Below are 109,191 nucleotides of genomic sequence, written 5' to 3'. Positions count from 1 at the left end.
GGGCTTGAGTCAACTAGTTCCAAAAATATCACGTTTACTCACTTTATTTTCACAAGATCATATTAAGTAGAAACTATCAGTATTAATAATGTGTGTATGCGCGCAAGCCCAGTCGTGTCCGATTCCATCTGATCCCATTGGCCACGGATTTTCCAGGCAAGAATACTGGAGTGGGTTGCCGTTTCCTTCTCCTAGGGATCTTCCTGACCCAGGGACCCACAAACACTATTAATAATCCCAATTTCACTCCCCGCTGATTTAAGCGTAACTTCAGATTCTCTATCTGAAAGGGCTTCAACTAGAATCACTTCCACCTCTGCCAGCTTTAACCAGGGATTGTTAGGACTTCGGCCCACGCAGCACAGCCAATCAGAGCTGCGGGGTTAGCCACGTCACTCTCCTAGAAGTCCTCACCAATTTCCAGAGTATGCCTCTTCTCCGTCCCGCCCCTTTTCTAATTGTTAGAGGCCACCAGCGGCCATTTTTGATTCGGGCGGAAATCCAGTTAAGACGTGCAGATAAAAGGCTGAAAATTAAAATCAAGGCTGACTTTCACGTTTAAGTCAGAGTACAAGAGAAGAGACATCTTCACAGACCAGCTAGGAGACTAGGGGCAGAGAGTGAGCCGTGGGCCCGCACTGGCGCCCACACTCAAGATGGCACTGGCCTGAGAAACACCTGCGCGGCCGCTCTATCTCGGTTCCGGGTACTCTCGCCCTCGTGGTGGCGTTGGAGGGCTGAAGGCCGGCATTCTTTCCGGCTTCCGGACCCGTCTCTATGGTGCCGGAGAGACCAGACTCAGAAGATTGTGGGTGTAGTGGCCAGAGCGTCACGGGGGAGGCGAGGGTGGTTGGTGTCAACACGGGGCGAAGAGGGGACCGGAGCTAAGACCCTTGGCCGCCTCCCCCACCGCCCATCCGCAGGTAACAGGGAGCCGCCGGCTGCGTCCTGCGTCAGTGCGGGCCTGGGCCGCTGGAGAGGGGGCCGGCCCGGGCCGGGAGCGAGGCGGGGGGCGCGCGCCCCGCTCGCGGGTCCGCGCTTGGGGCCCGCGCGGGGGCGAGCTCGGCGCGGCATCGCTGCCGGTTGATCGCTGCTTGCCGCCTCCGCGCAGCCTCTCTGTGCTCAATGCCGGGGCCCCTGCCAATCTGGGCGTCGCGGACGACCCCCGCCCGGTGGGGCGCTGGAAGGGAGCCGCTGAGCCCGGCCTCGCGGGCAGGTGCGGAAGGTGAGCGGCCAGCGAAGCGGAATCGCCGCCCCGGCCTCTAAGCGAGCCCGAGGAGTCGCGGTCAGATCCCCGCCGACCTCCAGCCTCCGCTCCCGGGCTGGCCCCCGGAAGGGCGAATGTGCGCGGCGGGGCGGGAAGGTGCCGGGCGCTTGGGGCCGAGCCGCGGGAGCCTGGGTTCGCGCCCGCCCTGGGATGCTGCCTTCATTCTCGATCGGAAACCGGTGCGGGGCCCCAGAGGCCCCGCTGCCTCCTGTCTCTGGGTAGTGCATTTTGTTTAGAATAAAGGTGAAACATACATAGGAAACCGTACGAATACTCAGTTGGGTCTTGAATTTTGGAATCCCTGTTACTGTTGTTTTTAAGAACCCGTGCGCATACCCCCAAAACATCCCGTGCCTTAGCTGAAATCACACTTAGTTCTTGAGGTACGCAAAGGCTTCATTATATATTGCTGGACTGAGTTCGTTATAGGGAATGTATACGTGAAACAGATCAAAGCGAAGGGCCTCAAGTAATATTATCACCAGATAACAAAATACCCATCGATACCAGATGTCCTTTGAACTCTTAGTGTAAAACCTTATCGTTGGAACTTCCAGTCTGAGGGAGCTAAAATCACGATCATCCCAATTACTTGAGAAGGAGAGCGAGTTCCCTAAAGAACACTCATTTCTTAGTTTAGTGTATGAGTTGCCCAGTAACATAGACAAGGACTTTTAATCCCACAGGTGGCCTAGAAACCTGATGTGCTGCCCAAGGAAGTAAAAGGATGAAGGAAGATAGGTGAACAGCATTTTAAAGAGAAGACGATGATACCTATACAAGTCAGAAACTACCCAATATTTTATTTTAGCGTCTGTGTGCGCGCGCAGGAGATCAAACGTGTCCAAGTCTGCGACCCCATCGACTAGCCCACCAGGCTCCTTTGACCATGGAATTTTCCAGAGAAGAATACTGGAGCTTGGAAATGGGTTGACATCTCCTTCTCCAGGGGAGCTTGCCGACCCAGAGATGGAGTCTGTGTCTCTTGGTCTCCTGCTTTGGCAAGCGAGTTCTTTACCAGCGGAGCCACCAGGTGGTAAATTCTGAAAAATACCTATGCTAATAGAATATCTTTTTCTACCTTTTTGTGACTTTATCATTTCAAAGTTAAATGATTGGGTGCTTTCCCCTTTACTCTTCAAAACAAAAAAGAGCATTTTGGAAGTCCAGGTGTTCTTGTTTACCAGTATTACATTTCAGTAACTCCTTTTTAGCTGAATTGTCATTTTTAAAGCATTTTTTTATAGCAAGTTTTTGTGCCTCTTAGGATACAGAATTGTGAAGCTACAAATTAAGAATTACTGCTTATAAGACATATACAAATTGCAGTCAACAGCGCATCTTTTTATTTCCCTCCTGATATTTATTTCTCAATAGGGCCTACCTGGTAGCTCAGACCGTATTTAATCTTCCTGCAGTGCAGGAGACCCGGTTCTATCCCTGCGTTGGGAAGATCCCCTGGAGAAGGAAATGGCAACCCACTCCAGTATTCTGCCTGGAGAATTCTATGGACAAAGGAACTTGGTGGGCTAAGTCCATGGGCTGGCAAAGAGACACCACTGAGCGATCAACACTAACTAACTAATGAAGTTTTTATTGAAAGTAGGCTGTAATCCAGCTACTGTAAGCACTGCAGAGTGGTATCAGTAGACTGCTGTCAACATTAATCATGCTTTCAAACTAAGAAAATGTCATCCTTTTGAGTTCTCACAAGGAAGGGGTTCATTCCTTTATATTTTCAGGTGGTTTTTCTTTAGGTCATGGACCCACATAAAACCCAGTTTTAACATCTTCCTAGAGCGGTACTTCATGACCTGTGGTTGGTTGGGTCCCCTTTGTTGGTTGAATGCACAGATGTGTGACTGCAGATATGGAGGGTTAGCTGTAAAGTTATTCTCAGGTTTTTGACCAAGAGGGTATGGGTGCCCCTAATTTCCTGTGATTTTAAAGCGTCAGCTCTTGTTGAGATACTTTTTAATACTATTTCTTGTTGTCATTTGGGGTATTTTTTGTTTGTTTGGGGTTTGTTTGTTTTTTTGCCTCTATCGTTCTTCAGTTCAGTTCAGTCGCTCAGTCATGTCCGACTCTTTGCGACCCCATGAATCACAGCACGCCAGGCCTCCCTGTCCATCACCAACTCCCGGAGTTCACTCAAACTCATGTCCATCAAGTCGGTGATGCCATCCAGCCATCTCATCCTCTGTCATCCCCTTCTCCTCCTGCCCCCAGTCCCTCCCAGCATCAGGGTCTTTTCCAATGAGTCAACTCTTTGCATGAGGTGGCCAAAGTATTGGAGTTTCATGGGTAGGTAGGAGCTCAGTGGATTTGTTACAAAGCCAGCTTAGTTCTTATCCTCAGAAACATTCTTGGGTTTAAAAAAAACATCAATTTTAGATAACTTTAGCCCTTATACATGTTATAATCCTTATTCAGGTTTATATGTAGGTCTGTAGCCCTTTGAAACTCTTTGGTTTTAAGCAGTATTACATACTCTGATAACCTAGTAAGTGTTGAATGGAACTTTACCAAAGTGGGGGAAAAAAATCCCAAGTAGAGGGTCTATGTATAATGATTCTTGGGTTTATATTTACCCAAAGGATGAAGATTTTAAAGTAAATTTTTTAAAGATCCACCTAGAATTTTTGGCTGTTACTTAGAGCTCACAACTTGCTTCCCACGCTGCCAGAGTTAGTAAGAACTCTTTTTATCTTGTATTTTTCAAGTTATGGTAAAGCCAGAACTAAAAACTGACTGCTGTAAACTTTTCAGACATGTGTTGTTTGGCCTATACAGGTTTAAAAATGTTGGAGCCAATGTTGAAAAAATATGGAAATTTCCACATAAATATTCAGGCTTTGGGCTCTTTATGGGTAAATCGTGTGACCTGGCAGTTCTGAAGTGGCAGTTCTGGTTGGAACCTTCTGATGGTGGCTCCCTTCATAGTGTAAACCCAGTCACAGTAGGTGCCTGTGTGCACAGTAAGCCCTTTGCTACTCCACCAATACTGCTGAACCTCTGTGTATTGCCTGTTGTAACCATATGAGTGGTTACAACATTTGTATCCTGGAAAGATATGCTCTTATTGTGGAACAGTTGGGAGGTGCTGGCAAATGTGTCTGTGTTTGTGACAAACATAGAATGTGAATTCACATACACTCACATTCGTGTATGTGAATCATCCATGATCTGACATCCACAACAAACCTGTTAATACTTAACACATCTTTCAAGTGTGTGTGTGTGTGTAGCTATAGCAGTAGAGCACTCATCACTATAATCATAATCAAGGTATACTGAATATATCCATTCCCCCCAAAGTTTCCTTATACCCCGTCGTATTCCTGTCCTCTCCCATGGTTCCTCTAACTCATCTCACCCCAGGCAACCACTTACCTGTTTTCTGTCCTTAAAGAAAAGTTTGCATTTCCTAGAATCTCACGTCTTTTTAATGTCTGGGATTATACAGTTTTGCTTTTCCCCCCTTTTTAGCATACTTTGGAGAGCAGTCATGGGATTGTATTGTTTCTTTTATTTGTTGTCATTTGTGTTCAGTGAGTTATCTGTTTCTCTTCCCATTATTCTGCTGGCGTTTTATGTTTTCTTGGTTTATACAAGCTTTCCATTTGTTAACATGTTTTTCAACATTTTTAGAAACATTTTCCAGTTTGTAGTGTTCTCCATATAATTGTGAGTTGTTTTAGACATCCAGAAGTTTATCATTTTTGAATGATCAAGTTTTGCAGCACTGTATTCTGTGAGACTGGATCTAAGTGGGTTAGGGAGCCAGAGAGCCCTTATTCTGTATTGGATCGCTCTTCCTCTGTGGAAGTTGTGTGTGTGCATTGGGGGTTGGGAACGACAGTAACTGCATGTGTCTGTTTAGTAAAGTGCGTTTTTTTCTAGAGCTATTACTTGTTTTTTGTCAAGCCTTGCAGGTAACTTGCTGAACTTTGACTGTTACTGTTGTCAAATGGCCTAGTTGATGAGGATTGTAGGCAGTGGTAGGAGTTTCTACAGCGGAGTGCCTGGGTCTGGTTATTTGGCTGTCTCTGGCTCACAGCTCAGATACTCAGCGTTTGGAAATGTTCTCTGTTTGCTTTCAGGTCTGCTTGGCTTTGAGAAGGAGCTGCAGCACCCCTGTCTCACCAAATAAGGGATGGGCTCAGAGAACAGCGCTTTGAAGAGCTATGCCCTGAAGGAGCCGCCGTTCACCTTACCCTCCGGACTTGCTGTTTATCCCGCTGTATTGCAAGATGGCAAACTCGCGTCAGTTTTTGTGTATAAGAGGGAAAACGAAGATAAGGTTAATAAAGCTGCCAAGGTACCTTCATAGGTGACAACCTAATAGCTAGTACTTTTTCTGTCTTCTTGGTTTCTATTTAAAAAAATCATGAAATTAATAAAGTTCCAAGGAGGTAGGTCATAGTAATATTTTCATTCATGGCCTTTGAAAATACAGTTGTGCTTACTTCATGGGAACGTCACCAGCTTGCATCACGAGGTCAAATACCATAGATAAGCCAAAAGCTTTATGGAACTCAGCGTAATAGCTCTTCTCATCATATTGTATTTTTTTAGTGAGAGAGTTTGGGAGGGGATTTTACATGGCTCACAGAAGATAAAGGGACTTAATTCTAGCTTAGCAAAAATGCTGTAAGTACGGACAACATTTTAATTGATGTGTTGATGATGGGATGGACCTGGAAATTATATATTTTAGGAACTGTAACTGCTGTTTTTTCCTTTCCCGAGGCATTGTGGTGCTCCCGGAAAGAATGTGAAACTGGAATGTGGGATGGGATGCCCCAGAAAGACTGACCTGGGCCCTACTTCTTGCTGAGGGACGCTAGAGCACTAACCTCTAGCAGCTTCAGCTTTATTATTATGAAAAAGTTCCTCCCACTTCAGGCCTCCTAACTGCTGCTCCTGTGAAGGGCGCCAGTGAGCTAGCGAGCTGGCTGACCTGCTGTCAGGGGATCCCGGGCTGTCATTAGAAAAAATGACTATCTTGGAATATAATTCAAGAAAATAGCCCTAAGTATCTTTTCAGATTAGAGAAAAGGAAAGTATTAGCTGATATTTCTTTGGCTAGTTAGCCATTTCCTTGGGTGTTCAGGCATTGAGATTATCTTCAGGAAGGTTCTAAAAAGGAAAGCCCTTTCAGGTTGATTCATTATCTTTGTTAGACGTTATGATCTGTATTACCTTGAGTCTCTTTGTACTAACAATAAGAATGAAACATTGATATATATTTCATAAGTGTTAGTTGCTCAGTGTTTAACTCTTTGTGACCCGATGGACTGTAGCCCATCAGGTTCCTCTGTCCATGGAATTCTTCTGGCAAGAATATTGGAGTGGGTTGCCATTTCTCCAGGGGATCTTCCTGACTCAGGGATCAAACCTGGGTGTCCAGAACTGCAGGGAGATTCTTTATTGTCTGAGCCACCAGGGAAGCCCTGTATTTCATGCTGCTGCTGCTAAGTTGCTTCAGTCGTGTCCAACTCTGTGCGACCCCATAGATGGCAGCCCACCAGGCTCCCCCATCCCTAGGATTCTCCAGGCAAGGACACTGGAATGGGTTGCCATTTCCTTCTCCAGTGCATGAAAGTGAAGTCGCTTAGTCGTGTCCGACTCTTCACGACCCCATGGACTGGCGCCTACCAGGCTCCTCTGCCCATGGGATTTTCCAGGCAAGAGTACTGGAGTGGGGTGCCATTGCCTTCTCCCCTGCAGTGGCAACCCACTCCTATATTTCATAGATCTGTTTAAATGGTTTATACCTTGATCATGATTATGAAGGGCTATATTATAATATGTAGTGTTAGGAATATAATTTAGGCATTTTGTCTGTCAAACCAGTTCATTATTTGATATCTCTGATCAGCCTTGAGATGAACAGTTGTAAGATGGTTCCTAAGGAAAATGTTTTACTCAGAATGCATTTTCCATTAATGTGCTCTGATAAAGAGTGTGGCTGGCTGTTGTATCACTAAGTAATTGTGCTTTTTGGTAAGACCACACATTTGTCTCTTCTCCAGCCCATCTGGGAATTGATAACAATTTTTTATTGTGATTTTACAAAAGATACAATGCCGTGCCTCCCTGTCTTTTGCTTGGGTGCAGTTAATATCTGACATACTTCCTGTTCTTTTCATCTAATAAGACTGCACATTTTTTAAAAATAACAATTGACTATTACTAGTGAAGTACTAGAAATTTATAATCATTTGTAAGACCATAAGATTTTTCAAATTATGTTAATCTTTATGGTGTATGTAGCATGGAAGTTGAACAACCCAAGTCATAAAAGTTTTAAAGGAAAGAAGCAAAGCTCATGCAGTACTTGACGACTTCCACACTGTAGGAATCGCAAAACTCGAGAAGGAAGATTTTTCCTGCCCTTGGTATCTACACATGCTCTCCTGAGCCATGACTCTTCTCAAGTAGCTCATACTTGTGCCTTAGGTTCCTCGGGCTATCATGTGGCTTTGAATACCTGAACCATGAGTCTGAGAAATTTGAAATGGCAAAAAAATGATAAGGAGTTTAGATGAAGGTCGCAGTACTTGAGAAACGAACGGCATTGCAATGGGTTTTAGAAACTTGGTTTCCTAGATACCTAAAATATTGAAGTACCATCGTTAGCTTGCTTCCTTTCTCTAGAGATCAGGTTCCTAATCCTACCACTGACATTCCTAATAGCTGTCAATGGTAGGATTATTACCATTTCAAGCAGATATACAGTGTTTCCTTGGCCAAACATTGTTAGGTAATGATTATACTCTTCTAACCATGTTGTAATTAAAAAACAGCAGTCTCAGCATACTGTTTAACCTCTGAAGCAAGATGAAATGCAGGTATAACCTTTGGCCACAAAACAGTATCAGAAATACTTCAAGTCCATCATAGCTTCTCATTTTATCCTGAATTCATTAGCTGTTGATACAGCAGTATAATTTTCTCACTGGGATTATGATTCATTTCTAACCAGTAGTCTGCAAGGGGTGGTAAATCCTAAGTCCTAACTAAGTAACTTGGTTACTCTATGGTTTGCTATAATATGATGTAAGTGCTTAGTTAGGGCCTCATGGTGAGTGCAGGCTCAAAGAATGGTTCCTGAGTGTCTTTCTATCAAGCAGCCACATCAGAATAGGTATTTAGATGCTGTGTAGGTGCTCTGTGTAGTGCCTTAGGAGACATGCTCTATCTAATTCCAGGGTAGGTTCACGCTGCTGTTGGTCAACATACTTGAGAACCTACATTGTGTGGGCATGAGAAAGAAATAGAAGGGCCGATTGCTGTGCTTAAAGGAGCTTGAATTCTGTTAGGGAAATGCTTTATTGCTCTTCCTTATACTGACATTTTCTTTTTGTTCCACTCCCTCTTAACCTTTTTTATGTTATTTACAACCCCCATTCTGGTAAATCAACTTCCCTGTATCTTTTCAGTTTTGAAAAAAAATGATTTCCTTCCCCTCATGATCAAAGTCTGGTTCTCTTACAAGGTTCCCAAGCACCTCCCGCTCAGAAGAACTTGGGAAGTGTTATCGCTCCCTCAGGTGTTAGGGTCAGCAGGGGGCGCTGGCCCTTGGCCAGTTCCCACCACTGTTCTCAGACTTCACATTCTCACCCTTTGTCTCTAAATAGCTGTCAAAACCTCCTGTCTGAGCTCCAGATCTATTATGTCCCCCTGCCTATTCAGTATCTCCTGAACCCAAAAGCATGCTTTCCAGCATAGAATTCTTTATCCCTTTACCTTCCTACATTTTATTCTTGGTTTATGATCCTGCCTCCAGGCAGTGAACATTTAAAGAGAACGCTCTTCTGCCTTTTTCTCCAGTTTGCGTTTTAGGGGCAGGAGGAAGAATCTGTCTCCCTAAAGGTTCTTGCTCACTGGTTTAGGCATCTTGTTATTTTGTTGTATTTAGCAAAGTGAAGTAAAGCTTTCTCCCTGTCTAAAAACTTAACAAGTGAATTTAAGCTACAGTTGAGAACTACTTTGTGTTGTTTTCAAAGTGAAGTAGCAAGTTCGAGGTAGAATGGTAAGGAAAAGTCAAGCCCCTGAGGCTTGAATTAATTCTCTGAATGGCTGAGTCATAACTGATTGCTGAATAGTAGGAATACCACACGCTTAACATCTGTGTGTGGGCATAGATCGGCAAAATATCTACTACTACTCAAATTTAATAATATAAAAGTCCTTACTCAGAATTCTCTTACCTGGTGGAGTGAATGAGATGTGATCGATACTTAGTAACTTTGCAACAGATGGTTTCAAATCACTCATTCCACAGCAGTCACTTTTCTCCACCAGAGCAAAACCATTTTCTCTTTAATTGATGTTCATTGAGAAAATACCCTAGTTACACTTAGCAAGTACATCTTGTCATTCCGTCTGTTCTTTGGAACAGCAGAAGTTTAAATCAAGAAGTATTTCTATTTCATTCTCAACTGCTAACCTTTCCTGTGAATTTATGCATAATTTTATGCATAACTACATATGCCAAAGAGGAGTGACAAGGTTTTTGCTAAGTTAAGTGCCTTATTCAGAATCATGCAAGATTTATTCCATTCTTTCTTCCTTAATTTGAACAAATAAGAAGCCACTTGGGACACCTAATTAGTTAATGAAAAGAGAAAAGTTTTAAAGATGGTTGAATAATGCGCTGGATCATAAAACAGTTTTGAATGGATTAGTACCCTGATCCACGATAAACTGTTTAATTTTGTTGATCTTGCTTCCTTATTTTTTGCCTTTTTACTTATCAAACATTTAATCCCCTTAATCATATTCAGTTTAGTCGCTCAGTCGTATCCGACGCTGCGACCCCATGAATCGCAGCACGCTATCTTTAAAGCTTTTCTCTTTTCGTTAACTAGAAAACTGATCATCAAATAAAGAATTTGTATTCTGCAATTGGATAAAGTGTTTTCTAAATCTCAGTTTGATTCAGGTAGTTGATATTATTCAGGTTTTCTAAGTTTTTATTTATTTAGTCTATTTTCTGCTAGTTCTATTGATTTTTTTTTTTCTGTCGATTGTTGAGACAGAAGCTTTAAAATCTCCAACTCTGATACTATGATTTTGAAATTGTCTGTTTTTCCCTTTCATTTTCCCAGTTTTTACTTCATGTGTATCGAGTTTCTGCTCTTATACATATATACATTTATAATTAGTTATGTCTTTTTAATGAATTATCCCTTTTATTCTTTAAGTAATTGTCCCATTTTATCTCTGGCCATACTCTTTGTCTTGAAGTATATTTTGTCTGATAGGAATATATCCATGTCAGCCTTCTTTTGCTTACTGGTATCCTTTTCCATCAAATTCATTTATTTTCTGTTCATTTACCTATCTCTGTCTTTTGTCTAAAGTATGTCTTCTATAGGCAGCATATAGTTGGATCTTCCTTTTTTATCCACTCTTAATTGGAGTGTTTAGTTTTTTAACATTTAATGTAATTATCATTTGTTTTCTTTTCATCCCCTTCTGATTTTTGTTCTTCTGTTTCCCCTTCTTGTGAATTATTTTAATATTTTTAGTATTCTGTTTTAATGTATCTTGAATGGGGGCTATATATTTCTTTATTTTTTAAAAATAGTTACACTGAGGACTTCAGTATACATGACTAACTTTTAGTTAGTTCTGGTTATTAACTGTGGTTAGTTAGTACTGACCACTCATTGTGGTTAGCATTATACCACAGTCACATAAAATGTGGAAGCCTTGAAATCACATAGATGTCTGCAGCCTCCAACCCTACTGTCCTTTTGTTACACGTATATTAACTGTGTGCACGCAGGCACACAGGCATACATATACATCGCACACATGGAAAACCTTACCAGGCAAGTGTTACAGTGCTTACTCTGCATAGTCATATATACCTTAAATAAGAGGGAAAAAATGTAACCTTCAGCTTTAACCTGATATTTACTATTTCTGATGCTCTTCTTGCAATCCTTAAGATCCAGGTTTCCCTTTGGTGTTTCCTTTTTAGGTTGAACTTTCTTTAGCATTTTTGTAGAGCAGATCATCTAGCAACAACTTTTCCGTTTTCTTGATCAAAAATGCTTTTAATTTGCCTTCTTTCCTGAAGGGTATTTTTGCTAGGTACAGAATTCAGGTTTGATGATTTTTTTTGTTTCATTGCTTTAAAGATAGTTTCCCTTTATCTTTCGGATTTTGTTTTCTTATGAGAAATTAGTATCATTTAGTTTCTTATCTCTCCATCTGTGTTGTTTTTCTCTAGCTACTTCTAAGATTTTTAAATTGATCTTTGATTTTCCGCAGTTTGATCATAATGTGTTTAGGTGTAGTTTTCTCTGATTTATCTTATTTAGTGTTCACTGACATTCTTAAGTCTGTAAACTTAAGTATGTGGCCAAATTTGGGGAGTTTTCAACCATTATATTTTTTTATGTCCCAGTTTTCTTTTTCTTTTTAGAACTCCAGTCATGTGCATTAAACTTTTTGTTTTGTTACCCAGGTTTCTGAAGCTCTGACCTTTTCTTTTACTTTTTCTTCGTTGTTCTTTAAATTGGTTAACAGCTTTAAGTTCACTGAGTCTTGTCTCTGTCATTATCATTCTGTTATTAAGTTCATCCATTGTATTTTTTTATTTGTAGTATTTTTAATTTATCAAATTTCCATTTAGTTCTTTCATGTAACATTCATTTCTCTTCCGAGAGCTTCTATTTTTCTACTTATTTTATAACTCTTTTCTTTCTCTCTCCAGGCGGGAATGGTGGTGATAGCTGCTTCAGATTCCTTCTGATAATTTCTAGTATCTGGTGTCTGCTCAGTCTTGGGGTTGGTATTTGTTGGCGGCTTTTTAAATTTTTTTTATTTTTATTTTTTTTTCGGCTTTTTCACATTTCATGATTCTTTGTCTTCTGAGTGATTCTGGATCGCATCCTGGACATTTTGAATGCCCTGTTGCATAGACTCTTGGTTCTGTTATAATTCTCTGAAGAATGTTGATGTTTTTCGTTTGCAGATGGTCAATTCCCTTGGGTTCAAGCTTCCCCCCGCCTTTTTTTTTTTTTAAACTACTCTCCTCTCACCCTTCCTGTGCATGGAAGTTCAAACCGTGGTTCATTTTCAAAACTTCGCTGTGCTGATTTGGGTCTGTCCTGTGCGTGTTTGGTTCCGGGGTTGGTCTGAGACCTGTGTGGGCATACAGATAACTGGGGCCTCTTCTTCTCCCTCCCTTGGCTCTCTCTCCTCTGGGACAGCTTCCTCATACTCAAACCTGCTTTGGTTCTCCTGGCCACAAAGATGGCAGAGTTTCCATTTGAGTTTCAGCCACCTTTGCTGCACTGCTCTGCACCTGGGGCCTCCCCTCAGCGCACAGCTGTGAGAAGGGACATCCCCCGAACCAGGAAACTCACCCCCTGGGTGACTGCCGTTCATAGTCTGCATGCTCTTGTTTACTTTTCAGAGTTCTCAGGTGTTGTTTTCGGTGCTTTGTTCAGAGTTTATAGCAATAATCATTGGAAATCTGGGCTCTTGGGGGCTTACACTCATGGAAATGAAAGTCTCTGTAGAGTAATATAAAAGCTGGTAAAGTAAACACTGTCAGAACAAGTCATGGATTTTTCTTTGCCTTCTTTGAAACTTGGGGGTTAGGTGGGGGAGGTAAGAAACTGGAGAAGACCTTGAATTTACGTATACGTTTTCTGAATTGATTACAATATATTTGAGACTATAATTAATCTTGGGCTTCCCTGGTGGCTCAGACGGTAAAGCATGGAGTCATTAATTTTACCGACTTTTCTGTTTGTGTTTTTAAAGCACCTGAAGACCCTCCGTCACCCGTGCTTGCTAAGGTTTTTATCTTGCACTGTGGAAGCAGACGGCATTCATCTCGTCACTGAGCGAGTGCAGCCTCTGGAAGTGGTTTTGGAAACATTGTCTTCTGCAGAGGTCTGTGCTGGGATCTATGACATATTGCTGGCTCTTATCTTCCTTCATGACCGAGTAAGTAACCTGGACAGTCTGCCTCACAGCCTTTCATTTAGACCAGGAGTGGGAGATGGAGGCTGATGTATGGGGGTAGTGCTTGTGAATTTTGGTATCTATAGAAATCATAAGTTACTATTCTCATCAGAAAGCTTCCTGAGGGAAAAGAGCACATGAGATGCTATAAACAGACAAGTGGTTTGTGGAGCAGGCAACAAGTTCTTTGTCCCTGGGTAGTTATTTATAGAACTTTATTTCAGTTTACTATATAGTCTGTCTCTAGTTTTGGATAAGTCTTTACCTAAAAATATCTACAGCTGGTATTTGTTATTAGGATGAGATAAAAGTTTAATAACATTAGTGCTGGTGTGGACCATGTTTCTATTTGTTTTCAGGAATTTTTTTGTTTTTAATGAAAGAAATGATCATTTCTTAGAAAGAGGCATAGTTTTACACACCCTTTCTCATTCAAGTAGGTGGTGCCAAAGATAGGCAGCCCCTTAATACCATGGCAGTATTTACTATTATGGGGATAAAGTGGTATTGTTTACTTGTGGTCTGTTTCTTACCAGTATTATTGAACTACTAGTTTCTTAATGGGATTTACATTCTGAAGTGTAAAGGCCTATGGCAGCCTCCCAAGATTAAGAAACACCAGTTACAGGTTAGAAGCCCTTGCATTTGACTCATCTTAATGTGTTTTTAAAAAATTTTTCTATTAATGGGAGATAGACTCTCCAAATATCACTTTGAATTTATTGTCTCTTAAAAGTATTTCTAAGATACACATAAGTAGAATTATTAATGCTGCACTGTGGTGGAATATTTTCTCTGTTGGAAAAATGTTTGAATGTAGTAAAAAGTTTGAATAGTATGAGAGTGCAGACAAGGAAACCAGTCCCTGTCCTTGAAGCCGGGGCCCTGCTTCTTGCCATAGACAACCTCAGCGATCAGTGTGTTAGGCCACAGGTGCTCTTTGTGTGTCTTAAGCAAATATCTAAGTGTTTATTCGCCTTTATTTTTCTCAAGCGGAAACACACCCTGATACTATTCTAAGCTTTCCTTTAAAAATATGTATACATACGTTGGAGTGTTTTATATAAAAAATGTGTACCTATTGGATCTGATAGGTAGAGTATTTAAAGTGTACTTATCTACTGGAATAATTTCTGGTTTGAGAAAACAACATACTTCATCCCCGTTCTTGTTTTCTTCTTCCCTCATTTATTTGACTGTACTATTTTTTTTACATAGTTTTAAATTTGGCGCTTCTGTGGTCTGTGGGATATTTCTGGTGGTCCTTATCATTCCATTTTCCTCTTCTTCAGGCAGAATTTTTTTTAATGCCTACTGACAAGATTTCAGGTGAAGTGGATCTGGGTTCGTGATAGAATGTAGGTGAGAAAGAATTTAGAAGAGAAAATTAATACAGTAACCTTATGGGAGCAAAGATAAATTTTTCCTTTAAAGGCGTTTGAAGCACACGATGTAGGCTGAAGAGACTTGTAAATTTACCTTTAAGGACCCCTGTATCTCCCAACTCCGATGGAGATGGGGATGTACAGCGTCTTGTGCGGTGGCTTTCATGTCTTTACTAACCTGCCACAGTGGGCAGGGGGAGATAAGCCTTTCCACTGTGTTTTTCATTTTTCCCTAACCTCATAATGCTTAAGCTGGATCATTGAATTTGTCATTTCTTAAAGTTGTAGTTCTGTTTATTATGCCACAAGTAGAAAGACTTGCCTTTTTTTTTTTTTTTTTTTTTGAGTGATGAGTTCTTAGTCTTATAAAACTTCTACTCAGAAAATGGGAATGGCAAGCTTCTTCCTGTTCTTTTTTCCCCAGGGACACCTCACACACAACAATGTCTGCGTATCGTCTGTGTTTGTGAGCGAGGATGGGCACTGGAAGCTGGGAGGAATGGAAACAGTCTGCACAGTTGCTCAGGCCACGCCAGAGGTAAGCCAGGTGCCAGGCCCTCTGTGTCGCTCAGAGTCTGATAGCATTTTGGTGTGTGGTTCTCCCGTAGGGACTTTGCTCCAGCAGTAGTGTGAGCTGAGGTTTGGAGACTTGGCTTTTTTGTCAATACTCACATTCACGGGGTTGTCGGCTTTTACTGTCCAGAGGGGCTAGGCATCATCTATTCTTTTCTCATTTTAGAGCGAAGGTATCTTGAGACTGGAAGAGGCTTGATCAATTTTCCATTAAATACCTACCTGCTGTGCTCCTGTAGTAACCTGCGCTTAGTTTTACCACTGAGTGTTTAATGTCGAATTGCCTCCACGTGTCCACCTTCTTTACCAGTGGCTGAGCTTCTTGAGGGTGATAGTGTTGTATACGTATCTTTATCCATGCACCTGGAATAGGGCCTGGCACATATTAGGCACATTGGACATGCTCATTGAGCACTTGTTCGTGTTTTCCAGAGTCATACATTACGCCCTAAGAGCTGGTGTCAGGGACTGTGCATCGTAGCTCCTCATGGGCCACAGTACTGCTGCCTGTGCCCCGTCTTATAATTTTGTCTGACAGAGGTCTACAAATTCCCCTCCGGAGCTGAGCAGTCTTACTGTTCTCTGTTTTGTTTCTTATTTCCATAATTTTGCATGTTGCCACTAGACTTAGCCTTTTAAAACACACACATCATGATTTCCTTACTGATGAGGGGGCTCCCTGACTTCTGGCTCCACCTCACTCCCCCTGTTCCCTTGTATGCAGGTTTCACAGGGGCCTTGTTGCGTGTGTACCTTCAGGGGCTCTGGCTCAGCGCAAATGCTCCCTTCCACCATGAAGACGTTCCTCTGTTATTTCTGTCCCCGTTGATCCCTTTCTTCTCAGAAGTCAGCTTCCAGCTAATCAGTATAACAGTGTAATTCCCTCTGTGAGGTGTATCCCAGATTCTGGACCACGGGGTCCCAGGCCCTTCTCCAGCTCCTCCCCAGCCTGCCGTCAGCTCCAGGTGCCACTTGGTTATTGAGCTCCACTCCAGTTGCATCCTGTTCCGTGCAGTCCAGCAGGGTTCTCCTCCTTCACCCCCATTTTCCCTTGTGTGCTGTTCTGTCGCCTTTCTTCCCCTGGACTCTGCAGGATGTAAGATGAGGCTGACATCTCGCTGAAGTCTAGATCAGGCTAAGTCTCCTCCTTGTGAAGCCCTCCCCGAGGTGTCCCCTGCCCAACAAGAGTAGTCTTCCTCCTGGGCTTCCCAGGTGCTCAACCAGCGCAGTTTGTCAAAGTGCTTAGTTTACATTTTAGGTCGTGAGCTCCTGGCCGGGGACAGGGATTTCTTGCATTCAATATGTATTCCTGGTGCCCTAGATGGCGTTTGGAACATACAAGTTCTTGAGAAATGATCTCTGATGAATCAGTAGATGAATGTTTTTCTGTGGATGCTGGCTCTGTCTCTCTAGTTTATAAGGTCCTCACATAAAAATGTGGCAACCAACTTATGACTGACTTGATTCAGAGAGCAGATTAATGATAGATTTGTCCTATGCTAGAGAAGTCTTTTATTTGTTAATATCTCCAAAGGATGAGGGTCTTCCCTGGTGGCTCAGCTGGTAAAGAATCTACCTGCAATGTGGAAGACCTGAATTCGATTCCTGGGTTGGGAAGATCCCCTGAAGAAGGGAACAGCTACCCATTCCAGTATTCTGGTCTGGAGAATTCCATGGACTATATGGTCCATGGGGTCACAACAGTTGGACATGACTGAGCGACTTTCACTTTCGTGTAGGATGAGAAAGAAGTATTTCTAATTGCCTTATAAATTAATCAGATAGAGATGCGTCTGAACACCAGAGGGTGTCTGTTAAACCAGCTGAAAGGAAAAGGAGAGGGAACTGATACTTATTTTCCGCTAAGTCTTGTGCCATACCAGGCACTATATCCCCATTTTTCAGTGATGAAGATTTTTAAATTGTATTTAGCCTGTAGCATTGGTTTGAAGGTTTCATTGGTGTTGATTGTTCTTTGCTTTTGTAACTTGATGTAAGAGATTGGTTCACCAAACATATGCTTGAATTTACTTTCCTTAATTTATTTCTCTTAGTTTCTGAGGAGTATTCGGTCAGTAAGAGACCCAGCATCTATTCCTCCTGAAGAGATGGTAAGATGATACACTTCAGATGTCACGAAGACTTCTTTCTATAACTGAGTATGAAACTTAAAACAAACAAACAAACAAACCTTTCCTCTGCCCACCTCTTTGCTAAGTCATAGACACTTCCTAATTCTTCTGGCCTTGAAGGCTTCTGAGACTGATCATGTCATCACAGCAGAGAGCCTTTTTTCTTGAAACTCAACTTACATTTTGGTCATGTAGACCCCTGTGATGGTACTGAAAGAGAAGAGGCACCTCGGTGTGAGCAGAGTGGGGGCACCATACCATTCCATGGTGAGCCTTTGTGGAAGCCATGAGAGCTGAGGAAACAAGAGCCCAGCCCTTTCCTGTGCTTCACCCAAGCTGGTCGTCTGCCTATCTGCCGTTAGTTGGGATTCCAAGATATGAGGAAGAGTGATTATTAATATTATGGTGCTGGTAAAGAAAGATAATATTTAACAATAAATTCAAAAGCACTTGTTCTTTCTAAGTTTGTCCTTAACCACTGTAGACTTTGATCCCAAAAGACGTATTTAGTGTGCTTTGCAAGAAACACAAACTCAACAATAAACTTAAGTATAAACCTAGGACTTGAAATAACTCAGGTTTATTCAAAGCAGTGCTATGTGTATATACTAGTGTCTTTCAAACCAATGATTTGTAGGTTTTGAATCAATTTAGGGGTCCTGACTGGCATTTTAAGGGAGAAAAATAAGGGAGTAAATAGAAAGTATCACCGGACATCTTGAGGAGCAAGACTAAGAACTGTTTTTTGAAACTTCTGTTTTTGTTATGTACTTACACATATATGTGCATATAATGCTGCTGATAATTTTTTTTACTCCAGTTTGTAGTCAGAAATATTTCTGAAAGCCACAAACATATATTATGGCCTTTCCCCCCTCCTTATTTAATATTAATATCTTTGATAAATTCTATTCACTAATCATTTTAAGAGCTTAGAAATTTGTGTGTGATACTGCGTAGTTAACTTTGGATACACTAAACACAAAAATGGGAGAAAGTGCTTCAGAGAAGATTAGGAATGGTTTCTGAAGCAGATCCTCTGGTTGTAATGGTCTTTACTGCTTTTAGTCTCCAGAATTCACGACTCTGCCAGCGTCCCACGGACACGCCCGGGATGCCTATTCTTTTGGGACACTGGTGGAAAGTTTGCTCACAGTCTTAAGTGAACAGGGTGAGTTGGACTTGTGCTATCTGCATCCGCAGAATTAGCGGGACAGCCATCCACAGTGGATGCTGCGGCGTTTGATTGTAGTACGGAACCGTTGCTTACCAAGAAACTTTGTGCAGGGCAGATCGTAATAGCAGTGAGGGCAGAAGCTTTGGGCTTCTTCACTTTGAACAGTTAAAAGAGTTTTAAGTAGCAAGCACTTGGAACTATGGCTTTGGGTATCTTATATTATGATCTTATTGATTGGTACTGTATTTATGGTCTAAAGACTATTCCTTATCAAACCAGCCTTTAAATAAATGAATGGTACTGTTGATGTGTATGTAATGATCTGAGGATAAGATTCAGAGTTTTTTACAATTAATTTCTAAATTAAGATGAACATTTCATTATCTTGATTCTTTCAAAGTCCTTTCGATTCTTTTTTTTTTTTTTTTTGACCATGATTTCATTTACTCATTACTGTTTTCTTTGGTTGGCCCTTAAAGGCCAGGCTACCGAGCACACAGTTCTCCTCTGAGTTCTCTGGTGGCGTGCTTGACAGCCCGCTTCCTCTCCTCCACCTGCTCCGGGCCTTCAGATATCCATCCTTTACATGTACTGGGGTCTGTACACATTAAGCCCCTTTACCAGCCTGTATCTCATTTGCTGCAGCTTTGTGCAGTTCCAACGCAGTTTCTTCTGCCTGGTTCATTCCATCCTCTGAAGTTACAAGCACCATTCAGCCATCAGCTCTGACCTGTCCCAGCCTAAACATTTGAGAATTAAGCTCTAGGACATCCTTTGTGGGTGATGAACTCACTGCTCTTCACTGTTTCTAGCATGGTGGCAATTATGTACCATCCTTGAGAGGAAATACAGTCCTTCAAATAACTTCCTGTGTTTTGAGGGTTAGGAGACTTGATCGAAAAGGCCCTCAAACCTGCCACTTACTCAGCTTCCTTCTCTAGGCCTGAGCTGAGCTAAGCTGGCAGTCAGGAAAGGCGGGGGCCTCCAAGGGGAGCAGGGGCGGATGTGTTGGCAGGATGGTTTTCTCCACCTGCCCAGGAGTTTGACTTCAGGGGAGCAGGGGGCGGATGTGTTGGCAAGATGGTTTTCTCCACCTGCCCAGGAGTTTGACTGCAGGGGAGCAGGGGCTGGATGTGCTGGCAAGATGGTTTTCTCCACCTGCCCAGGAGTTTGACTTCAGGCAGGCAGGGAGCTGTTGAGCACCAGCCAGGGCTCTCTTTGTTTGGGCTTTTTCCAGGTTGGTTTTTGCTCCCGTCAGCCTCCAGCTGTAGAGGTCCTAACAGGAGGGAGGAGGCAGTGGGAACTAACTGTCGCTCTGGGTTTCAGTTGCAGCGGATATTCTCTCCAGCTTTCAACAGACCTTGCACTCAGCCCTGCTGAGTCCCAGCCCACAGTGCCGGCCAGCGCTCTGCAGCCTCCTGTGCCACGACTTATTCAGGTGAGGCGCCCGGTGCGGCGCGCTGCCTGCCCCCGCCGGCCCTCCTGTGGGCCGCACTCCCACGGTGGGGTTCGGAGGACCGGGCGGTGCGGGCCCTCCTGCTGCTGCTGCTGTTGCCCCTCAGTGTTAGGGGAGAGTGAGTCATGTCCACGTGGGAAGTAGAGGGAGACGTGGTCATTGCCTCTCACGTTCCTCTCACAGATACAAGTTCTAGAACCCCTTCACCTTGGACACCTGGGTCTAGACATTATAGCTGGATTCCTTAGGACTTCTGTGAATGTGCAGAAGCTAGGCTGTGTCCAGTGGTGTAGAGTTGGAGAAGTTAACTGAGGAGCTTAATGTTAACACAGCCTCTCTGTTTTGCTGACATTGTATTATTTATACGAGTTTGTTATTGTTGAATTTTACTTGTTGGTGGGGGATGGGCATGGAAATGAGCTTATTTTTCTTCAGGCAGGCAGAAGATTGTTTTCTTTGTTTAGTAATTCGTGATGGAACAGCAAAGAAGTCAATTTAGAGGGAGGGCACAGTATAGCTGTCAATACTGTCGCTGGATTCAGAGAGATTTTTGAACCTCTCTCTTCAAGGTTAGTTTTAATTATGTGTCCTTCATTTTTTAAACTTCCGTGTCTGCAAAACTTCTGCACAGGTTAACTCCTCATTCATCACTTTTATTGGCAAAATCAAACTCATGTCATTTGTGAAACTAAAAATCCTTATGGGTTTGCAGTCGGAAAGCCTGAGAGAAATCAGAGTGAAGGGAGAGTTGATATTATCCCTGGAGGGGGTTCTAAGGTAGGATGAGGTATATCATTAAACACAGCAGAGGGGGTATTTTCCTTGTGGTCACATGGGCTTTGTTACTTATGTTCCAAAAGAGCTATTCAAACCTTTCCCATTATGAGTCCTTTAACCAAGGTATCTCCATGTGTTTTTGGGGGGGATGTTTCAGACTCTCTGCGGAGAAGAATCCTTTACAGTAAATAGAGTCTCTCATCACTGTGTGTGGTAGGAGTTCTTTAGTATGACTTGTGGATGAAACAAGGGAGAGGAAGGGGGCGTAGGTATACCTCTGGCTGATTCATGGTGATGTTTGGCAGAAGCCAACACAACATTGTAAAGCTGAATTGAATTATCCTTCAGTAAAAACAGGAGAGGGAAGGCAGAACCACACACCGGCCCCCTCTTTCATAAACTGTTACATGTGAGGGGATTGTTGCCCATGGGGGATTGTTGCCTGTGAGGGGAAAGCCCAGCCAGGGGCAGCGGGAGGAGGCAGGGCCGAAGCTCCTACCGAGGCAGCTGAGCCATCTGATTCTACTCTCTGGTCAAGGCATTTGCACTCTTTCTGCCATGCCATAGGGAAACAGGTGCAAAGGTGAGGTGTGGAGACCCAGGAGAGGAGGTCAGCCCTGCTGGTGGGGGCTGCTGGCTGCTGCTAAAGCCTCCCTCCCAGGGGCTGCGTTTGCTTGGAGCTGAGCTGGCTTTGGGACTGTCTGCAGGCCCTGCAGGAAACCACCCACTCTTGTCACCCTCTTCCCTGCCTGGCTGGAAAAGTGACCAGACAAAACAGGCGACATGGGAAGATCCCTGTGACTTGTACCAGAAATGCCTCTTTCTGCAGCCCTCTTTAATAGTTATTACTTCCCCAGAGGAGACTTGAGAATCAGCAACTGTTCTGTAACGGTAAAAGCATTTCTCTGAGGACATTTCATGTAACCACATCCTATTACAACAAAATGTTTGGATGACTATGATGATTTTATTAAAACCACAGCATTTGTTTGCGTTTGTATATGCACACGTGTGTGTGGTTAAGCATGTATCCTCTTCACAGATCTCTTTGATATTAATATTAAATTCCCTATGGGCTTGTCCTATAGCACTTGTCTTCTAAACTACTTAGTTACAGTAGAATCTTCCACGTGGTCAGGGAGATGTGTCTTTGTTGAGTAGTATTATCGTGTGGTTTGCGATTATGGCTTTGATATTTAATGTGCCTTCTTTAATCTGTTGTCCTGCATGTTTTTTTTTTTTTCCTTTTTGGCATTTAGGAATGATTTTCTAGAAGTTGTAAATTTCTTGAAAAGTTTAACATTGAAGAGCGAAGAGGAAAAAACTGAATTTTTCAAGTAAGTTCAGAAAATTCAGGCCTTAAAATTTAGTAACTTGGATTAAGTCCATGTAATCACGTCAGGTGTCCTAGAGAAGGCGAGTCTGTCATTGGGTTTCTTAGACAGAGTTCAGTGACATTTCCTCTATGTCAGGCTCTCTGCTAGACCCTGGGAAGTATAGTTCTGAGAAGGAAACAGATACAGACTGATAATCCGTAGACAGTAGTGGAGCTTGAGGGGGATGTCCTGAGAACACAGAGGACGGGGCAGGGAGGAGGTTAGAGAAAAGCTATCCTAGAGAGGCAGTGTGAACCAGTGCACAAAGGTGAAACGCAGTAGGTCTTGTGTGTGGAGGGATGACCGCTTGAGTCCTGCTGGAGGGGTTAGGGCAGGCACCCTCGGATCTAGCCGAGAGGAGTGCTGATGCTATTGGTAAGCAGTGGGCTTCAGGCCTTGAAACTGTCAAAGGAGTGAAAACAGGCTGTGAGACAGATGCCTCTCACCTTGGGTGGATTACTCTGTTTTCTACGGAGGGGCCACAGCTTTTACTTCATGTAAGATTTGGGTTGGTTGGCAGACCATGGCAGGCCAGCAATAGATGGGAGGCCTCATGTAAGGGCAGCGATGGTAGAGTGAAGACACAGATAAGAAATATTAAAACATAAAAACTGGCAAGCCTTAGTGATTATCACTAAACGAGCTGGAAAATACTGCAGGGAAGACGTAGGATCTGGTGTCCGTGTTGGTTGGAAGTGGCTGTGGGCCTCCAGGTAGAGATGGACATGGGCCTTTGGGCAGATGGGTCTGCATCTCAGGAGAGGAGTCTGATGAGGATGAGCTGGAGGTGAATATTAAGGTTCATTAGCCTGTAGTCATTGACATTTTCCCGGAGAAAGAGGGTAGCATGAAAAGGACTTGGGGCACCCAACTTGTCAGGGGGCTGGTGGGGAGGGAGTGGCTGACAAGTGAGGCTGAAGCAGTGGTTAGGGGAGATTCAGAAACAGGAGGGCTGGTATTCCCAACGGTAGAGAATTTCAGAAAGATAGTAATGACTTTGCCATCAAGAGAGCTTTTGTAACTTTGTCTTAGAAAAACCCATTTCAGCAGAGAGAATTAAACTGCTGTGAATTGAAATGTGAGCAGAAGGTGAGAACATGGACTTTGGGTAAAACCTCCTGAAAAGCTTGGAGGAGAGAAACATGGAATTGCTACTGAATTGCTCAGGGAGTCAAGTAAGGCTGTTTTTAAGGCTGGAAAAGATGGGAGCATGTCTTTGGACTCACACGATGGAGCTGGTGGGAGTGAGGGAGGAACTGAAGCCCCCCTTGTGCTGGGGGGCTGTTGGCCTGTGGCCCTGGGGTAGAAGGGCATGTTGGAGCGATGGCCCTGTGGCAATGGCCTTAAATAAGAGGAATCCCTCACATCCTTGGTACCTGGAAAAGAGGTGGGAATTATTCTGGCCGTGGACCTGTTTGTGGATAGTGGCTGAGGGGCTTGAAGGAGGTAATGCTTGGTGTGGTCCATTTCCTCATTAGGTAGGAGGCAAGATACTTGCTCAGGATGATTGTATGGTGGCATGTTATTACTGTTAATACCTGATGTCTGTGTATTTCTTAACAAAGTGCTTGTACTTAGCTTCTTCTAACAAAAGCCAGTGTTTTGTTTACCATAGAAACTTTAAGTAATGTAATATCCTATGTGTTTTAAAATGGGCTTCCCTTGTGGCTCAGACTGTAAAGAATCTGCCTGCAATGCTGGAGATCCCGGTTCGATCCCTGGGTCGGGAAGATCCCCTGGAGAAGGAAATGGCAACCCACTCCAGTATTCTTGCCTGGAGAATTCCATGAACTGAGGAGCCTGGTGGGCTACGGTCCATGGGGGTCACAAAGAGTCGGACGCAACTGAGCGACTAAGCACACGTGTGTTTTAAATTTGAGAAAGTACCTTTTATTGACTAAAAAGACTGAGTTATTAGGGGGAAAAGAGGACACTCTTGCTATTATTAGTGAGGGGCAATTTGTTGAAAAAAATTTCCTAGCTTGGATTGGAGGTTGTATATGTACTGACTAGCTGGCGTTGTCTCACACCTTCTGTGTTTTTCTTAAGTATCTGGGGACCCACCTGTTTAGTCTCCCTAGCCACATTTCAGATGCATCACTTCGATGATGTGGGCTAAGGCTGCATGTGTCTCAACTGCAAGTAAGCTGCTGCAGTGTCCCAGGCTTTCCTTCTTTGCCCCCAGATTCCTGCTGGACAGAGTCAGCTGCCTGTCAGAGGAATTAATAGCCTCACGGTTGGTGCCTCTTCTGCTTAACCAGCTGGTGTTTGCAGAGCCAGTAGCTGTTAAGAGTTTTCTTCCTTACCTCCTTGGCCCTAAAAAAGGTGAATTTTTTTCCAAAGTATTCTTGGTAATTATGGAGATTGGGAATTATTCGTCCCCATTTAAACAGTGCACGCTTACTGTGTGGTGATCTGAATGACCTGGGGAGCTTTTTCTAAATTTGCCTGTGCCTGGCCCCCTAGGTCTGGAACAGAAGGAAGACAGGTGAATACATATTTTCAAAGGTCCCCAAATGGTTCTGATGCCTGTTTCTGTTGAAGGACCTTCCTTAACTGCTCGGAAGAGAGGACCAGCTCCTGTTGTAGCATTTAACACTTCCTGGCTTTGCAGGAACAATTGCAACAATAATATCAGTTGAATCTAGTATATGAAATTTCTCCTTGATTAGACATGAATGTATTAATACAGAGAGCTATCCACTCAGAATTATATTAAAACATAAGGTTTCTTGGCAGTACGTTAAGTATGATGAGAGTGTATCAGAAACGCTCCTACAAGGTGGAGTGTACTTAAGACAGTTAAGCCTTGAGTAATACGGGGTCAGTGAAGAGCTTGCCTTTGGTTTGGGACACACGAATTTCGAAGAGTACTTAGGACTGTGTGTGAAGTTCTGGGCTCAGTTTATGCACTAGGCTTCGTGCTCCTTTCACTGAAGTGATGATTTTTTTCCCCGTCTGATCTGGGGGAAGACAACACGCAGGGAGAAGCCCCCCGCCTCCTCTCACCAGCCCTGTTCCAGGCGCGGGTGATCCCTGAGCTGCTGCGGCTGTTCGAGGTGCACGAGGAGCACGTGCGCATGGTGCTGCTGTCCCACCTGGAGGCCTACGTGGAGCACTTCACGCAGGAGCAGCTGAAGAAGGTCATCCTGCCCCAGGTAGGGGTGCTCGGGTCAGCGGCGGGCGCTCCCTGAGTCACCCGGGGAGTGGGCTGAAAGGAAAAGGGGGCTTGGGGGCATTTGGATAAGAGCTGAAAAGGCCTGAGAGAGCTTTTCAGTGTGGAAGCCTCCTGGAACCCGAAGGGTGGAACACGAAAACTGCACTTCCAGGCCAGTCACCCAGGCGAAGCAGTTAAACCAGCATAGTCAGTCTTCGCTTCTTTATTACCGGAAACCTGTAATTCTGCTTGCTAATTCTTTGGAGGAAAACTAACAAGATTCGTTTGTGGGATGCTTTGTGAAGAGAAGCTGCACGTGTCATAATTAACTCACTATAAAATAATTAGGCCGTAGCTGAGAGGAGAGGAGATGGTCCCTGTCCATGGGTTTAGCCATTAGATCCAGCATCGGTCCAGCTCTGGTTGCCTTTGCCCACCCTGGGGCTCTGGGTTTGTATTGGTTTCCTGTGACTGATGGAACAAATTACCACAAACTACATGGCTTAAACAATAGAAATCTATTCTCTTATGATTCTGGAGGCCAGAAATCCGCAGTCAGGGTGTCCGCCAGGCCCCCTCTGAAGGCCCCCTCTGAAGGCGCTGGGGGAGAGTCCTTCCGTGCCTCCTCCCAGGTTCTGGTAGCCCTTTGGCGTTTCTTGGCTTGTCGCTGTGTTGCTTCAGTTTCTGCTTTTGTTGGCACATGGCCTTTTTATAAGGACACCGGTCACTGGATTTAAGGTCCACTCTAACCCAGTATGACCTCATTTAAGGTCACATTCTGGTTGGGCATGAATTTTGGGGAGACACTGTTCAACTCAGTATGAGATTTGGAAAGATTTTGTCTGTTTTGCTATGAGATTAATTTATTTAAAGATGATAAGGCCTGGTTTTAGGCCAGTTCTTATGCCTAAGTACTGGGGCCATAGAGGTGTGTAACATACTCCCTGCTTTCAAGAAGTGAGAAGATGGGAGATAATGAATATTTGTTATCTGTGTAGCAAACCGCCCCCAAACTACTTAGTATATTAAAGCAACAGTCATTTTATTTATTTACCTGTTGATTTATTTGGCTGCATTGGGTCTCAGTTGCAGCATCAGGGCTCTGTAGCTGTGGTGCACACTCTTGGTTGCCCCACGGCATGTGGGATCTTAGTTTTCTAACCAGAGATCAAACCTGTGTTCCCCACCTTGCAAAGTGGATTCTTAATCACTGGACCACTGGGGAAGTCCCACGACACTTAATTAATTCTCATAATTCTTTGGATTGCTTGAGCTCAGCTTGTGGGTTCTGTTGTTCCACATGATGTCAGTGGAGGCAGCAGTCATCTGGGGCCCACATCCACACAGCTCCTTGGCACCTCAGAGGGGAGGGCGGAAAAGCCAGGCTTCTCTGGGGCGCTCTCTCCACAAAGTCTCTGGACATCTCAGGGCCCTTGTTCCCCCATGTGACATCTCCACATGATTTCCCTAGCAAGGTTGGTGGACTTCTTACATGGCTGCCCAAGTGACCACAAGAGCCCAAGCAGCCTTCCTAAGGCATAGATTGGGAACTGACCACATCACCTCAGTGACATTCTCTTGATTGAAGTGAGTCACAGAAGTCAGGCCAGGTTCACTGTGGGGCGGCTTTATACAAGGCCGTGGGTACTGGGGGTGTGGCTCACTGGCGGCTGGCTTTACAGCCTCGTCACTCTAGTTGTTTTGTGTCTGAGAATGTAGAAGGGGAACCAAGCACTCTAACTCTGAAACAGAGGTCCCGTCATAGGTCCTGAGCTGAGATCAGTATTAGGTTTTTGAAAAAGTAATAGTGATTTCAGACTCTGAATTTTAAATCATTATAACTAGCCTCAAACACATCTATATTAATAAAAAGCAGGAACCATTACAGTCAACACATTTTTACCAGTAAGAAATGAGTTTGTTAATTCCTGTAGCAAAAAAATCTGTGCTTCAGGATTCAACGAACGCTTGGAAAGCGATTTTTGTGTCCTGATGGTTGGGGAAACATTTTCTGTGCAAAAAAGTTGCCAACGTGCTTGAAGAAGTGGTAGTCGGTTGGTGAGAGGTCAGGTAAGGCAAAACTTTGTGGCTCAATTCATTCAGCTTTTGAAGCGTTGATTGTGTGCTGTGTGGTTGAGCGTTGTTACAGAGAATTGGGCCCAGTCTATTGACCAGTGCCAGCTGCAGGTGTTGAAGTTTTCATTGCATCTCATCAGTTTGCTGAGCATACTTCTCAGATATAATGATTTTGCTGGGATTCAGAAAGCTGTAGTGGGTCAGACTAGCAGCAGACCACCAAACAGTAACCATGACCCCTTTCTGGTGTAAGTTTAACTTTGGGAAGTATTTTGGTGCTTCTGCTCAGTCCAGCCACTGAGCTGGTCTTCGCTGGTTGTCATATAAAACCCACTTTATGTTGTACATCACAGTCCAATTGACAAATGAGTCATTGTTGTTGGATAGGATAAGAGAAGACAACACTTCAAAATGACAGTTTTTTTGATTTTCGGTCAGCTCATGAGGCACCCACTTATCAAGCTCTTTCACCTTTCCAATTTGTTTCAAATGCTGAAGGACTGTAGAATGATTGACATTGAGTTTTGGGGCAACTTCTTGTGTAGTTGTAAGAGCATCAGTCAGTGGTGCTCTCAGTTCATTGTTGTCAGCTTCCTATGGCTGGCCACCATGCTCCTCATCGTCAAGACTCGTCTCCTGTGCACAACTTCTTGAACCACCACTGCACTGGACATTCGTTAGCAGTTCCTGGGCCAAATGCATTTGTTGATGTTGCGAGTTGTCTCTTGCTCCTTGACCCATTTTGAACTTGAATAAGAAAATCACTCAAATTTGCTTTTGGGTCTAACATCATTTCCATAGTCTAAAATACATATAAACAACAAGTAATAATAATTAGTAAAAAACATAAAGCAATAAATGTGCATCAAAATGATGTGTGACATAACCACATTTAAGAATATATTCCAGTATCAAATGGAAAAGTTCAACAGTGCAAACCAGTGATTACTTCTGCAACAACCTATTAACAAGTAGATATTCAGCACATGAAAAGCAATGAAAACTCTCAGTGGAGTTACTTCCCGTGCAGAGGAATAACTTAGCTGATTTCTAATGTTCACTTGGGTGGCAGTGTAGAAGATGGACTATAGCAAGGAGGTTCAGTGAGGACAGTATAGAATAGTCCTGCTAAGAGATGGCAAGGACTGGGGGAACATGGTGGCAGTGGTTAAGGGTAGAAGGGGGAGGACTCTGTTTTCCACTAGATGGGAGAGTTTTGAGGATGACTGTTGGGTTTTTGGCTTGGGTGGTTTCTTATGATTACCATAATTAGCTGACAGAATTCTAACCATGATTTAGTTTACTTGTACGGCTGTGTTTTGAGACAGTGCCTGGTTTATTAGCACTGGAACTGATACTTCTTTATTGAGTCCTGTTGGAAACCTTTATCTTAGGTAAATGAGGAAACTGGACCAGAAAAATGAAACTATTAATTGGCTAAGTCATATTGCGAATTCCCAGCAAAGATTGAACCAGAACCCAGGATTCCTGAACCCGTGATGCCCCCTCCACCAGGCAGTCCAGTCATCCTGGCCTTGTGTCTGACTGGTGCAGACGCTTTGCCTCTGTCTTTCTTCTAAACACGTTTGCCAATTCAGAGCAAAACCTCTCCTGATAGCTCCGTGTGAATGTCTTAATCAAGGTTCTTCTGGTTGCAAGTAACTGAAACCCACTTAAATGGGCTAAAGCCCAAAAGAGAGACTTTAATCAAAGGATGTCAGTCTACCTAAGAGGGAAATCAAGAGCAACTGGGACTCAGCCATATCGTCTTCATTCCTTTCCTTTCTCTTTACATCGATTCACATTTGACTTTTGAAGACCAGCTTTTGTTATTTGGTATACACATGGCCAAGCGTAGTTGACCATAGTAGAGGTGGCAAGAATACATGGAAGAACTGTACAAAAAAGATCTTCAGGACCCAGATAATCATGATGATGTGATCACTAATCTAGAGCCAGACATCTTGGAATGTGAAGTCAAGTGGGCCTTAGAAAGCATCACTACGAACAAAGCTAGTGGAGGTGATCAAATTCCAGTTGAGCTGTTTCAAATCCTGAAAGATGATGCTGTGAAAGTGCTGCACTCAATATGCCAGCAAGTTTGGAAAACTCAGCAGTGGCCACAGGACTGGAAAAGGGCAGTTTTTATTCCAATCCCAAAGAAAGGCAATGCCAAAGAATGCTCAAACTACTGCACAGTTGCACTCATCTCACATGCTAGTAAAGTAATGCTCAAAATTCTCCAAGCCAGGCTTCAGCAATACGTGAACTGTGAACTCCCTGATGTTCAAGCTGGTTTTAGAAAAGGCAGAGGAACCAGAGATCAAATTGCCAACATCTGCTGGATCATGGAAAAAGCAAGAGAGTTCCAGAAAAACATCTATTTCTGCTTTATTGACTTGACTGTGTGGATCACAATAAACTGTGGAAAATCCTTCAAGAGATGGGAATACCAGACCACCTAACCTGCCGCTTGAGAAATCTGTATGCAGGTCAGGAAGCAACAGTTAGAACTGGACATGGAACAACAGACTGGTTCCAAATAGGAAAAGGAGTACGTCAAGGCTGTATATTGTCACCCTGCTTATTTAACTTCTATGCAGAGTACATCATGAGAAACGCTGGACTGGAAGAAACACAAGCTGGAATCAAGACTGCCAGGAGAAATACCAAGAACCTCAGATATGCAGATGACACCACCCTTATGGCAGAAAGTGAAGAGGAGCTAAAAAGCCTCTTGATGGAAGTGAAAGAGGAGAGTGAAAAAGTTGGCTTAAAGCTCAACATTCAGAAAACGAAGATCATGGCATCCGGTCCCATCACTTCATGGGAAATAGATGAGGAAACAGTAGAAACAGTGTCAGACTTTATTTTTGGGGGGCTCCAAAATCACTGCAGATGGTGACTGCAGCCATGAAATTAAAAGACGCTTACTCCTTGGAAGAAAAGTTATGACCAACCTAGATAGCATATTGAAAAGCAGAGACATTACTTTGCCGACTAAGGTCCGTCTAGTCAAGGCTATGGTTTTTCCTGTGGTCATGTATGGATGTGAGAGTTGGACTATGAAGAAGGCTGAGCACTGAAGAATTGATGCTTTTGAACTGTGGTGTTGGAAAAGACTCTTGAGAGTCCCTTGGACTGCAAGGAGATCCAACCAGTCCATTCTGAAGGAGATCAACCCTGGGATTTCTTTGGAAGGAATGATGCTAAAGCTGAAACTCCAGTACTTTGGCCACCTCATGCGAAGAGTTGACTCATTGGAAAAGACTCTGATGCTGGGAGGGATTGGGGGCAGGAGGAGAAGGGGACGACAGAGGATGAGATGGCTGGATGGCATCACGGACTTGATGGACGTGAGTCTGAGTGAACTCCGGGAGATGGTGATGGACAGGGAGGCCTGGCGTGCTGCGATTCACAGGGTCGCAAAGAGTCGGACACGACTGACGACTGAACTGAACTGAACTGAAGCGTAGTTGCCCCATAGTTTCCGAGTTTACTGTCCTGCCTTTAAGCAAACCAGAGATAACCAGTTTCTCTAAATTCCAGTTTTTATTACTGGAAAAGAGATCATAATTGGCTCAGTTAGGGACAGGTGTTATATGCATCAGATATCAAAAAGCCTTCACAGTCCTGTTCTTGTGTGTTAAGCTACAAGGTGAAGGACACAGCTCTTAGTGACCTAGATGAGTGTTTCAAGTGTGCTCTGCAGAACATTGCCTGTCCATGAACTGTTATGGTCCTGCTACATTGAGCTGAGTACAGATATGGAAAATTAACATTTAAAATCTTTTTTTTTAATTGAGATATATTATGGACATGTAGTTTCAGGTACACAGGAGAATGATTTGATACGTGTATATATTGCAGATGATTACAATAAGCTTAGTTACCATGTGTCACCATAGTTATGAAATTTCTCATGATGAAACTTCAAAAAATATTCTTTGTGACTTTGAAATATGCAATACAGTATTATAACCTATAGTCACTATGCTGTACATTATATCTGCATGACCTTTTTATTTTATAATGTAGTATATGCCTCTTGACCCATTTTATTTCCTCTCTACCTCCTCACTTCCGCCTGGCAGCCACTAATCTGTTCTCTGTATGTGTTGTTTTTTTTTGCTTGTCCTCTACCCCACCTCCCCTACCACACACACACATGTAAGTGAGCGTTTGTCTTTCTGTGTCTGATTTATTTCCCTTAGCAGAGCATAATGCCCTCCAGGTCCGTCCATGTTGTTGCAAATGGCAAGATTTTATGCTTTTTGTATGGCTGAATAATCTTCCTGTGTGCATACTGCATTTTCTTTATCCGTTCATCAATAGATACTTTGATGTAAATAATCTTGCAGTGAATATGGGAGTGCATATGCCTTTTTGAGTTAGTAAGGTTTTTCCTCAAATAAACACCCAGGAGTAGAGTCACTGGATGGTATGGTCATAGCATTGTTAATTTCTTGATGAACATCTATACTGTTTTCCATAGTGGCTGTACCCATTATGAACATTCCCACCAGCAGCACACAAGGGTTCCCTTTGCTCCACATCCTCACCATCCCTTGATTCTTGTCTTCTTGATAATAGCCATTCTAACAGGTATGCAGTGCTATCTCCTTGTGGTTTTGATTTGTATTTCCCTGATGTTTAGTGATCTTGAGCATCTTTTCGTGTACCTCATGACCATCTTTATGTCATCTTTGGGAAGACATCTCTTAATATCTTCAACTTAGTTTTTAGTCAAATTGTCTTTCCCTTTGAGCTGTATGAGTTTTTTGTATATTTTGAACGTTAGCCCCTTATTAGATATATTATTTGCACATAGTTTCTCCCATTCAGTAGATTACCTTTTTACTTTCTGATGGTTTTCTTTGCCTTGCAGAAGCTATTTAGTTTGATGTAATCCCATTTCTGTTTTGGATTTTGTAACCTTTGCTTTTGGTGTCAGATCCAAAAATTCATCACCAAGGCTGTTGTCAAAAAGCTTACTGCCTGTGTTTTTTTCTAGAAGTTCTGTCATTTCAGGTCTTATGTTTACATCCTTAATCCGTTTTAGGTTAATGTGTTATAAGACAGTTGTCCAATTTTCTCAGCACTTTATTGAATAGACTGTCCTTTCTGCATTGTGTATTCTTGGCTATTTCTGTCATAAATTAATTGACCATATATGTATAGGTTTATTGCCTGGCTATTTTGTTCCATTGACCTATGTGTGTTTTATGCCAATACTATACTATTTTACTGTAGCTTTGTAATATGGTTTGAAATCAAGGAGTGTGAGGCTTCCAGCTTTGTTCTTCTTTCTGAAGGTTGCTTTGGCCATTCAGAGTCTTTTGTGGTTTCATACAAATTTTAGGATTGTTTATGGGACATAGATGGGGAAACAGTGGAAACAGTGTCAGACTTTATTTTGGGGGGCTCCAAAATCACTGCAGATGGTGACTGCAGCCATGAAATTAAAAGATGCTTGTTCCTTGGAAAAAAAGCTATGACCAACCTAGACAGCATATTAAAAAGCAGAGACATTACTTTGCCGACTAAGGTCCGTCTAGTCAAGGCTATGGTTTTTCCAGTAGTCATGTATGGATGTGAGAGTTGGACTGTGAAGAAGGCTGAGCGCCGAAGAACTGATGCTTTTGAACTGTGGTGTTGGAGAAGACTCTTGAGAGTCCCTTGGACTGCAAGGAGATCCAACCAGTCCATTCTGAAGGAGATCAACCCTGGGATTTCTTTGGAAGGAATGATGCTAAAGCTGAAACTCCAGTACTTTGGCCACCTCATGCGAAGAGTTGACTCATTGGAAAAGACTCTGATGCTGGGAGGGATTGGGGCAGGAGGGGAAGGGGATGACAGAGGATGAGATGGCTGGATGGCATCACTGATTCGATGGACGTGAGTCTGAACTCCGGGAGTTGGTGATGGACAGGGAGGCCTGGCATGCTGTGACTCATGGGGTCACAAAGAGTCGGACACGACTGAGCGACTGAACTGAACTGATTCTAGTTCTGTGAATAATGTCATTGGAATTTTGATAGGGATTGCATTGGGTCTGTAGATTGCTTAGGGAATTATGGGCAGTTTATTAACAATATTAATTCTTCCAATCCATGACACAGAATATCTTTCCATTTATTTATGTCTTCTTCTGTTTCTTTCAGCAGTGTCCTGTAGTTTTCAGTGTAGAGGTCTTTCACTTCCTTGGGTAAATTTATTTCTGTGTATTCTTTGATGCAATTACAAATGGGGTTATTTTTTCTTTTTCTGACAATCCATTATTAGTGTATAGAAATGCTACAAATTTCTGTATATTGTGTATAGTTTTACAGTACTTCTTATTTTCTGATTTAAATGTCTTTGCCCTCCCTCCCCCTTCCTTGCTTAATTGCTATGGCTAGGGTTTCCAACACTGTGTTGGCAACAGTGGGCATCCTTGGCTTGTTCCTCATCTCAGAGGGAAGGCTTTCAGCTTTTCGATGTAATGTTAAGTGTAGGCTTGTTGTATATGGCCTTTATTATATTGAGGTATGTTTCTTCTGTATCCAGTTTGTTGCGAGTTTTTATCATAAATAGATGTTGAATTTTGTCAGATACTTTTTCTTTGTTCATTGAGATGATCATATGATTTTTACCCTTTGTTTTGTTAATGTAGTATATTACATTGATTTGTGGATGTTCCACCATCCTGGCATCACTAGAAAAAATTCCACTTGATCATGGTATATGATCCTTTTAATATATTGTTGAATTTGTTTTCTAATTTTGTTGAGGATTTTGGCATCTTACATTCATCAGGAATTCAGTGCAGTTCAGTCGCTCAGTCACGTCCGACTCTTTGTGACCCCATGGATTGTGGCACGCCAGGCTTCCCTTCCGATCACCAACTCCCAGAGCTTGCTCAAACTCATGTCCATCAAGTTGGTGATGCCATCCAGCTATCTATCTCATCCTCTGTCTTCCCCTTCTCCCACCTTCAATCTTTCCTAGCATCAGTACTTCCAATGAATATTCAGGATTGATTTCTCTTATGGACTGGTTGGATCTCCTTGCAGTCCAAGGGACTCTCAAGAGTCTTCTCCAACACCACAGTTCAAAACCATCAATTCTTTGGTGCTCAGCTTTCTTTACAGTCCAACTCTCACATCCATACATGACCACTGGAAAAACCATAGCTTTGCCTAGACAGACCTTTGTTGGTAAAGTAATATCTCTGCTTTTGAATATGCTGTCTAGGTTGGTCATAGCTTTTCTTCCAAGGAGCAAGCACCTTTTAATTTCATGGCTGTAGTCACCATCTGCAGTGATTCTGGAGCCCTAAAAAATAAAGTCTGTCACTGTTTCCGTTGTTTGCCCATCTATTTGCCATGAAGTGATGGGACTGGATGCCATGAAATTCGTTTTCTGAATGTTGAGTTTTAAACCAACTTTTTCACTCTCCTCTTTCATTTTCATCAAGACTTTTTAGTTCTTCACTTCTGCCATAAGGGTGGTATCATCTGCATATTTGAGGTTATTGATATTTCTCCCAGCAATCTTGATTCCATCTTGTGCTTCATCCAGCCAGGCATTTCACATGAAGTACTCTGTATGTAAGTTAAATAAGCAGGGTGACAATACACAACCTTGACTGTAGTCCTTTCCCGATTTGGAACCAGTCTGTTGTTCCATGTGCAGTTCTAACTGTTGCTTCCTGACCTGTATACAGATTTCTCAAGAGGCAGGTCAGGTGGTTTGGTATTCCCAATTCTTGAAGAATTTTCCACAGTTTGTTGGGATCCATATAGTCAAAGGCTTTGGTGTGGTCAATAAAGCAGAAATAGATGTTTTTCTGGAACTCTTGCTTTTTCTATCATTCAACAGATGTTGGCAATTTGATCTCTGGTTCTTCTGCCTTTTCTAAATCCAGCTCAAACATCTGGAAGTTCACGGTTCACGTACTGTCAAAGCCTGGCTTGCAGGATTTTGAGCATTACTTTGCTAGTGTGTGAGATGAGTGCAATTGTGCAGTAGTTTGAGCATTCTTTGGCATTGCCTTTCTTTGGGATTGGCATGAAAACTGACCAGTCCTGTGGCCACTGCTGAGTTTCCCAAATTTTCTGGCATATTGAGTGCAGCACTTTCACAGCTTCATCTTTTAGGATTTGAAATAGCTCAACTGGAATTCCATCACCTCCACTAGTTTTGTTCATAGTTATGCTTCCTAAGGCCTACTTGACTTCGCATTCCAGGATGTCTGGCTCTAGGTGAGTGATCACACCATCGTGGTTATTTGGGTCACGAAGATCTATTTTGTATGGTTCTTCTATGTATTCTTGTCACCTCTTCTTAATATCTTCAGCTTCTGTTAGGTCCATAACTTTCAGTCCTTTATTGTGCCCATCTTTGCATGAAATGTTCCCTTGGTTTCTTTAATTTTCTTGAAGGGATTTTGGCCTGTAATTTTTTTTGTGGTGTCCTTCTCTGGTTTTGTGTCAGGGTGATGTCAACCTTTTAAAAGGAGTTTTAAAGAAGAAGAAGTTTCCCTTCTCTTCTGTTTTTTTGGAAGAATTTTAGGAGTTGGTATTCATTCTTCAGATGTTTGGTAGAATTCACCAGAGCAGCTGTCTGTCCTAGACTTCTGTTTGTTGGTAGGTTTTTGGTTACTGATTCAGTCTCCTGACTTGACTGTCCAGATTTTCTACTTTTTTATGACTCAGTCTTAATAGGTTGTATGTTTCTAGGACTTTATCCATTTCTAGTTTGTCAAATTTATTGGTACATTAATTGTTCATAGTGGGGCTTCCCAGGTGGCCGGCTCAGTGGTAGGTAATCTGCCTGACAATGTACAAGACGTGGGTTTGATCCCTAGATTTGGAAGATCCCCTGGAGAAGGAAATGGCAACCCACTTCAGTATTCTTGCCTGGGAAATCCCATGGCCAGTAGAGCCTGGTGGGTTACAGTTCATGGGGTTTCAAAAGAACTGGACACGACTTAGGGACTCCACCATGGTTGTTCATAGTAATCTCTTATGACCCTTTGTGTGGTACCAGTTGTAACGTCTCCTTTCACTTACGATTTTGAGTCCTCTTTCAGTGAGTCTTGCTGAAGATTTGTCAATTTTATCTTTTGAATAAATCAGCTCTTCAGTAGCTCAGTTGTGTCCAACTCTTTGTCACCCCATGAACTGCAGCATGCCAGGCCTCCCTGACCATCACCAACTCCCAGAGTCCACCCAAACCCATGTCCATTGAGTTGGTGATGCCATCCAACCATCTCATCCTCTGTTGTCCCCTTCTCCTCCTGCCTTCAATCTTTCCCAGTATCAAGGATTTTGCAAATGAGTCAGCTTTTCACATCAGGTGGCCAAAGTATTGGAGTTTCAGCTTCAACATCAGTCCTTCCAATGAACACCCATGACTGATGTACTTTAGGATGGACTGTCTGGGTCTCCTTACAGTCCAAGGGACTCTCAAGAGTCTTCTGCAACACCACAGTTCAAAAGCATCAATTCTTCGGCGCTCAGCTTTCTTCACAGTCCAACTCTCACATCCATACATGACTACTGGAACCAGCTCTTAGTTTCATTGAATTTCTGTTTTCTTTACTGCATTTATTTCTGCTGTTATTTTCTTCCTTCTACTGACTCTGAGGTTTCTTTTTCTAGCTTCTTGAGATGTAGAATTACTTGCATGGAATTTTTATTTCTTCAGGTATTTCTTTATTAGTATGAACATTCCTCTTAGAACTGCTTTTGCTGCATCCCATCAATGCATGCATCGATGGTATGTTTTATTTCCATTTTCACTTGTCTCAAGATATTTTTGATTTCTCCTTTGACTCATTGGTTGTTCAGTAGCATACTATTTAATCTCCCCATTTTTGAATTTTCCAGTTTTCTTCTTCTAATTGATTTCTAATTTCATACTCTTAGGGTCACAAAAGATACTTTATTGATTTCAGGCTTCTTAGATTTATCAAATTTGTTTTGTCACGTGACCTATGAACCATCTTGGAGACTGTTCTGTGTGCCCTAGAGTAGAATGTGTGTTCTGTTCCTTTGGGATGAAATGTTCTTTGTATATCTAAATCCATCTAATGTGTCATTTAAGGCCAACATTTTCTTACTACTTTCTGTCTGGATGATCTATCCATTGATGTAAATGGGATATTAAAGTCCCCTGCTATTAATGTATTGCTCTATTTCTCTCTTTAGGGCCTGTTAATATTTGTTTTAGGGACTTCCATGTAGCTCAGACAGTAAGGAATCTGCCTGGAATGCTGGAGACCTGAGTTTGATCCCTGGGTCGGGAAGATCCCCTGGAGAAGGAAATGGCAACCCACTCCAGTATTCTTGACTGGAGAATCCCATCGACAGAGGAGCTTGGCGGGCTACAGTCAGACACGACTGACTACCAGTGTTTGCTTTAATTTAGCTGCTCCTATGTTTGGTGCATGTGAAGTCGTTCAGTCATGTCTGACTCTTTGTGACCCCATGGACTCTAGCCTACCAGGCTCCTCCCTCCATGGGATTCTCCAGGCAAGAATACTGGAGTGGGTTGCCGTTTCCTTCTCCAGGGGATCTTCCCGACCCAGGGATCAAACTCAGGTCTCCAGCATTCCAGGCAGACGCTTTAACCTCTGAGCCACCAGGGAAGCCATAAAGTATGTATAAATGTTATAAATGTTGGATTTATGTATCATTATGTCATGCCTTCTTTTATTACTCTTTGTTTTAAAGTTTTTCTTGACTAATTTAAGTATAGCTTCCCTAGATTTCTTTTGGTTTTCATTTGCATGGAACATCTTTTTCTGTTCCTTCACTTTCGATCTATGTATGTCCTTATATGAGAAGCCTCTTGTGGTGTCATACAGATGAGTCTTTTTTTTTTTTAATCCATTCAGCAACTCTGTCTTTTGGATGGAGTATTCAGATTCGTCAACAATTTGGGGAACTGCCTACAGCCTTACCACTCTGAATGCATCCATCTCATCTGAGCTCAGATGCTAAGCAGGGTCGGGCCTAGTTAGTACCTGAATGGAAGACCACCTGGGAATACTTGGTGCTGTAGACTTAAAAGGGTTGAGCCCTTGGGAGGACTCTGTGGCGGTGGCTTGGAGGCAAGAGCTGACAGGCATCATAATCTAAAAACTTTTATAGCAACTTAACAGAGTAGTCTTATTTCTAATACATTTCTCATGCATTTATTTGACTTCATTTTTATTGTCTTCAAAAAAGTATCAGGGTGTGCTGGATTGGGAAGGGAAAACATGGTCCTTGACCACAAATAGAGAGCCACTGACCTAGAACACATCTAAGAAATGAAGTTCACTTGAACACACACAGTCTGATTGCAGCCCAACTACTCGCTGGGGTTGGGGGAAAGGGAGAAGAGACAGGCAATATGGTTGTGTACATTTGCTACCCAATTTACTCCTAGGTTTTACTGGGCCTGCGTGATACCAGCGACTCCATCGTGGCCATTACTCTTCACAGCCTAGCAGTGTTGGTCTCGCTACTTGGACCAGAGGTGGTTGTGGGAGGAGAGAGAACCAAGATCTTCAAACGCACTGCCCCAAGCTTTACTAAAACTGTGGACCTTTCCCCAGAAGGTAAGAGTGATTAAAAGGTCCAGTGTTACTGTCTTATTAGATTTTAAACATTATACAAGTAACACAGATAGATTATATTCAAATGATACAGAGAATTAAAAGGAACAAGTTCATTTCCCTTTTTCACCTCCTTCTGGGGCATCTAAGGTAACCAATAAAATTGGTTTAATGGAAATTCTTTCATCCTTTTTGTAAGCCCACAAAGATGCAAATGTATTTTAACACACGCACAGGATTTTTTTAAAAAATACTATGCAGTTCCACAACTTGATTTTTTTCATGTAACAGCTTATCAGGGACCTGTCTCCAGGTCAATACATAACTACCTAATAATGTTTTATTGATAGCTGCCTAATATTTCATTGACTATAATTCATTCAGTGACCTCCCTCCCTGTTGATGGCTGTTGCACTCCTTTCTAAATTTCTTACTGAGTCAAAGAATATACAGAATATTTACATCTTAATAGTGTCAGTTTCCAAAAAAGCTGTAGCAGCTCTTAGTGACACCTTAGTGTTTTAAGTTCTTTTGATTTTGATGGCCTGTTAGGTGACAAGCTGTTGATTTTTACGTACTTAAATCAAGAGAAAAAAATCCTTAATTCTGATGTTCCCATTGAAATTACCTGGGAAGCAGCAGTAATTTCTGGTCTTTATAGGCTATAAAAAAATAATTTTGTATTGATAGTGCCATTGCTTTTTTGCTCCTTTGTATAACCCTGAAGGATGATGGCCATGTTATGAAGCTCTGAATCTCTGATTCGGTTCTCAGTGATAGTGAGTAGACAGCATGGAAAGAGTTATTAGCAAAAAAGAACTGCCAGACTTCTTTAATTTTGCTGCCAAGAGAATTTTTAAAGTAACACTGACTTCCTCAAATTTTGAGGAGTCAGTGCTGCCTTGGTGCTACGGAGTCAATGTTAGTGCGACTCTGAGAAGCTTCAAGAGGGTGATGTAGAAACTGTCGCCGCCTCTTCAGCCATGAAACATCACACCAAACTAAGTGAGGTCTATTGTTACCAGTTTTTCTTTTAGCAGAGCACACAAAGAGCCGATGAAGGGTTTAGATTTCATACTAGACGAATTTCTGGCCAGAGGAGAGGATATGCATAGTTTTGCGATAAGGTTTAGGGGTCAGTCTCTAGGGACAGCTTTACATGTTGAATTAACAAAAGTCCCCACTCCCAACAACTTTATTTATTGGATGGGGTTTTCTGGTTCTAGATATTTTACACACTCTCCATTTGGATCACTCTGTAATCTGAATAGGAAACAGAAAAAGCATCAACAGTGGATTAAGTTCCCACTGACTTGCCATGTTAGACTCTTCATCCAGGATGGCTGAGATCCTGGTGGCAGCTTGTATTCCAGATTTATGGTAAAGAAAGGCCCTCGTCCTATTGGGCAGAGGGGCTGCTGGGAGAGGGGCGTGTGTAAAGGAGGTATTCTTAGATTTTTTTTCCTTCTGTTCTTATAGTTTACCTGCATGATCACACTTAAGAATGAAGGCTGATACTAAGGTTTATGAAAAATGTACCTGAGGGAAATAAGTCTGCATGAACAAGAGTTAGGGAAGACAATGTAGAGAAGGGGACAATTTGTTAGAAAAATTAGTAGGGTTTCAGCATGGAGGATGGTGGTAGAAATATGCAAATGAGGGTAGTGGGCTTGCAAAGATCAGACTGGGGTGAGGAGGGGAGGTGCGGCCTGTGATGACTCAGCCCAGGCCACCCCCTCATTTTCCTAAGGCAGACGAAGTAGTCAAAAATTTTGCTAGGATCCTTTTGACCAGTACTCATTCTTAAAAGTATGAACTTTCTTTTTCCGGTTGGGAGTTGAATGTCCATAACATAAAATATACTGTCTTCAACATTTTAAAGTGTACAGTTTTGTGACATTAAGTACATTCATATCCATGTGCTTGTACTCTTTATTCTTAAAAGGAAAGTAGAATCAAGTAGTTTTAAGTCACCACTGAGATGTTTCTGAAGGCTGTTAACTTTTATAACTAGGTATCCTAAAGGTTTTCTCTATTCCAAATGCTTACCTAATGCTTGAATCCTTTGTTTACCACCATGTGGACACTTCCGTAGTAGGTATGATTCTCCAAATATTTGGAGATGTCCTCTCCCAGCAGGTTATTTTTTATCTGTATTAAATATACCCCTCCTCTTAACTGTTGCTCACCTAACATGTGATGGGAAAAGAAGCAATTTACTACTCTTTCATTTTTTGGAGTTTTTATTTATCTTCAGATTCTCCTGTGCATGTCACCTGCAGCCGGCACAGTCAGAGCTTGCCAATCATGAAGAACCCTTCCCCTGGCATATTCCCTAAATGTTTTTCTGGCAACATGCCCATCAATAGCAAGAAGCACATACCGCGAGATTACTACAGTACTTTTCTACAGACAGGTAGATTTATTAAATTTATACAGCTGTTCCACTGCTTGGTGAATGTTTTGCTGAGTAACTAAAATCCTGAAACTAAAGGGCACTTTGGGACTATTGAGATTTAATTCTTTTTTTACAGTTATGTAGTCAGCTTGGGTGCATCTTTTTTCCCTGGACTACAGGGTAAATACTTTTCTTCGTAACTGGTGGAGACACTGCTTGCATTCTTTTTTGGACCAGATACTTCACTTTGGGGATTTCCCCAAATTATATCAAAGTATGATAATTCTGGAAGATGTTATCAGGTATACCATGAAAGAGGAGTTCAGAGGAGTTCTGTGGTTAAATAAGTTTGTGGGATTAAGCACACAGTCAGACCATACTAAAAAGGACTTCATGACTTGACTATGCTAATGAAAATATATTTAAAATGAGGATATGTTAAAGTGAGGCAGCCTACTTGAGCTTACAACACTTCCTCAAGGTGTATACATAATTAATGTCTTGAGGGCATCAGTGCCTGGCTAGAACATTTTTTGTATTTGTTATATAGTATGTTTGAGTATTTAGTAAAGGATTAGGTGCTCCAGTTAATTGTTGCTTGGTATGTGCCCATCAAATCACATTTGTTTAACTTGTGTCTTTGTTGGTTTATGTTCTGCTGGGCTATATCACAGTTCAGTGCACATGGGTTATTTCCAAGGAATTGGGTCTATACATTTCTTCAGTGTTAACTTTCTCCTAAATATATTGCATGTCTTAACCAACATTTCTTAACCAACATTTTATGAGAATAACTCTTGTACATATATATCCCCCCACAGATGATCAATTTTCTCAGCCTATCAAATTTCCCATCAATGGCATCTCTGAAGTAAAAATTACCTCAGGAGACAGTGAAAATTTCCCATCAAGTTCTAAAAAGTCTGAGGAGTGGCCTGACTGGAGTGAGCCTGAGGAGCCTGAGAACAAAACTGTCAACATAAAGGTTTGTCCTGCAGATCCCCACGCAGTGGCCCAGTCCCCGCTCACTAACCTGAATGCAGAGGAGGAGCCTTGGGATGACTTTGAGCCTGGCAGCTTAGATACTGAAGTAAACCTGGAAGGTGGAATGATGGCCACAAGACCTGTTACCTCAGGGGAGCAAAAGGCCACTCCTGCTTTGCCTTCGAAATCGAGCCTACCCCAAAAGACCAGTCTTGCACAAAGCAGGGATGACCCAGGCCAAACCAAGCCACCAAAAGTGTTGTCACAAGAAAGGCGCCTTAAAGTTCCATCAGAACTGGGTTTAGGAGAGGAGTTTACCATTCAGGTAAAAAAGAAGCCAGTGAAAGACCCAGAGTTGGACTGGTTTGCTGATATGATCCCAGAAATTAAACCTTCAGCTGCTATTCTTATTTTGCCTGAACTGAGGACAGAAACAGTGGTTCCCAACAAGGATAATGTCTCATCAGTGATGCACTTTTCCTCAAAATTTGCTGCAGCAGAAATTACTGAGGTGAGGATCATTAAATTGTCTTACTAGTTTACATTATTTCCCTCTCACAGGCAGCAGTTATATTGTCCCATTTATAAAGAAAAAAAAATACACTCTTTCCCAGTGAGAGAAGACTGATGTCCACAACTGGTTTATTAACGTGATCAGAAAATGAACAAAATCAATTCCTGTCAATGGCATCTTTTTTTCAGGAAAATGTATTAATAGAAGTGCTTGGGCTAAGTGTTAAATAGTCCTTGTGAAAGTTTTTTTTTAATGCTGTGATTTTGTAATAGCGGAACCAAAGTGACCCTACTTTTCACGTTTCTGTTATAGTAAATTATGTATGAAGAAATGTATTCTGGCATCGAAAGACGTGTTGGGCCCATTTTAAATTCCCAACCTTTCAAATCTGAATGTGACTTGTTTCAGCAGGTTGCCCCTGTTTGCTCTCTTTCGTTGCAGGGAGAGTCTGCAGGCTGGGGGGAAGATGGTGATCTGAACTGGGACGATAACAGCTGGTGACAGTGGCTGCAAGTCACTTTTCAGGAAAAAGGATTTCTTTAAAACAAAGAAAAAATATCAAACTAATACCTCAGGAGCAGGCACTGCAGATGAGAAAGCCCCAGCATCCTGTTTTTCTCATGTCAGGAGCTCTTTATCCAGTCTGCCAATGGAAGTGAGAGACCTGGCTTGCTGGCGGAGAGCCCTGGGCAGTGCAGAGGTTCACAGCCCTTCTCAGAGGAAGAGCCTGTGCGTCTGACGGAGGCCAGTTTCTGTGAAGAGCAAGTGGCTGTGGAAAGGTGGAACTTACTGCTTTCTTCCAGAGCAATTCTGGAAGTAAAGAAAATAAATACAAAAATTCAAGCTGATTAGCTTAATTCTGTGCCATTTCTTTGTCAGAAGAGTAAACTCTATTATGGAATACAACTTACTGAAAAACTTTTAGCTATAAAGTATATAAATGATTTTAAATTGCTAAGGTTTCCTTAGGCAGCTTATTTATTTGTTTACAGAGGTACTATCTGAGTGAGTGGCCCTGTGGAGACCTGGGCAGTTACCGACTGTTCCACTTGTTACCTTGTACCAAAGTCCTTAATGAGAAATATCCCTCACAATCCTGCTCTTTAAATGTCCATAAATAAAGACTTATTTTCACTAGATTCAAATTCAGAAAAGTTTTACGTGTTAGACCATGTACAGATATGTCAATATTTTCATTTACAAAATGTACTATAGGGTAACAAAAAAATCATATTCAACTCATTTACCTAGTTGACAAAATGGTCTAGTCCACTAAGTACCTGACGTTTTAGCTTATCAATCCTTTCCTGAAGTGTCTCCATTTCCATCAGGAGCCAGTCTGGAGGAGGAGACTTCTGGAGTAGTAACTCGATCGCCTCCAAGGCTGCTATTGCTGCTTGCAGTGTTGACCTGTACTCATCTTCTGAGGGGAGCTCGTGACGGGCTCTTTTCACACAAGGCTGACAAATGAGAAAAACATGTAATGCCATGATCCCCATTCCAAATAGAACTTTCCTTTTGGACTAAAGCTTACAAGGACAAATTCTAAAATTATAAAGTTTTATACGGAAATTTTATTCTAGTCTTTGGCTCACAGGGGCAGGAGACCCCTACCCCCACCTTCATCTGGAGAGAGACATGAAGGCAGTGTTGATTTGCGACAGGGATTCAGGGTGCTACCACAACTGATGCTCAGGGTCCGAGGAAATGAAGAGGTGCTGCCTTGTCCAGTGACTCCAGGTGAGTGTTCTTTAGCCATATAATCTGTCCTTACAAAAAAGCCCCAAGTATGAATTTTTTTAAATGCCCTTTTCTTTTTAATGCTAAGTTTATAATGATGCTTTCACTGCACCAGAAGGAGGACAAAGGGTTAGAGCCATACAGTTTTTAAAATCATTGTCTTCCTAAAGATGGTCGTAATATATAAATTCTTTAGGGCTTATTTACACTATTGTAATATTTAACTTTGTAGATTTAAGGTATAAAAGTTACCATGTCTTCAGTTCACTTCAGTTGCTCAGTCGTGTCTGACTCTTTGCGACCCCATGAATCGCATCACGCCAGGCCTCCCTGTCTATCACCAACTCCCAGAGTTCACTAAAGCTCACGTCTATCGAGTCAGTGATGCCATCCAGCCATCTCAACCTCTGTTGTCCCCTTCTCCTCCTGCCCCCAACCCTACCCAGCATCAGAGTCTTTTCCAATGAGTCAACTCTTTGCACGAGGTGGCCAAAGTACTGGAGTTTCAGCTTTAGCATCAGTCCTTCCAAAGAACACCCAGGACTGAGCTCCTTTAGAATGGACTGGTTGGATCTCCTTACAGTCCAAGGGACTCTCAAGAGTCTTCTCCAACACCACAGTTCAAAACCATCAATTCTTCGGTACTCAGCTTTCTTCACAGTCCAACTCTCACATCCATACATGACCACTGGAAAAAACCACAGCCTGGACTAGACAGACCTTTGCTGGCAAAGTAATGTCTCTGATTTTTAATATGCTATCTAGGTTAGTCATAACTTTCCTTCCAAGGAGTAAGCGTCTTTTAATTTCATGGCTGCAGTCACCATCTGCAATCATTTTGGAACCCTCAAAATTAAAGTCTGACACTGTTTCCACTGTTTCCCCATCTATTTCCCATGAAGTGATATGTCTTGAAAACCAATTATTAGGTTTTTAAGAGTTGTAACACATTTACCATTATGGATTGCCATTCCAAATATACTATTAGTGCTCAAACAATTTTGAATATCCTTAGAAATGTCAGATTTCTGCCTTTTGATGTAATTTCTGCCATAGATGTAATTTCTGGACTGTGATGAATGAGGCCAAGGAGCAAACTAAACATTTAAGAAGGTATGTGAATCAGTTTTCTTCGGTGGTTCAAAAACTACTGCATTTGTAGCATCATTGGTACAAAGACATAACTTTTCCAAAGGTTACTGCAAATAATTTAAAGTTATATTAAAAGTATATTCAGTATGATGTTTAAAACTATTTTTGGAGTCCAACCTCTGTTCTGTGTTGTTAGCCTTCCAGAAAGAAGAAATGTGATTTTTAAGAGAGCAGCTACCATAAAACAATTTCACATGTCTATTCTGTATGAGGCAAAGAACCACACTAGTTCCTGTTTTACTTTTGTAAGTAATAAAGCAAATTTTTTATTAAAGCTTGATCCACAGTGAAGAGCAGTCCATACCTGTAAAGATGGCATCTTTGTTCCTTCTTGAATAACTTTAGCAAAAGGCTCCCAGAAAGTACCTTTTTCCTGTTTGATACGTTCCACTCTTGCAGCTGTAGTTTCATCTACAAACCCTGTCTGCCAGAGATATGAAGAACCAAGTAAATACCAGCATTAGCACTCTCAACTTGTTATCAAAATGGTGTGATACTCAGTGAAAAGACCTGTGTGTATTAAATGCCGAATGTTTAACTACAAGGCTCAGCTTGTGAACTAGGCAAATTCTGGAAGTAAGTTGGACTCATCTGTAAAAATTATCCTCAGTGTGATTTGGATAAAAACATTTTAGAGTGTACGTCTTCCCTACAGGAAAAAAAAAAGATCATCTGCTAGCCTTTACTGAATAGGGTGAGAAATTTTTAAAAGAACCATGTACACACACTTACTTACATCCAGCTTATATGTAATATATGCATATATACAAAAAAGAGACATAGTCCACTTCAATGAGATATTCTTAAAATTAAGTACTTAACCCTAATTCACTTTATCCTAGTATTCTAAATTTGTGGTTTAACTGTTCTATTAGTGTTTCAGTTAAGCTTTAACTTACATCCTACCATTGTCCCCAAGTAAGTTTCAAAGCCCACACAGAATGTGGGAGCCACTATTTGGAAAAGCCCTGATTGGATTATGGTGGTGAATATGACCCTCTTGGGCCCACAGTTCCACGTGTGAGTCTAATGATGGTGAGTTACTGGTTAGGGATCCGCATTCTTTTTCTCTGGGCCTGGATGATCAAAGCTGCGGTATCCCAGACTACAGCCAGAGTGACCCAAGTGTTTCACTTCTGACCTGCAGTGAGGTCCCAACTGTTTAATAAGCTAACAGGATATTCAACCTGGCAATAATTTTTCAAAAAGTAACATAACAAAATATGTTCTGCTACTTGGATGCTATACAAATAAAATACCTTCTCCAAAAAGGATACAACTTTTTCCTTTGTTTCTTCAGAACTGAGACATTGTGGAACTATCTCTTCATGAGTTGTTCCCTATTAAAAGATTGATAAAACTTATTTCAGTACATTTTAATAACCTGCAAAAAGAAGTACACAAGTTTTAAGAGCTACTTTAATTAAAAATGCAACTTTAAAAGAAAAATCGCTCAAAACATAATAAGCTCATAGTTACTTGAGGGTGCACAAATATAAAGTTGTGAGCTGTAACGATTTCTGCCCAATCATCCCAACATTTTTGGGTCCCATTATGATGAAGGGCAGGACTGTACAATGGCGGCTAAGAGTAAAAGCAGCCCAGGGCAGGGTCGCCTTCTCTACAGAGCTGAGCTAACAGGTCTGTGTTCATCAACTTAGCTGCTATGAAAGGTGGAGATTAAATATATTATCATTCAACCCCAAATAGCATCTGAATTAGGACACCTAGTCTGAATGCTTGTTCTGATCATTACTACTGAGGACCTTAGGAAAATCACTTCCCCTCTCTGGCCTTCATTTTTAGATCCTATAAAATAGAAGGCTAGTAATATCTCCTCCAGAAATTTTATGGCTAAGATACAAAAAGCAGCTCTATACATGTTTTTGGAATATTTTGCAATATCAGAAAATGTTTTAGACATCATTGTGACAGATTGGCCTTCTAATTAATTACCTCAGCAAACTGAGTAAATGCCTCCAAGGAATGTTGTTCTAGTAGCCAGTTCCTGTCAGCTAGCAGTGAAGCAAAAACAGAAGACAGGCTGGGCAGAATTCTGTCCTACAAAGAAAACCAAACCTTATTAGAGGAGAACCTCAGCAGAGTACATTCGTTATCAGTTTTCCATAATTCTGTCCCAGGGAACACAATAAAACGTGTTAAATTGTGTCCCTCCTTTGCTCTAGCCCCACTGCCTTTGTGTTAGCTCTCCTATCAAATGTGCTTCCAGCTGGGGGGTGTTCGCTTCCCATTTCCCCTGTTCTGGAGATGCCTCCTCAGGTACCTGCCTGGTTTGCTCCCTCAGCATCAGGTGTTGCCCACATCACTACGGTGAGGACTCCAGTGACCAAGTCTGATTTCAGACTCTACTCCCACGTACACATTCTTTCTTCCCCTTCTCTTGCTTTATTTCTCTCCATAGCACTCACCACCAATTTAGTCCTTTTCCTATATCCCCACTTTAGTAGTCTGTTGCTTCTCAACAGGCTGAGGGTATTTATTAGTTTGATTTCCTCAATACTGAACCCCCAGTATTAAAATAGGGATTAAAATAGCACCTGACATATAGCAAGAACTTTTTCTTGAATGAATAAGTGAATCAATATCACATGGGTTAAATGCCTCTCATGCTGATGAATTCCCCCGAATTTCTTTAGATCTTAACTTCACTCTGGGAATATGTAAGGTAATTTCTGCTTTTATTAAACATTTGTTCCGTAGGTTCTGGGCCCATCAGGGTCCATGGCTATGGCACTGATGAAGCAGAATTTCAGAATATATTTACATTCACTTTATGCTAAAAAGATAGCTCAGATGCAAGTATCTTTGAATACTTCTATCCAGAGAGTTGAAAAGAAGCTGTCAAGTCTACACTTACCTCAAGAAACACAACTTTACATGATGAAAACCAAGAGTATGGGATTGTCTCCCTTTGAACAAGAGAGCCCTTTACAAACTAACCAGTTCAAGTTTTGGTTTCAAGGTTTTAATTATTTAACATGTACTGAGAAAACATTCATCATATTTTTGCCCCACTTACATAAAAAGTTCTCAGCACTGAAATCTTCATGGTATGATCTAGAAGTAGGGGGAAAATGTCAAGTGTCTAGAATTGTCTTAACCACAGTAATAAGGAAGGAAAAACTCAATTTAGGAGGAAGACTTCTTTTTGCTGTTAAGTGTGTCTTAAGATTCAGTAGAAGTGTATCACCAGGCCTTTACAGTTTTATAAATAAATAGTTATTTGTCAACTATATATACTTCGCAAAATTTTCAAAAATATCTTCTAAAAAAGCAAATAGGCTCCCTTTAGTGGATATAGAAACCAAGAGAATAACTGATAAATCACCCAATACATTGTTCCCTCTCACTATACATTGTTCCCTAGAAGACATATTTTCCTTCCTTAGGAACTTTGTATGCTAGAACCCAACTATCATAAATCTTACTGTAGCCAGTTCTATAAATTATTTGTATGTCAACATATATTTTCCTAAAAGTAAATGACTCGAGTTCTACTAAGACAGTCACCCTCTCTTCACAAAATAGTTTTTCTCCAATTTTCATTTGTCAGCAATCCATAGAATTCCAGAAATTAAAGCCTGAAGAGATTTTGTTAACATGGGAACAACAGGATTAAGAGAGTATTACCTGGATAGTTTGAGGTATAAAAAGTTTTCCCAGAGAAGAGAGAAAATCCAGAAATGCCAATCGAACATGGTCAGGAGGCTCTAATTTAAGCAGTGAGGTCTGCAAAGTTATGACCTGAAGGTGCAAAGACCAAACAATAGTTACAAGCAGTTATAAAACAAGTGCTTTGTAGAGACACAACTAAGATTTTGATGGATATGCAGGATGGGAAACAAAACCAAACCCAGGACAGTCAAGGATACTACAAAGCCTATACTTCACAGGTGGAATTTGAATAAAACAATAAAATCACTCATTCAGTTACTACCACAATATTAGTCTTACCAACCATTGAAATAAAAAATTAAAAATTCATGTGTTTCTGAAAAACACTACGCCAGCATTCTTCCTTTAAATCTTTAAAAATTATTTTTTATTTTAATTTCTAGAGGGAGAAGTTCATTCTTTAAACATGGATTGGCAAACTTTCTGTAAAGGGCCAGATGGTAAATATTCTGGGCTTGTTCTTTATTGCATGCATATATATATATATATATATATATATATAAATAAATAAACCTTTTAAAAATGTAAAAGATTTTCCTTAGCTATGCTGAAAACAGAAGAGCAGAACCTAGTCAGGAGGCCATAGTTTGCCTGGTATAAAGGACACTGAGATAGTCTCTATGGCAGCAATGTCTCAATGAATAATTTACTTATGTTGAAATTTTAAAATGTTATTTAGGATTTTTTTTTAAAGGTAGGTACAATTACATCAGAACTATCAGTATTTTTCAAAAAAGATTAGAATCTTCAGAATCAACATATTTGAGTCAATTATTTTACTATATTCTCTGTAAATACATATATACTAACTAAAAATATACCTAATTAGTAAACATTTTTTGTTTTTTTTTAATTGAAATTTATTTATTTTAATTGGAGGCTAGTTACTTTACAATATTGGATTGGTTTTGCCATCCATCAATGCTAAGTTCTTCATGTACACAACCAAAACCAGAGCTACTAAATACAAGGTGTTGCTAGCCTCACTCTCTGCAATATGCTGTAACTTCCTAAATAGGAAAGACTAGCTTTACCTCGGAATAGTTTTTTTCTTAAGTGACAGTAAGCTTAAACCAACTGAATTAGGGGATCAGGTCTGTCTATTATGAACTCATTCCAAATCCTCAAATCACTTCAGGTAAGATGAAGGCCTTCTCCCCTTTTCCCTCTTTCCATCACTTAGAACCACCTAAAGCAAGGCATACCTGAGGCCTACAGTCCATGGGGTCCCAAAGAATTGGACAGGACTGAGTGACTAACACAACTTCAACAACAGCTTCTGGCATACCTTTGAAAATGCTATGAAGGCAGGGTTCCCAGGTGAACTGACTCCTAACCTCAGGATTTCCTAAGCAGTTACCAGCAACAGCAAAACAGGTCTGACTATTCAGTATCAAAGAGATACAAGAGTAGATAGCTTGCCCACTATTCTTACCTGACTTATCAGCTGAGGATCTAAAGCTTGAATGAAAAATCCCAGCAGTGGAAGTAAAAGGCTGAGTGTCTGCTGAACATAAGGTTGACCTATTACCTTAAATAAGAAGCACAAAATAATTTTGGTGAAAATTTTCCATCACATAAGACTAGCCACATTCACATTTATTATATTCCAGGAAATATGCTCAGCACTTTATATTACTTCACTTATTCCTTATAACTCTACGAAGCAGGTATTACCCTCACTTTACTACTAAGAAAAAGGGGTAGAGAGGTTAAATAATTTCCTCTAGACACACAGTTAGGAAAAAGTATAGCCATGTTCTAAACCCAGATTTAATTCAGATGGGCATCTCATTATTTTTATCTGTCTCAGAAAAAGCTTGCTTATTCCTTAGTCGTCTTAAAATTCTCCTCTCCAGAACTCTTGCTTCTATTATATTATAAGCTTTATCACCAGGAAAGATCCTCAGTGAATATTTATTCAATGATTTAATGAGGATCAGGGGAAATAACTTGTTGAAGCTAAAATGCTACAACAGTGAAATCTAACCATATACATAAACTTTAATGATAAAATATCATCTGCAAAACCATTTCTGTTATTTCACAAATGTGAATGGTGCCTTCAACTTCCACTGACTGGGACACCCAGAGGCCAGTATTTCAACTTATCAATAGTTAGATATTTAACTAAATATGATTTTTAAGTTACAATGATCTGTGGGACATATATCATTCTACTTCTAGTCTGATTTTGGCTTTTCTGGAGAAGAGGAATACAAGTTAGCCACATCCATTTACTTGCCCCTTCTACTATTAAGCCAGACCACTCTCACACTGCTCAAAAGATTTTATAAAAGAACTCCAGAATCACAGAAACAGGCCATAGCAAACAAAGAAGAAAAAACAGTAGGAGAAGAAATTTTTAAAAAAAGAGGGTCCAACTGGTCTTGAAAATAGTAGCTAGACTGTCACTGTCACTTCACTAGTTTCTAGTTTTATTAATATAATTCTATCACACTTAAATAGAACTGGCTGAAAGAGTAAAAGTAGGCATTTTTAAGTTCTAATCACAAGTGCTACCAAGAACCTAAAGTAATTACATACATTTTACTCTGTATGGAAATTTCATTCTTTTTCAATATTTTATTTGTTCTTCAGCAAAATTATTACAGTTGCTTTCCTTACCAGTTTAACATTTAAAAGAATTGAAAGCTGACTTCCAACTTCCTTAATTGCCATTTGCTGCCCCATATCCAGAGCTTCACCAGAAGAATTACATACAGCAAGCAGAGCAGAGAGCACTGTGTTCTAAAGGCGAGAGACAGGGAAAGGACCTGAGTGTGGACATCAGTCTAAAGGAGCTGGAACCCAATTACCTGCAGGTTTTGAGTTACCTCTAACTCTTCATAAAAATACTAGAAGTGTATCTCTAAGACCCAAAGCCATCTTTTCAGCAATGTCTTAATACATGTATTATGTTGGCCAAATAAGATGTAAGATGTTATAGAAACACTCAAATTTTTGGCCAACCAATATATTTTGTTAAAACGACTTTTCCTTATACACAGAAACATTTGCTTCATTTTCCTAAAATTTTTTTTTTCCTTTTAGGTTGAAAATTTAACAAAATGGAAACTATCATATTTTAATAAATAGATTTGATACAAATGGCCAATATGGTCAAGCTAATTCATACTATTTATCAACTAAATTTTTTTCACATTATGTACTTAGCAACCTTTTAAAGTTTACTAAATTATTGTTGCTGTTGTTGTATAATTAATCTTTAAAAATTTTAGCAACACTGCATTCAATAAACAAATATAGTACCTAAGTACACTATTTAGAATTTGAAACAAAAGATAATTTTTCCTGGATTCACTCTTAATGATATATCAAATGTCTGTCTCTCTGACTGGCCAGGAATGGGGTTGGTTGGCGTGTGGTAACAATCAGTAATTTTGCCCTTCATCCATTATACTTCAACAACCACACTTAATTTTATGTAATCACCACACAGCTTTTAACTCATTATTTACTTATTTCCTTTTACAATAAACATTAAATAACTTGCTGATCTAGTTTTGGTCATACAGTAAAGATCTGTTGAATTTTAGAAAATAGGTGCTTTTATTTTATCTAATACAGAAGTTTTTATCTTTACTTTAGAAATTTGTGTATGAATACAAAACCTGAACAATCTCACCATCTCCTAACTAGGTATTTAATAGGTTTCTTAAAGGCACATAGAAATATTTCCTTTCAATATATGTACATGCTTTAAATTATCTTGATGATTACAGTCAAATGTAATAGAGTATCAGAACATTTACACTCAGTTTAGAAATGTAAGTCTCAAGAAAACCCTGAACTCAATTTAAAATTGCAAATAAGCCCTCACCCCTTCGACTGCTCTGTGCCCAACCTTGCTTGATTTGTCTCTTATCACAAACTGATATATAGTATGTATCTAAGTTTTACATATATATATATATACATGTTACTTCTTTGTCTACAGCTAAAGAATGTAAGTCCATGAGAGCAGGAATTTTTGTTGGTTTTGTTCTTTGATATATTTTTTATCTCCAGTGCCTAAAACAGAGCTTGGCACATATAAGCATTCAAAATATGCTGAATGAATGAATGAATCAAAGAATGTGCAAATAAACACCAAACAACATGTACTATATCCAGTTTTTAAAACTGTATTTTGACTTACAGATCAACTTCTTTTTTATTCCATTATTTTAAGAGGAGCATTCTAAATAGAAAGGTATATAAAGACTCAGAAGAGATTTGCATAAAATGAGGGTTGTACAAAAAGAAGAATCTTCTCTACCAAATCTAGAAATATGTCAGCAAATATACTACAAATAAGTATTTCGCAATGTGTTCCACCCTCCCCTCTCATATTTACATCAATCAAAATAACAGCACATTTCTCACAGACTCTTACAGTGTAAAAATATGAAACTCTTGCTAGATTCTGAGGGCACAAACTGTGTCTTTTTAACAACACATCCCCAGTAACTAAAGCAGCTTCATAAACAGCTACAGAATGAATCAAGGCCATCATAATGCACTTACCAGAGACTCAAGTTCTTCCAGCGTGCGGTTACTGCCTAGCCACTTCATACACCATGCAATGCCTGCTCTGCTGACCTCAAGTGCAGTTTGTTTCCTAAGCTCAGCAGGTAATGCCTGAAAGGAAATATACTGCCACAGAAGCAGATTTTCTGTTTCTTTTGGGGGAAATTTCTGGATAAATTCCACCTGAAATTAATTGTTAAAAAAACAAAAGTAACGTAAGACAGTCTAGTGAACTGATACACCAAAGCGAAGCATTAGCTTCGATATTTAATATTTTTTTAAAAGTTCTTGGGATTTCCCCCGGTGGTCCAATGGTTAAGTCTCGGATTCTGCACTTCCAGTGCAAGGGGAGCAGGTTGGATCCCTGGTAGGAGAACCAAGATCCCACATGTTGTGTGGGTGGTATGACAAAAAATAATAGTTCTTAACTGTGTAACAGTATCACAAGGTACCAGATCAATGTAGCCTAAATGAACAAGCATTTTAGTTATTTTTTGTTTTTGCATTTGTTTCCAAATTGAAAAACACAGGTTAAGTGGAACACTATATAAATGCATTAGTGAGTGAGTGAGTGAAGTCATTCAGTCGTGTCCGACTCTTTGCGACCCTGTGGACTGTAGCCCACCAGGCTCCTGTGGACTGTAGCCCACCAGGCTCCTCAGTGGGATTCTCCAGGCAAGAGTACTGGAGTGGGTTGCCATTTCCTTCTCCAGGGGATCTTCCCGACCCAGGGATCGAACCCAGGCATTCCAGGCAGACGTTTTAACCTCTGAGCCACCAGGGAAGCTCTAATAAATGCATTAAGAAATGTTAAATTATTAGTCACATCAGCTATTTTAAATGCTTCTACCCAATAAGTCTATTTTTTTCCTAAGAATCGGTGTACTCAACAACTTGTACAGTAATATTACAAAATACACCAACAAGATTGATTTAGCCAACCTTTGTGGCTTACTACTTAGCTATCAGAGAGAAGCAAAGGTCACAGGTTCAGTTTTCCAGTGGGCTAGCCAGCTCTGCTCTACTTTAGACAACATATGAAACTCATTCGCAAGTGTTCATAACAGTATGGTTGGCAAAACAATTCTACCACTGAAATAATTCAAAGGGTTTGCCAGGTTAACAGAAAAACAGTACTGTTCTAAAATGCCATGTTAATGGGCTAGATAAAAATGGCAAACAAAGTTATTTTAAGAAAGAGCTAAACTGTTTAAATCAGTTTCTGGTAGAAAAACTGCAAAAGCAATAGTGTACTTAATTACTAATTAAGGTATACTCTAGGAATATTGATGTAATTTTTAAGAAGAATAATTCAATTTACAAATATCCAAAGTCTACTTAATGAAAGAAAAAAATTTTCTTACATCAAAAATGAGAAAAGAAAAAACACACTACTATATTCAATCTGACAGAGAAACTCTTCTACATTATATATCATATTTATATTTGAATTGTATTTGTTTGGAGAAAATACTTAGCTGTCAAAACAAGGGAGAAATTACATGGCTATTTTCTGGGGCAGCTGATAAAGCCAGAAAAATGAATCCCTTCATGAGCTATGCATCAATTACAACAGGCAGCTTTATTCATGAAACCAAACTGCATCAGGAAAGCTAAGAGAATTGTGCCAACTAACATCAATTCAAACAAGACCTTTCTTTATAATAAAGTCCAGCGAGTGAATAAGTTCCCTTTCCAAAACAGAACTATAAATAATAACACCCTGGACAACATAGGTAGGTGTTGCCAAGATCTGTTACATATAAGACTGATTTATTTATTTACTATTCTGGGTTTGAAAACCTTGGCCTCAACACAGTTTTCAAGATTTAAAACTGCTTGTGCTGACAGTTCACAAGGAGTGAAATATAAGGGGATCTAATGTGCAGAGCTCATGACTTCCCTCCTTAACACTGAGAAAAATACACCAGTGGGCTTAAAATGCAAATATATAATCTTTCCTTTACATGAAAATGGTAGCACAGCTGCCAATGTGCTTCAACCAGACCATACTAATACCCTTTCCCCCCAGGTAACCTCAGGAAATAAAAAAGCATATTTCCTAGGGTAAAAGAGAGTAAGGAGGCAGAGGCAACATCCCAGAGGAGGCCCCTGAAGCAGCTGCATGAAAACCAGCTAAAAACAATACGGGAGCCATGGAAAGAGGACAGACTTGGGAGCAAAACAGATCTTATCTGAATCCTAGCTCAGTCATTTATTATGTGTGAGCTTGGAGAAGGTCTTTAATTATCCTGAGTTATTGAATCTTCATCTGTAAAATGGACATGATAACACATCATCTATCCCACAAGGCTGAGGTAAGGATTAAAAGAATTAAAGTGCCTATTACAAAACCTGGTCCATAGTATAGTCTGAAAAAATACAGGTTTCCCTGCTGCTTCCTTTAAGATGCTGGATCATGTCTTAAGAGAAAAGGAAAACGCTGACATGACATGACATGACAGAACAACTAACACTTGTTAAATGCTCACCTGATGCATATATACACTATCTCCTTGAGCCTCACAACTGCCATCTAAGTGATAATATTTCAATTTTAGGATTAACTAACTCTGCCAAGGACTCTCAGAACAGGAATTCAAATTCAGGTTTCTCCCTTAATGTTAAGTGTTATCCAGTAACTTGAACACAGCAGGAAAAATCAGTATTTGATAAATGAAGTAAATGAAGGAAAATATTACAAGTAACCCCTCATTTATCTATAACTTCATATCTGATAGTTGCAATTATTTGGAAATTTCAAAATAAACTGAGAAGTATATAAGAGATCTCTAAACATACACTAGAGTTTGTTATAACAAACCTTCTAGAACTCACTTGGGGCTAATTCATTCTGAGTTGTATTATCCTAAAAGTTAAAATTTCTCAACTGTGGGAAAAGAATTTTATTCCTATAAAGTGAGAAAATGGAGGATCTCTTCCAAATCCCACTTCTTCAGGAAGGGCCTGCCAGTGAAACAGGGCTTCTAGGAAGAACCATACACCAGGAACCAAGAGTATGACCTTTAAAGACAGGGGAGTGGAAGGTAGTAAAATTGCATTAGGAGCAGACAACTCTTCAGGAGTTTTAGAGGCATGAACAGCAACCCTAATATGTTTTCTGGAGGGCGATGAGGTGGGCCTGCTGTGCTTTTCTGCCTTGGAGACACCTAAGGAAGAGGGCCAGAAGGTCAGTGTGGCTCCTCACTGCCCTGCCATCCTCTCTTGGCAGGAAAGCAGGCATGGACTTGGGGTAAACACTCTGGTCAGAAATAACTCAGCCTTTATTGAGTACCCTCTAAACTCGGCACTATGCTAAGTATTTCATATATATTATCTCTAAATCCTTAAGAAATTTTTCAAAACAGTTACACATTTCTGTCACTTTGTAGGCAGGGAAACAGTTTCAGAAACAATGACTTGCCCAAGGTCATATTAAGCCAGGATTCACACCAAGGCCTTTAACCCACTTCACTAACCTAGTGTTTCCCCAGCTTGTATCCATGTCAGAATCATGTAGGAATTTAATAATAACAAAAACAAGTTACTAAGCCTCACCCAACAGCCACCACTCCATACCCATTCTATTCACAGGCTTAGGTCCTAGAACCTGTATTTTATAAAAAGCTAATAAGAGCTCCAAAGTGACTAATCCAAGGGACTACACTAGGCTACCAAGGTTCCTGTAACTGGAGAATTTCCTCTGTCACACAGAGCTTGTCTTCCTCACAATGGCAAACAAATAGGGCTCATCATGCTTACAATTTTCCCCAGAAAGTTCAACTTGTTTACTTTGAAAAAGATAAAGATATCATTTTCATTTAGAGCATAAGCAATATTCTAGCTCTTCAAAATAAAGGGACAGGGGATACAGAACCATTTCATTCCAAGTATCTTAAATGTATGAGAAAGAAGAAAGAAGACAGAGTTAGATGTACTCAACGTCCACCTACTCCTCCACCATCTTGTTCTCTCAGAAGACAGAGTTAGAATGATTGTCTGTAACTTGCAGTAAAGATACTGACAAGGACTCTCTCTCTGACCAATCTTGAGTCAAGCTCTTCTTAGCTCTCTTCTTGAGAAGCCTTTGACCCTGGGCTTGTATCCATCTTTTCTGGGTCTTGCATTATCCAGTTTTAGCAAGAATCATAACTAAATTTAGAAAGAATCCCTCACCCTTAGTATCTGATCATCCTGGTCTGTGTTCAGCAAGAATCTGGTCAAGCCAGAATGACCCCCTTACCTCTGATGTTTCCTTTTAGGAATTTTTATCCACAAGACTCCTACCCTGCTTCTTGACCCTAGATTCACACTAGTCTATGCTGTATTCAGAACTGAGCCCAGTTCTATACTGAAATCTCTTCTCTCCTATTGCGATAGCTCTGAATAAGATCTATTTTTATCACTTTAACTTAATGTTAAAGTGTAGCTCTGGCTTTTCTTTAACATCAAAATCTAAATCCACCTAAAAGCAATAAGCAAAGCAATCAATATATTAAAAATTTACATTCAGATGTTAACATTTACATGTAGAATAAATGGGGGTGAAAAAGCCTTCAAAAGTATCTGAATCCAATTCTCAGCAGCTGCTCAAAGACAGTGACAAAGATGATATCCTTGCCTGTTGGGGTGGGGCCATGAAGAAGAAGAGACGCCTCAATAGTATTGATAGGTTGGTAAGCTGATAACATTCTCCAGGGCAGGATTTTATCTGAGAAAAGACAGGAGAGAAAGCAGAGATCAAGACTTAAAATCATAGCTTTTACAAGCTTTTATATGCCAAAATATTAACAACAGCTCTTTCTGGGAAATAACATGGAATTTTAATTTCTGATTTGGCACTTTGCTCTAATTTTTTCTCTTCCGTGAACCTACTTTTGTAATATGGAAACAATTTTGATATATTTAAAAACAATACTTTGGAATTTCTATTTCTAATTACCATTTTGATTATAACTTGATATGTTAATCCCCCTACTGAAAGATAACTTGTGAAATTTTTTTAAGTCTAAGCACAAAAGTGCAGAGGTGAATATAAACTGTAAGATGGAAGTGTCATTAAAAGAATTTAAAATTCCCATCATAATGTGCTAGGAGAGCTTTTATTTAAAGTAGTTATGAGATAAATAACATAAAAGTCACTGTTTTGTGTAAGATGTGATGAGGATTTAGAAAAAACTTGGGTAAGCACTCCAGACCATTAGCCACGGAGACTCAGATGTCAGCTGCCTGGTTACCATGCATCTCAGTGAACTTAGTCTACAATATCCTTATAGGGTAAACCAAGAAATATACGAAACAAAAAACAAAAGACACATGGCCCACATAGAATCTTATCCAAACCCAGAGACTAAAAATAAACCAGTCATACCCATCTTATATGGAACACAAACATCTTGAGATTTAAAAGCAAAAGATCAACACTGAAAAGATTAACATAAGTCATCATTAACTTTCTTTGTTATCTATTCACATTACTTCTTTACCCAAAAGGCATCAATTACTATCACATTTAGTCCCTCTCAGAAAGAGATACATCAAAATCAAGAGTCAGGATGTCTAAGTCATATTAGAGAGGGGCCTGGGGCAGGAGAGAGGGGCCCGGGAGACGGAGGAAGGAGGCGAGAGTAAGAACTCTGGGTCATCCACATTAAGGCTAACTCCTATTCTCTACTTTGTATTCAATATTAAATTTATCCTAAAACAACCTAATTTTTCTTCCCCAGATCAATGAAACTCCAAAAAATTTTGAAAAAATGACAATTTCCCCAGTGTTACAATCTTTCTAATATATCTTTCTCAATAGCATCAACACTGAAAGTGAAAGTGTTAAGTCACTCGGTCGTCTCCGACTCTTTACAACCCCATGGACCGAAGCCTGCCAGGCTCCTCTGTCCATGAATTCTCCAAGCAAGAATACTGGAGTGGGTCGCCATTCTCTTCTCCAGAAGATCTTCCCAACCCAGGGACTGAAACTGGGTCTCCTGCATTGCAGGCAGATTCTCTACCGTCTGAGCTACCACGGAAGCTCAGCATCAGCACTAATGCAGAGCAAAAAACCTAATTTACTGTCAAAATCATGTAGCTAACATGCTATTTCTCCTTTTGATATTCACATTCTTTAAGATTATCAGATCCCCAAAGGAAATGCATGGGAAGTTGAATGTTCTAGGCTTTGTAATTCTACTCACCAGATGGGCCGTTATGGTCACGTGATGAGCACAGAGTTCAGCAGTCCCGTATCTGTGACAGGAAGAGAAGCCAGTCTCATACAATTATTTATACAACTATTCAGAAAAGCAAGATGAACTACCATAAGGCACTAAATATTCTAAACTGCAGTTATTTACATGGCAAAGGAATATCACAACATACAAAATGACCTAAGCTACAGGTTCTGTTGATCTGAGCCAAAGAAAGGAAGAGGGAACTCAGTCCCTAATTCAGTGCTGTGATGTGAAATCAAACCATTTTGGGGGGCTGTTAAAGGATTATCAAGATTTAATTTTCTATAAACTTACAACTATAAAGTCATTTACTATCAATCACTACAGTAAATCAACCCCCAAATTTTAAAAAGTATGTTGTACCGAGCAAGGAAGCACCATGCGTCCATAGCCAGCAAAGAGGTGATCATATTAGCACTAAGAACAGCATTCAACAGAGCAGTGTCCTAATGAAAAACAAATGGCTATGGTAAATTATCATTAACATAACATTTCTCAAAACAATAAAATACTACCACAATCCAAAAAACCCCAACAGATCCTCAATAGGAAAGCTCTACTTTCTAGTGTCTGAAAGAATATATGTTGCCATCCCCTCAACATTTATTATGTTCAGCACTGGACTGGGCTATAGAGATGCAAAGTGATTGTCAATGTGGTAACTCAGTCACTAGGCTCCACAAAAATCCTCTATGTAGGCTGAAGTCTCTAGAACAATATATATAATACACATGCCTATACTTCTGTTTCTGTCTTAACCTATTCAAAGACAATATTTAATGTGTTGAATATTACCCATTTATAATATCATAAATGATACTCATTTTTAAATAAATTTTAACAATTTTTTCCCTAGAATTTTATCAGAATCTTTTCTAATCTAATTTCAGTAAAAAGGGACTTCCCTGGTGGTCCAGTGGTTAAAAATCCATGCTTCCACTGCAGGGGTTACAGGTTCGATCTCTGGTTGGGGAATTAAGGTCCTGTGTGCTGCACAGTGCAGCCAAAAATTTTTTAAAAACCAAAACAAACAATTCCAGTTTAAAAAAGAAAACAAACACTTTAAGCCTAGGATCTGTAGGAGACTTGGTACTACATTCTGCTATTCTCTGTTTCTTTTTAAGAAACTGAATTAGGTGAAATCATAGACCCATTTTTCTTCTTCTCACACTGTCTTTCCATACCTTTCCACCCCAAATGTTTTCTGAAGTATTTTAGCTAAATATTACATCTGAATACTACAGGACTCTTAAAATTACCATTTCCTAAGACCCAACTGAATTAAAGCATAAAATGTGCAAGCTGAGAGAATGACAGTTAAAAATAAATACACATTTCTGAGTCATATGGTAGTTCTATTTTTAGTTTTTAAGGAACCTCTATAGTGGCTGTATCAATTTACATCTCCATCAACAGTGCAAGAGAGTTCCCTTTCCTCCACACCCTCTGCAGCATTTATTGTTTGTAGATCTTTTTGATTATTGCCATTCTGACTGGTGTGAGGTGATACCTCACTGTAGTTTTGATCTGCCTTTCTCTAATAATTGGTGATGCTGAGCATGTTTGTTGCCCATGTGTGTGTCTTCTTTGGAGAATTGTCTTTTTAGGTCTTCTATCTATTTTTTGAAGACATATGCACCCCAACACTTATTACAGCACTATTTACAACAGCAAGGACATGGAAGTAACCTAAATGTCCATCAACAGATGAATGGACAAAGATGACAAGGATATAGATACATATGGATAAGATAATATGAGTCATCTGTGGAGACATGGGTGGGCCTCGAGTCTGCCATATAGAGTGAAGTAAGTCAGAAAAAAAATATATATCATCACATCAATGTGGAATCTAGAAAAATAGTAAGATGAATCTATTTGCAGGGAAGGAACAGAGATGCAGATGTACAGAACTATACTCAAGGAGGGCAGTCGGGGTGGAGGTGGGTGGATGAATTAGGAGACTGGGATTAGCATATGTGCACTGCCATGTAAAACTACTAGTGGGAACCTGTTGTATAGTGATGGGAACTCAGTTCAGTGCTCTGTGGTGACCTAGAAGGGTAGGATGGGGTGGCAGCAGAGTTAATAGAGGGAGGGGCTATATGCATACATATAGCTGATTCACTTCACTGTACAGCAGAAACTAACCAAATGTTGTAAAGCAACTATTAGTGCTCAGTCATGTTCAGCTCTTTGCGATCCCATGGACAGTAGCCCACCAGGCTCCTCTGTCCACAGAATTTTCCAGGCAAGAATATTGGAGCGGGTTGCCATTTCTGTCTCCAGGGGATCTTCCTGACCCAGAGATTGAACCTGCATCTCTTGCATCTCCTGCAGTGGCAGGCAGATTCTTTACCACTGCACCACCCGGGAAGCCTGTAAACAACTATGTGCAGTCATGTCCGATTCTATATGACCCTACGGACTACAGCCTGCCAGGCTTCTAAAGCAACGATGCCCCAGTGTAAATAAATACACACACATTTATTATCCCCACACTTTCTTCTATATCTGATCACAGTTTCAGTGAAAAGAAAGCAAAAGTAATCTCAGCTTAGCCCTGCAAGTGACAAACTTACCAGTTGAGGGAACAGTGAGGGATGAAGGGAAGCAATAAATGTACACAGATGAATGCAAACGTGCTGATACAAGGTGATGGCAACCTCGGCCTGCCCTTTACTCTTTACTCCCTGTAAATGAACAGGGAGAGAGAGTTCACCAGAACACTGCTCAAAACTGGAGAAAATGGCTTTGAGTAGAGACACCCTGCAGGGAAATTGAGAACATCAAACCCAACGTTATTAACATTTAATAATTAGTGGGTGTAACAACACTACAGAGGGTTGGTTATTTTACCAAAGCCAAATGTCTCAAGATGTATATATCAGTAACAGTTTCCAATATATGTGAATATGTATCCATGTATCCATAAAAATAAAATACATTTAGAGAAATTCCTTAAAGGAGAATTTTCCTATACATCTTTTATCATTTACCAAGTGATTAACAAAATACAGAGCTATACAAAGTCTGAGACAAAATTCATCAAGAACCTGAAACTTAAATAGCTAAACTAGGTATCATATATTAAATAAAAAATAGGCCCTATTATACAGACAGAGAGGGGTCATTTTAAGATTGAAATGGTTTAAGAATTCTTCATAGAGGATTTAAAAATAAATTAAAAATAAGCAAAATATAATAGGTAAAGATGACAAAGCCTGAGTAAAAGGCAGACAGGAATCACCAGTCTGACAGAAGCAAGGTATATGTGTAGAAAAAGAGAGGATAAGGAGCAAAAGTTAATGATGACAATAGCAGGTTTTAAATGCAAAGCTGAGGACATGGGACATTATGCTTCAGTTACTAAGCAGGAGAATTGCAAGCTCAAAAAGCTGGGGTTTAGGAAGACTAACCTGACAGTGGTACATAGGATGCCGCTAAAGGAAAGGATAAAAGTCTAGAACACAGCAACAGCCAAGGTGTAGGAACTAGAGCCTGATATTGGCAAGAAGAATGAATGAATACAAGGGAGATTTCCCAGAGGATACCTTATAGTGTCTAAGCATTCTATTTATCAGAGCTCATCTTTAAATGTTATCAACTACATCTCTACTCAATGTTTATAACACTATTAGGCAATATCTTTAAAAAGAGTGAACAAAATTAAAATATTTTCATCACCTGTCATAGATTTGTGTATTTTATATTTTTATTAAGTAGCAATATATATGAGGTCTACATAGTAACTATTAATTAGAATATGTGATATAACAAAGAATTTAATTTTAAGGTCATTGCAAACAACAGTGCATTCTAAACCATTGTAATGTGATCGGAGATAAACAACATCGTGTCTGTTACCTGGCCGTAGCTTCTGAGACTTGGCTCTCTGTGCACCACAGGGCCTGCACATCCTCAGACCGAGAGGACAGCTCATCCATAATGACAACCAGCAGTAGACACTGGGGAAACTGTAGTTCACATGGCAGCTCTTCACGTGGTAAAAACACATTAAGTTATAGCAAACTGGTAAAAACATACTCTATTTTTATATAACTCTGATTGCTATATTAAAAAATTATAATTTTTTTAAGTTAGAAATATACTCCAAGAAAAGCAAGTAGAAGAAACTTTAAAGAAAATTTTTAAAACTGAAAAAAAGGATGACTATGTAAGGGAAAATTACCATGTGTCTAACACATTGTAATTAAATGTGTTTTGAAGCTTACCTAATTTACTGTCCAAAACCACATCCACAAAAGGCTGGAATGTGAGAAGCTGACTGATGAGTGGACTCAGTGTAACCAGGAAAGTACCAGCTATTTCCTCCTGCTGTGCTTTAGAAATCCCAGCAGCATACAGGCTTGGAGGAAACTTACTGGAAAGAAAGGGAAAAAACTCATTCACTTAATAGCTACCTTCTAATTTTGGCCAGAGGCTAAGTACTGCAAAATGATGTTCTCCTAGAAGTGAAAATATATTTAAAAATTAAGTAGCATGTGTTTTATAAAACAAAACTCAAAGTACTGAATTGATACCAAAATTGTATGAAGAACCTCTGAACTACACGGCTATAATTCTACAACTAAAATTTTATAATCTTAAAGAAAATGTTAGTATTATTTTAATGCATTTTAATACATTGTTGATGATACTCTCAAAAAAGTTATAAAAATATGAACTAAATAATTAGTAAAAATATATATAAGAAATATACATCAGAAAGATACTTCTGATAAATTCTGGATTAATTACTTCTATTGAAAGTTGTTTTCAAATAGGTAGAAGGCTAAACTGACAATGAATTAATGCCTAGAAGCAAGAGCTTTACAAGAACAAACTATACTAACACTGTAGGAAGATTCAAAAACTTGCAGAGAAAATGTCTCAGGAACTGCAGTTTAAACTAAACTTCATCAAAACTTATGTGAAATGAGATACATATTCAGTATATTTTGCAGTGTTAATTTTAACTATGGCAAATTTGACAGAAAATGAGAATATCCTAGGGATGACAGCATTTAAAAGGAAGTCCTTAAGATAAACACTTGATATTTGGAGAAGGAAATGGCAACCCACTCCAGTACTCTTGCCTGGAAAATCCTATGGATGGAGGAGCCTGGTAGGCTACAGTCCATGGGGTCGCAAAGAGTCAGACATAACTGAGCAACTTCACTTTCATGTATTTTATTGAAGTACAGTCAACTTATAATGTTTCAGGTACACAGCAAGGTGTTTCAGTTATACACATATATATACACATATATTATTTTTCAGGCTATTTTCCATTATAGGTTATTACAAGATACTGACTATAGTTCCCTGTGCTATACAGTAAACCTTTGTTACTTGTTGCATATCCATTTTTTAAAATTAGAAATCTAGCATTCTATTCATATTAAATTAAACAAGTGGAATCAAAATGTTATAAATTTTTTAGCTAGGCAAAACTTCATAAGTTTTCTAAAATATATATATTATACACACTATTTATATATGTATTACAATATTACAAAAGTTTTTTTACTACACTTGATAAAGGCTTGAGTAAGAACATCAAAAAAGAAAAATGGAGACAGAGAAATTGGAAAATATAAAGTAAATGGGAACACTAACTATGATACAGAAAACCCTAGTTTGTTTCACTTTATCTATATACTGCATATATACATATTTATTCTGAAGGTTATACGGACAGAATTTGCTAATGGACTAGATGAGGCATAAGAGAGCAGAGAAACATCAAAGATGACAGCAAGGTTTTTTGGCCTGGTCAATTTGCAAATCCAAGTTACTACTTAAACTGAAATGAGGAAGCTTGGTGGGGGGTGGTGAGGAGGGTCAGAAGACAGGGACTGGAATTAGTCCTGACTGATGGTTAGACATGAAAGGGAAGAGATATACATTTAAAGTCTTGAGACTAAATGACTACCGAGAAGAGAGAAGAGCCTGAAGACTGAGTGCTGGGGCACATCCAACTTGAAGTAGCTGGAGAGACGAGGAGGAACCTGCTGAGAAGGGGGGTGGCATGGGAGCTGACAGAGCAGAGTCTGAAAGACAGTGTTACACACTGCTGACAGATTACATAAGATGAGGCCTAAAACTGTCCATTAGACGTAGCAACGTGGAGGTCACTGATGACCTGGACAAGAGCTGTTCTGGTGAAGAGTTAGAATGGAGAGTGACTGGAATAGCTTCAAAAAAGACAGTGGTATAGACAACTGTTTTTAGGAGTCTTATCGTAACAAATGTAGAATAAGGGGAAGGTGCTTATTCGCAGGAGGATGCAGAGCTGAGACTGCTTTATGTTATTCTTAAGATGGGGAGAACAGCATGCTGTATACTCGTGAGAATGATCCAGAAGGCAGGGAGGACTGGTGATCCAAGAAGGAAAAGGAGCAACTGTGATAGTGAGGTCCCTGAGCATGTGAGAGGGTGAAATCCAATGCAGAAATAGTGGCTGGCCTCAGATAGGCGCACAGTCAGTTCACTCTTGGGAACAAGGAAATATGTGAGACACAGGCAGAATAGATATGTCAGAAGAAGAATGTGGAAGTTCTCTTTATATTGCTTCCATCTTTCTAAGTGACACAGAGGGAGGACACTGACAACCAGACATGGGGAGGTGGTACTGGACATTTAAGATGTTTGAAGAAGAAGAGATTATGAAAAGCTGTCTAGGAGACTAAATGGATTAAGGAAATATAAGAGGACTGCTGATGAATGAGCTGAGAGTCCTTTAGTGTCAAATCAAGGGTTCTTCTGAGGTTACCATCAATTTTAGATGTCATTCAGCCCTTATCTAAACTATGATACACTTTCTGTAACTCATCATTTTTTTCTAAGATGGAGTCAAGTACTACTTGACTTAAATCTCATAGAAGTAAAATAAAAATTAAGATAAAAACAGTATGCTGATACAAAATATATACATGTAAACATAACCTCTTTTTTTGCCTCTGGTTATTTATCATCAGACCAATTATTCATCACTTGGGTATAAAATACTAGTTAGAATATAAACATAAATATAACTCATATGAAATCTATTCTTGAAAAGCTTCCATCTCCATTAATTACTTTTAAGCAAGCATATAAAAATACACTGAAACATTAAGAAAAATTACTGATACTTGCTTTTAATTTTAATTGAAGGCTAATTACTTTACAACATTGTAGTGGTTTCTGCCATACATTGACATGTGATACTTGATTTCTAAATGACATACACTAAAGGGCTGCATGGCTCAAACGGCTCTATTACATGTTAATGATCATATAGCATTCTTACCCGTATATCTGAAGATAAAGCTGGTGCAACGTACAGCAAGAATCAGAGAGCAAAGGAAGAAACTCCTGAAAATAAAGCAACTCTCTTCACTTCCTTGTACACAACATGCTTTGCTAATATATATATTTTTTCATCAAAGGCATGCAAAATAAAATGAAATCCTATATGTGCCACATAGGGAAAACAAAGTTTCTTACATGAAAATAAAAAGGAGAATGAGGGTAAGCACCTAAAATTCTTTACTGTTAACTATCAACACAACCACAATTAGTAACTATCATTTAATGAACATGTCCAAGTGCTCAGTAGACATGAAATGACTTTACAAACATTACTTTAGTTCTCTAAGACAGTAAAGAATCTGCCTGCAATAAAAGAGACCCAAATTCAATTCCTAGGTCAGGAAGATCCCCTAGAAAAGGGAATGGCTGCCCACTCCAGTATTTTTGCCTGGAGAATTCCACGGACAGAGGAGCCTGGTGGGCTATAGTCCCTGGGGCACAAACTGTCGGACATGACTGAGCGACTAACACTTTGGAGGTTCTCTGGTGGCACAGACAATAAAGAATCTGCCTGCAATGTAGGAGACCTGGGTTCAATCCCTGGGTCAGGAAGATGCCCTGGAGAGGAAAATGGCAACCCACTCCAGTACTCTTGCCTGGGAAATTCCATGGATAGAGGAGCCTGGTGGGTTACAGCCCATGGGGTCACAAAGAGTCAGACACAACTGAGCAACTTTCACTTTTCAAAAACTATAACGACATATTATTGTCCCAATTTTATAGACTAGAAAGGCTGAGGCTAACGTATCAAATAAGCTGAGTCACATGGCAAAAAAACAGTAAGGTTGGGATTCAAGTACAGTTGTGATAGCTTTATCCACTATGGCTATGCTATACCTTAGAATGTCAAAGAAATAAATTGTTATCATAGGGTATAGAAAATAAACTGATAATTATTTTAAAAATTCCCCTGTAAGAAAAGAACTAATTTTAAAAGGGTATGTTGTTATTGTTCAGTTCCCAAATCATGTCCAACTCTTCGTGACCCCATCAACTGCAGCACACCAGGCTTCCCTGTCCCACACCACTTCCCAAAGTTTACCAAAGATCATGTCCATTGAATTGGTGATGCCACCAATCTCATCCTCTGTTGCCCTCTTCTCCTTCTGCCTTTAATCCTTCCCAGCATCAATGTCTTTTCCAATGAGTCAGCTGTTCTCATCAGGTGGCCAAAGTATTGGAGCCCAGCTTTACCATCAGTACTTCCAATGAATATTCAGGGTTGATCTTCTTTAAGACTGGCAAGTTTGGTCTCCTTGCTTTCCAAGGATCTTCTCCAGTACCACAATTCGAAAGCATCAATTCTTCGGCATTCTGCCTTCTTTATTGTCCAGCTCTCACATCTATACATGACTACTGGAAAGACTATCAGTTCAGTTCAGTTCAGTCGCTCAGTCATGTCCAACTCTTTGCGACCTCATGGACTGCAGCACGCCAGGCCTCCCTGTCCATCACCAACTCCCAGAGTTTACCCCAAACTCATGTTCATTGAGTCAGTGATGTCTTCCAACCAATCTCATCCTCTGTCATCCCCTTCTTCTCTCACCTTCAATCTTTCCCAGCATCAGGGTGTTTTCAAATGAGTCAGCTCTTCGCATCAGGTGGCCAAAGAATTGGAGTTTCAGCTTTAGCATCAGTCCTTCCAATGAACACTCAGGACTGATTTCCTTTAGGATGGACAGGTTGGATCTCCTTGAAGTCCAAGGGACTCTCAAGAGTCTTCTCCACCACCACAGTTCAAAAGCATCCATTCTTTGGCAATCAGCTTTCTTTATAGTCCAACTCTCACATCCATACAAGACTACTGGAAAAACCATAGCCTTGACTAGATGGACCTTTGTTGGCAAAGTAACTGGGTGTCATTTTTGGTTTGGCTCTCTTTGGAAAGACCATAGGTTTGACTATATGGACCTTTGTCAACAAAATGTTATCTTTGCTTTTAACACACAAAAAAGTTTGTCATAGCTTTTCTGCCAAGAAGCCATCTTCTAATTTCATACCTGCAGTCACCATCCACAGTGATTTTAGAGCCAAAGAAGAGGAAATACGTCACTGCTTCCACCTTTTCCCCTTCTATTTGCCATGAAGTGATGGGGCCAGATGACATATTAGTTTTTTTACTATTCAGTTTTAAGCTGGCTTTTTCACTCTCCTCCTTCACCAGCATCAAGAGGCTCTAGTTCCTCTTCGCTTTCTGCCATTAAAATGATACCATCTGCAAAGCTGAGGTTGTTGATATCTCTACCAGCAAGCTTGATCCCAGCTTATAACTCATCTCACTCAGCATTTCACATGATCTGCTCTGCACATAAGTTAAACAAACAGGGTGACAATAAACAGAACTGTCGTACTCCTTTCTCAATACTGAACCAGTCAGTTGTTCCACACAAGGTTCTAACTGTTGCTTTTTTGACCCACATACAGGTTTCTCAGGAGACAGGTAAAATGGTCTGGTATCCACAGTTAATGTAGTCAATGAAACAGAGGTAGATGTTTCTCTGGAATTCCCTTGCTTTCTCTATGATCCAGCAAATGTTAGCAATTTGATCTCTGGTTCCTCTGCCTTTTCTAAACCCAGCTTGAACATCTGGAAGTTCTCAGTTCACATAATATTGAAGCCTAGCTTGGAGGATTTTGGGCATAACCTTACTAGCATGGGAGATGAGTGCAATTGTCCAGTGGTTTGAACATTCTTTAATTCTGCCCTTCTTGGGAACTGGGATGAGAACTGACCTTTTCCAGTCCTGTGGCCACTGCTGGGTTTTTAAAATCTGCTAACATACTGAGTGCAGCACTTTAATAGCATCATCTTTAAGGATTTTAAATAGCTCTGCTGGAATTCCATCTTTCCACTAGCTTTAATGGCAGCAGTGCTTCCTAAGGCCCACTTGACTTCACACTCCAGATTGTCTGGCTCTGAGTAAGGGACTACACCATCATGGTTATCCAGGTGATTAAGATCTTTTTTGTACCGCTCTACTGTGTATTATTTCAATCTCTTGTTGATCTCTTCTGCTTCTAATAGGTCTTTACTGTTTCTGTCCTTTATAGTGCCCATCTTTGGACAACATGTTCCTTTGATATTTCCAATTTTCTTGAAGAGATCTCTCGTCTTACCCTTTCTGCTGTTTTCCTCTACTTCTTTGCCTTGTCCATTGACCTGAAGGCCTTCAGGTCTCCCCTTGCTATTGTCCAGAATTCTACAGTTAGTTGGGTGTGCCTTTCCCTTCCACCTTTGCTTTTTGCTTCTCTTCTTTCCTCAGCTATTTGTAAAGCATCCTTAGACAAACATATTGCCTTCTTACATTGCTTTTTCTTTGGGATGGTTTTGTTTGCTATCTCCTATATAATATTATGGATCTCTGTCCATAGTTCTTCAGGCACTCTGTTTACCAGATCTGATCCCCTGAATCTATCTGTCACCTCCACTGTATATTCATAGGGGATTTAAGTCATACCTGACTGGCCTAGTGATTTCCCCCACTTTCTTTAGTTTAAGCCTGAATTTTGCTATGAGGAGCTGGTTATCTGAGCCACAGGCAGCTCCAGGTCTTGTTTTTGCTGACTGTATACAGCTTCTCCATCTTTGGCTACAAAGAACGTTATCAATCGGATTTTGGTATTGGTCATTTGGTGATGTCCGTGTGTAAAGTTGCCTCTTGTGTTATTGAAAAAGAGTGCTTGCTATGACCAGTGCATTCTCTTGGCAGAATTGTTAGCCTTTGCCCTGCTTCATTTGCACTCCAAGGCCAAACGTGCCTGTTACCCCAAGTATCTCTTAACTTCATACTTTAGCATTCCAATCCCTTACAATGAAGAGGACATCTTTTTTTCATGTTAGTTCTAGGACATCTTCTAGGTCTTCATAGAACTGATCAACTTTTAGTCTCTTCAGTATAATTAGGCACATTTTACCTCCTACATATCAGTAAATATCAGATGGGTAACTACCCAAAAGTACCACTGGAGCTAGGACCTCCCCATCATGTACCTCTGCCACTGAAATACATACCCTGCAAACTGCAGGGAACCCAGTGTCAGAGCAGCCAATTACGGTAAGTGGTTGTGGCCCAGAGGACAAACTCACCACACTAACCAGGATGGCAAGTGTGTCAGAAGTCAGTGTACCTGTCATGGAATTTTGACTAATAAACAGTCATTGAAGATCCTTCTCTTTTTGTCAAAAAAGGAGGAAGACAAGGGCAAAAACAAATTTAACATGAACAATAGTTTTTTAATTACTAACATTTATTATTAATGCTATTTCTTTCACTGGCTGCTAAGTATCCCCTGCTCTTCTCTCTAAATAATCTTCCTTGACAACTTACCTATTCTGTTCATATATCTTCAACTATCACTATGCTACCCTGATGACTCCCAAATACACAGGTCTTAAAATTATTATAAGCTTGAACATTTAAACTTTAACAACCTACTTTAGAAATAATTTATCAACAGTAAAGATAAACTGAATTATCTTTTAAAAAAACTGATCTGTGCTTCTAGAAATAATTTATACTTACAAAATAAATTTTTCAGAAAATTGAATAAAACTAGTAACAATATGATGGTAGCAACCTAAACAATATAACAGATGCTCAATATTTAACAAACAATATTAAACCAAAAACCCTACAAAATATACTCTTGATAAAATAACTTCAAGAGATTTTCTGGCAGGAATTAAAAAACAGGATAACTTACAATGTATTGTAGATTTCACACTCATGCATTATTAAAAAAATAAGCTTTACCTTAGTATAGTGCAAAAGGGAGTTGGCAAAGAAACGACACAATTTGAGTGTTTTCTGAAATAATCTGTAGTCTGCATTATCCTGTTTCGAAAAAAAGAAAGTAAGAAACCATAATAAATATGAAAAGAACATGAAATTAGCTAAAACTGTAAATGAGACAGGATTTTCTAAAAATATCTCTTAATAAACACAGAGTGGAAACATTTTCCATGAGAAAATAATTGTTCTCTGAATTACTGTTAGAAGCAATACAAAACACACCCAATGATGATAAAGATATTTCAAAAAATTAGTCTGTATTACTGAAAACTATCTAAAACAGCAAAAGAGGTGATATTTGATTGACCTGACAGTGAAACTAACTTTAATATCTTAATTGTCTCTTGCTATATGGGGAAAAAATGGTCAAAAGAAAAAGGTCTCTGTTGTTGTTCAGTCACTAAGCCATGTCTGACTTTTTGTGACTCCATAGACTGCAAGAAAAAGATCTTACAAACCCATAAAAGAATGAGATATAAAAGAAAACAGATAAAAGACATGAGAAGGCAATTTGTAGAAAAGAAACTACAAAATTTCCAATAAATATTGAAAACCTCCAAATTACAACCTAATTACATGTCTTTTGAAGCTGGAGGAAAGGTGACTATCTGATTAGCAAAGATTTAAAAGACTGATAATATTCCAGTGTTGATATGGAAGTGTAGTAATAAGCACTTTAACATTTATGGGAGCATAAAATAACACCCTCTTTGCATTACTATTATTATTATTAAAAGCTTGAGCATTAAAACTCCTTGACCCAGTAGCAATTCCACTTCTGGAAATATATTCTACTGAAATACCAGCATAGATATGCAATGTAACCTTTCTTATGTTGTGAAAATTGAAATTCTCCAGTTAATGGAGAATGGTTAGTAAATCCAAGGTAAATTCATAAACGGCAGTGGCATAGAGCTATTAAAAGAAATTGGGTAGATATACCCTCAGGGATACAGAAAGCCTCAAGATAGATTCAGTAAAAAATCAAGCTGCAAAACAATTTGTATATTATTATTTTTAAATGTGTGCTATGTGTTTAATGTTTCAAAATATTGAGCTATTCTTCCTTTCTTTAAAGTACTGATAAAAGAAAAATACTGATAAAGTCTAAATGTAGTGAGCAATAAATCCAACTATAGGAAACAGATTTAAAATGAGTTTTTCTGAATATAACTTTCTATAAGCATTACATTAGAAAAAGTAGGAATTATAGTACAAATTTATATCTAAGAGCCTTACAAATAAATTTTCCCTGTCTAAATTACTGGTGATGAAAAGCTTGTTACAAAGTCTATATATAATAGTTCATTTTGAAACCATGTTCAAGACTTAGGAGAGAAAACATCCCTTATAGGAGCTGTCTTGGGTTGAACTGTGTCTCCTAAAAAGACAGGTTGAAGTCCTAATGCCCAAAACCCCAGGATGTGACTTTATTTGGAAGTAGGGACGTTGCAGATGTAATCAGTTAAGATGAGGTCATACTGGAGTAGGATGTGCATTCAATCTAACATGACTGGTGCCCATTAAAGATAATGTGAAGAGACAAGGAGAGAATACCTTGTGATGACGGCAGCAGAGACTGAAGCTGTACAGATGCAAATCCAGGAATGCCAGTGACACCAGAAAAAGAGAGGATGCAGCGGACTCTTTCAGAGTCTGCAAGTGAACAAGGTCCTGCTGATATGTTTCAGAGATCTATCCTCTAGAACTGCGAGTGAATAAATCTGCCACCTGATTTGCAGTCAGTTGTGATCATTTGTTATATAGCAGCCTCAACTACATAATTCAGGGACTCATACATCTATATGTTTCCATAAACAGCATATTACCTATGAAATCCAGTGGTTTCTTTCTGATATTTTTAAAAACAAGGTGAAAAAACTGCTTGGAAGAGTTTAATGAAAGAGTTTGATTCCTCAATAAATATCAATAGTAAACAGCAGAGGGCATTGCTATTTAAAATTTAGACTTAAGAATGGAGAAACTACAGAGATTTTTTTCAAAGCTCCATTTCAGGCAATGGACAGCAGTAAGTAGTGCTAGTTACTCTTATGAATCCTAAATAAAGAAAAACAAGTAAGGAAAAACATGAAAATCTACTTGGACCGTTGGTAAAGTTTACAATTCTCTGATTTTCATATACAAGAGTTTATATGCACTGAACTTATATACTTTATGTACAAACAGCCATCCTGATCAGGTACCCTCAGGACTTCTCTTTCCTCTTCCACTATAGACTGTACGGTGGCTTCAGTTTTCCCCATTTCACTCCTCTCCAAGGAATCTGTCTAATCTTACTCTCTGAATAAGTACTAACTGGGGGATCTGTGGTGTCAAGATAAGCAAGATAGAAACTGGGAAAAGAGGAGGCTGCAGTGGAGGATATAAATGTACAAGATAAAGGAGGAAAAGGGAGCATCCTTTCTGCCACTGACACAGGTTAAGGAAATACCTTCTCCTTTCAGCAAGGTAAGGGGAATCAGAAAGGATAAATGAAGGAAGTGGGGACAGAAAAGGAAAAAAGGGATGGAAGGGGAGGATAGATAAAAAGAAGAGAAGCAAGAAGGCAAGGGTTTGCTTCTTCCTAAAGCTACTCCTCACTCCTCACCAATTTCAGAAGCCATTTTCAAACTTCCCATCCTCCTCTAGGTCTCTCTTTTCAGATCATCCCGGCCCTAGAAGCTGTGACCAATTTTAGGAACTGAATAAATCCTCACATGCCCACCCCCACAGTTGCTGGGCAAAGAACAATGGACAAAGGAATTTCCTATATCCATTCACAGGTCTACGACAGGAAGAGATGTTACTGTTATCCTATGGGAAAATATTTAACTCATTTACCAATGAAAATTTAACTTCTATGCAGAGTACACCATGTGAAATTCCAAACTGGGTGAATCACAAGTTGGAGTCAAGATTGCCAGGAGAGATATCAACCTCATAGAACTCTAATGGCAGAAGGCAAAGAGGAACTAAAGAGCCTCGTGATGAAAGTGAAAAAGTAAAGTGAAAAAGCAGGCTTAAAACTCAACATTCAAAAAACTAAGATAATGGCATCTAGTCCCATCAGTTCAATTGCTCAGTTGTGTCCAACTCTTTGCGACCCCATGAACTGCAGCACACCAGGCCTCCCTGTCATCACCAACTCCCAGAGTTTACCCAAACTCATGTTCACTGAGTCAGTGATGCCATCCAACCATCTCATCCTCTGTCGTCCCCTTCTCCTCCTGCCCTCAATCTTTCCCAGCATCAGGGTCTTTTCAAAGTCAGCTCTTCGCATCAGGTGGCCAAAGTATTAGAGTTTCAGTTTCAACATCAGTCCTTCCAATGAACACCCAGGACTGATCTCCTTTAGGATGGACTGGATGGATCTCCTTGCAGTCTAGGGACTCTCAAGAGTCTTCTCCAACACCACAGTTCAAAAGCATCAATCCTTTGGTGCTCAGCTTTCTTTACAGTCCAACTCTCACATCCATGCATGACTACTGGAAAAACCATAGCCTTGACTGGACAGACCTTTGTTGACAAAGTAATGTGTCTGCTTTTCAATATGCTGTCTAGGTTGGTCATAACTTTTCTTCCAAGGAGTAAGTGTCTTTTAATTTCATGGCTGCAATCACCATCTGCAGTGATTTTGAAGCCCCCAAAAATAAAGTCTGACACTGTTTCCACTGTTTCCCCATCTATTTCCCATGAAGTGATGAGACTGGATGCCGTGATCGTTTTCTCAACGTTGAGCTTTAAGCCAACGTTTTCACTCTCCTTTCACCTTCATCAGAAGGCTCTTTAGTTCCTCTTCACTTTCTGCCATAAGGGTGGTGTCATCTGCATATCTGAGGTTATTGATATTTCTCCTGGCAATCTTGATTCCAGCTTGTGCTTCTTCCAGCCCAGCATTTCTCATATACTCTGCATGTAAGTTAAATAAGTAGGGCGACAGTATACAGCCTTGATGTACTCCTTTTCTTATTTGGAACCAGTCTGTTGTTCCATGTCCAGTTCTAACTGTTGCTTCCTGACCTGCATACAGATTTCTCAAGAGGCAGGTCAGGTGCTCTGGTATTCCCATCTCTTTCAGAATTTTCCAGTTTATTGTGCTCCACATAGTCAAAGGCTTTGGCACAGTCAATAAAGCAGAAATAGATGTTTTTCTGGAACTCTCTTGCTTTTGCAATGATCCACTGCATGTTGGCAATTTGATCTCTGGTTCCTCTGCCTTTTCTAAAACCAGCTTGAACATCTGGAAGTTCACGGTTCACGTATTGCTGAAGCCTGGCTAGTTCCATCACTTCATGGCAAATAGATAGGGAAACAGTGATAGATTTTATTTTATTATGCTCCTAAATCACTGTGGACGGTGACTGCAGCCATGAAACTAAAAGATGCTTGCTCTCTGGAAGGAAAGCTATGACAAACCTAGACAGTATATCAAAAAACAAAGACATCACTTTGCTGACAAAGGTCCATGTGGTCAAAGGTATGGTTTCTCCTGTAGTTATGTATGGATGTGAGAGTTGGACCATAAAGAAGCATGAGGACTGAAGAAGCGATGCTTTTGAACTGTGGTGTTGGAGAAGACACTTGAGAATCCATTGGACAACAAGGAGATCAAACTAGTCCACCCTAAAGGAAATCAACCCTGAATATTCATTGGAAGGACTGATGCTGAAGCTCCAATAATTTGGCCACATGATGCAAAGAGTCAGTTCATTGGACAAGACCCTGATACTGGGAAAGATTGAGGCCAGGAGGAAAAGAGGATGACAGAGGATAAGATGGTTGGATGGCATCACCGAGTCAGTGGACATGAAGTTGAGCAAACTCCAGGAGACAGTGAAGGACAGGGGAGCCCGGCGCGCTACAGTCCATGGTATCACAAAGCGTTGGATACGACTTAGCAACTTAAAAATAACAACACATTGAAATTATTAGTTATAACTGTTAAGTCATGAGTATGCTTAGTCCTTTAATTTAGGACTATTATGAGTTAAACTTTAAAGAGCTAGTCTGAGAACAGATTATGTATAACAGTTATAGAAAAATAAACTGTAATTCCCAATAAGCAAATTACAAATTTTTAGAATACAATGTTTTATAAAACTGATGCAAATTCAACACTATTTTTTGAAATCAATATAAATATATATAAGTATAAACCAAGTTTAGAAGACTGACAGATGCACACACATACACACATGTGTATACTGCTTCTCTACAAGTTGCAATGGATTGGTGAAGAAAAGGTTCACTGTGGCTATTTCAAGACAACCTTAAATAAAAATAGCAAAAGGAATTAGACTTCTGTGTAAGAGTAGAAAAGACTGCAAGGATTCTGAGGAGAATGCCTTGACCAACCAGCGAGTATTTAAAAGGCAGGGACAGACTGACTGTAGAGAATGAAAGTAGAGGAGTTACAGGAGTCTAATGTAACGTCTGGGTGAAAAGTAATATTGGGCTACAAATAATCTCACAGGTTGAAAACAAAAACAAAAGAAATTAAAACCCATTTTGGTAAACTGATCCATAGATTTAGTAATAACTGTCAGAGGAAAAGGAGCTACTGTTCACAGTGCTGTCACCCCACATTTTTACCTGTGCATCTGACTGCATCATCTGCTCAGCCAACCGTAAACAAGAATGGAAGGAGAAAAGAATGTCTTCACACAAGCTAGTAATTATATCTTTGTGTTTCAGCTGACTCTTTATAACCGACTGGTGCTTAAGGCTCTGCCTAAATGAAAAAAAAGAAAATATAATCACCACAAGTAACACATTAAATAACTTAAGACCATAATATGATTTGATAGAACACATTAAAAAATCTAAATGCATCATTTATAATAGACATGGCATAATTAAGACGTGCTGACTTTACCTCTGAAGTTGTCATATTAGCTTAAGTTGCTAAGTTTTTATTTCTCCTTATAAAATATTAATTGAACTCTTACTATACACTGGAGTCTGTGAGGGCCTGGAGATAGAGGAGTGAATGAAAAGACACAATCCCTGTCCTGTCTGTATGGAATTTCTGGTCCAACACAAGACAGAAGATTAAATAATGTAAGAATAATTGATTGACTGCAGCTGTGACAAATGCTAAGGTGGAGAAGTTCAGGGTGCTACAACGGAGACATCTACTCTAACTTGGATGGACTTTAAACAGTAGAGTGACATGATTTGATTGAATTTTTTAGAAGCAAATCAGTCTGAATGCAGAATAGAAAATGAATCAGAAGTGGGCAAGAGTAGACGATATTTGATGGTGATGGCGTGTGTGCTCAGTTGCTCAATCGTGTCTGACTCTTCGCGACTCTATGGACTGTAGCCCACCAGCTTCCTCTATCCATGGGATTCTCCAGGCAAGAATACTTAGGTGGGTTGCCATTTCCTTCTCCAGGGGATCTTCCTGGACCAGGGATCAAACCTGCATCTCCTGCATTGTCAGGCAGATTCTTTACTACTGTACCACCTGGAAAGCCCTGATGGTGATGGTAGTATGACTAACTCACTGAGTACTTCACTAGCCTTGCAGAGTTCTAAGCACTTCACACTGATAAACTCAATTAATTCTCACTCAGTTCAGTTCAGTCGCTCAGTTGTGCCCGACTCTTTGCGACCCCATGAATCGCAGCACGCCAGGTCTCCCTGTCCATCACCAACTCCCGGAGTTCACTCAGACTCACGTCCATCGAGTCCATCACGTCAATATACAGCCTTGACGTACTCCTTTTCCTATTTAGAACCAGTCTGTTGTTCCATGTCCAGTTCTAACTGTTGCTTCCTGACCTGCATACAGATTTCTCAAGAGGCAGGTTAGGTGGTCTGGTATTCCCATCTCTTTGAGAATTTTCCACAGTTTATTGTGATCCACACAGTATACCCCCATAAAGAAGGTACTTTTGTTATAACTTCCATTTTCAGATGAGCAAACTAAGGCTCAGAGAAGTTAACTAACTTGCCTAGGACTTCCAAAGGATAAATGATTTCAGAAAGGATTCAAGAATATGCAGCATGGCTGTGAGTTGACACTTTTAACCACTGCACTATTTATTACTTATTGGCAATGTAATGACCTGGTGCAAGAAAAGCATCCAAGTGCTCGCTTCGGCAGCACATATACTAAAATTGGAACAATACAGAGAAGATTAGCATGGCCCTGTGCAGGGATGACACGCAAATTCGTGAAGCATTCCATATTTTTCAAAGTATGGCAAAACCAATACAGTATTGTAAAGTAAAATTAAAAAAAAAAAAAGAAAAGCACCCAAGACCTGAAAGTATTACACTGATCTTTAATGTTTTATGCATATGTATAAAGTAGAGGTTCTTAACCATTTTTACATCTCAAATATACTCCCTCCACCCTCAAGAATTGGATGAATGCTATGGACATTCTCCCTAGTAACCTCACACAATGTTCTAGTTAAAATTATAAGTGGAATTAAACTCAACTCAAAAGCATATAATGAGGGGATTGTATTCAGCTCTAATGATAATTATTAACTTTCCTAAGCCTGGAAAAAGGATAGTTGATAGTTAAACACTAGTAGCAGTTGGCATGGAGAAGGCAATGGCACCCCACTCCAGTACTCTTGCCTGGAAAATCCCACGGACGGAGGAGCCTGGTAGGCTTAAGTCCATGGGGCTGCTGAGGGTCAGACACAACTGAGTGACTTCAGTTTCACTTTTCACTTTCATGCATTGGAGAAGGAAATGGCAACCCACTCCAGTGTTCTTGCCTGGAGAATCCCAGCCTGGTGGGCTGCAGTCTATGGGGTTGCACAGAGTCTGACACGACTGAAGTGACTTAGCAGCAGCAGTAGGCAAGTGGTTAAGACCCATGCCCTATTATTTCAGATGTACTAGCTAACTGAGTAGAACTTTTTTTTTAATTTTAGAGATGGCAGGATAAAGAAGTAACATTTAGTTTGGGAGTTACATGTACAATATCTGGATTATCAGAGAGTAGTGTCAGTAAATATTACACGAACCCATACAAAATGTTTTAAATGCAATCTAAGAAAACTTACAAATAATTAAGACTTTGGATATGGAAAATATATTACAAAAAGTAAAAACAAAACAAAAACTTACTTAATTATAAATTTCCAAGTATTGGCATGAAATGCATGGTCCATACTAGAAATAACAGAGCAAATATCCAACAATGAATGAATAACTACAAGGAAAGAGAAAAGTACTCTTAGGACATTGAAATATTATATGGAGTGAGTTTAAAAATATCTAATGAATGATCTTAACATTTGCTAAAATAAGTAATATAGTTTTAAAAAATTACATCAAAATAATTAGTGAAAGTGTCACACTTTTGATTTAGAGTTTTTATAAAATATGGAAAATTAAGTTTGATGCTTATAGCTACTCTGTGACCTAAATAAAATGAAAAATGTTCAGTGGAATAAAATTTGTGCCCTATTATAACTGAAATATTCTGCAGATATTCTAATAAAAAATGATATGTTGCTAAGGAAAGAAAACCTAACAAAGAAGAATCAAAACAAATTTGTACAGTACTTATTAAGGTTTCTACTCTGCCTGTAGTAGATAATTTGTAAAAGTAAGCACAATAAACCCCCTTTCTATGTCCATGAGCTTAGGCAGTTCCCTTCCACAGATCCCAGACATAGCCACATAACTTACTTTGGTCAAAAGGACAAAAATAAACGTTTAAGGCAAGCAAAGACTTTAAAGTGCCTGACTACGGGGGCCTACCCTCTCTTGCTGCTCTGACAACACCTGAGGCTATCAGCAGGTAGCTGATCCCAGGCTAACCTGCTGGATGATGGGGTACACATGGCTGACTCAGCACATTATTCCTCCCTCTGCTCACAACCACTCATGAGTAAGGTCAATGGCCACAAACACCCAGGTGAGCCAGTTACACCCTGTGAAGCAGAGAAATCTTGTCCCACCTCAACCCAGCCTAAAAATACTAACTCAGAACTATGAATAAATGAAACAGTAATCGCTATATTTTTTTAATTTTTGGGGGGCTGTGCCACTCAGCTTGCAGGATTTTCAGTCCCTCACCAGGGACTGAACACAGGCGTTGACAATGACAGCCCCAAGTCCTAACCACTGGACCCCCAAGGAACTCCTTAGTAGTTGCTTCAATACAATGGATTTTGGGGTGGTTTTTCAGAGCAAAAGGTACCTTATAATACTGTACAAAACTAACTTACTCTCCTTATGCTGAAGTTACGAATGCAACCTTTGCCCTTATGGAGTATTGTTTCTTAAACTCTGGGACATGATGCATTTGGCAAGTGATGAAATTAATGAAGGAGCAATCAGCACTTTCTAAAAATGAAATCGACTATAATAGAGTACATTATTTCATGTACAATAAATAAATGTAGTATATATATACACATGCACAAACATACACATACATGTGTATTTATGTGTGTTTCAGGAAGGAATGAAAACTTTCTTACTATGAATTTATGGCTTAAAAATTCTGAAAGCTACTGCTTTAGAAGGTACAAGGTTGCACAGCTTTCTTTGCTAATCATTGTGGAGAAACAACCTACTTTGAACATTGACTAAATATATCAGTTCAGCTCAGTTGCTCAGCTCTGACTCTTTGCGACCCCATGGACTGCAGCACAGTCCATCACCAACTCCTGGAGCTTACTCAAACTCATGTCCATTGAGTCGGTGATGCCATCCAGCCATCTCATCCTCTGTCGTCATCCTCTGTCTTCTCCTCCTGCCTTCAATCTTTCCCAGCATCAGGGTCTTTTCAAATGAATCAGCTCTTTGCATCAGGTGGAGTTTCAGCTTCAGCATCAGTCCTTCCAATAAATATTCAGGACTGATTTCCTTTAGGATGGACTGCTTGGATCTCCTTGAAGTCCAAGAGACTCTCAAAAGTCTTCTCCAACACCACAGTTCAAAAGCATAAATTCTTCAGTGCTCAGCTTTCTTTATAGTCCAACTCTCACATCCATACATGACTACTGGAAAAACTATAGCTTTCACTAGACGGACCTTTGTTGGGAAAGTAATGTCTCTGCTTTTCAATATGCTGTCTAGGTTGATCATAGCTTTCTTTCCAAGGAGTAAGCGTCTTTTAATTTCATGGCTGCAATCACCTTCTGCAGTGATTTTGGAGCCCAAGAAAATAAAGTCTCTCACTGTTTCCACTGTTTCCCCATCTATTTGCCATGAAGTGATGGGACCAGATGCCATGATCTTTGTTTTCTGAATGTTGAGCTTTAAGCCAAGTTTCATAAAGAGGCTCTTTAGTTCTTCTTCACTTTCTGCCATAAGGGTGGTGTCATCTGCATGTCTGAGGTCACTGATATTTCTCCCAGCAAAGTTGATTCCAGCTTGTGCTTCATCCAGCCCAGCATTTCATATGATGTACTCTGCATATAAGTTAAATAAGTAGGGTAACAACATACAGCCTTGATGTACTCTTTTCCTATTTGGAACGAGTCTGCTATTCCATGTCCATTTCTAACTGTTGCTTCTTGACCTGCATACAGATTTCTCAGGAGGCAGGTAAGGTTGTCTGGTATTCCCATCTCTTGAAGAATTTTCCAGTTTGTTGTGATCCACACAGTCAAAGCCTTTGGTGTAGTCAATAAAGCAGTGGACATCACCAGATGGTCAATATCAAAATCAGATTGATTATATTCTTTGCAACCAAAGATGGAAAATCTCTATACAGTCAGCAAAAACAAGACCAGGAGCTGACTGTGGCTCAGATCATGAACTCCTTATTGCCAAATTCAGACTTAATTGAAGAAAGTAGGGAAAATCACTAGCCTAAATATATAAATCTGTTAATGCATCAAATATCAACTCTACAAAACCTAAAAATTGAAAAGATTAAAAGTTTATGGGTAGGATTTAAATTTTTTATACATTTAATATCATGAATCATTAATTAGAAATAATGATTGGGTTCAATAATTTAGTTGATGCATGGTTTATAATCAATATACATCACATACTAAGTAGTAAGTTTTCCTCACTCACCTACTACCATATTCAAAATATCATCATGCTCATCTATTAAAGGGTTCATGCACACCATATCCAGCAGTTCCATGAGCTGCTTCTGAAGAGAATAGGCTTCCTTAAAAAGAGCCTGCAGAAGGTCTGCGACTAGGTGTAGACGCCCAGAATAGACAGATTCACTATTCTGATCACAAAAAAATAACGAGAGGAAAAAAGCAAATCAGAGAATGCTCAGGAGCCAAATTTATTTTAACTCATTCTATCAAAGCTTATAAATTCAATATTTTTACTGGATGACATATTCATTAAAGAAATGCTTAATGAAATTTCATCGTATATAGTGTACTTTGAGAGATGCAAGCATGTATAAAATACAATCTCTGACTTCTAAGATCTTACAAATATAGAACAAAAAAGGAGATTAATAACATTAGGTCCATGGCATGACATTTTAGTACCCTATCACCAAAGAGAAGGATCAGGTAACTAGAGAGGTACATTCACCCAACAAATAGCATTATCAAAATTGCCTGTGACCCACAAATCTAAAGCCAGCTTTTCTGCTTTAAAGCTACCACAGGACTAAATAAAGGTCAAGGTCCATTTATAGGCACCTAATTGTTAAGGAATTCACCTGAGTCACCAGTGCCACAACAGAACTATTTCAGGATCCCTGTGACTCAACATGAATCCATATCACTTCTTTCCTTACCAAGAGGAAATAGAATAAGACAACAACAAGGAAACTGCAAGAGCCCCCTTTGTAAGATTTCTCTATAATTACTTATTTTGAAACATCTACATACATGCTGTTTGCTCTGTGGAAAAATCCAATGCAATAATACAGGATAAATGTAAGCTTATGAACAAACATAAACACTACCAACTCAGGCCCTTTGCTCATGGATTCTAGGCCATTTAAAGTGTACTTAGACCCATTACTCACCTTACAATGTACAAATGTACTTTTGATTACATGTAGGATAGAGGATGGAAGACTATGAATATTTTCTAGAATGACGGATTCCTGAGTGGCACAGACATGCTGAACACATCCAGTAAGAGCTCCTAATAGCTGTACCATTGTCTGGAAGTAAGGAAAGAAGTTTCACTCAGAACATATTTTCTGTGCATCTGAACTGTATACTAGGGATATAGCAATGAACAAAATGGACCCTCTGTTCCTCCTTACACATAACTTTAGTCTATCAGAATTATAAATATTAAAACTGGCTAGACATTTGGTTAAAAAAGGAAGTTGGCATACTAACCCACACATCAAAGTATACGGCAGGTGTTCTACACATATGCCTTGGAATTATAGATAGGGCATGATATCTTGATTATATTTGTCTTATACTAGTTTATTACTTGTCTAAACTTATACAAGTTTATTAAGATGTTTATTAAGCACAAAATTGTATAAAAATTCATTTATGCCTTCTGCAATATCTTCATATCTTTAATTCTATAAATTTAATTCTAGCATTGGGCTATTATATAAAGAGTATACAGCTAACATTAGTATAAAAATTCTCACACTCTTGAAGTTCTGCCCCACCCCCTTCCTAATATATTTGACATACTTGTAAAATATTTCTTAGAGTGCTCTGGATTTCTAAATTTTGGCTTGACAGTTCTCTGGCTTGACTGGTTAACTCATACATCATGTCATCAAATAATCTCACAGTCTGTGAAAACAAAGCAGGTCATAAACAGCAGTAATAGAAGTCACTAGAAAAGGAAAGACACACCGTTCAAAAAAAAATTGACTTGATTTTGCATTATTAATAGCCACAGGATATTGTCCAGTATAACAACTGTACCTAATAAAGTTAATAATGTGTGTGTGTATAGTATTTTTTGTATAGTGTTTCCACAATAAAATCTCTTTGAAAAATACAAAGTCTTCAACAAAAATTGATGTCTTCTATTTCTGTAATAACATCCATAAAGAGATCACTCAAAGCTCTGGTGTTGTAACAAAAGTGCTACTCTTACACTTATATAAATAAAAGATGATGCTCTTAACCAATCAACATCCATGTGAACATTAATCGGATATTTTCTGGTCATGGTAATGAATCTGTGTTGAATTACCTATTTACTTGTTTTCTATCCAGTTTCCATTTTTGACCAACTCAAAACACCATTCCTAGATTAGAGACACAGTACGTGACCTCAGAACAAAGTGTTTTTGTCTGAAAAGTTAGCCAAATTAAGATCTAAACAAGTTAAGTGGCCTAAACACTGCACTACAAGAACAATCATAGTTGACAACACACTGTAATTAAAGAGGGTACTGTTTCCCTTAGGCCTGTTAACACTCAATATCTCCTTTTCATCCACAGATTAGTTAGACTTTTTTTGGTATCAAGAACAAATTTTAAGAATCTTTTTAGAGAACTGAGTGAATGAGTAAAAGGAGTTTTGATAACTACTTGCTTCAAAACTACACAAAGTCCATTCTAATAAGAGAGAAGTTATTACAAAAAAAAGTCTCATTTTGTCAGCAAAGTACCTTTAGTTCTCATAATAATAAAAAGTAATGACACTGCTTTTCAGAGAAAAGGTATACCACATATATCTAAAAGGTAGCTATGCAGTCGTAAATTTGATGCTTCCTCTTAATTTACTTGATTTTACCGATATTCTAGACATTTTTATTCTAAGGCTACTTTGATAAATTCTGGCTTCATTTTTCCAGACAATGAAATTTAACAATTATTAATAAACTGTACAGAGAAGATACAAAAAGAGACTTAACTAACTTCATCATCCATCCTAATTTTCAATGAATAGCTTTAAAAATTATAAGAGTATTTAAAATTAACTACAAATAATAAAAATGCAATTAGTAAAAAATCCATACTCTCTGAAAACATAAGTTGTTTATTCACATAACAGTCACACTAACACCATTATATTCTCACATGAAATCATTTTTAACCGTTTTATTTGTATTTCAAGCATATGATACATTAAGAAATTAAGAATAAATGGCCTAAAACTGAGGCTAGATTTTACTAGCCTTGAAAACATGTATATTAAGATAATAACAGTACTATACCTTTGGCAGCACTTGTGAAAAGAAAGTCTGTTCCAATGTAAGGTGGTTCATATGAGGTAAAAACATTTCCACAATAATTTTCAGAATTTCTATAAAAGAAAATAGTAATATATTTTGTAACAATATTAAGTCACATCAGCCAACAAGATTACTTTCCATTCCCAATGCAAGCATATGTAAGTACTACCAACCAAAAGCTTTGAACAGTTTCAAAATGCCATAGTCTATGTAGAGAAACTATTAACAATTAAATAACCTGAAATAATACCAAAATTAGAAACAAAAACAAAAACAAAAACGTATATGTCCAGTAATTGAGGATCAGTTAATGGATGAGGTCCATCTACTGAATAGGATCTATGATCATTAAAACATTTGTTAGAGATTATGTAAAATTATGATAAAATGTCCGCAATACTTTAAGCTAAAATGAAAAGAGTTTCAAGTGGTATAATTCTGATTTTTATATATATAAACATGTATATACAAAAAATAATACACAGATAAACTAGCAGGAATATACAGAATCAAGATGAGGATGTCTTATGCCAAAATCTGAAATAGTTCAGATTCATAATTGTTTCATTATTCTGTTTTTCTGCATGTTAACAAATTTTCTATATTGAATGTGCATAACTGTTAACCTCAGGATAAAAAAATAACTGTGACTTAAAAAAAATTAGACTCCATATGCCCATACACAGCACATAGGTTCAAGATGGTAAGCAAATATTCCACAATCAAGTGAAACGTAAATAGAAAAGAACTCTAAACTAGAAAGGATAGTCTTAATTCTCTACTTCTCCTAAGTAAATAAGTAAATTACATCAAGTAAGAATAATGAAGACAGATGAAGATAAAGTCAACTTTTCCAAATAACAAATTAGTCATGCCCAAACAATCAGCTTTTTGTAACTTAGAAAGTTATTTTCTAACTGACACTACACGAACAAACAGGTTGAGGGTTATTCAGTAGGCTGCAAATTATGTTTTTTATAGGTCTAACCAGCTTAACAACTAATATTTAAAATGTACATTGTGCTTATCACACGTTATCAAATAGAATACTTTTGGTATCTATGCAGACTGAAATTTAAAACTTAAGTACTATAATTTGAGGTAATTGGTCATTTTAACTAACTGAAGATTACAAAAGTTGTAACCCTACAATAGGAAGAATAAATGTAAAAGGAATATGAAACTGTATTGAGATGTGGGACTCAAGTTTTAATGACATCAAAGCTATCATACAATTAAGACAATTTTACTTACGAATATGCTCGATCCAACTGTCAGAATGCTGATACATAGAGTAAAAAAATTAAGGGAGATACTAGTATTATAGTATTAAGATGTTAAATATCACAGTAATCCAACTCTACGCCTCGACCAGTAACGCTGAAGAAGCTCAAGTTGAATGGTTCTATGAAGACCTCTACAAGACCTTCCAGAATTAACACTCAAAAAAGATGTCCTTTTCATTACAGGGGACTGGAATGCAAAAGTACGAAGTCAAGAAACACCTGGAGTAACAGGCAAATTTGGCCTTGGAGTACAGAATGAAGCAGGGCAAAGGCTAATAGAGTTCTGCCGAGAGAATGCACTGGTCATAGCAAACACCCTCTTCAACAAAACAAGAGAAGCCTCCACACATGGACATCACCAGATGGTCAACACCAAAATCAGACTGAATATATTCCTTGCAACCAAAGATGGAGAAGCTCTATACAGTTAGCAAAAACAAGACTGGGAGCTGATTGTGGCTCAGATCATGAACTCCTTATTGCCAAATTCAGACTGAAATTGAAGAAAGTATGGAAAACAACTAGACCATTCAGGTGACCTAAATCAAATCCCTAACAATTATACAGTGGAAGTGAGAAATAGATTTAAGGGACTAGATTTGATAGACAGAGTGCCTGATGAACTATGGACTGAGGTTCACGATACTGTACGGGAGACAGGGATCAAGACCATCACCAAGAAAAAGAAATGCAAAAAAGCAAAATGGCTGTCTGAGGAGGCCTTACAAATAGCTATGAAGAGAAGAGAAGAGAAGCAAAAAGCAAAGGAGAAAAGGAAAGATATATCCATTTGAATGCAGCATTCCAAATAGCAAGGAGCAATAAGATAACCTTCCCCAGTGATCAGTGCAAAGAAATATAGGAAAACAATAGAATGGGAAAGACTAGAGATCGCAAGAAAATTAAAGATACCAAGGGAACATCTCATGCAAAGATGGGCTCAATAAAGTACAGAAATGGTATGGAGCTAACAGAAGCAGAAGATATTAAGAAGCGGTGGCAAGAATACGCAGAAGAACTGTACAAAAAAGATCTTCACGACTCAGATGATCACGATGGTGTGATCACTCACCTAGAGCCAGACATCCTGGAATGTGAAGTCAAGTGGGCCTTAGGAAGCATCACTACGAACAAAGCTAGTGGAGGTGATAGCATTCCAGTTGAGCTATTTCAAATCCTGAAAGATGATGCTGTGAAAGTGCTGCACTCAATATGCCAGCACATTTGGAAAACTCAGCAGTGGCCACAGGACTAGAAAAGGTTAGTTTTTATTCCAACCCCAAAGAAAGGCAAAGTCAAAGAATGCTCAAACTACTGCACAATTGCACTTATCTCACACGCCAATAAAGTAATGCTCAAAATTCTCCAAGCCAGGCTTCAACAATATGTGAACCGTGAACTTCCAGATGTTCAAGCTGGGTTTAGAAAAGGAACGAGAGATTGTCAACATCCGCTGGATCATTGAAAATGCAAGAGAGTTCCAGAAAACCAACTATTTCTGCTTTATTGACTATGCCAAAGCCTTTGACTGTGTGGATCAAAATAAAGTGTGGAAAATTCTCAGAGATGGGAATACCAGACCACCTGACCTGCCTCTTGAGAAATCTGTATGCACGTGAGGAAGCAACAGTTAGAACTGGACATGGAACAACAGACTGATTCCAAATGGGAAAAGGAGTAAGTCAAGGCTGTAGATCGTCACCCTGCCTATTTAACTTATATGCAGAGTACATCATGAGAAATGCTGGGCTGGAAGAAGCACAAGCTGGAATCAAGATTGCCAGGAGAAATATCAATAACCTCAGATATGCTGATGACACGACCCTTATGGCAGAAAGTGAAGAACTAAAGAGCCTCTTGATGAAAGTGAAAGAGGAGAATGAAAAAGCTGGCTTAACTCAACATTAAGAAAACTAAGATCATAGCATCTGGTCCCATCACTTCATGGCAAACAGATGGAGAAACAGTGTAAACGGTGACAGACTTTATTTTTTGGGGCTCCAAAATCACTGCAGATGGTGATTGCAGCCATGAATTTAAAAGATGCTTACTCCTTGGAAGGAAAAGTTATGACCAACCTAGATAGCACATTAAAAAGCAGAGACATTATTTTCCAACAAGGTCTGTCTAGTCAAGGCTATGGTTTTTCCAGCAGTCAGGTATGGATGTGAAAGTCGGACTATAAAGAAAGCTGAACGCCAAAGAATTGATGCTTTTGAACTGTGGTGTTGGAGAAGACTCTTGAGAGTCCCGTGGACTGCAAGGAGATCCAACCAGTCTCTCCTAAAGGAAATCAGTCCAATGAATGTTCATTGGAAGGACAGATGTTGAAGCTGAAACTCCAAAGTTTGGCCACCTGATGTGAAGAGCTAACTCATTTGAAAAGACCCTGATATTGGGAAAGATTCAAGGCAGGAGGAGAAGGGGACGACAGAGAATGAGATGGTTAGATAGCATCACTGACTCAATGGACATGAGTTTGAGTAAACTCCAGTTGTTGTTGATGGACAAGGAGGCCTGGTGTACTGCAGTCCATGGGGTCACAGAGTTGGACACGACTGAACTGAACTGAGTAAGATATTCACTACTGAGAATAGATTTTCAAAGACCTTTCTTGAAGTTTAAGCAATGATAGTAAGAGACTAATATTAGACTCAAATTACCGGCTTAATTTTGCTTTTAAAAAAGTAATGCTAATTAGGCTAACAAACAATAGGATGAAAATACTTTAAGTATTTTCAAAACACTCAAGGATAAACTTATCTCTTCGAACTATATGTAATTATGACATATTTCTGACAGATGAGAATACAATCCATAATAATCCATGGTTTCTGCAACAAATTTATTTCTCCTTAGCACTTCTATAGTACTGTATCTACATCTGTCACTGATCATTTTCTACTTTCTTTTCATGTTATTAGCATATCTATCTTATCACTTTATCAGACTGAAACTCTTCTGCACATAGGAGCTTACATATGTGATAATAAACTATCCTATGTGCACTGTAAAAGTTAACAGTAATAACATTATTAACTACACACTTTCAAACCATTAAGAATTGTTAGAAAGTTTTTACTGTAAAAATAATATAGGAATTATTAAAGCATGTGTCAATCAGCAAAATTAAAAAAACACAACCCCATCGCAGTAATATAAGAAGTCATTCTTCTTCTGAAATCTTACTTTGCAACTACATATCTTACAGCAGCAATCAAAATGAGGTATGGTCATTAACTCATTTTAGTTCAGTAGAACTAATTTAGTTCAGGGCAGAATCTGCCTCATGTATAAATTTTAGAAAAGGTAAAAAAAAAAAAAAATTTACCTCTTCCAAAATTTAAACTTCGTTATGACTATGCAGACATGCAGGCAAAGACTGAAAAATAACATGTAAAATGCAAGAGACAAAAATAATGTTTGGGTGACAGAACTGTGGATTTATAGAAAATTTCTTTCATTTGTTGAAAAGTGCTGTAGTAAAACCAAAAGCTGAAAAACGAAATTATATAATGAGACGTCAGGCCATTTTAAGACATGACAAAATTTTTTAGCCCTTCACTGAATGCTTACTATGTGCCAGGAACTATTCTAAGTGCTGGAGACAATGCAGTGAAAACAAAATTCCTGCCTTTATGAACTTCACAGTATAGTGAGGAAAAGCAAAAAGGAAACGAAGTCAACAACATAATTTCTATTAACGATCTGACTGCTCTTAAGAAAACTGAACAGAGCAATGCGTTAAGTATTACTGACTGGGTTTGGGGAAACCACCTAAAACTGAAGACTCTGAAAAGGGCTTACCTGAGCAGGTCACATTTGAGCTGAAACCTGAATAATGAGACCTACCAAAGGCTGGGAGAAGAGCTACATGGAACATCAACAAACATGAAGATCCTAAGGTAGGTGAGCTTCATGTAGCTCTGGTTAGAATGTAGTGAGCTAAGTAGGAGAGGACTAGGCTTAGAACGTGAGGAGACTTGAAAGTAAAAGTTTAGATTTTATTCCTAATTTGTTAAGAAGCCCTTGTGGTAAGGGGTGCCTTAAAAAGGAAATGACATGTTTTTCAATATGAACTGTTTTTGGAGAGATTGTAAAAGGACATGAGTAGAAGCAAGAGAACTATTAACTACAGCCCAGATGAGAGGTTATGGGGGTTTGGAGCAGTGACAGGAAACGGGGATGATGGATTCAAAATATAGTCTGAGGGCAGAAATGAAAGAACTTGATTAAAGGTTTTGGCTTGTGAAACCGTTTAAGAAGCCTAGGGGTTTCAGTTCTTTCGAATTTTGAGATGAAACTTAAAATTTCATCAAAAGAACAGGATTTGGTTCTTCTGAATTTTGAGATGAAAACCAGGAGGGAATGCTGACTTTTTGGTGGGGGGGGGGGGGGGGCAGGAATAAAAATATTTACTTTCAATTACTGAAATCCCCTATAAGCTTGAGGGGGGAAAGAGGAACCATGTTCTTTGTTCCCCCTAAGCCTAACACCCTGCCTGCTATGAAGTTTTTGAGGAGAAGGATGGCTATTTGCTGCAGAAATCAAAAATCTTTTAGGACAGAAATTCCATATCTGCACAACAATTAAGAAAGGGTTTTGGCACTCAAGTGGGATTTTGCCAGTGTCCAGGTGAATGATTTCTTTGTGACAGTTAATATCTACATTTGGCTTTATCTGTAAAAAATTATTTGTGCAGTGCTCAGAATTTCTCAAGTGAAGGTCTTGTTTTTGAGTGCAGTTTTATGTTTAAGTTTTCTGTGCTCCAAGCTGTTTAAAAACAAAAAAAAAAGTTACCCTTTAACATGAAGGGCTGGGCCTCCACATACATTTACAACCAAAAAGGGATTCAACTACTAAACGGTCTGCACCTGAACAAAGGAGTCATTAAGTACCTCAAACGCAGCACATGAAACCCAATTAGTAAACGAAGCAACTCCTCACCAGCAATAAAACAAGAGGTTTGAAAACCGGACGAGAATAACATTTGAATTTGCTTAACATCTTTTACACACCGGGCACCATGGCAGAACTACGTCCTTTAATTCGATTCTACCACCCATTTTAGAGATGAGCGCTCGGAGTATCTCGGTCTCCACTCCTTCCAGAGTCGGCTCACCTTACAGCTCAAGGCTAAGTTCCTGTCTCCCCCGCTCTCCACTAGGCAAAAGTCATCACACTTAACTGCACGTACAGAGCAACTTGAAGGCCCAGAGGAGTGGAAGAAAACGGCATATCCACTGCCGAAAACCATTGTAAGAACACCCGAGAGCCCTCCCAATGCCGAAGCCAAGCGTAACTTTGGCCTCAGCACCCACGGCTCTCGCTCGCCCTTCATTTCCTCGCTTACTCATCTCACTGTCAACAAAGAGAGGAGAAAGTTGAAGTCGCAGGGACCCAACAAGGCCCGCAACGCGTTAGATGAGACAGAAGGTTGGAGACCGGCCCCACAGCCCTCTCCAGGTGGAAATGACAATAAAGGATATAAGGAGCCGAGGCAGGACAGACGGCAATTCCCGGCGGCATAGTTCCTCCGGCCAGCTACTTATTTCTTCCAGTGGAACCGCGCTCGCCGGGACAGCGCGTTCCTGAGACATGCTTTCGTCCAGCACCAAAGCTTCAAAACACTCCCGCCAGAGCCAAGACCGGAAACTCCCAACGTCCCGGCAGGCCTTGCGAACAAAAACCATAGAGAGGAAGGGCGCCGCTTTCCTTGGTGAGCCCGGGCCCCACATGACTGGGAAGAAAGCCGGGCTTGTCTGGCCGTGGGAGGACTCGATTCACTGGTGCACGCTTCCGGTCTGGCGAATCTGGCCGGAGTTCTCAGCCAGGTGAATCGGGAGTCCGACGAGCATCTCCAAGTTTGGATCGCTGTCAACGTTGCTTTGAGACGCTGTGGGAAAGGTGAGGGCCGAGAGTCCCCAGATTTACAACCTTCCATCCCATGGGGCTTTTTGGTTGCACATTTGGGGTTGGGTTTGACCTGGGCACGCGGCCAGGAATGACTGCAAGTCCCGCGGTGAAGTGGGATAGAAACAGACTCCTTCCTACCCACTTAATGTGTTGACCCTACTCTGTACATCTTGTGTAATGGGGCTAGAGACCCACCTGTCAGAGTTGGTGTGCAGATTGAACTCATGGTATATATTAAGTGTCTAACACAGTAGATACAGAGAAGACCCTCTTGATTAAGTTGCTTCCATTTTCTACGGGCCTCTCCACGCGGTTCAGTACCCTTATTTTGTGTCAAGCTAATCTTTACTAATTACTCCAGAGTTAGCTCACTCCCAGTACGCTTAGGGCTGCTGATCTCGGCTAAATGTTTGTAGTTAGGTCATTTGGATGAATTTACACACATCAGCATACCTGTGCATGTTTTTAAAGGGATACTCATTCAGCAAAATACAGTCCTGAAGTCCTGTTACTTGAAACGGTAACAGAAGTGAAAAGTTGTTGTTGAATCACAATGCCGGATTCTTGGCCCCCGGAGGAGAAGAATTCAATCCGGGGCCAGAGACGAGGCTTGATTGCTCAGAGCTTTTGTGTAATAAAAGTTTTATTAAAGCATAAAGGAGATAGAGAAAGCTTCTGACATAGGCATCAGAAGGGGGCAGAAAGAGTACCCCCCTGCTAGTCTTCAGCTGGATGTTATATAGTCACTGAAAGTGAAGTCGCTCAGTCGTGTCTGACTCTTTGCGACCCCGTGGACTGTAACCTACCAGGCTTCTCCATCCATGGGATTCTCCAGGCAAGAATACTGGAGTGGGTTGCTATTTCCTTCTCCAGGGGATCTTCCTGACCCAGGGATTGAACCCGGGTCTCCCAGCTTGCAGGCAGACGCTTTTACCTCTGAGCCACCAGGGGAAAGGAATGTCTCAAAACTCAGAATGGCACCAGGCCCCTCACCCATAAGATGCATTTTGGGATAAGCTTGGCACCAAATGGTTTATCTTGGTCCATAAAATGATTAACTTGAATCTTGAAGAAGGGCAGATCATCATACAAATAGTTTCATTTACATAGATTAGAGGAACAATATCTGAGTATAACATACTGGTTTATCAAGTAGGTTCTGAGCCAAAAGGCAGAACTGACTTGAAGACAGAGTTTGGGATAAATGCGTAGTACATTAGCATAGCTTAAGATAAATATTTCCATAAGAAAAAGGCATTGGTTATCTCTGGGTTTGAGAGTAGTTAACTTCAGGTGAAACTAGGTGTCATAGCAACACAGAATTTTAAGAGAAACCTCCTTTTAAATTTGTATAGAGAAAGAAAAACTATCGCTAGTTTGTTTCCTCCTGCCGCTTAAGAGAGAGAAAAATGTCTGACACTTGCAAACTATTTCCTCTGTTTGGAGACCCCTGGCCTTCCTGCCTGTTACCCTCTCAGACTGAAGAAATTCTGGCAGTTTAAGAGTTTAAATATTATATGTTTGGGCAGGGCCGTGACAATCGCTAAGCTGAATCATTTTCTGCCCGAGAATTTTGGGCTGTATTGTTTTTAATTGTTGCTGCTGCTGCTGGTCTTTTATTTGTTTTTAGAGTTTATTATCTTCAGCTTTTGAACCCTGAAGGCTGTGTGTATTTCCAAATCTGTCTCCCTCTCTCTCCACAGCTTTCATAGAAAAGCTGTTGGTGGGGGAGGGTGGAATGTTTCAGTTCAGTTTAGTTCAGTCTCTCAGTCGTGTCCAACTCTGCAACCCCATGAATTGCAGCACGCCAGGCCTCTCTGTCCATCACCAATTCCCGGAGTTCACTCAAACTCACGTCCATCGAGTCGGTGATGCCATCCAGCCATCTCATCCTCTGTCATCCCCTTCTCCTCCTGCCCCCAATCCCTCCCAGCATCAGAGTCTTTTCCAGTGAGTAAACTCTTCACGTGAGGTGGCCGGAGTACTGGAGTTTCAGTTTTAGCATCTTTCCTTCCAAAGAACACCCAAGACTGATCTCCTTTAGAATGGACTGGTTGGATCTCCTTGCAGTCCAAGGGACTCTCAAGAGTCTTCTCTGACATCACAGTTCAAAAGCATCAATTCTTCGGCACTCAGCTTTCTTCACAGTCCAACTCTCACATCGATACATGACCACTGGAAAAACCATAGCCTTGACTAGACGGACCTTCGTTGGCAAAGTAATGTCTCTGCTTTTCAATATGCTATCTAGGTTGATCATAACTTTCCTTCCAACGAGTAAGCATCTTTTAATTTCATGGCTGCAATCACCATCTGCAGTGATTTTGGAGCCCCCAAAAATAAAGTCTGACACTGTTTTCCACTGTTTCCCCATCTATTTGCCATGAAGTGATGGGACCAGATGCCATGATCTTTGTTTTCTGAATGTGGAGCTTTAAGCCAACTTTTTCACTCTCCTCTTTCACTTTCATCAAGAGGCTTTTTAGTTCCTCTTCACTTTCTGCCATAAGGGTGGTGTCATCTGCATATCTGAGGTTTATGATATTTCTCCCGGCCATCTTGATTCCAGCTTGTGCTTCTTCCAGCCCAGCGTTTCTCGTGATTTGCATATAAGTTAAATAAGCAGGGTGACAATATACAGCCTTGACGTACTTCTCTTCCTATTGGAATCAGTCTGTTGTTCCATGTCCAGTTCTAACTGTTGCTTCCTGACCTACATACAAGTTTCTCAAGAGGCAGGTCAGGTGCTCTGGTATTCCCATCTCTCAGAATTTTCCACAGTTCATTGTGATCCACACAGTCAAAGGTGTTGGCATAGTCAATAAAGCAGAAATAGATGTTTTTCTGGAACTCTCTTGCTTTTGTGATGATCCACTGCATGTTGGCAATTTGATCTCTGGTTCCTCTGCCTTTTCTAAAACCAGCTTGAACATCTTTAAGTTCATGGTTCACATCTTGCTGAAGCCTGGCTTGGAGAATTTTGAGCATTACTTTACTAGTGTGTGAGATGAGTGCAATTGTGCAGTAGTTTGAACATTCTTTGGCATTGCCTTTCCTTGGGATTGGAATGAAAACTGACCTTTTGAAAACTAGTCAATCTAATCACATGGACCACAGCCTTGTCTAACTCAGTGAAATTAAACCATGCCATGTGAGGCCACCCAAGACGGACAGGTCATGGTGGAGAGGTCTGACAGACTGGTCCACCGGAGCAGGGAATGGCAAACCACTTCAGTATTCTTGCCTTGAGAACCCGATGTACAGTATGAAAAGGCAAAATGATAGGACACTGAAAGAGGAACTCCCCAGGTCGGTAGATGCCCAATATGCTACTGGAGATCAGTGGAGAAATAATTCCAGAAAGAATAAAGGGATGGAGCCAAAGCAAAAACAATACCCAGTTGTGAATGTGACTAGTGATAGAAGCAAGGTCCGATGCTGTAAAGAACAATTTAAATGAAATGTGTCACTTTGCTTCTTAATAACATTTTTTTTTTTCTCTAGAGCTGCACTGAAAGAAGAGCAAAGACCTCTTAAAAATCATTTGGAAATAGCTCTGAATATTTGTAACTGTATAAGCAGCTAAAGAGAAATAGACCTTCAGCAGAACTAACAGAATAATTAATTGAAGCAGGTTTACATGTGTGTCATCAGTTCTCTCCAGAAGTTGAAGAAGCTTCCTTAGAGTTTAACGGTTGTGTGCATTTTATGAGAGAATGACTTTTCAATTTAATTTCACTATAGAAGACCACCTGGAAGATGAATTAACATCTCTTGGAGATGGAGCTTTGGCCCTACATTCCTCACAAGAGTCTTCAGTCTCAGAAAGACAAAAAGGTACACACAGAGACAAAAAACGTTCCACAGAACAATCTGACTTGCTGCAGGACCATTTGTGGGAACATAAGTCAGAGAGAAATGAGGCTCCCTCTCAAGACCCAGACAGCTCATTCGCTGCAGCTAACAGTTCAAGTAACTTGGAACCACACGAGGAAAAGCCCTGCTTGAGAGTTGCCAAAGAGCATGCTATGCCTAAAGATTTAAAGAAAGTGTTAGAAAATAAAGTCACAGAAACAGTATCAGGTCTCCAACACGTTAACATATCAATAATGAAAACCACCTTGTTGAAAGAGAACTTCCCTGGAGAAAACATCATTTCAAAAAGCTTTTCTTCTCACTCTGACCTGATTTCAGGTGTTTATGAAGGAGGCTTGAAAATCTGGGAGTGTACCTTTGACCTCCTGGCATATTTGACAAAGGCCAAAGTGAAATTTGCTGGGAAAAAAGTGTTGGATCTTGGTTGTGGATCAGGGTTGCTGGGTATAATGGCACTCAAGGGAGGTGCCAAAGAAGTTCATTTTCAAGATTATAACAGTGTGGTGATTGATGAAGTAACCTTACCTAATGTAGTGGCCAACTCCACTTTGGAAGATGAAGAAAATGATGTAAATAAACCAGATGTGAAAAGACTCAGGAGATCAACAGTAGCACAAGAGCTATGTAAATGCCGCTTCTTTTCAGGGGAGTGGTCTGAGTTTTGTAAGCTTGTACTGAGCAGTGAAAAACTCTTTGAAAAATATGATCTCATTCTTACCTCAGAAACTATTTACAATCCAGATTATTATGGTCCTTTGCACCAAACATTCCTTAGATTGTTAGATAAAAATGGACGGGTGCTTTTGGCCAGCAAAGTACATTATTTTGGTGTGGGTGGAGGTACTCATCTCTTTCAGAAGTTTGTAGAAGAAAGGAATGTATTTGAGGCTAGAACACTTGAAATAATTGATGAAGGACTAAAGAGGTGCCTAATTGAAATGACTTTTAAGTACCCCAGTTAATGTCCACTGAGTGTCCTAAGTGAAATAGAATAACCAAAACCTTAATTTGAATTATTTCTGATTTCTATTATTTTATTTCTGAAATTATTATGTTTGTTTAATTTTGTTTAGCCAAATAAGAGACCAACTATATACAACACTTTACTTGCTAGGTGAGACTGAGAGAGTGTTTCTGAAGAGATTTGAAGAGATTTCCTAGGAAGTCATTTTGTGAGAAAGTTTTCTGTTTTCCACTTTCATTCTATTTAACCTTTCTACCACCTTTGGCATATAAATTTGCCATTTCTTACTTCATGTTTGAATTTCTTCCCAGTCTTTGTCTGTTTCTGTTCCCATGGAGTGCCTGGTCAGTCACCATGCTGTTCACTTTAAAGGCATGCATGCGTGCTTGCATGCGTGCTAAGTTGCTTCAGTCATGTCCAACTCTTTGTGACCCCATGAACTGTAGCCTGCAAGACTCCTCTGTCCTTGAGGTTCTCCAGGCAAAAATCCCGGAGTGCGTTGCCATGCCCTCCTTCAGGGGATCTTCCTGACCCAGGGATCAAACCCCCATCTCTTATCTTTCCTGCTTTGGCAGGTGAGTTCTTTACAACTAGAGCCATCTGGGAAGCCCAAAGGTGTACATATGCATTAATAAATGGTTCTGAACCTAAATATTAGAACGGAGGTGTTAAGTAACTAGGAAGAGGTTTTAGGCTTTTAAAATATTGATTTATATAACAAGAATCAGAATGCTGAGCAGTTGAATTCACACTGAAATGGAAGAAATAAAGGGGAATCATGATAGTATAAAAGTGATACAGAAAGCTTACAGTGCTTGTAGCCCTTTTGTAGCCAAGTAAGTAGGAGATCCTAGGGTCTTGGTAGGAAAAAGAATAGGAAACAAAATTTCAGACTCTTAAGGAGTAAACATTCTTCATTCTTTAAGTAATAGGGAAGAGAAGAAGAGATAAAGTATTTTTTATTTTAATGCAAAATTTTTTACACTTAAGGTACCTGAAATTGGAATCTACCTTACTGTTTATAACTGCAATGCTAGAGATCCAGGTTCGATCTCTGGGTCGGGAAGATCCCCCGGAAAAGGGAATGGCAATCCACTTCAGTGTTCTTACCTGGAGAATTCCATGGGTAGAGGAGCCTGGCAGGCTACACTCCTTGAGGTAACAAAGGGTCATACATGACTCAGCGACTAACATTTCATTTCTCAACCTTACTATCTATTGTGCAACTGGCAGCATTTTTTGTCTTTCTTGGAGGTAACTAAAATAATGGTACAACCCGGATTCAATGAAATGTGATAGATTAGGCAGCTTGTCTACTTCTTGCTGAATATTTATAATCTTACAAGGTATATATCATCCGTATTTTAATAATGATCATAATAGCTAACAGTTTTCAGCATTTGCTATATGCAGGATAGAAGGGATTTACATACACTGACATTTAATATTCATAACAGCCCTGAATTACAATTACTGTCTCCATTTTATATATAAGTTGACACTCAAGAAGGTAATTTGATCCTTATCACAGTCCTCATATTCAGAACCTGAATCTGAACTAAAGTCTTTTTTAAAAGGTGGTGAAGATTTACTCTTCACCACCCCAGTGCTCTTAACAGTGCCTTACAATGCCAAATATTTTAGGACCCTTTTATTATTCTGAAATGAAAGCCACAGTTAAACTTATTTACATGCATATTTAGTCACTTCAGTCATGTCCAACTCTTTGCAACCCCCTGGACTGTAGCCTGCGAGGGTCCTCTGTCCATGTGATTTGGGAGAACACACATGGGCTGTGTTTTTATTTTATTCTCCAGAAGATCTTCCCAACCCAGGGATAGAATCTGCATCTCTTAATGTCTTCTGCTTTGGCAGGTAGATTCTTTACCACTAGAGCCACCTGGGAAGCCCCAACTTGTTTACATACATCACTAGAAGAATTTTTTTTGTAGTCATAATTTTTCCAGTAGTCATGTATGGATGTGAGAGTTGGACTATAGAGAAAGCTGAGCGCCAAAGAATTGATACTTTTGAACTGTGGTGTTGGAGAAGACTCTTGAGGGTCCCTTGGACTGCAAGGAGATATAACCAGTCCATCCTAAAGGAGATCAGTCCTGAATATTCATTGGAAGGACTGATGCTGAAGCTCCCATACTTCAGCCACCTGATGCAAAGAACTGACTCACTGGTAAACACCCTGATGCTGGGAAAGATTGAAGGCAGGAGGAGAGGGGACGACAGAGGATGAGATGGTTGGATGGCATCACCGACTCAATGGACATGAATCTGAGGAAGCTCCAGGAGTTGGTGATGGACAGGGTAGCCTGGTGTGCTGCAGTCCATGGGGTCGCAAAGAGTCAGAGACAACTGAGCAACTCAACTGAACTGAAACATAAATCCTTAATGCATTTATCACATGTATATATATATGTGTGCATATATACATGTATAAACCTACAATATGAAGAAGTCATTTATAAACACATAATTTGTGTTCCTTCAGGTAAATGCACAGGTGCTGCTGCTGCTGAGTCACTTCAGTCGTATCCGACTGTGCAACCCCATAGACAGCAGCCCACCAGGCTCCGCCGCCCCTGGGCTTCTCCAGGCGAGAACACTGCAGTGGGTTGCCATTTCCTTCTCCCATGCATGAAAGTGAAAAAAACTGAAGTCACTCAGTCGTGTCCAACCCTCAGCGACCCCATGGACTGCAGCCTTCCAGGCTCCTCCTCCCATGGGATTTTCCAGGCAAGAGTACTGGAGTGGGGTGCCATTACCTTCTCCGAATGCACAGGTATAGCTGCTGAGAAAATATGTAGTAGTAAGATGTTTGTATTTAAGATATGATTACTGTCAGTGTCACAGCTACAACTCCAGACCCACCTACTGGATAAGGCAGGATAGCCCTGACAGCAGGTTTGGCTATTTGAGGAGGTACAAAGCATTAGATAGAGTCCCATGACAATGGTCAGCATCAGTGATTTTGAGACAAACAGATATCTCTCAGTTCTCTGTGATGAATTAGACACCCAATGAGGTGTCATCCAGGAGGCTTCTCCAGAAGTAGAAGAGACACAGCCCTGAACAGGGGCTCAGGGAACAATTTCAGCCCCAAGGGAGGCGGACCTAGTGAAAACAGCAGGAGTCAAAACAGAAGCCCAGTCCTGGGAACTAGATAATTCTGGGCATTAAAGATAATTCTGGAGGTGACCGCTGATCAGGAGCACATCTACCTAAGATAGCTAGCAGCAAAAGAGACTAGAGATAAAATTATGGATATAAATCCAAGAGAAGGATGCATAGCATAGTACACTTTGTCATGTAAATAGTTGAATCATTTTAAGAAGCATCTATTAATATGTCAAGACAATGAGCTTTGGAGTTCGGTACTTGGGTTAAAATTCAGTTTCCCCGACTAGAGAGCAGGGTTTGTAGTAGTATCTCTCTAAGAGAAATCTTTTTAAAAATCATAGTGAATATTGGGAAACTTTCAGGGAGTTTGGAGTTTTAGAGCATGAACCACCCATTCTTGTATTGGTGCCTTACAATAAATGCTGCACTTAACCACATGCACACAAATCAACATGATTACTATGGATAAATGGAAATTATTTTGGTCATGAATTCTCATAGTACTTAGTTACCCTGTTTTCTCAGTCAAGTAGGAAGCCTTATTCACTTTTGTTAAAAATTGGGTTTGAGACTTTACAGTTTACAAATCCCAGTTCAGAACCTGGAGAAATGAATAGATTTAAGAACTTTCACTGCCCAAGGCCAACCCTCATTCTCTCCCTCCACAACCCTGCCCCCTACTTTACCTTCAGTTTCTAAGTTGTCTTTTGTTTTGAATGCTTTGGCATTAAGAGCATTAAGAATGAAGAAGAATGGATCCTGGAAACCTGTTTCTAAAAACTCAGTCACATGCAAGTTGTGTTCTGCCTTCAGTTCAGTTCAGTGGCTCAGTCATGTCCGACTCTTCGCGACCCCATGAACTGCAGCACGCCAGGCCTCCCTGTCCATCACCAACTCCCAGAATCCACCCAAACCCATGTCCATTGAGTCAATGAAGCCATCCAACCATCTCATCCTCTGTCATCCCCTTCTCTAGCTGCCCTCAATCTTTCCCAGCATCAGGGTCTTTTCAAATGAGTCAGCTCTTTGCATCAGGTGGCCAAAGTATTGGAGTTTCAGCTTCAACATCAGTCCTACCAATGAACACCCAGGACTGATCTCCTTTAAGATGGATTGGTTGGATGTCCTTGCAGTCCAAGGGACTCTCAAGAGTCTTCTCCAACACCACAGTTCAAAAGCATCAGTTCTTCGGCACTGATGCTTTCTTTATAGTCCAACTCTCACATCCATACATGACCACTGAAAAAACCATAGCCTTGACTAGAAGGACCTTTGTTGACAAAGTAAATTTCCCATTTGTCAGATTGCCTGTGCCCTTAGCTCCCTTTCTACTGCCCCACAGAGGCTCCCTGCCAGTAGCTCAGAAATTGGGGAGGGTTGAGGAGGAGGCTGTCTCCCTGCAGACCCGGAGCTGACACACTGCCTTTGTCAAACGCAGTCGCCAATGACATGTGTGCTGTTCTGTCCTCAGGGGAGGTGGGTCAGATGGGGTCAGCTGCTCAGCTAGCAGGTACTTCTTAGTACCATCCATAGTGTTTTTTTCAGGTTTTATTAGAGCTTCAGTTCAATTCAGTCGCTCAGTCGTGTCCGACTATGCGACCCCATGAATTGCAACATGCCAGGCCTCCCTGTCCATCACCAACTCCCAGAGTGCACTCAAACTCACATCCATCGAGTCGGTGATGCCATCCAGCCACCTCATCCTCTGTCGTCCTCTTCTCCTCCTGCCCCCAATCCCTCCCAGCATCAGAGTCTTTTCCAATGGGTCAACTCTTCACATGAGGTGGCCAAAGTACTGAGGTTTCAGCTTCAGCATCATTCCTTCCAAAGAACACCCAGGACTGATCTCCTTTAGAATAGACTGGTTGGATCTCCTTGCAGTCCAAGAGACTCTCAAGAGTCTTCTCCAACAAGACAGTTCAAAAATATCAACTCTTTGGTGCTCAGCTTTCTTCACAGTCCAACTCTCACATCCATACATGACTACTGGAAAAACCATAGCCTTGACTAGACGGACCTTTGTTGTCAAAGTAATGTCTCTGCTTTTCAATATGCTATCTAGGTTGGTCATAACATTCCTTCCAAGGAGGAAGCGTCTTTTAATTTCATGGCTGCAATCACCATCTGCAGTGATTTTGGAGCCCCCCAAAATAAAGTCTGACACTGTTTCCTCTGTTTCCCCATCTATTTGCCATAAAGTGATGGAACCAGATGCCATGATCTTCATTTTCTGAATGTTGAGCTTTAAGCCAACTTTTTCACTCTCCTCTTTCACTTTCATCAAGAGGCTTTTTAGTTCCTCTTCACTTTCTGCCATAAGAGTGGTGCCATCTGCATATCTGAGGTTACTGATATTTCTCCTGGCAATCTTGATTCCAGCTTGTGCTTCTTCCAGCCCAGCATTTCTCATGATGTACTCTGCATATAAGTTACATAGGAGTTTAATGAAAAGCTATTTGAATAAAAAGAAATTACAAGAAACCTGTGTGACAACATAACCTTGATTCTTTGCTTACACCCTAGCCAGAATTTCCTGAACTTCTCATCCTATGTTATGGTTGCACTGAATTTGCTGATATTAAATTTTTCTTTGGTTAAGTGCAATTCAAAATTACCATCATAACTTGAGTGCAGCCCAGCAGAGAAAATTCTCTGTGCTATAAAAGACTCCATTTTTGCAGCTCTGGGATGTAGCTTCTAGTCATCCAGGATGTTTGGGGGAAGCCACAATTCCCTTTGCTGTTTTCTTAAGGGATTAAAAGTGAACCCAGATAACCTTTAAAAGTAACTTCATCCTCTATACAGGAAGTTGTCAAAGTGCTTTTTCAGGAGAAGGAGTAATACTTGATTTGAAAGAAACATTAAAAGTTACAATAATAACAAACAGCTTAGTAACCTAAACATTTTTAAAGGCAGTGTGTCAGTTCCGGGTCTGCATGGAGACACCCCCACCCCACCCTCCTCAGCTTCAGAGCTACTGGCAGGGAGCCTCTGTGGAGCAATGGAAAGGGAGCTAAGGGCACAGGCAATCTGAAAAACAGTAAGTTTGAAGGCAGAACATAGCCGGCATGTGACTAAGTTTTTAGCAACAGATTTCCAAGATGCATTCTTCTTCATCCTTCATGCTCCACAATGTCAAAGCATCCAAAAAGGATGACTCTTATCCCTTGTAGAACAAGGTAAGTAACCAGAGTTATTATGATCTTTAAAAATGCAATGAAGGGGATGCTGCCTCTTTTTCCATGGTATATATTGATGGGATGGAAAAAGTCAATGTGAAGCCTTGCCTTTGGCGGTGTGTAGCATAAGCCTTTGTAGTAGAATCGGATGTACTGGGTGTCTTGGAACCCAAAGTGCTGTGGGCCATGCTGCTGCTAGACTGTGGTGCCTTTGTGTAAACAAAAAGACACTCTACCCTCCAGGCAGGCTTCCCAGATAGTGCAAGTGTTAAAGAACCTGGGTGCCAACGCAGGAGACATAACAGGCACAGGTTTGACCCCTGGGTCGGAAAGACCCCCTAGAGGAAGGCATGGCGACTCACTCCGGTATTCTTGGCTGGAAAATCCCATGGACTGAGGAGCCTGGCAGGCTACAGTCCATAGGGTCACAAGGAGTTGGACAAAACTGAAGCGACTTTGCATGCCCTCCAGGCAGATTCAGCCTCAGGTTGAGAACAGAACTGGCAAGTGGAATAAGGCTGTTTTCAGCTCCATGTGCCCCTTAACACTTCTTAGTGGCCCTGCGCTTTAGCCTTATAAACTTCCACAACTTCCTGACTCATAAAGGATTGGAAAATGGGCAATAAACTGATGAACACCAAGAGAATCAGGTAACATCCACTAAATACAGGAAGTGAGGAACTGTCAGAGACAGTGCTTTTCTTTTCTTTTCTTTTATCAAGGTGATTTACAGCCTTCTGTCAGGGGCAACCAGCACAGTTTGATGGCATTAAGGTCTTAGGGATCTAACTGTGCAGCAGGTGAACTCACAGGAAATGTTTGAACAGGTGATGAGCTGCCGAGACAAGAATTCCCATGTGATCTCCCCCTGCACACTGGACACTGCACCAGAGGTTGTCAACATGAGCAATGAAGGCAGACAGCGACTGAAACCTGTCCATATCACCCCATCCAGGAGTGTTAGAGGTTCCCTGGCGGGCTCAGCTGCACAATTCTGAAAGCCTCCTAACACAGCATATCCAGTTAGCCATATAGCATGAGTGTAGCTCTAGCAATTTTCTTACTCTGCTCTAAAATTCAGCAGGTCCCCACCAGCAAGATTCAACTCCTGGTCCCAATATGATGAACAGCAGTCATTCAACCAGCCTGATCATATTTCACATTTGAGACTACAAAGAAATCAATGCCCCTGGACCTGCCAAGAACAAACCCACCCACTGTGAGAAAATTAGTCAAAGAGATAAATAGAAAAATGTATCATCCTCATTCAGTTAATGGAAATCTGAAGTAGACAAGGCCAAGACTTGACAGCATTCTTTAGGGGTGTCTAAAATTTTCTAGAACTCAAAGCTCTTGTAGGTCTTTGCTGTTCTAAGCTAATCATTTCTTGCTATAAACTTGACTCTGAACTTGTTTTTAATAGCCTGAAAAAAGTGTTTGGGCTGGGGAGCAATTTTTAGGAAAGATTTTGTATAAAAAAGTAGAATAGAGAACTTCCCTAATGGCCCAGTGGTCAAGAATGTGCCTTCCAATGCAGGGGACATGGTTGGATCCCTTTTCCGCAAATGGATATCCCACATGGCCTGGGGCAAATAAGACTGCGATGTTGCAACGCTAGAATGCCCTTGCATCTTCAACTCTAAAACCTGTGTACCACAATGAAGACCCGGCATAGCAAAAAAAAAAAAAAAAAAGAAGGTAGAATAAAGCCGTAGAAGCTCAAAACAGACCAGTTAGTCACTGGCACACCACATTCTCATTAGCCTATCCCTATGCCAGTTTTGTTTTTGTTTTAAATCATTGCTTCCCCACCTCTGTGTCTAAGGAATCTTCAGAAGGAGCTACATTTTCAGTGATATGCTTTTCTTTCCTTAGCTTTTCAGGAATTGAACTCTGCCTCCAGTCTGCTTTGCTGTTTTCAAGCTTCTCCAAGATTTTTACAATAAGAACCAAAAAGAGTCTCTCTACTAAGGAAAATAGCTCAGAGAAACATTTTCTCGGAAGAGTGGCACACGTTTCTAATGTGCTGACATCTTAGTACCTTTAACAGGGACTTGGTTCAGGCTTTTATTTTAAACATTAAATGTTTTAATGTTAAATTTATTTTAAACATTTTTCATTTTCTCAGAGTAAGAAAAATATCTTATTCTATATACTTCCCCCCAAATACTTCAGAAACTCTTTTGTCCTGTATCCCATAATGTTGTAATTCAGCAGAAAGAGATATAACCTTAGAGTTAAAATCACTAGATATCTTTATGTCTTGGTAATTTTAGTTTCCTAACTTCTATTATCACCATATAAACATTTTACCTGATTCCTTAAAAATGAAGGAAAAAGCTAAATGTCAGACCCTGAATGTGAATTGCTCTACCATAATTGCTCTAATGAGGCATTTTGGTTAAATTTATTCCTGGATATTTCATTCTTTTGGATGGAATTGTGAATGGGATTGTTTTCTTAATTTCTGTTTTTGATAGTTCATTGTTAATCTGAAAAAGGAGACAGACAAAACTCATAGATACAGAGAACAGTTTGTCAGAGGGGAAGGGGGTTGAAGGGGTGGGAGAAGTGGGTGAAGGGGATCAAGAGGTACAAACTTCCAGTTATAAATAAATCATGGGAATGTAACATACAGTAATGATGACTATAGTCAATAATATTGCATTTCAAATTTGAAAGTTGCTAAAAATTAAGTCTTTTAAGTTATCTTCAGAAGAAAAAATTTGTAACTTTGTATGTTACAGATGGTAACTAGGCTGATTGTGATAATATATACAAATATCGAGTCGTTATGTTGTGCATCTGAAACTAAGATAATGTTGTGTATCAATTATACTTCAATTAAAAAAAAAGACATCTTAGATGGGCCCACTGTTTGATCACACATAAATATGCACGTGATGTTTTGGCCTCTCAGGAGTATTATAGTAATGTTACTGAAAGGTGTGGGGTGCAGCTGCTCACTGCCCAAAAGTCAATAAACAGGCCAGGTTGGTGGAAAGGAAAGTTTGCTTCATTTCAGATGCCGGCGGCTGGGAGGGGAGGGCGGACATCTGTCCAAAGGCTGACCCCCTTCCCACCCCCACCCCCCCTGACAAGGAGGAGGTGAGAGCTTTACAGGCTGAGGGAGGGGGCTACATGTAGAAACAGTACAGTCAGCTCTGACAGTCATCTTCAGATTGGTCATTGGTGATATGCCAAGCACCATCTTGGTTATTTTGCTATGTCGTTCCTGCGTGCTTTGTTGTATCCAACTCTTTGTGACCCTATGGACTGTAGTCGGCCAGGCTCCTCTGTCCATAGGGTTTTCCAGGCAAGAATACTGGAGCAGGTTACCATTTCCTTTTCCAGGGGATCTTCCCAACCCAGGGATCAAACCCCATATTTCCTGGATCTCCTGCATGGCAGGCAGATTCTTTACCCACTGAGCCATTGGGGAAACCCCTGGTTATTTTAGGTACAATTAATCTTCAGTTCCACGGTTGGGTTTTTTCCATTTCTTTGAGGTCAGTTCTCATAACTGGGCAGCTTACCTCATGGCTACAGCCTGGTCATCATGTAATCAACTTCTGCTAGTGGGCCTTTCGGTATCTATCAGACAGCTCACAGAACATGGTTCAGAATATTATCTATAGCCCTTGAGAAGGAACTAAAGGTCCTTGAGATGCTTAATGAGTACATTATTATTATTTGGTCTCCTTTGGCTGTTTTCCTTTGTCTGTGAATGTGCTCATTTCTCTGATTAAAGTTATTTTTTGACTGAAGTTTTCCACAGACAAAAGGCAGGCAGAGGACCTGGGGGGAGGTTCTGGAGGGGGAGGGTCCTGCTCTGGTTCAGTCCCTCCTTTTCTTTGATACTCCTCAATCTTGTGGAGGCACAGAGCAAGAAAGGGAATATTACTTTGTCATAGTACCTGGACAAACATTTGAAAATTACTAGACATATTACAATGAGGATAATAATCAAAATGCATCTTTGTATTGTTCTCTGAATCTATTTTTCTTAATGGTTAAAGCAAATGTACAACATACGTTTGAAAGTGAAAGTGAAGTTGCTCAGTCGTGTCCGACTCTTTGCAACCCCATGGACTGTAGTCTACCAGGCTCCTCTGTCCATGGAATTTTCCAGGCAATAGTACTGGAGTGGATTGCCATTTCCTCCTCCAGGGGATCTTCCTGACCCAGGGATCAAACCCAGGTCTCCCACATTGTAGACAGACACTTAACCATCTGAGCCACCATGGAAGTTATACGATATACATTTAGTAGGCCACAAATAGGCTGTTTTGGTTAGCCCAAAGTTCAAAGTAAATCATGCATAAGCCAGAATGATTTCCCCATACCTCAACATGTGAAAATTTCTTTCATCATTTACCCTTTTCAACTGTAAATC

General features: G+C 40.1%; 3 protein-coding genes, 1 non-coding gene and 1 pseudogene across 6 annotated transcripts; 4 read left to right on the top strand and 1 right to left on the bottom strand.

The window, feature by feature from the left end:
- The first annotated feature begins 491 nt into the window (after nucleotides 1–491).
- Nucleotides 492–44,001, top strand: SCYL3 (SCY1 like pseudokinase 3). 3 transcript variants are annotated; one of them, XM_069545611.1, is made up of 15 exons: nucleotides 647–923; nucleotides 1,954–2,300; nucleotides 5,371–5,588; nucleotides 13,064–13,249; nucleotides 15,077–15,190; nucleotides 17,280–17,336; nucleotides 18,426–18,528; nucleotides 19,861–19,972; nucleotides 22,027–22,104; nucleotides 24,329–24,468; nucleotides 25,117–25,301; nucleotides 38,798–38,969; nucleotides 41,224–41,382; nucleotides 42,186–42,859; nucleotides 43,304–44,001. In XM_069545611.1, the coding sequence occupies exons 3-15, from the start codon at nucleotides 5,424–5,426 to the stop codon at nucleotides 43,361–43,363; spliced, it is 2,205 nt and encodes a 734-aa protein (XP_069401712.1). In that variant the 5' UTR covers nucleotides 647–923; nucleotides 1,954–2,300; nucleotides 5,371–5,423; the 3' UTR covers nucleotides 43,364–44,001. The 3 variants fall into 3 exon arrangements, with proteins under 3 accessions (XP_069401711.1, XP_069401713.1, XP_069401712.1); XM_069545610.1 differs by lacking the exon at nucleotides 1,954–2,300 and having other exon boundaries at nucleotides 492–923; XM_069545612.1 differs by lacking the exon at nucleotides 1,954–2,300 and having other exon boundaries at nucleotides 566–1,225.
- On the top strand, nucleotides 38,314–38,431 carry LOC138416692 (5S ribosomal RNA; annotated as a pseudogene).
- Nucleotides 42,974–93,695, bottom strand: FIRRM (FIGNL1 interacting regulator of recombination and mitosis). The gene is made up of 25 exons (XM_069545609.1): nucleotides 93,218–93,695; nucleotides 87,697–87,736; nucleotides 86,425–86,513; nucleotides 84,941–85,045; nucleotides 84,301–84,441; nucleotides 83,373–83,538; nucleotides 80,457–80,541; nucleotides 77,955–78,093; nucleotides 72,324–72,404; nucleotides 67,508–67,572; nucleotides 64,446–64,594; nucleotides 64,078–64,207; nucleotides 62,793–62,979; nucleotides 60,574–60,656; nucleotides 60,175–60,226; nucleotides 58,605–58,694; nucleotides 53,981–54,166; nucleotides 52,079–52,201; nucleotides 50,886–50,981; nucleotides 49,406–49,519; nucleotides 47,711–47,815; nucleotides 47,014–47,094; nucleotides 46,059–46,178; nucleotides 44,143–44,322; nucleotides 42,974–43,672 (listed from the first exon to the last, which is right to left on the bottom strand). Exons 1-25 carry the CDS (start codon nucleotides 93,464–93,466, stop codon nucleotides 43,649–43,651), a joined length of 2,880 nt encoding a protein of 959 aa, XP_069401710.1. The 5' UTR covers nucleotides 93,467–93,695; the 3' UTR covers nucleotides 42,974–43,648.
- On the top strand, nucleotides 79,458–79,563 carry LOC138416734 (U6 spliceosomal RNA). The gene has a single exon (XR_011247848.1). It is a non-coding gene; the product is annotated as a U6 spliceosomal RNA (small nuclear RNA).
- METTL18 (methyltransferase 18, RPL3 N3(tau)-histidine) lies at nucleotides 92,884–98,527 on the top strand. The gene is made up of 2 exons (XM_069545613.1): nucleotides 92,884–93,635; nucleotides 97,149–98,527. Exon 2 carries the CDS (start codon nucleotides 97,361–97,363, stop codon nucleotides 98,480–98,482), a length of 1,122 nt encoding a protein of 373 aa, XP_069401714.1. The 5' UTR covers nucleotides 92,884–93,635; nucleotides 97,149–97,360; the 3' UTR covers nucleotides 98,483–98,527.
- Nucleotides 98,528–109,191: the final 10,664 nt, after the last annotated feature.

This window comes from Ovis canadensis, chromosome 12 (genome assembly GCF_042477335.2).
Source record: "Ovis canadensis isolate MfBH-ARS-UI-01 breed Bighorn chromosome 12, ARS-UI_OviCan_v2, whole genome shotgun sequence".
Taxonomy (NCBI): Eukaryota; Metazoa; Chordata; class Mammalia; order Artiodactyla; family Bovidae; genus Ovis; species Ovis canadensis.
The sequence above is the reverse complement of the archived record's forward strand: the minus strand, read 5'-3'. Positions and strand labels throughout refer to the sequence as shown.

Coding starts and splice junctions, on each gene's coding strand:
- SCYL3 (XM_069545610.1), top strand. CDS start 5,424: ATGGGCTCAGAGAACAGCGCTTTGAAGAGCTATGCCCTGAAGGAGCCG. Junction 15,191..17,279: donor TTGCTCAGGCCACGCCAGAG/GTAAGCCAGGTG, acceptor TATTTCTCTTAG/TTTCTGAGGAGTATTCGGTC. Junction 19,973..22,026: donor CTGTGCCACGACTTATTCAG/GTGAGGCGCCCG, acceptor TTTGGCATTTAG/GAATGATTTTCTAGAAGTTG.
- FIRRM (XM_069545609.1), bottom strand. CDS start 93,466: ATGTGGGGCCCGGGCTCACCAAGGAAAGCGGCGCCCTTCCTCTCTATG. Junction 86,514..87,696: donor CAGTTGGATCGAGCATATTC/GTAAGTAAAATT, acceptor TTTCTTTTATAG/AAATTCTGAAAATTATTGTG. Junction 43,673..44,142: donor TTGATAAGCTAAAACGTCAG/GTACTTAGTGGA, acceptor CTTTACTTCCAG/AATTGCTCTGGAAGAAAGCA.
- METTL18 (XM_069545613.1), top strand. CDS start 97,361: ATGACTTTTCAATTTAATTTCACTATAGAAGACCACCTGGAAGATGAA.